The sequence below is a fragment of the Prunus persica genome, chromosome G5 (assembly GCF_000346465.2).
Source record: "Prunus persica cultivar Lovell chromosome G5, Prunus_persica_NCBIv2, whole genome shotgun sequence".
NCBI classification, from domain to species: domain Eukaryota; kingdom Viridiplantae; phylum Streptophyta; class Magnoliopsida; order Rosales; family Rosaceae; genus Prunus; species Prunus persica.
The window spans coordinates 11,761,437-11,871,129 of record NC_034013.1 but is presented as its reverse complement, the minus strand read 5'-3'; the positions used below and the strand labels follow the sequence as shown (position 1 = coordinate 11,871,129).

Genomic DNA, 109,693 nt, shown 5'->3' with positions numbered 1-109,693 from the left:
TATATATATATATATATATATAGCAAACAGTTCTGATTTCTTGGATTACAGGGGTCCAAGAAATTTGTGGTCACTCACCGTTGGATGTAAATTCAACGGTTCACTCACTCTTGCACTCATTTTAAAAAACTTTTTTCAACCATTGAATTAATATCCAACGGTGGGTGACCACAATCTCTTGGACTCCTGTGGTCCAAGAGATCGGGACTGATATAGCAAAAGGCATGTGGAGAATTAGTGGCGAAGTCAGGATTTTATGTGTGTGGGGGCCTCTTACAAATGATAAAGAATAAAAAATTCAAACTCACAATACATACGAAAAATAGTATATATATAGATATATATCACATATCTCAAGAATTATATTGCTTATTGGTTGCAATCATAATTGTCGATAGACAAACACATTCTAAGCAAGAAAAATTGTAAGAGATAGACAAAGAGTAGCAATTTAGCAAATATTTTTAAAGCTTTTTCCCCCATTAAACCCAATAGAAAGAAAAAAAATCAAAATTTCACAAACTAAAAAAAAACTTTAGGTCCCTTCATGCATTCATATCATACATGAAAAAATGTTTTATGTAAAAATATTGAATAAGTATGAAAAATGGTTTTTCGAAATAATCATTTTCTCAATATAATTTTTGGCGGCTTTTATTCCTTACACATCAAATAAGAAAACTTGATTTTATGAGATTTTAGTATGAAATATATATTGACTAAATGAGCCATCATTTTTAGCCTAAATCGTATTTTGCACTAAAACCGATTTTTCATATTTTGATTTGGTGGGAATTTGATTTTCTAGTATATTTATTTGAATCCAAATAGGGGGTACTTCCTTATTTACATTGTAAACTTAAGTAAATGAAGTAATATAAAAATAAATGAAAGTAAAAGGACAAAGACATTTACTTAAATATTGAAAATGGAAATAAGGTAATCTGTACACCTGTAGTGCACCACCACCAGCTGAGCAAAGGGGCAATTTGAAGCACCTCCTTGTGCCTTAATAGGTCCACCACAAGGATACATATCAAAGTGTAAAGTATTTGAAATAATATACATGTAGAAATACATAACAGTATATTACTTTTTAAAAATTAAAAAACTTGAGGGGGGGACGGGAACCACACTGGTCCTAGTGTGGCTCCGCCCCTGCGGAGAATGATAAAATATTCAAAAGAAATCTAAAAGATTGAATTTTGGACAAAACCAGACAAGACTTATTTATAGGGAAAATTCTACAGTGCACTTGGCGCATGGATGCGCCACTTCTTATGATCGTTGGATGAGTAGTTTGGGCATGTGAAGTAGGCACCTTCTATAGTGCACCAGGTGCACCCATGCACCATTTTTCCTATATGATTCTTCCAGATTTTTAAAAAAATTGGTTACCGGTTATACAAGTTATCAAGTTTCTACTTTTTGAAAATGCAATTGCATTAGGGTCATGCAATTTTGCCCTTTCTGTCTGGCAATTGGCATATGATTGGACATGTTATTTTTCAATTGAGTTTATTCTTTTTGACTCATGATGACATGCTTATAAATTTCACAATGATATTTGTTTGCTTTTATAAATCTAAAGCTACCGTTTTAGACTTTTTTTAAATGAGAATTGTTTGACTTTTTTTTTTCTTCTGATTTCGATATGTCACCTCATTGTAGCTTTACTCAAGTTCATTATGAGTTGCTGGTTTTATTTATATGAATTATGATGGCTAGTTGTGGTTAATTCCTCTGTATTTTATGCCTAGTTTTTAAACATCAATTGAGGTTGATAGTTTTAATTTTTTGTTACTTTTGTTTCATAGAATTGGTGAATGCGCATCAATATTTATTTGAGAGCTTGAAAGTCTTTATCCATCAAATTTTTTCACCTCGAGTTCTGTCTATGTAATTGGTTGAAATCAATTTCTAAAATAAGAACTATATTACTTGTTGAACTCTATGTTACATATTTGTACTTTTGTAGACATCCACGAAGTATTATAAATTTATATTCTTTTCCTAACATGACCATGTATTTTATATTACATTGTTAGGATTAAAATCAAGAAAAACAAGTATAAAAGTAGAAAGTTTACAAGTTTTCTCATAGATAACAAGATTTTCAGTTGTGTTTACAAGGATAATGACATAATTTTACTCGTCCAAAGTCCATTCTTACCTTGGTACTATATATCATTTTCTTTGTAAATTAGAGTATTACAGTGTTATGGATTAGGGTGGACTATAATGTTTGTTATAATTATATCAATTATTTCACAACATTTGCAGATTTTTTCATGATTCATGAGTTAGGGGTTGCTTTATATAACTTGTAACCAAAATCAATAAAACTTGGGTAACTTTATATAAATCCAATTGGCCAAACTGAATTTTTTTTTTTTACTTGAAACCAAATACAATTTTTGAACATCTAAACTATTCTTTTTGTTTTGTTATTTCTTAAATGTGAATAAATTACTATAAGGAACAAAAATACGACTACATAGTATAACTCATTTACGTATTTAGATATTCAACTTTTAAGACATAATATCAATAAATATCCACTTATATTATAATAAATATTATATGACATACTCTGAAGCCACACTATAATTACTTCTCAAGATGACATATTATTATATATAAAAATATATGTATTCTTGCTTATTCTTACTTATCCGTCTCCCTTTTTTTATTCATATCTTCGTAATATAATTGGTTCATGTTCTGATAAAAAAAATGTTAAATAAGAATATATAATAATATAATACTTAAATAATATATATTGCACTTTATAATCAATATAGAATACATAAATATGATATTTACACATAATATGTACAATTTTAACTAAAATATTCAAAATTTTATATAAGTATGTAACATAACAAAATACGCAATGAAGGAGAAGAAAGTGATTGAGTTACCATTACCAATTCCTTAAACTCATAACTTACAAGTTTGGGTAACAATTTACAAAATTTTGCTCTTAGATTACAACGTTAGGGTTCACCGAATCCATAATGTTGTAAAAAATCAGCCTTTTGCAAGGATATGGATCCATATTACAAGGAATTGGTAATGATGAACCGTAGAGATGTAAAATGGGTCCTTATTCTAGTAAACAATGATTTACAACATTAAGGATTTGTATTACAATGCTTTGGACGCAAGAGTTCTTTAAACTTGTAAAGTGGATCCGTAATCTCATAGATTACAATATTTGGGTTCCCATTTATTAGTTTTTGCAATCTAATTACAAGTTTAAGGTTCTTCATATTTCATAATCTCATAACACCCTAATTTATAATAGGAAGGATCCCCATTACAAGTTTATGGAATGTCGAGGTCCAAAACATTGTAAAAGGGGTCCTTATTATTGTAAACCCTTGTGTTTACAAGAGTAAGGACCACCTTTACTTCTCCAAAGTCTATCCTTACCTTATCATTGTAAGAGGGATCCTTTCAATTGTAAATCAGGATATTACAACGGTAGGGATAAGGAAGAACCTCAAAATTGTAATCATGATGTAAAAAATCATAAATGAGAACCCAAATCTTGTAATGTACGAGATTAAGAATCTACGTTTCAAGTTTATGGAGAGCTTATGTCCAAAGCATTGTAATACGATTCCTTAATGTTATAAACCATTGCATTTACACAAATAAGTACCAATTTTACATCTCTAAGGTCCATAATTACCTTAACCATGTAATAGAGATCCTTTCTATTGTAATTTATGATATTACAAGTTTATGGATACACTTTACAAGTTTATGGAACATGAAGGTCCAAAACATTGTAAAAGAGGTCCTTAATACTGTAAACCCTTGTGTTTACAAGAATAAGCACCAAATTTATTCCACCAAGGTCCGCTCTTACTCTATTCTTATACAAGGGTTCCTTATTGTTGTAAATTATGGTATTACGAGATTAAGGATGGCTTTTACAATGTAATGGAACGACTATGTCCATTTTAGTATAATACGAATCCTTAATGTTGTAACCACCACTTTGTTTACAAGGATAATGACTTAACTTACTACTCCAAGGTTCATTCTTACCTTAACATTGTATTGGGGGTCATTACGAGTTTTGTAAATTACGATATTACAAGATTAAGGATCTCTTTTATAACTTTATGGAACCCCTTTGTCCATATAAATATAACGGAAGTCATATATGTTGTAAACTCCCTTGTTTACAATGACAAAGACCAAATTTATTCCACCAAGGTCCACTCTTACCCTATTCTTATACAGGTATAAGGACCTAATTTACTTTCCTAATGCTCCAAGTGACCTTAATATTGTACTATATGTCTTTATCTTTGTAAATTACGATATTACAATATTAAGGATGAATTTTATACTCTTATGGAACACACCTGTTTAACATAGAGTAATACGAGACCTTAATATTGTAAACATTTGTGTTTATAAGTATAAGGACCCAATTTACCTTTCGAATGTTCCATTTTACTGTTTGTCAATTGCAGTTTTGAACTTACTATTTGTCAATTGCATTATTCAGTTTCAATTTTCCACTAACTGTTTGTCAATTGCATATGAGTCCTTACAAGGATAAGAACCTAATTTAATTCTCTAATATCTCACCTTCCCTTTATAAATTTATTTTATTAATTTTAATATATTTTAAATACATGTTTACAACATATTTACAAAGGCCAAAAATCGTATTTTTTTTACCCAAAAAAAAACTTATTCACTTTAGGATTACAAAAGCATTAGGAATGGGAAGTGAAATCACGTGGAAAACGAAGTCAAAAGTGAAGCAAATAGGGTAATTGATGGTAAAACATGCTCTTTTTTTAATTTTTTTTATTTATTTATAAATATATATTAATGGAAATTGCCAAACAAGAGACAAATTTCCCATCGTCATTTAAAAGTGAGATCTAACTTAACAAAAAAGAGCTTAACAATAAAAGTTAATAGGGTTATTCGCAGTAATAGTCCCTCAACTATACCCGTAGTTACATTTGGGTCACTGAACTCAATTATTAGTTGCAGACGTCATTGAATTAGGTGTGTTGCACCATTAGTCATTCCGTCAAATTTTGTTAAATTTTCTATCAAAAGTGAGGATAAATTCGGAAATTCATCAACAACCCTCCCCTACCTCCACAACCCTCCATTGCCGCAACCCAATCCTTGTCGACACCAAAAAATTCAATTAAAAAGATGCCGCACAGCACCAAGAATATTTTCAAATATTCATAATAAATACCTTCAGACCAGCAAACAGATTCAAGATCTTGCATTTTAAGCCACTTACGAGAACCCAAGTCACGTTATTGTCCCAATTCAATACTCACATGCTTGTCCCCAACAATCTAAAACAACCTAAAAAATAAGCGCAAGAAAAAGAACCAACCTTTGAATCCGATTTGCGTATCGAGATGAACCCTTCTCCTAAATCACATCGGTCTTCCATAATCTTCAAATCCAATTCAAATACACCAATTTAAAACCCGACTCTTTTGCAAGAGCCATTAAATCTGACTCATGGGTGCTAAAATTTGTAGACTTTTGAAACAAAAATGAAAAAAGGTAGGTGCTGAAATGATGAATCTTTGGACCTCCTCGAATGAGCAAACAAGAATGGAAGGTTGAACCATAAGTTTGACACAAGAGGAATCTTTCTTAGACTCAGTTCGCCGTCAATTTGCAAACCATCTAGAGGTTGAGAGGGAAGAGGGGTTTGTGGGTTAGGGTTTTGAAGTTTTGTATAGTAGATTTGTGAGAATTTTTATTAGTTGATATTCAATTTGAATTTCCGAATTTACAAATTTACAAATTTTGAAGTTGTGGAGGATAGGGAGGGTTGTGGATGAATTTCCGAATTTACCCTCATTTTTGACAGAAAATTTAAAAGAACTTGGCGGAAGAACTATTGGTGTAACAAAACACATATTTAAGTGACCTCTGCAACTAATAATTGAGTTCAGTGACCCAAATGTAACTACAGGTATAATTGAGGAACTATTGCTGCGAATAACCCAAGTTAATATGTGAAAATCTAATGCTTTGTACCTTTATTTATGTGGGATTTGTATGACCTAATACTTTCTATTAACTTGTATTTATTTTACCCTTAATCAATTCAAATGTTTATTTTGAAAAATAAACTTGTCCAACTGCATAGTTCAATTTTCTTTTGTATTTTCATAATAAACATATAAAGCATGGGACTACTATGATTGTCAATTGCACGACTGGAATGCAAATGGCACTACCTGTTTGTCAATTTCATTAACAAATCACATATTGTATTTATATTTTCAATTAATTATGCATAGATAATGGCAATTGCACGATTGGAATGCAAATGAGACTGCTTTGTTTATCAATAGCATGACTGGAATGCAAATGACATTACCTGTTTGTCAATTGCATTGACAAACCACACATTGTATTTGCATTCTAACAATGTGCAAATTGAAAAGGCTACCAATAACATGACAATATGCATACACTAATTGTAAAAACGGACTAACCAATTGTTAATTGGATTCAAAAATGACATACTGAAGTACCTGTTGCATTTTCATTACAAAAATGCAAGGCAACAAATATAATGTCGCATACTCTAATTGCAATAACAGACTAGTCAGTTGGTAATAGCATTATGAAAATGCAAAAAGGATGCCAATTGTATGCTAAGTTACGTACACCAACTGCAAAAAACCCCTTACAATTTGGTAATTACACGCCTAAATACCATATCAAACTTCAATATAATACAACAATTCCGATGAAGATGAACTCAATGTCAGAGCACATAATGTCATTACAATTAAGAAATTCTACCTAATGCTTTTTAAATGAGTCACAAAAATTTCAACATCAACAATATGCCTAACATGAAAAAAAAGAAAAAGATACTGAAATTAATTATATTGGGTGTCTTGTCTGTAAAAAAAAAAAAAAAAAAAAAAAAAAAAAAAAAAAAGCTCAAATCACAATGGGTTTCTTTTCAGCAAAAAAAACTCACATCCACATCTCGACCACAATGCCAAGCTAAATAAAAAAACAGATAGTACAAAAAGAATAGTATGACTGAAAAAGAAAATTAAAGCTTCGTAAACAAAAGGTGCAAAGAAATAATTAAATTGCTAAATAATTACATAAAGCAACAAACTGAAATCTCACATCCAATACAAATAAATATTCAGCACTACAAAAATGTTAATATCCAGTAAGTCACTTGGAAGCTTGACTTTCCTTGATGAGCCTAAGATTGCCTTTTTGGTATGAGCCACAATAATCACATCAAGTTGCTAAAATGTAAATGTATGAATTAAAGAGTTAATTAATGCACATGGAACTAAGACTAAGCAGAATTCAGATAATAGATGATGCCTTAAATAATCTCTAATGTTTAATAACATATATAATGATGAAAATTTAAAACTCACATACATGAAGGGTAGACAATCCTAGGATAGTAAGGCATTCTCCAACTCATGAGGGGCTAAACCCAAATTTTTCCCCTTTAAAAAGTGACTATTTGAGCTTTGCCCGGACTCAAATCGTTTTTTCTCCCAACCCTCCGGACTCAAATTTTAAGTCCGCAACTTTATTTAAATTGTTTAAGAATTGTTTAAGTCTTTTTTTTTAATGGAAACAGCCAGCATGTGGGCCCCAGCGATACTATTTGATTTTTTTTTTTTTAAAAAAAAAAAAATAGCCAAAGCCCAACGGCTCTAGCTTATAGTGCCGACACGTGGCCCATGCCACAGACAAGCCCATCAGAAAATGTAACCAGCGTGGGTCTCACCATTTTTCAAAAGCACATGGGCTATGCCACCTCAGCGTGGGGTTCTGTGAATAGTATTGGGTCCAGGCAATACTTGGATCTATATTTGGGTCCAAATTTGAGTTTTTCCAAATTTTGGGTCCTTTCTTTTCTTGGGTTAGAAGAAGTTTGGGAGGATATTTTAGGTTTGAGTCCAAGAGTTGGAGATGACCTAAGCATGAGAGGAGGTAATAAACAGGGCTTCCTATGTAGATGTACACATGATGAATGAAAATCAAGCAATTCATAGAAAATTACAACACTCTTCCTGCAGTACAACACCAAGTGAACATCCAATTGTCAGTCAGTAAGAGAAAGCACAAGGTCAGCAAAAAATTAGAGGGACTAAAAGGAAACTAAAAAAACTAATAGAGGCTTTTATTGTTTGGTTGTTAGGTAGCTTTCATTAAAACCCCAAAAAAGAGGCAACCTTCACACGTATTTAGTAGAATACTGACAAGAAGAAGAAAAAAAATCAATCATAACAAGCTTCCAAAGATGATATTCATAAATCAATGGGGCCACAGGCAGGAAAAAAAAAAAAAGACTTAAGAATGACATCATAGCACATTCAGGAATCCGAATATGAAAACAAGATGCAACTTGTAGACACAAGAACCAACTCAGAAAAAAAAAAATCAATTGGAAAAGAAAAAAAAAACCAAAACATGATGAATGCAGCAGTAAACTCAAAATTAAACTAACATTACCAAATCTACATCTAGTTCAACACTAATATGAAATCCTCACCTTGTCTCCAAATTAATGGTTCAAATACAAATTAAAAAGTTGAAAACCTGCAGAGACCATAGCCCAATATTAAAACCTAAAAATTACAATATAAATTAGAAAACTCAAACCTTGAATAATTAAAATTATCTTGGGAGATAGACGCAGGGATCGAGCTAAATGGGGGTTTCAATTGGGGCTGAGATTTTTGGTATGGGTTTGGTTTTGAAACGAAGCCTGGGAAGGAGATTGAGAGACCATGAGTGATGTAAAACAGATGGCAGATTTTATCGCGGTTGAGCTAGAAAAGGACGTAGCGGAAATTTGCAGATTTGTTGTCCGAGCTCCGATTAGGACGCAAAATACCATTTCGGAAAGGGAACGACGCCACGAGCCAAACTCACAGCTTTGCAGTGATGTACGATAGATTTTGGTATTCTGAGATCGTTTGGCCTTTCAAAACTGGATTCAAAGTTTCATAGTTAATTCTCTGAATAAATTCTGTTTTTTTCAGTTTCGGAGTTACGTAGTTAAGTCTCTGAATTAATTATGTTTTTCAGTTTTAATGTAATAACTCCCCTAGTAGTTCAAGGGTTGAGAGTTGCGTATTTAGACAGGTTTGTCTGACGTTTCTATTATCCCAAGAGAATTCCTCTTAGTTTCTGGTGGAATCCAGATTTCTTATTACTCAAGGTTTCGCTTGAAACTTTTGTTGCTTGTGCTGCGTCAATGAGATATAGAGATGAGAGAGACAATTAGGGAGAAGAAAGAGAGAGATACCTGAGAGGAGAGGAGTTGTGTTCGTCGCGCTGTCTCGTCGTCACAGGAGGAGGAGAGGAGCGATTTTGGAAGGAGTCGAAACGGAAGAGAGAGAAAAGAGAAACCCAATGCTACTGAAGGAGAGCTTTTGTTTTTGTTTTCTTTTTACCTACAACCACCGATTTATCTGGTAATTAACTCAACGGTGTGGATACCTCCACATCACCAACTACTCATCCAATGGTCTGTAACAATGGGCGCATCCATGCGCCAAGCCCACTGTAGAATTTTCCTTACTTATAGTCCCTTTAAATTGTGTTCACCAAAGTGGAACCTCCAAAAATGGCATACCACCAAACCGCGTCATCTCCAAAATTTCCCTGCTTTCTTATTCTTCTAGTCATCACTGTATTTTGTTGTTGTTTTGCAACAGCAAAAACCCAGAAGAGTTTAAAAAGAGGCTCTTCTTTTTCAGTTGAAGATGATTCTGGTTTCCTAACTTCCCCACATAAGTCTTTTACATGTGGGTTCTATGGGGTGGGCACAAATGCCTACTGGTTCTCCATTTGGTTCACAAATTCCGAGAACAAGACCCTTGTTTGGATGGCTAACAGAGACAGACCAGTCAATGCTTTGGGGTCCAGAGTTTCACTGAGTCGAGATGGCACCATGATCTTGACTGATGTGGACGGCAAAATTGTCTGGGATAGCAGCACCAACTCAACTCCCACTGGTGCTGAAAGGGCGGAGCTTTTGAATTCTGGCAACCTTGTTTTGAAAAACCCACTAGGTAAAATTCTCTGGCAAAGCTTTGATTTTCCCACTGATACTCTCCTCCCAAATCAACCCTTTACAAAGACCATGAAGCTGACATCTAGTTTGGGAAGAGGCAACTTTGGTACTGGATATTTTAGTTTCTATTTTGATAATGACAATGTTTTGAGGTTGATTTATGATGGTCCTGACATATCAAGTGTGTATTGGCCTGGGCCTGGTTTGAGTGTATATCAGAATGGTAGAACAGACTACAATAGTAGTAGAATTGCTGTTTTTGATGAAATGGGCAATTTTGTATCCAGTGATGACTTGATATTCAGTGCTTCTGACATGGGTGCAAGGGTGAAACGAAGGTTGACAACGGATTATGATGGAAACCTGAGACTTTATAGTCTAAACTCGACAGGATCATGGGTGATCACCTGGGAAGCTCTAGCACAGCAGTGCAGGGTGCATGGGATCTGTGGGAGAAATGGGATTTGTGTTTATACACCAGAGCTTAAGTGCTCGTGCCTTCCTGGCTATGAGGCAGTGGATACAAGTAACTGGAACAAGGGTTGCAAGCCTAAGTTCAAGCCTACATGCTCTCAGTCCCAGAGAGTGAAATTCAAGCAGATTCAGTACGTAGATTTCTATGGATTTGATCTCAATTACAGTGAATCCACTTCCATTCAGAATTGCACAAAACTCTGTGTCGAGGATTGCCGTTGTGAAGCATTTGTCTATAGGGGACAGAAGTGTTACACAAAAGGTGCTCTCTTCAGTGGGCTCAGGTCTCCAACTATCGAGGGCAGTCTATACTTAAGGCTGCCTGAGCCTCTGAGTATGGAAACCTCACCAGCGGCCAATCTCACTGTATTTAATTCATGCAGGACTAATGCTGTTAAAATAGGTACTTCTTCAATGTATGACAATCCCAGTAAAACGGTGAGATGGGTATATCTGTATTCTTTTGCTGCTGCAATCGGTGCTGTTGAATTTCTCTTCATATTATCAGGTTGGTGGTTCTTTTTCAGAAGATCACAAGGTATGTCAGCTCCCTTGGTAGATAAATATCGCTTGATTTCAAGTAACTTTAGAATGTATCTCTATGCTGAGCTGAAGAAAGCAACCAGAAACTTCAAGGAAGAACTGGGAAGAGGGGGTTCTGGGACTGTATATAAGGGTGTTTTGGCCGATGAAAGAGTGATAGCTGTCAAGGCATTGGCAGATATTTATCAAGCGGAAGAAGTATTTTGGGCAGAAGTCAGCACAATTGAAAAAATCAATCACATGAACCTAGTGAGAACTTGGGGATTCTGTTCTGAAGGTAAACACAGACTTCTAATCTCTGAATATGTTGAAAATGGATCCTTGGATAAGCACTTGTTTCCCCCAAATTTTCTTGGATGGAAAGAGAGGTTCAAAGTTGCAATCGGGATAGCTAAAGGTTTAGCCTATCTTCACCATGAGTGTCTAGAATGGGTTATCCATTGTGATGTGAAGCCTGAAAATATACTCCTAGACAGTAATTTTGAACCAAAGATTGCAGATTTCGGGCTGGCAAAGTTATTCCAGAGAGGCGGCCTCAATGCAGTGTCCTCTCACATTCGAGGAACAAAAGGGTATATGGCCCCGGAGTGGGCTCTGAACCTTTCAATCACTGCAAAAGTGGATGTTTACAGTTATGGTGTAGTGCTTCTAGAGATAGTGAAGGGCATTCGACTTTCAAATCGGGTGGTGGATACTGCTGAGGAGGAAGAAGCAGAGATGAAGAGGTTTGTCAGGATAGCCAGAAGGAAAATTCAATGTGGGGAAGATGAATGGATAGAGGATATGTTGGATCCAAGATTGGAAGGGCAGTTCGGCAGGAACCAAGCAGCAAAGATGGTTGAGGTTGGTATTTCCTGTGTAGAGGAAGATAGGAACAAAAGACCAACAATGGATTCAGTAGTGCAAATGTTGCTAGAATGTGAAGAGGAATCCAACATTCAGTAGTAATTGGATTTAAGCTGTATGCTGTAAGTAATGTTTCTTTTTGAATTACAAATGTTTACTTGAACTATGTTGTGTATTCGTCGGCAAATGAGTGATAAAATATAGATTATGATTAGGGGTGGCATTTTAAACCGAAAAACCGAAAAACCGCAAAAACCAACCGATATTTTACCGCAATAAAACCGCAATCGCGGTATTAAGAACCGAACCGCATTTACGGTTGCGGTTGCGGTATTTGATTTTCAAAATTTGCGGTTACCGCAAACCGCAAAGTATAGCCGCACGGCTATACTCTATAAATAATTAAGTAAAATTGTAAACCCTTCTCTTCTCTTGAATTGGTGGAAAGGGAACCGAACAAGATATCCTATTCTTTCACAAGTTGCCAAGGATATCTTTGCAATTCCAAGTTCTACGGTTGCTAGTGAAAATGCTTTTAGCCTAGGCAAGAGGATTGTGGATCCTTTTAGAAGCTCTTTGCATCCTAAAATGGTAGAGGCATTAGTGTGTACTAGTGATTGGCTTAGAGCGGACGAATTTTCCTTTTACAAGGAACCAACAGATGATGAGGTTGAATTCTACAAGGAAATGGAAGATATGACAACTTGTAAGTAATTAGTTTATTTATGCTAGTGTTATTTATGCTTCTTCTTATAATAAAATGTACTAAACTATGTTGTTTTATTTGTAGATAGCATTGGTGCTCAAACAACACAAAGGGGTTCTTCAAATCCACTCACCACCAACACTTGAGTTTGTAACATTGGTGTATTGCATTTTTCCTTTTAGTTTGTAACTTTAATTAACTGTGAATTGGATTTTTCTTTTTGGTTGTAACTTTAATTCATTTTGCTTTTGGTTTGTAAATTTAAAGGATTTGGAATTGGAATGCTTGAGAAGTTTAACTTTAATTGGAATGTTTGGAATTGTAACTTTAATTTTCTTAGGTTGTGAATGCTTGAGAATTGGAATCGATTGTGAATTTATATATGCTTGAGAAATTAAGGTTGTGTATTTATTTATTTAGGTTGTAAATTTATATTTTTGTGAATGCTTGAGAATTTGCGGTTTTAAACCGCAAATTAGCTGTAACCGACCGCATTTTTGCGGTTTACCGCAATGCGGTAAACCGCAAAACACGGTCGGTTTGCGGTTTCAAAAATCACCAAACCGCAAATAGTCGATCGGTTTGCGGTTTGAGTAAAAATTCGCGGTTACCGAACCGCAACCACCCCTAATTATGATGAACCCTATTGCAAGTCTATTCAGTTTAAGCTTGTTTCTAGAAGATGGATATGATTTGCTTTCAAGTCAATTCAGAATGTATCTCTATGCTAAGCTCGAGAAGGCAACCAAAAACTTTAAAGAAGAGCTGGGAAGAGGGGCTTCCGGGGTTGTATATAAGGGTGTTCTGGCAGATAAAAGAGTGGTAGCTGTCAAGAAATTAGCAGATATTTATAAAGGAGAAGTATTTTGGGCAGAAGTAAGCACAATTGTGAAAGTCAATCACATGAACCTGGTGAGAACATGGGAATTCTGTTCTGAAGATAAACACAGAGTTCTCTTCTCTTGAGTATGTTGAAAGCAAACCATTAGACAAGCATTTGTTCCCCCCAAATTTCCTTGGATGGAAAGAGAGGTTTAAAATTGCACTAAGGATTGCTAAAGGTTTATCCTATCTTCACCATGAGTGTCTAGAATGGGTTATTCATTGTGATGTGAAGCCTGAAAAGAAAAATTCAAAGTGGGGAAGATGAATGGATAGAGGATATGTTGGATCCAAGATTGGAAGGGGTGTTCAGCAGGAACCAAGCAGCAAAGATGGTTGAGATTTGTATGTCCTGTGTGGAGGAAGATAGGAACATAAGACCAAGGGATTTAGTAGTGCAAATGTTGCTAGAATATGAAGAGGAACCCAACATTCAGATGTAATTGCATCTAAGCTGCTGATGTTCATTCTTTGTTTGGTTTTAGCTATTAAACTTGCTATTGCCTTTTTAAAAGTTTACTTGTACTGCAATTTGAATTATTTGCAATTGAGCCATGATTATGCAGATGCATGATGAACAAATTACATCTAGTTGTGTTTTGATCAAAACAAAGAGTTAAATAAGTTGAGAAAAAGAGCTCCTAGTTAACCTCCTTCCACTTGTTGCACTGTCATCTAGTATATTCTTCATGCTATACCTGTACTCAAAACCCATCTTCATCAGCTTACTGAAGTCACATTTGCTTCCTTCTTCTAGTCTTTCGATGCTTTCAGTGAATCTGTGATGAATTGACACATTCATGATCAAAGAAAATGAGTAAAATTCTGGAGTTAAAAATTAAAAGTAGTGGAAATCTGTCATAAAAAAAATGAAATTCAGTAGGATCGATACTCTTTTGCTATCTTGTGTTCTGAATAATTTTCTTGGAAGTAGCTCGCAATTTCGTTGATATTCGGACTGGCAACTGCACAGCAGAATCTACCTCTCATGGATGGTTGTTCCATGCAGAAGATATGTGCTTGGCAGACATCTTCAATGTGTACAAGAGGAACCGAACCGTTAACTTCTTGCATCAATTTTAATCCATTGTAACCAAAAGAGTCCCCAGTAAGTTGTGATATAAGTACTCCCACACTAGTAGCCAAATATGACAGAAGAGTTTCTCCTCCCACCAAGCCACAAGGAAGCGTTACCACTTCCAGTTTACCATTATCAATGTCATTATAGCTCAGCACTGCTCTCTCTGCTAATGTCTTTGATATGATATACCCCTTGAGCACATTTCCAGATTAAAATCATACATAAAGATTAATTTTAATTAATGAAACATTAAGACCTAATTTCATTCACAAGCAAGAAGAGGTACCATTGAAAAATCAGTGGCATAAGTAAATGAGACATCAAGAGGTGTCCAACATGATTCATCAAGGCAGGGTTTGAATCCAACCCCGTCGTCTCTCCTCGGTGACACAGCTAGCATGCTTGCAGTGTAGATGAGTCGCTTAACGGTCTGTGAGCTAATGCAAGATTCAGCAATGGTCCTAACCCCAGCAACAGCAGCTTCAACTGTGTCCTTGTACTACATATATGTTCAAATTCTCAAACTGTCATGCACCAGCTTTCAATAATCAAACTATCAAACAACCAAGGCTTCATTTGGCGAGCATGATTGAATTGGATTGTTATCTTGCCTAAAAAGTACGAGTGCCTGACCTGAGAGCTTTGGTTGACATGCTGCTTTGGAGTGGCCACATGAAAGACAAACTCACACCCTTGGATGGCGGGTTGAAACTCATTGGGGTCATATATGTCAGCTTGGAACAGCAACAATTTGCTGTCTGCATTAGGGAGGGACTTGAGAAGGCCTACTTTGGATGCATCATCTGCATCATATATGGAGACCATACATAGTACAGATAAGAGGGTTGTGCAGATAAAATACAAGCATACATAGCAGTTTCATAGGGAGAGAGAGAGAGAGAAAGAGAGGGAGAGAGAGAGAGAGAGAGAGAGAGAGAGAGAGAGAGAGCAACCTAAGTTCCTCAGAGTGGCATGGACAGTATGGCCCTGCTCTAGGAGTTTTTTAACAAGCGAATAGCCAATGAATCCAGCAGCCCCTGTTACACAAACTCTAGAAATTTTGTTCTTCTCCATTGTTGCCTTTGATTTGGGAAACATGTCATACAGAATATATGGGTCCTAACCAGCTATTGCCAAGAAGTCCAGCAAAACTTACCAATGTCATAGACACACACAAAAACAAACAAAACACAAAAAACAGAAAAACATATGCAATTGATGCTGACCCTTTTGTCAATTGATGCTAGGAATGCCTTTCGTCAACATATGAAAATAGCTGGTACTTGACAACATCACCAAAGTTGAAGCCAACCGGGAGCCGACCCGGTAGGTAAGCCACTGTCTTGACCTAATTACACTTATTTTGGTTCACAAAACATGAGAGTAAATTAGCTTATGTCATGCATTTAAACTCTACATGTCGTTTTTCTTGGTTTTGGTTTTATTCTAGTACCATTCTTCGCTGCTTAAAGATCAAACATAATGATTTAGTGTTGATAAATCATCTTGTGTTATATCATAGGGCAAATATCTATTGCTGGCCACTGCCTGTTTGCACTTTTTATGTTAGTAGGACTTAATGGTCCCTTGACACATTTAGACAAGGATTCCTAAGGCTTCATTTCGCAGGCTGAAAGTAAGATTGGATTGGATTGGATTGTTGTTCAAAACTGGGACTTTATTGAATTAGTTTATCTTTGGACTAAGATTGGATTGGATTCTCATCCCACGAACTTCTACTTATCCATTGTAGTATCTCAAATTTTTCACATAAATTATTCTTTCATTTTTTGGGTCATATTTTTCTCTGTGTTCAAGATGGTGCGTAACACCAGGTATGATAATGCCTAACCGTGAAGTGTCCTTTCTTCTATTGAATAATGATTAGCCCCGAGGAAAGAATCCAAGTCATTTATAAATTTAAAAAGAAAAAGAAAAAAAGAGAATGCTATACTCTTTCAAATAGTCGCGTGCTCATATCATAGCCATAGCTGAATTGCAAATATTTCCATTTCTTTCATAACAAGTAAACCATAAAAACATGCTTGGATGAAAATTTGGAAATTGAAACGTTGGGAGCAGGATAGTCAGTCAGGGTTACATTACACTTGGAAAACATATAGGGGCCAAAGCCAAGCTGGGCAGTGGCTTGTATTATATATATAAAATAGAAAACGTAGTCTAAACTGCAAGGAGATAGGGGGTTTCTCACATACACACACTATCAAGGTGTCATGGGGATTCGAACCTGAGATTGGTCTACAAGTTAATGACTTTTTTCACTGAGCAAGACCTCGTTGTCTTGTATTATTGTACTATATTATATATTGTTGGTATTGAGTTTACAAACTTTATCACACTTATCAGTTTTTACTCTCAAAGACATTGGGACCAAGACGCAAAGAAAGAAACAAGTATTTGATGAAAGAAATACTCTAATATACTGAAGAGTTACTACTCTTGCTTGCTTATGTACTTCAACTTGAATGAGATGCATAAAATGTAGACACACTCATATTCCTTTCACAGGAAACACCAAAGTCTTCGTAGAAAGTGAATGGTGGAAGAAAAATCAAACACTGTTGCAAGCAAGTTCAAAGAAACTGCTGCAAATGTGAATGTGACAAGCTTGTGAGAATGTGCTGCACACAAAGACCACCGGCCACTTTACTTAACAACCATTGTGCTTTTCATTTTTAGTTGTTACTTTCCAACATATGGTAGTCCCATGTTTCAACTCCAAGTCCAATAAAAGACTTCGAAACCAAACTTCAACTCCAAGTCCAACAATGGGATGCTACCGGCCTGTTCTCTCTCCAAAATGTTTTCTCATTTTAGTCACCACTCTATTTTTCTACTGTTTTGCAACTGCAAAAACCAGGAACAGTTTGGAAAGAGGCTCTTCTCTTTCAGTGGAAGATGATTCTGATTTCCTAATCTCCCCAGATAAGTCTTTCACATGTGGGTTCTTTGGGGTGGGCACAAACGCCTATTGGTTCTCCATATGGTTCACAAATTCTAAGGACAGAACCGTCGTCTGGATGGCTAACAGAGAAAGACCAGTCAATGGCATGGGGTCCAGAGTTTCACTGAGTCGAGATGGCTCCATGGTCTTGAGAGATGTGGATGGCACAATTGTCTGGGAGAGCAGTACCTCCACTCCCACTGGTGGTGCTGAAAGGGCAGAGCTTTTGAATTCTGGCAACCTTGTTTTGAAAGACTCACAAGGTAAAACTCTCTGGCAAAGCTTTGATTTTCCCACTGATACTCTCCTCCCAAATCAACCCTTTACAAAGAGCATGAAGCTAATATCTATGTTGGGAAAAGGGAACTTCGGTACTGGCTACTATAGTTTTTATTTTGATAATGACAATGTTTTGAGGTTGATTTATGATGGTCCGGATATGACAAGCGTATATTGGCCTAATCCTAGTAACAGAGTACTTGCTAATGGTAGAACAAACTACAACACTAGCAGAATTGCTGGTTTTGATGAAATGGGAAATTTTGTCTCAAGTGATGACTTGAAGTTCAGTGCTTTTGACATGGGTATGAGAGTAAAAAGGCGGTTAACGATGGATTACGATGGAAACCTGAGACTTTATAGTCTCAGTGGTTCAACAGAATCATGGGTGATCACCTGGCAAGCTCTTACGCAGCAGTGCAAGGTGCATGGGATCTGTGGAAGAAATGGGATTTGTGTCTATACATCAGAGGGGCAAGTGCTCATGCCCTCGGGGATATGAGGTAGCTGATACAACTGACTGGCACAAGGGTTGCAAGCCTAAATTCCAGCCTACATGCTCACAGTCCCAGCAATGGAAATTCATGCAGATTCAGCATGCAGATTTCTATGGATTTGATCTCATTTATTATGAATCCATTTCTTTTCTCCGTTGCAGAAAACAGTGCTTGGAGGATTGCCGTTGTCAAGCATTTAGCTATAGGGAAGACAGTTGTTACACAAAAGGTGCTCTCTTCAATGGGTACGTGTCTCCAAATATTCCGGGCAGTATTTACTTAAGGCTGCCTCAGAGTGTGGATACGTCACCACCCACAAATCCTAATGTCTTTAATACGTGCAGGATCAATGTGTCAACTACTCACACCAGTACCAGTAAAAGGGAGAGATGGATATATCTGTATTCTTTTGCTTCTGCAATTGGTGCAGTCGAATTTCTCTTCATATTATCAGGTTGGTGGTTACTTTTCAGAAGATCACATGGTGCGGCACCTCCCCAAGAAGATGGATATGCTTTGCTTTCAAGTCAATTCAGAATGTTCCTCTATGCTGAGCTCAAGAAGGCAACCAAAAACTTTAAAGAAGAGCTGGGAAGAGGGGCTTCCGGGGTTGTATATAAGGGTGTTCTGTCAGATGAAAGAGTGGTAGCTATCAAGAAATTGGCAGATATTTATAAAGGAGAACAAGTATTTTGGGCAGAAGTAAGCACAATTGTGAAAGTCAATCACATGAACCTACTGAGAACATGGGGATTCTGTTCGGAAGATAAACAGAGACTTCTAATCTCTGAGTATGTTGAAAACGGATCATTGGACAAGCATTTGTTCCCCCCAAATTTCCTTGGATGGAAAGAGAGATTTAAAATTGCACTAGGGATTGCTAAAGGTTTAGCCTATCTTCACCATGAGTGTCTAGAATGGGTTATTCATTGTGATGTGAAGCCTGAAAATATACTCCTAGACAGTAATTTTGAACCAAAAATTGCAGATTTTGGCCTGGCGAAGTTATCCCAGAGAGGTGGCCTCAATTCAGTATCCTCTCACATTCGAGGAACAAAAGGGTATATGGCCCCGGAGTGGGCTTTGAACCTTTCAATCACTGCAAAAGTGGATGTTTACAGTTACGGAGTGGTGCTTCTAGAGATATTGAAGGGCATTCGATTTTCGAATCGGGTGGTGGAGAATTCTGACGGGGAGGAAGCAGAGCTGAAGAGGTTTGTCAAGGTAGCCAAAAGGAAGATTCAATGTGGGGAAGATCAATGGATGGAGGATATGTTGGATCCAAGATTGGAAGGGCAATTCAGCAGGAACCAAGCAGCAAAGATGGTTGAGATTGGTATTTCCTGTGTGGAGGAAGATAGGAACAAAAGACCAACAATGGATTCAGTAGTGCAAATGTTGCTAGAATGTGAAGAGGAACACAACATTCAGCAGTAATTGCATCTAAGATGCTCATGTCCGTTCTTGGTTTGGTTTTAGCTATTAAACTTGCTCTTGCTTTTTTTAGAAGTTCACTTGTACTGCAATTTGTTTTATTTACAATTGAGAGATGATTATATAGATGTATGATGAACGCTGCAAAGCTTGTATCGAGTATATCCATCCCCACATAATGCAGTGACACAAATTACATTACTTTAGTTCTGATCAAAACAAAAGGTTAAATTAGTTGAGAATGAGAGCTCCTACTTAACCTCCGTCCACTTTCTACACTGTCATCTAGTATATTCTTGACGCCATACTTATACTCAAAACCCATCTTCATCAGCTTACTGAAGTCACATTTGCTTCCTTCTTCTGGTCCTTCAATGAATCTGAAATGAATTCACACATTCATGATCGAAGAAAACGGATAAAATTGCTGGAGTTAAAAGTTCAAAAGTAAGGAAATCTTTCAAAAAATGAAATTAAGTTGGATCCTTACTCTTTTGCTATTTTGTGTTCTGGGTAATTTTCTTGGAAGTAGCTCGCAATTTCTTTGATGTTCAGACTGGAAACTGCGCAGCAGAATCTACCTCTCATGGATGGTTGTTCCATGCAGAAGATATGTGCTTGGCAAACATCTTCAATGTGTACAAGAGGAACCGAACCGTTAACTTCTTGCATCAATTTTAATGAATTGTAACCAAACGAGTCCCCGGTAAGTTGTGATATAACTACTCCCACGCTTCCAGACAAATATGAAAGAAGAGTTTCTCCTCCCACCAAGCCACAAGGAAGTGTTACCACTTCCAGTTTACCATTATCAATGTCATTATAGCTCAGCACTGCTCTCTCTGCTAATGTCTTTGATATGATATACCCCTTGAGCACATTTCCATATTAAAAATCAAACATAAGGATTAATATTAATAAATCAAACACAAGGTTGATTTCAATAGCCAGTTTCATAGACAGAACAAGAAGAGGTACCATTGAAAATTCAGTTGAATAAGTAGGTGAGACATCAAGAGATGTCCAACATGATTCATCAAGGCAGGGTTTGAATCCAACCCCATCTTCTCTCCTTGGTGACGCAGCAAGGATGCTTGCAGTGTAGATGAGTCGCTTAACGGTCTGTGAGCGAATGCAAGACTCGGCAATAATCCTCACCCCAGCAACAGCAGCTTCAGCTGTGTCCTTGTACTGCATGTATGTTCAAATTCTCAAACTGTCAAGCACCAGATTTCAATAATCAAACCATCACACAAGAAAGAAAACCAAGGCTTCATTTCGCGCCTGAGAATGAATTGGATTGTTGTTCAAGATTGTACTAATTGGACTAAGTTATCCCAGCCCTTTTGTTTGAACATATTGTCCTACAAACATGATATTAGACTAATTAAGTCCAATCCCATATGTTATAGCTAGTATGAGTGTGTAACCTGAGAGCTTTGGTTGTTATGCTGCATCGGAGTGGCCACGTGAAAAACAAACTCACATCCTTGGATGGCTGGTTGAAACTCATTGGGGTCATATATGTCAGCTTGGAAAAGCAACAATTTGGTGTCTGCATTAGGGAGGGACTTGAGAAGGCCTACTTTGGATGCATCCTCTGCAGCACATATGGAGTAAAAAGATACCATAAGAGGGTTAAAATACAAGCATGCATAACAGATGCGCACAGAGAGAGAGAGAGAGAGAGAGAGAGAGAGAGAGAGAGAGAGAGAGAGAGAGAGAGAGAGAGAGAGAGACCCAAGTTCCTCAGAGTGGCATGGACAGTATGGCCCTGCTCTAGGAGCTTTTTAACAAGCGAACAACCAATGAATCCGGCACCCCCTGTAACACAAACTCTAGAAATTTTGTTCTTCTCCATTGTTGCCCTTTGTCTTTTTTCAGTGAATGCTATCTGGGTGCGTGCCCATTTTATAATTGGTCCCCCAAAAAGAAAAGATGTGATCATTGAGTGTTACTCCTTTTGTCAATTGATGCTTACGCGGAATGTCTTTCGTCCACACAACAAGATCACATATCATTCTTCTCATCACAAGAGTTGAAGTCTACATGGTCCACTAAAGTTTGGTTGGCGGACTCGGAAGCTAAGCCAAGCCTGACCCAATTACACTTATTTTAGTTCACTGAATATGAAAGTACATTACCACTTAAGTTGTACATGTCCTTTTTTCTGGGTATGGTTTTATTCTACTGTAGCCTAACTTTTCATATATAAACGTTACAATGAAAAATGCTGCAAGCTTTTATATCAGTATATCTATCCCCACATAATGCAGGGATGCTAATTAAATTACCTGAGAAAAAGAGCTCCAAATGAAAAGCCTTCCACATGCTACACTATCATCTAGTACATCCTTCATGCCGTACTTATACTCAAACCCCACCTTCACCAGCTTAGTAAAAGTCACGTTTGGTTCCTTCTTCTGGTCCTTGAGTCAATCTGAAATGGAATTCAGAATCATAAAATCTATGAAAATGGGAACATTGGCAGAGCCAAAGGTTCAAAACTAGACATATTTTTCATAGAAGTTATGAAGATTGAAAATTAGGTTGGATCCCTTACTCTTTTGCTATCTTCATCTTGTATTCCTTGTAGTTTTCTTGGAAGTAAATTGCAATTTCTTTGATAGTGGGATTGGCAACTGCACAGCAGAATCTACCTCTCATTGATGAATGTTCCATGCTGAAGATATGCGCTTGGCAGACATCTTCAATGTGTACAAGGAACCGAACCGGTAATTTCTTGCAGTAATTTTAGTGCATTGTAAAAAGGCAAGTCCCTAGTAAGTTGTGATAGAAATACTCCCACGCTTCCAGGCAAATATGAAAGAAGAGTTTCTCCTCCCACCAAGCCACAAGGAAGTGTTACCACTTCCAGTTTACCACCATCAAAACATTATAGCTCAACACTGCTTTCTCCGCTAATGTCTTTGATTTGATATAGTCCTTGAACACATTTCCAGATTAAAATCAAACACAGTGATTAAAATTTTAATCATAGAGCACTACAAATTAAGTCTTAATTAGTTGGAGAGTAAGACAGTGAGAGCAAGAAAAGGTACCATTAAAAAATCAGTAGCTATTAAAATTAATACACATTTGTATAAAATAAAAAATCTAGAAGCTTGAAGAAAGTGCTATAAGCTTGAAGGGAATGTTGGCTAACACAATTAAAGATCGAAGAATGTTCCAGAAAAACCAAGAAAGTATGCAGTAAAGAATTGTGGAGAAGTTCTCCAACTATGTCGTTTAAACATGTGGCTGGAAATAAAAAGCCAAGTCGGTGGACTTGGTGGTGTCGGCAACTCTCATCTGTAAAAGGACTTGTAGCCTTCCCAAGCAAAGTGGAGCCCCCTGAAAAGAACTCCCAAACTAATAGAGCCAAGAGCTACCCAAATAAAGCTATGTTGATAGGGATTAGGGATGGCAACGGGTCGGGTAGGGGCCGATATGGAGAGGAGATGGTATTGGCGTCCTCATTTTTGAATTCGATCTGAAAATATATATGTTTATATTTAAATAAATAAATATATCATTATAATATTTATGTTTAACCTTAAGTTAACTTCCCTCTCCTAATTTTTTCTAATTTTCTATGGAATTTCATATTGATATGATTTTGAATTGTTGAGTTGAACTTTATAGTTAATTTGGATGTGTTGAATGATAATTTAATATGAAACATAATGTTAAAATGTATGATAAATATTTTTTTATACAAAAAAATCGGGAATTCGGGACGGGTATGGGAAATAGTCCCCCGATGGGGACGGGAACGGGGATTCCCCGAAACCTAATAAACGGGGATTCCCCGAAACCTAATAAACGGAGATGGGTTCGAAGACGGAAGCGGGAATGGAGATGGTATTGTCATACCGGGCCCCTACCCGACCCGTTGCCATCCCTATATGTTGAGGAGCCAAAAAGCTCATCAATTTAAGTGTAAGGGCCAAATAGCCCAAACTAATCTAAGCAAGTGTGATGGCCAATAAACCAAAAAATTAAAGAGGCCAATTAGCCTACATCAAGCTATGTACTATTTTCCATCAAATATAATAAAATCACTTTGTTTCCCCTACAATCTAACACTAGTACTAGTAAATGAGACATCAAGAGCTGTCCCACATGATTCATCAAGCAGGGTTCGAATCCAATCCCGTCTTCTGTCCTCGTGGACGAAGCAAAAATGCTTGCTGTGTCGATCAGCGGGTGTTTGATCGAATGCAAGAATCAGCAATGTTCCTCACCCCAGCAACAGCAGCTTCAGCTGTGTCCTTGTACTGCATATTCAAGTTGAGAGACTGACTGGCTGACCTGAGAGCTTTTGGGGTTATGTTGCATTGGAGTGGCCACATGAAAAACAAACTTACACCCTTAAATGGCTGGTTCAAATTCATTGGGATCATATGTATCTGCCTGGAAGAGCAATAACTTGCTCTGAGAGAGAGAGAGAGAGAGAGAGAGAGAGAGAGAGAGAGAGAGAGAGAGAGAGAGAGACCCAAGTTCCTCAAAGTGGTATGGACAATATGGCCCTTCTCTAGAAGCTTTTAAACAATGGAACAACCAATGTATCCAGAAGCCCCTGTAACACAAACTTTGGAATTTTGTTCTTCTCCATTGTTGTTGCCCTGCTTATTTGTTCGGATGAATCAATATTATTTTCAAACCAGTCATATGTAACACCATGTATGGTTAAAACTAGGTGATCCACGCAGAGTCAGAAACAGAGGAGGATGAGGTGCTCATTAGTCAATTGTTCTGCAAGTTGTCAAGTCCAGAAAAAGTTGCCAATGTCACCACCACAACTCTAATATTATGGTGCTCCATATGATATGTCACCACCACTTCTCTAATATTATGGTGCTCTATATGATAATGCTCATATGGAGCACTATAATATTAGAGTCATGGTGGTGACATTGGGTAAGGCTTTGGGGTTCAGCTGGGTTTGCTCCCCAATTCGAGCCCCAACAGTTCAACACCTGGTGGTCAACGGCAGGCTCAGTTTCGCTAGTGGGGATTAATCGAGGTGTGCGCAAACTGACCCGGACACCTCATGGTACTTACCCAAAAAAAAAATATAGTTGATAACATAACCCAACCCTTGCCCAACCAAATAAAAAAAAGGGGTTTTTTTTAATAAATGGTTCACTTTTAAAAGTTCCTAAATTCGGAAATCAATGACTTATATTGGATGGTTGAGACTTTAACGAAAGTATTGCCGGTAGTGACTAAATTGATGTGTGGATCAAAAGATTAAAGACTTACATTAACTGATTAATTGAGTTGAGGGTTTGAGAATGAAGAATTTCAACAAATTCAGGGACCAATAAAAACGAGAAAACAAAACACAAGAAAGGCCAGATAGCTGTCGATTATCTTCATTCAATTTTATTTTCTCAGTCTATTTTTCATAATTGAGTCAATTGACTGGTGATTCCCTTCTTCTTTATTTTCATTTGTTTTCCACTTTTTCGCTTCTATAAAAATGACATGTCACTTTTTGTCATGCATACATAATACAATGGTGATAGCGCAAAGCTGACAAAGATTCACCAACAAAATTTCAAATTTGAACCAATGTGTAAAGTTACAATCACAAATCTTCTTTCTTACTGATCTTGGGTTTGCCGCACAGTGCTTAAACCTAGTGATCTAAAACTAAGTAGGGCAACCATGTTACCATGAGATTACAAACTGTGTTTTCTCGTAAAACAGAGAATTTGCCATTTTAACATGTAGCAACAGAGGTCGCAAGGGACTAGGAAGTGGGTTCAAATGTAGCCTCTTCATGCCAAACGCCGTTCAAATTAGACTGCCACAACCGTACTGCCCCATCATTCCCGGTGGTCGCCAATGTCATCCCACTCATGTCCCATTCCATCTGCCAGACCTAATCATAAAATGAAGGACTTTAATCAATTAGGAAGATTCACAGCCTTGCTTTCATTAGATAATTCACACTGTGCTACTAAGGCTCCACAATTGTATCACTCCAACATACACACGGTTATAATTCCACTTTTTCATGATCAGATTAACAGTAAGGATTTTGTGCTCCAAAATGAAATGATCGATAACAATTTCAATAGTTAGTATGGATACCTCGCCGTTGTGTCCTGAAAGTTGTGCAATCTTCTCCAATGAGAGCCTTCCATCTGAGTCAGGGTTTAATCCAAGATGCCATATTGCTATTCCCTTGTCAGTGGCAACAGCAATTACCTCATAGGGCCTGAATGAAATTTATACAATTTTACTCTCTAATATAAAATGGAATGAGGCCATTTTTCCTTCAAATTTTAAGACAGGCAGAACCTTGAATTTTATATGATGACAGAAAACAATATTTTCAGATTCCCACCAATTGCTCATCAGTGCTTGCATGAGCAATTAGACAATTCCCTACCTGCCAATGTTTGGTGCCCATGCAACAGCATAGACCTGATCACTGTTGTCACCAGGCAAAGCCAACTCTGCAACTGGGAGCCATCTTTGATGAGCCTGATCAAATTCCCATACCTGTAAAGTAATATCATAAGATTATGTACAATATCATTTTTGACAAGTTGACCTAGGTTCTAGATCTGAAATGATACCATGGTTTCAAAATATACTGCAGAAAAGAGAAAGTTGTGTATTGAAGGAGACAAGCCACATAAAATTAATGATAATTGATTAGGAAACAGGATTAAACAGAATTTAGAATACCTTGGAAGAATTAAGTTGTGGTGTGTTTGAATTGAAACCCAAAACAAAGCTGGATTCCTGGCTCTCTCCTCTTTGTGGATTCCAAGATATAGATGCAGCTAAGCACATGGCTTTCCCAAACGTAGACACTGAATCAATAACATTCTGAAATTCAGCCTGGGCAAAAAGATCATGAAAAGATAAGGTTACAGAGCAGTTTCAAACTGTAAAAATCTGTAATGAATCTTTCTGCTTTATGCAGGTTGGCTTTGGAGTTGGTATCTGCATAATATAGGGAGTTAATAGCACAGGAGATGATTTATCATGGTTCAACTGGAGAGATGTCATAAAAAGTAAAAGGGTACAACCATGACAAGAGAGCGTACAAGAGAAAAAGACCCACAAATAAGAGAGAACAAGCAACAGAACACAAGCTCATGGTCCATTCATTCTAAGTCGTGGCACTAAAACATACAACTAGATGAAAAAATAGGGAAATAGACATTCAAATATATATACCTCTGTTGTCTTTTTTATATGCACGAGAACAATGTATCATTTTATATGAAGGGGAAAACACCAATAATCTTATAAGATATAAAACTAGAATTTACCTATAATGTTTCAATTTTGTACAGAACTAACATAATTTGCAAATTTCAGCATTAATTTGGGCTGCATAATAATACTATAACACAACAACAGGACTTATTTCCAGGCTGTAGTATGTTATTATACTGAATCAGATAAATGATCACCTGAAGTTGCCAATTCTTCAGATCCAAGGGGTCTAGTAGCTCATAAACCTTGACATGGCCATCAGAATATGCAGTAACCTATAAAATGAAACAAATTACAGTTCATGACATTTCATTCTCACAGGGCAAATGATGATCATAGTATGTTGCACAGATTTTCTACAAGGGCACCAACTGAATATTCATGGCACCCTAAATGATATTAGAAGAAATGAATGAAAAAATTAGTACGACAATAAACATTTGTCATTTCCAAACTTGATTTCAGAACAGTAGCTATAAAAGCTAACCATTTTTAAACCTGACGGTGAGACTCCAAATTGGGTATCTAGCAGTTGAGCGGACCCACTTTTAAAGCTTGTGCAGAGCTTCCATTGAATAGGTTGCGCATCTAGACAACAATAAAACCTAATTTTTCATCAGATACAATGCTCAGTAAAAAAATAAAAAAATAAAAAAAACTTTTCGTCAGTATCCCATAAGCTAAATTAGACTGATTCAGTTCGAAGTTGATAATTGTGGAAGCTGGGTTAGAAAAGATAACAAATTCAAGGAAAATACCTTCAGCAGCCTCCTCCCACAGAGACAAAGTTCCATCTGCGCAAACACATGCCACTGCATCACCATACTCTGGAGGAACCCAAACAATTTTCACAATGCCAGCAGCCTCATGCACCTAAAACAAACAAAATTGCAATATTTTTAAACACAAAAACACAAGCTTTCAAGTGGAATTGAAAAATTAAACGGAAAAAAAAAAAAATGAAATGTGTCAATTCCTGATATTTGAAAATAATTGGAACAGGCGGGAGTTAGGGACCTTCGATTTTGAAGTGCAGGAGAAAGAGGAAGAAGCTGGGTCGCGCGTGTCGAAGATGGCGAGCGTTCCGTCGACTGAGCCAGTGGCCAATCTCTGGCTGGAGTAGTTCCACGACGAGCAGGTGGTGCCTTTATCAAGTGCCACCAGAGGTTTCTCCATGTCCGTACAGTCCCTGGAGCTCCAATTCGAGCCCAAGATGGTCAGAGGTGGGAGGAGCGAAAACCTCTTCGTGTAGGGTTTTGGTAAACGTTGGGGCAGGGTTTTAGTCGGGTCGGTTTAGACTCAGAACGGGTCCACCCAGAAATATGTCTTTCAAAAGCCTCTAAAAATTCTAGATGAAATGGCACCATTTCTATATGACGAACCTTTGTCTTTTTTTTTTTTTGGGGTCCAAACTGTCATGACAACTTAATACATGTAAAGATTTTCTATTTAAACTCCATATTTTTTTTTGTTCATTTCATATTCTGAGTTCACCCTAATTTCTAATTTAAATTTTCATAATTTTTAAAAAAACTCCACTATCTTTTCAAACTACCCTTAAATACACCCCCCAAATTGGAAAAATAAAATAAAATAAAAGAGTTTTTCTATTTACACCTCACTATCTTTCTACTACAAACTATAGAAAAAACATATATCTAAACTGAATAGTGGGGGAAAAGATGAAGAAGACCCCTATTTTTTGAGAAGAAGATGAAGGTCCATGTGCTTGCTGCAAGACAGACAAACTCGCTAACTATTACAATATATTGTTTACTGTCAATGGAAAGAGATCCTATACCAAATAAAGATTTCTAAATTAGAAATTAAATGAGGAGATATTTAGTTGCATTGTAGACAAGAAGGTGCAACTTACCTCAGCAAGAACAAATTTCACTTACACGAAGGTACAGTAATCATTTATTGTTTACTTTTGAGCACATAATATGTCAAGTAAATAAAAAATTAGAACAACTAAGCAATCAACAGCCAAGCAATCAACAAAGGGAAGAGACTAAGATCATTGCAGCCAAGCAATTAACAAGCATTTCCGTAAGCTTCACACATATTTTAAAGAGATAGGCTCCTCAATGTTTTATATCTTTAAAGAGAAGAGTAATTTGGCAATAAGAGTTCGTATTTTTCTAAAACTTAATATGAAGAGTGGTGGCGTGTGTGTATAGATGTACTGGGGTTAAGTATTAAGTTGGTTGAACTTTTTTGTCTTTTTACACAATAATAAAACTTATAGCTTAATGATTTAAATATTAGGGTGAACAAAGAGAAATGCGGGGTTTAAAGAGAAAATCTCATACATGTAAGAGTTTTCTTAGAATTTAATTAACAAGTCATGTTAAGTATAATATCTTCTTGAAACTAAGGGCCTGGTAACGAAAGAGTGGGTTTCTTGTTACACATATAACCTTTTGTAAGTTGGTATTAGATAAAACCCTAGCCCCATTTGTCCCAAAAAACACTCTTAGAGCCATTTCCACTTTGAGGGGGGAGTAAGCCATTGTTCTTCCCCCCTCACCCCTCTTCTGTTCCTCTCTTCCTCTTCACCTCTTCCCCCTATTTTCAGAGACAAAGGGTTTTCCCTATTTGTCTTAGTTTTGTTATGATTTTCATATAACCATTACATGTGGCTGCGGCTCAGCGTCAGATCTTTACCTGCATTTCGGCGTCGAATCTCCACCACCATCTTTTTTGCAATGTCTTTATGTTTGGAATAAGTTGCAGAGACTCTTTGGGTTCTCTGTGTAGTTTTCACCTCTCCTTTTGTGAGAGTTTTTCATCTCTCCTTGGTGAGAGTTTTATTTGTATAGTTATGGCTTGATTTTTTCAAGCTTTATTTCTTTTTTATTATTCTAAGTTTGCAATCTTAGTTGGGATGCCTATACCAGAGTTTCTTCGATCCTGCCTATCGTTAGTGGAGACATACCAAATTTTCTTAATTTTGATATTTGACTGCTCCGTTATTGTAATGGCCTTTTTGTGTCTAGTTTGTATTGACCTTTTGTGGCTAGTGACTTTTTTAGCTGAATTATGAAAGCAATTATAGAATTTTTCAATTAAAAAAAAAAAGGACCTGGTAACGAGGTTTAGAGTGTGGATTTAGGATTTAGGTTAGGTGTTATCGTATTATGTGCTAGTAATGAATTATATAACGGACTTTAACGTATAGTAATCATTAAAACAACAATCATCAAATATCATATAGGACTACAAATGGATGGATCACATAATTTTACAAGGCCCGTGTATTTGAATATTTGAAACAACAATGATATCAAATATTTTATAAGACTACTAATAGATGAATCATTTTTTTTTTTTTAAACAAGACACATGAACATGTTACTATTAACCCTTATTAAACAAGACAAACATTACTAAAGGCAAGAAAACCGCACAAGTGTCGTGTATTAAATTTGTAATTTGTAAAGTGAAGCATGGACGCATTATATCAATCACTTTAGGTTTCTAATTCTTCCATATTTGAGTGATACGGACAAGTGATGTAGCAGAGCAGAGGACCCTTCTTCACTCAAAGCCATTTCATCTTTAACTTCGATCTCTTTCATCTTGTTTTGGAGCAACTTCCCCATCAATCTCCATTGGAACACATACGAGAAAAATTGAAAGAAACCAAAACCCAATCTCAATTGTGGCCCTTCCATATCTCAGCCACCTCAGCCAGTGATTCTGTGGACGACCCTCCTTGGCTCAAGGCCACTTTGGCTGCCTCTTTCAGCTCTTTCATCTTGTTCCTCAGCAATCTCCCTTCATCCCCTTCAATTAATCCCCTTGCGTACCTGGCAATATCTTGGCCCTCCACTATGCCCTTGTCATTCATCTCGACCCTCCATGCAATCTTTATATCATCAGCCAACAAAACTGCGTTAATATATTGCTCTGCATAGAGCGGCCAAGCAATCATCGGCACGCCGTTCACTATGCTCTCCAATGTCGAGTTCCACCCACAATGGGTCAAAAACCCACCCGTTGACTCGTGACTCAGCACATGGACTTGTGGGGCCCAAGATGGGACCACTAGGCCCACCTCTTTGGTCCTCTCCAAAAACCCATCAGGCAAAAAACCCAATGGGTCCTTCTGTTGGGCAGTGGAAGAAGAACTAAAATAAGTACCATTTTTAGCTGTCTCATTTGGGCTCCTCACAACCCAAAGAAACCTTTGCCCACTCATTTCAAGCCCTAGAGCCAGCTCCTTCATCTGCTCAAGTGAGTGGGTCCCACCGCTCCCGAATGCTACAAATAACACTGACCCACGTGGCTGCCTGTCTAGCCATCCCAAACACTTGTGATCCCCATCTGATACACCGGCTGAATCGAGTTTAATTACCGGTCCAATGGGGAAAACCGGTGGAAACCCTTGTGATGTTCGGGCTTCCTTCAAAGCCTTAAAAATTTCAGGTTCCAAATCTGTAAAGCTGTTTACCATAATCCCTGAGGCCAACTTGAACTTCTTGCATATCTGAAGTGTGGATTTGTAGCCTTGATTGCTCCTATCATGAACCGGGTCCAAAAAATCCCTACCGTGGAGTGGTACGCAACCTGGAAAACGAACCGGTTTAGGCATGTCCCTATACGCACAAGAAGTGGTCTCATCAAGCCACGGCAAATAAAAGCCAAAAGACAAAGCCATAGCGTTCGTTGACCAAAACATGTAGGGCGCCACATGGCATTCATTAGCCACATCAAATGCGTCCGCTCCAAAAACGTCGACTACAAGTGCCACTAGGCGAGTTGACTCAGCTAGGACCTTGACAGAGTCGCGTAGAGCGGAGAGGGACCGAGTCATGGTGAGGACGATTCGTGCTTCAATCTGAGCGTCCTCCGGGAGGTCATCGAAGTTTACGGGAGGGAGAAAGGTGGAGGATATGGACTGAGGGTTAAGGGCTTTGAGGACTTGCTTTTGCGGGGTCATGGACGACCCGTCGTTCGGAATGATGAAGGTGACAGTGAAGTTGTGTTGGACGACGAATCGTTTGGCCAGCTCGACGAGGGGAATGAGATGGCCCAGTCCTGGAGTGGGGACGATGGCCACATGGGGTGGGTTGAGTTTTTGCTGGGTGTCTAATTCCATGGTTGGTTTAATTTGTGTGGGGTTTGTGGGGTTGCCGAAGTATTTAAGGAAGATTTTTGTTGACCGTCGGATGGGGGTGTTGATCAGGAGTGAGGATTTTGGAGACCGTCGGATAGGGGTGTTAAAGGTATTTTCATGACAGAGACCAAGACAATTGTTTGATTTGATAGTCCCAAGGCTAATTTAGTCATTTGCTCTTGTGAGAAAGTCCCCCCACATCCTCTGCCAAGTGTACCTCCCATCCCATCCCAAGATAACATATATAAAACAAAAAATATAAGAAAAAAACATGAACAACTAAACCGCGTGGTAAGTCTACGAATGAATAGTTAATGCACATGATGAACATATCAACGTACAAAAATTACTATCTCATCGATGATGTGATAAGATTCGTGGCAATTGTTGATAGATTCGTGGGAATATCATGTGACAATTTGGTACAAATAATTAGGTGAGTTTATTCACAAGTTTTGGTGGGAGAAATTAGTTGAGTTTATACACAACTTTAAAACCAGGAAAAAAAAATTTTGAAGAAGAAAGAAACCAACATGGCAATGGCTGCTTCATTTGAGGGAGAAATATCCCAATATAAAGAAAGCAATTTTCGTACCAAACAAAAAAAAGGAGAAAGTGGGTGTGTTTTTTGTTATAGGTTTTTTTTTGTGAAAAAATTTGGGGTAGGCAGGTGTGTTTTTTGTGAAAAAATTTGGGGTAGGCAGCTGCCTACCCTACCCTTGATGTAGGATCGCTATTGAGTACTTGCACTTTGGTGCAATGGGTCGAGCTGCCAACTGACCTAACTCGTGTTTGTATTATACAATAATCTTTTTAACACTCTAGAAAGCGAATCCAATATACCCTACATTTTCAACCAATATTTTTATCATTTTAAATTCTTAGAAGAGTAACCAAGCTTCACACCAAGCTCATTATAGTATTTCCTCCGAAAGACCAAAATCAACTAAGTTAAATGTATCGGATTATTATAGCTAGGAAGTACAAATTCCCTACGATTGACAAAACTGTCTTCTTCCCCTTTTTTTCTTTTTTTCTTTTTTGTCTTTTAAGTTTCGCTTTTGAAAATTATGTTTGACCAACTGCACCTCCGAAGATAACAATAAAGATTTATATAAAACAAAAGAATATAAGAAAAAAACATAAACAACTAAACCACGTGGTGAGTCGAGGAATGAATATATGAACAGACAAAAATTACTCTACTAATTGATCATCTACTTTTTTCAAGAGATGAGTCTACGAATGAAGTTAACGTAAGTGGTTTTGTTCGGTAGCTTGCCTATCTCTTCATGTCAAAGTCGTACATTAAAATAGATAATCCTAATCTAAGCCACGTATTAAAATAGATATCCTAATCTAAGTCACATATTCCATCTCTGAAGTTAACGTCACAGCCCGTCGACAGGAGTTCAAGTTCATTTTGTCTTGGGAAGAGATGAGTTCAACCTGGAGTGAAATAATTGGACACTGGAAATGAATTTTAAAGCCTATAGGGCCTTTTGCCTGGAATGTTATGTCAGAACTCAAATATAAATACCATGATGAGCTACAAGTTATTTGTTAATTACATATCAAACGTACATATCTAAAAGCGATGCATGTAATGGAAAGTGATGTTTTGATGACAGAATGAAGTGGGAAAAGATAACAAATTATTTTCAATTCAGATAAAGGCCAAGGAAACCACATATGTTCATTCAATCTGTAATGAAACCATTATTAATTGACACATTAGGTTAGATTAGATCTTGAGGCCCTTCCATATCTGAGCCACCTCAGCAAGTGACTTGGTAGAAGACCCTTCTTGACTTAAAGCCAATTTGGCTGCCTCTTTACACCCTTTCATCTTGTTCCTTAGCAATTTCCCTTCATCACCTTCAATTAGGCCCCTAACATACTTAGCAATATCTTGGCTCTCCACTATCCCCTTATCATTCAATTTAACACCCAAAGCAACCTTCAAACCATCAACAAGGAGCGCCCTATTCATCCTTTGCTCTGCATAGAGTGGCCAAGCAATCAAAGGCACACCATGCACAATGCTCTCCAATGTTGAGTTCCATCCACAATGAGTCAAAAACCCACCCGTTGATTGGTGACTCAGCACTTGGACTTGTGGGGCCCAAGATGGGACCACTAGGCCTACCTCTTTCGTCCTCTCCAAAAACCCATGTGGTAAAAAACCAGAAGGGTCCTCACTGCCTTGGACATTAAAATAATTTGCATTTTTAGCTGTCTCATTTGGGCTCTTAACAACCCAGATAAACCTCTGCCCACTCAATTCAAGTCCCAAGGCTAATTCAGTCATTTGCTCTTGTGAGAAAGTCCCCCCACTCCCAAATGAAACAAACAACACTGACTCATTGGGTTGCTTATCAAGCCACCTCAAACACTCATTCCCTTCAAACCCATCTGCTGAACTGATCTTTATTACTGGTCCAACCGGATAAACCGGTGGAAGACCTTGTCCTTGTTCCTTGAAAGCCTTGAAAGCACCCGGTTCCAAGTCTACAAAGCTATTGACCATAATCCCAGCAGCCGACCTATACTTCTTGCACATCCGAACCATAACTTTATAGGCCTCATTGGACCGGTCTTGAACTGGGTCCATAAAATCTCGACCGTGAAGGGGAACACAACCCGGAAGTTGGATTGGTTCAGGCAAGTCCCTATACTCACAAGTAGTGGTCTCGTGAAGGTGTGGGAAATGAAGTACAAGCGACAAAACCAAAGCTGAAGAGGGGAAAAATATGTAAGGGGGCACGTGGAGTTCATTGGCCACATCAAAGGTATCGGCACCAAAAAGATCAACGACAAGTGCCACCAGCCGAGTTGACTCGGTTAGTTCTATAAGTGAGATGCGCAGAGCAGAGAGGGACCGAGTCAAGGTGAGGGCGATTTTTGTTTCGACCATAACGTCGTCAGGGAGGTCATCGAAGCTCACAGGAGGGAGGAAGATGTAGGATATGGCCTGAGGGTCGAGGGCTTCAAGGAGTTTCTTTTGGGGTGCCAAGTGCAACCCGTCGTTTGGGATGATGAACGTGAAGGTGAAGTTATGATGGAAGAGGAGTAATTTGGCTAGCTCAACGAGGGGAGTGAGATGGCCTATGCCTGGAGTTGGGACAATGGCAACATGGGGTGGCTTGATCAGATTCTGCTGCTGGCCATGGGTGTCTAAAGCCATTGTAGTGTAAGTAAACTCTAGGGTTTTTGGGTGTTGAAATGAACGAATATGGAAGAAAGATGGAGATCATTATAAGGAGGAGTTTGTGTCGTTGAATTATTTGATGGGTTTGGAATCTTTGAATGGGATGATAAGGTCATGGGCTAATGACAGAGACTGCGTGGCTTTTTGTGTCTCTTTTTGCTTTGATATCTTCAACTTTAACCAAAAGCAAATCTGTATCATTGTTCAGCATTTTATTGTGTTTACTTTCAAATTTTGTCTCTTTAATCTTTTCCAAATTTTGATTTTTTTGAGTAAAAATGCTCGTAAAAAAAAACTAATATAACATAAACATACACTAAAATAAAATAAGTTAACAACAACAAAAATTAATGCATAGAATAAATTACATCATAAAAAAAAATACTTATAGAGCCCCCCATTGTGAGATAGATATATTTAGAGCCTGTAATATTCCATCGGAGCGTTAAATGAGACTCTATCCACCATATTTAGAGCCTCAATTATTGGGGATGGCCTAATCTGCCGACTTTGCATCTCTAATTTCAAATACAATCAAGTTTGATATGACAAATTAACCCTCAAGTCCTTTTCAAGAACACGACTCCAAAGCCTACAAAAGGACGTACAAGCTTTTCTCTGTTCTTTTCCTCCAATGCTGCCTGTTATGTTATGTTGGAGGAACCAAAAGATAAAGAACTTCCAAAAGCAGTTTATTTCTTTTTGGGTCGAGTTTTGGACATGATGAAAAGCCCAATCTTGCTAGAAATCGACCAATTTTGGGCCAGATTAGATCCCAAGGGAAAGGACTAAAATGATTTTCTTCATTGATTTCTTCTTAAATACAAGATTTTCTTCATAGTGAGAATTAATTGATTTTTTGTTTGTTTGGGTTTGAAATTTTGAAGATTGTACTTGGCCCAAATTATTGCTCATTTACTCACTTTGTCATGTATTTAAAGAGGAGGACACTGATCCCGACAGCTCACTGGTCTAAAATTTAAGAGGCTTACCGACCAAGATGTGTCAAGAATGGCCTTCCACATAAACAACCTGGTCCCAACTGCCATTTTACCAATACGCATAACTGGTTTTGGACACATGAAGGCATATAAAACTCACCTGTTAAGAAATTATTGTGTGGTACTCGAACAAGATTTTATGATATGTGTTAAGAAATTATTGTGTGGTACTCGAACAAGATTTTATGATATGGCGTTAAGATTAAAAGCGTACAATATTAATAAATATTTGCTTATACGAGTTATATCACGTTGTCCCACTATTGTTACCCCATTTCATTCTCGATAATAAATTCCAGTACTAAATTATTAATATTTGTTACTATTATATTTTTATTACCATCATCATCCTCTGATTAGGTCCTTAATTGAATAAGCACAAGTATTCAAACCGCTTTCATCACTAATGATGATAAAGATACACTCGAAACTCGATAGATACATTTCACCCACTGCATCTCTATCGTCAATTTCTTCCAGTATGATATTTGGCAAATAGGTTTTGTCTAGTTACTATTTCTTACTGAAGTACAATTCTGTAAAATATCATGGATATATTATATGATTTTTATTTGCCAATTTTATTTATTTATTTATTCCCTACTAAACCCATGCATAGTACTTGTGTCATGGTAGTGATGCTAGCTACTGTTATTGTAGCTTAATTACCGGATGATTAAACTATATCTAGACATTGTCTTTTGTTTTTGTTTTTTTTTTCCTGAGAAATTTTAAAATTGCATTAATAATTTAGTTAAAAAATCAATAGCCAAAGAGAGCTAATACAAATTAGCCACAAAGGGCCATTACAATAACCGAGCGGTTTAACATCAAAATTAAGACAATCTGATACGCATCTATTAACAATCACGCAAGATCGAAAAAACTTTGACATAAACATTTCAACTAAAATTACAAATTCAAAATAATCAAAAAAAAGATAAAGTTTAAAAAAACCAAACCATAACAATACAAATAAAATTCTCACAAAAAAAATAAAAATCTATCAGAAAGAAAATTTGTGTGATGGATTTGAGGCGACAATCGTAAGAGTATTGGACAAAGAACAAGCAGCCTAAAATGTGGGGGTTAAATAATATATTTAACCCTAGATCGAAGCCATGCAATTGACCAAGGCACATATACGCATTGACCATATAAAGCAGTCAATAATACAAACGGATGAACTTGTCAAAGTTATAAACCCAAAGAAACATGATAATATAAATAATTAATTAATAGCATCGATCATAACACATTAATTGTAAAGGCCATATTAAATATTTATAATATATATGCAAAAATTAGTATTATTTTATAGCTAATTATATAATAATTAAACTATATATTCATTAATTAAGCACATGAAATACCAATATTAGAAGTACTAGTAGCTGTAAATCGCTCCGAGGTTGTCTTCCCGACCAACGCCCCAATCTCCGGGGAGAGACCACCGAAATTAAACTCATGAGGAGCCACCTCAGGAATTGTCGTAAGTGCACCTGTCTTGTCGTACACAACAAAAAACCCGTCCTTGATGTTGGCCTGCGGATGATCTGGTACTCTAAAAACGACACCAGAATTGTTGTTCTTGTTGTTGCTGTTGCTTGATTTATTTGGCTTGAACACGGACCTCAGAAGCTTCTGAATCGAGCGAGAGAGCTTGTTTGACGAGGGTTTTTTGTTGGAGGCTGTTATGGCTGGCCGTGAAGGAGGAGGAGCAGGGGGAAGAACTCGGCGATCAGACAGATGAGGCATTGACATGGTTCTGCATGATATGGCCGAGTCGATTTGGCGCTTGAACGAGTCGAGCTCTACCGAGTCGTAGAGTGAGCTGCCACAATCCCACACCGGCCTGGACTTGTTGAGAACCAAGGCTTTAGATTGATTTTCATCGTGTTGTTGATCTTTCTTTTGATTCGGGGTTGGACGGGAGTCGAACTCTTGCAGTGAACGACGACGAGGGTTTGAGGGTAACAGGTGATATTTGCCACTTGCGTTATAAGCTTCTCCGACTTTCATCACTTTATATTGATGTGCCTTGTGTTCTTGTGATTTCTTTTGGTTCATTGGAATGGCAGGATGAGAGTCGAACTCTTGCTGTGAGCGTCTGCGCGGATTTGAGGATAAGTGCTCTTTGCCGCTTGAGGTATAAGCACCGACCTCCATTACTTTCTTAATATGAGAGAGAGAGAGAGAGAGAGAGAGAGAGAGAGAGAGAGGTGGTGTTGCTTGGAAGCTCGAGAAGTTTTGTAGATGTGTATATGTAGAAGTTTGGGTTTGAAAAATGGTTGGTGAATATTGAAACGCGTTAGTTATGAGTTATGATGACATAAAACTAAAAAGAGGGAGGTGGAGGTGGAGGTGGCAGCTACCCTGCTTTGCAAATTGCAGAGTGTTCACGGCCTACATATTTGGACCATAACTTTACTTTCAGGCCTTTGCCGTGTCCAAGCTTTCCAAAGCTTTCCATTTATTAAGCCCTCGGCTCGTTGAAAAAGAGAGAGAGAGAGAGAGAGAGAGACAGAGTAACCTTTGACTTTTCCTGTCTTATCTTATTATCACCAAACAAGAAACAGAAAACAATACAAAACAAAAAGGAGAGATAACTAAACAACGACCAGTCTTTCTCTTTTCAGGAGATATATGGTCATAATCCAGTTTTCTCGATCTCAAAATTTTAAAATATAAATAAATTAAAAATCGTTTAAACATCTAGTTGTGACGGAAAAAAAAAAAAAAACCATTGATCCCATAGTTTTACTCTTTGAATATTAAGTTCGACGAATCCGGATAAAAATAATTTTTAGTTTTAAAATAATTATTAGGAATTGCAGGTAATGGAAGCGAGTGACTACTTTTCCATTATTTTGGTTTCATACAAATCAGCAGAAGCAGGTATAATAATATGTTATTGTAAATATATATATTTATTCCCTTTCTATGCGTCTTTGTTTTATATTAATTGTTGATGGGCATGTTGCTTAGACTTTTTGTCTAAGATTTCAGATCGAATTTGTTCAATTATTTAATATGGTACATAACATGAAAGGGTGTCATCATATCCTTCAAGTGCTTATTTATCAAAATTGTTTAGGTATAGGGTTTGATTTCCTCTAATATAAAGGAAATGTACAGATCACGTGACTACGGCGTGCAATTGTATCCCAATTTTCATTTTGGTATAAATATTTTCTATGTAGTTGGGTCAATAAGGCTTAAATTAATCAATGGGAATGTGCCTTTGAGAGTCCACCTAAATTAAGGGACACATTAGTACAGCAAGGCACAAAGTCACATAATTAAACCCTCTTCCAAAAATCTCACGTCAATGACTCAATGTGAAAGGATCAATTATGAAAAACCACGCTTTTAATTAATATTAAATTGAGATATTCATATCCTACATGATTAAAATAAATAAAATAAAACTTGGTCCAAGTTCTAGAAACTAGACAGGTTTGCTTGCACAATACATCACACCAAACTGAGATTTGTCAGCAACTACTATTTGATCAAACATAATCTCTCAGATTTGAATATATACTCATAATTTGTTTAGTTTAAGCTTATATTTGAGAAAATTGCAAATCAGCTTAATTAGGAAATTACAAGGGCACTAAACGGTACAGTTTCTCCCTGGCAAAGGGGGTTAATTAGATTGTACATTTCACAAGCAAAGGCTGCTGTGTGGTTTTATGTACAAGCTTTTAATCAACCACATCATCACTAAAAAGCTTAAATTTGCTGGCATCAAGAACCAGTTTCCTTACAGACGAAAATGTGCCCAAAAGTCCGGCGCCTGTGAACACGATCATTATAGATATGTTGATCCAATAAATGAAGGTTGATTTTGGAGGCTTATAGGTCTTGTTGTAGAGAAGCATTGGCAGGATGAAATCTAAAGGGATGAAGCCGACAGCTCCAACCACACCGCTTATGTCTCCGAAAAATGGAAGCATTGCTGCAAAAAAACCGCAGAGCATCATGTACAGGGAACGGAGAATTATTCGAGGAATGAGATTCCTTTTTGAAAACATTCCTTGATTGACATCAGCTGATTTCTTTTCCATGATCTCATAAGCAACTTGAGAATAAACCTGCGTCATATTGGAGAAAGATCACCTCAAATGCAATTTTAAATAGGCTTGAAAAATCAGACAACTGTACAGAAATGTTTTCCCTCCACCATTGTAGTAATTTTCCCCTCCTGTTATAGACTGTAATTTTCAACTTGGTATGAAAAGTGCATGAGTAAGCTTACCAGGCCAATGGCTAAAAGCTGAAGGAGTACGAAGATCACAGTAACTGCAAGAACCCAAGTTGGAGCCAGAGAAGGTCCCTCATCTGGCATTAGGCTCTGTATAATGTTTGAACTAGCTTTGTTCCCAAACACCCAGTACCCGGACACTGCAGTTGAGTAGAAAGTAATGAAAATTACTGTGTAACACATGACAAGACCTTTTACCATCTTTCCAGTAGCTGGTGGCGCCAAAGTTGCCTGCATTGATCCATGGGCACATGATAGAATTAAATAAAAAAGAATATGTCAAACAAGTGATTGCTTGACCTAATTTTTAGATGTTTATGATTTTCACACTAAGACACATGTTCCCAAGCATTCTAGTTAAATCAACCAGATCATGTAATGGATGTGCCAACTAGCATGGGAAAGCTTGGAATTTTGCAACTAATAGAAAGTTCCAAAGAGGCTGTAGTTACTTGTATTTCAGGAAGAATTCCGTTCCCGAAGATAGCAGCAATTATGGAGATGGAAGTGAAGGCATTAAACAGCTTTGCTGAATTCGAAGATTCTAAGGAATAGTCCCTCGCAGGGGCATTCTTAGACGTACCTATAGGAAAAAAAGAAATGTTTACCACAGGATTAGGACTTGCTTTCTTAAAATAGATAAATAAATTTCATGATCCAATAACTCAACTGGTTATCTGGTCCCTTTAGTGAAAAATATACTGTCATTACTGTTGACAATTGAAAGCTCCAAGTCTAACTGCTTTACTTAGAAACTTGATAATCGTCGAACCCCTTCTCGAGGATTACAAAGGGCATTCCCTTGAGTATTTATTAACAATAGAAGCCCACGCTAACATGCATGATGCATGTCATACAAATTCAATTCCGATTCCTAATTCGGAGGGGTAAGAGTTGTCAATGACACAATGCTAGTTTTGGCACCAGGGAACAATTTGTTGCTCTAACTCGTCCAGAAGAATCAAGTTATTTTCTTTCTGTTTTGATGATGCATGAGTACGATACAAGAGTAAGATACAAGAGCGGAAAGTTGCAAGCAAGATATACATGCAATTCTATGCACGAGTGGCATATATATAAATGATGATGCTGAAGGGATGTTGAAGGATTCAGTACCTGCATAAATACAAGCACCAACAACCAGGAATGAGTAGCCCAAGCTGAGAAGCAGCGAACCAAAGTTGATGTGCCTGAGGGAGTGGAAAGTTGGAAGCTGAGAGATGACTATCATTACCACTGTAACCATGGCTATGAAGTGGTACAATTTCAGAGATCCATTGGGAGAAAGTTCTGAATACATAATCTTGCCAAAAAAAAAAAAAAAGACAATCAAGATAATGCAAGGTTACTAAAATAGGAATCAGTTCACAATAAACCAATTTCCTATTGATACTTTTGGAAGCTCATGTGCTGATGAGATAATAATGATACCATACCTTAAGGCATTCTCCAGCCAGCAAAATTGCTCCAATTCCAACCCCAGTGTTTATGGCCGTTTGAATGAATATCACAAAATAAAACATCCATCCTGACCCTGTAAACAAAACCAAAACGCCCCACACACTTGCAGTTAATACAATTAAAGATTCCACATTTCTAATTCAAGCAGGACAGACACAGAGCACCACTAATAAACAATGTAGCCTTTTTTGTATTAATCAAATCCAATTTCTGCACCAATTTCAGACTAACGTTTAACAAACAGAATAAATTCCCAGCTGCAACAAAAAAATAAAAGATCAAAGATTGGTAGTGGTTTCAAGTTTTCAAACTTCCCTACCGGCGTAAGAGCCTAGGCCGGGTTCTGGACGACCAGGTCAAACCCGACCCGACCCGAATTGACTCAATTTGCAATTGAATACACGTGTCACAATCCCACTACATTCACACACCCCACACGTTTTGTGGGCAAGAGCCACGTGTACTTCAACGTCGTCGGATGGAGAAGTCAAAGCTCAAAGAGAAGAGCACCAGAGAAACAACCGGAGCAAAACGTGTAAACGAGTCTGCCGCCGCCCCAAAAGGACGCAAACACGACCGTTTCGATTTCATTTAAAAAAAATTCGCGCAACAAAAGAAAAATAAAACAAAAACATGCAAAATTCAAAAGAAATTCAAAAAATTCAAGAAGTAAGAGGAAAGCAAAAACATGTGGTGGTTAGTTGATTAGTTTTTTTTTGGGCAACCAACATTTACCGAATTACCAACCATTTTACCAAACGACGTCGTGTTAGAGTTTTTGCTCAGAGTTACCTAAGACATCGGCGGCGAGTTCACGGAATCGGATGTGGCGGCGGCCAGCCTTCTCGCAGTGGTCGAGCACCTTGGACATGAGGTAGTAGGAGTAGAAGGTGACGACGCCCATGGTGGTCAAGCACAGGAACCCTGGGCCCCACCCGAGGCCTCGGAACGCGTACGGCAGCGTCAGTAGTGTGGGCCCCACTATCGCCGTCGTCAGATGGAACCCCGCATGCCACCACTGCCCTGTATAATAATTAATAAATAATATTACTTAACGCATACATAATAAACCAGATAAATTAATAAAACTGGACGAAAACAAAAACAAAATTAGAAGGAATTTGAAAAATGTGCGACCTTTTGATTGGAGGACGAAGACTGCGCCGGCGTCTTCGTCACGGCTGGTCTCGAGGAACGGTGCCGGGTTCGGAGGCTCCGGCATCATTTGGTGAGAGCCGCCGAGAGAGGAGGGTGTTGGTGGTGCAGGGGTGCGCAGGTTAGTGAGGACTGAGCTTTAGGCTTAGTTTTTTAGGTTCTTCCGCTCTGGAGGAGTAAACTAAGGGCTAAAGTGCGCGGGGTGCGGAGAGAACATTTGCCGCCCGAGGGGAAAACACAAACACAAATAGGTGGTTACATACAGGAACGGTTTTAACTTATTCCAGTTATTCTAAGTAAGCCTCTCTCTCACTACCTGACTTTACAGAAATGTCCCCTTCTGCTTTGTCTGTTTTCGTTGCAAGTTGGGAGAGGGGGGTCGATTTGGTCTCTTCCTTTTGCGCACACGTTGGTGTGAAGGAATAAATTATCTATTTTGTTTGCAACCCAGCAAAAGAAAGTATCTTAAACGGCGCGTTTTGGTCACTGTTTGTTCGTTTTTGGAAAGCAAGGCACTTGCGGCGTTGTAGTTGGTGTGAAACCTAAATCCTTTTTGGCAAGCAAGGCACTTTCAAACAAAACCCACTTGCATTGTTGTTGTTGGTGTGAAGTCGTTCAGTGTTAATAAATGTCAATAGCCAATAATACTTCATTGAAAAAAACAGATGGGGCCATTCATTCATTGTTGCAAAGACTAAAAGTTAACATCAAAGTTGAAAATTAAAAAAAGAGTAGAGAGATCAAAGTCAGATTAGGGCGCCTAAGGCCATCAAACTGATGGACATGACCTACATGTGCTCAAAAAACACTTGAGCATGAATGAATGAGAATCAACAGAGAGAGGTTGCAGCAGCAGAAGCAGCAACACCTTTGTTGTATTCTTCTAGTTCCTTCTTGTATGCCTCCATTGCTTCAGCAGCCTTGTCATTCCAAGGCTTCCTCTCTTCTTCACTCAATTCCTATACAACCCCCAACAGCAGAAAAAGGATGAGTTTAATTAATCAATCGAAGAAAAATGTTACCAAATGCAATTTTGAATGAAAGAGAGGGAAACCCACCTTCCATTTCACTGAAATCAGTGCAGTGATGGTGGAGCTGTTGGTCCCTGGTCTCTCCTCCAGTAGACTCTTTCTTGCCTCCTTGCTACAGTATTCAAAAGAAAACCACAAATCAGCTATTTTTCTGTTTTACAGGGTTTTGCAACATTTACTGAGTGAGTTTTTTTTACCTGAACAAGATGTATGAGGAGGCAGGCTTCTTGGGCTTGTTGGGATCATCAGCATTTTTCTTTTCTTCCTTCTTCTTCTTCTGATCCTCCTTTGTTTTCTGTTTATTGTACAACTTGATTAGTAATCATTTAGAAAAAGAAAAAAAACATGTGACAGAAACAATAATAATCAGTGAACAATTTGACTAGCAAACCTTAATGATGTTTTCTGTCTTCTCCTTCTTCTTAAGCAGCTGCAAGGCTTCATGCTTTTGCAGTTTCATCAGCTCTTCCTCTTCCCTTTTAAGACTGGAAGCTTCCTCTTCCTTTGTCTGTTTGTAAACCTCCATCTCTTGCATATACTTCTCCTTGTTCTTCTTTGCCATCTGCAAGTTTCGAAGAAACCCATGAACTTATTATGTTAGCTGGCGCAGGGAAAATAACATCACACAAGAGAAGGAAAAAGCTTTTATGTGCTTGCTACCTCTTCATATGGACGTTTTTGTTTCTCTGTCATGTTTTTCCATTCTTCACCTGTGATCTTTGCAATCTACAAAATAGTCCCAAAGTTGACAAATTAAAAGAGATCAAATAAGTAAATATGGATGAAGCTTTTTCAAATCCGGATGGTGATTTTGAATTACCTCAGGGACAGTTTTGCTCTCTGCAACCAGAGCTGCTCGCCTCTCATTTGTGAATAGGAAAAATGCTGACATCGGTTGCTTGGGTTTCAATGGATCCTTTTCTTTCCTGTAAATCCAAAATAAGTAAAATTATCAATTCTATAGTCTCCTAGATAGAAAGACAGACACAGAGAGAGAGAGAGAGAGAGAGAGAGAGAGAGAGAGTTTTACTTGGTTTTCTTGTTGTCTTTCTCTGCTTCTTGTTTGAACTGCAGGTATTGTTCAAGCAACTCCATAGCTGTCTTCTGCTTGTGCTCCTCCTCCAATAGATGCATTGCTTCACTCTCGCGCTTCTCTTTTGCTGTCACTTGCAAATAAGCTTCCTTCTCAGCCTGGTACCTCTCTTCATAAGGCTTTTTCTCTTCAGCAGTGACGTTCTTCCACTTGGCCCCCAAAATGTTTGAGATTTCTTTGAACTCTGCCTCAGGGTTCTCCTTCTTGATCTGCATCAAAATCCCAAAAGAGAATTTAGAAACTGTTTCACATTCAAATCCCCAGAACCAAATTATACTCTATCTCTTTACCTCATTCCATTGATCTTTGCACCACAGGACATAAGGAGGGGCTGGCCTTTTCTTTTCAGGACACCCCTTCTTTTTCTTGTCGTTCAGTGATTGAACAATTGGGAATGCCTGACAAGGATATAATAACAATTGTGTCAAATCCCATTTCAAGATTATAGCATTAATTTGATCAAACACCTAAGAACCTATAAATCAAGAACCCTTATGAAGCTTGCACATCTTCTCACAATTTACCAGTAACCAAACAAACGAAAAACCCAAAATCAAGGATCATCAAACCAAATTTCAGGTTTTTAATGTTTTGCCCATTCTCTCAGAAACCAGCCAGAGTCTCATGCAACAAAAGAGTCCAGGAGAAAATAAAGATAAAATTGAAGAAAAATAAAGGGGATCGACAAAGAAAACCCTAAGAACCTAAATCAAGAATCGAGGTTTTAATTTTTTTCAAAAAATACCCAAACAACATATAAGAACCCTAAATCAAGAATAATCAAACCACATTTCAAATCTTGAATACATTTTCTCAGCAACTACACAACACAAGAACAGTAAACACAGAAAGGAAGAAACGAAAGGGGATCGAGAAATACACACCATGGTGGGTTTGAACTCCTTCAGCTTCTGCAGCTTCTTCAACTCCATCTGAAGCTTGTCTTGCTCTCGGCCCTTGGTTTCAAGCTCTTCCTCCTTGAGCTTCAAGATCTCATCTTTCTCCTTCAACAGCTCTTCAGTCTTCTCCTTCTCAAGCCTCATTTCCTGAAGCTTCTCTTGCATTTCTTGCAGATCTTTCTCGAAAGACGATTGGGTCTCCTTGGACTGTTTCTTGGAGGCTGCGGCCTTCGATTTCGATTTCTTGGGGGATGCGCGAGGCTGAGAGAGGCTCTCATGGTTCTCCTTTGCCAGGTCGAGTTGAGATACCGCTTGGATCGGGCTGGGATCAGGCTCGGAGACCTTGCCGGCCTGGATATTGGCTTCATTTCCAGATGGGTTTTTGTCCTTGAGCGCCCTTCGATTGGTCCTTGCCTTCCTTGTGGGCACTTCGGCAACTGCAGTGTCAGCCATAGCACAGAGAGAGAGAGAGAGAGAGAGAGAGAGAGAGAGAGAGAGATGGAGGTTGGAGGATTTTGATTTTGAGTGGTTGTTGAGTGGAAGAGAGCGGTGTTTATATGGAGACGGCGGGGGAGACCCAACGGTAAGATTTTTAAAATTCAAATTAATTTTTGAGATTGGATAGTTGTTGGAGGTCCGGGACTTGGCCTTTTTTGACCGTTGGTAGAAACTAGGAAGCGGGCACAAGTTGTCAACTTGTTACCATATAGAGAGCACAATTTGAATTATCTTCCATACATGGTTCTTTTTTTCTTTAATTTGATAGTTTCCTTCCATATTGGCCAAAAGGAAGTGATAAACAAAATTTAAAATAATTCTTCATTTGGCAAATCCCATTTCATACATGTTCATGGCAATTTTAATTTTACAGTTAGTGTTCTCAGAATGAAAGGTTGTTAATAAAAACTACTGATTATGTAAATTTTTCTTCACATTATGTATCGCCAAATTTACAGTCTAATAATTTAAGACATACGCATCTGACGATAGATTCGATTTAACAATATATATAGATGGATTTGTATATGTTTGTGATTGTCTCCAGAGAAGGGAATGGATTTGGATGGGAACAAGTCAATGCTGGATATTATGCAAGCTTTGCATAAAAGTTGGATGATTTATTCAGTAGGGCATAATTGGAGAAAATCATGCATTCTTTTTTTCTGCATAAGGGTGACATGTATGAAATACCTCAAATTTTACTCATGTCAAAATTCTCAAATATGAATATTCAATCAGCTTAGAGACCATTATGATCATTTACAACGTAACATTTCACACTTCTTGCAGATAAAAGAACAAATAATCTTAAATAAGATGAAAAGAACAGATTTATGAATTAAGATTAAAAAAAATTGAAGTTATAGCTTGAAATAGTGACAGAGGTTACAGTCCTCTCGTTGCTCAAAGGAGGTCTAAAGTGGCTGAAAGTCTAGAGGGGTGGAGTGGAGAGTCAAATTTTCACTGCGAATGTGGAGGTAACTGCTCTTCCACTACAGCTATGTGCCTGGACGACAGAGATAACAGTTCATACAACATGATGATCTTTTTGCGGTATTCTATTCTTGGTAAGTACGTATGAGGATGTCAATGACAGGCCAGTTGACACTCGTAAAGGTGCAGTCGGGGAAAAGATGACCGATTTATCTGGAGAAGAATGAAGAATTGTAGTATAGACAAGGCATAAAAGGAATATGAGTCATCAGAAACTTCTGCAAGAAACTTTACCAGGATCCAATATATATATATATGCTCTCATGATCTAGAAGGGGTCACAAAATAAGAATTCAGGCACCAACCTAAGCTTGATGTTCTCAGCCATTTACCACCATCTCCATTAATATATCATTCCAAGAGTCTATTGGCCCTGGTAAGCACCAATGCAAACAATCAGTCTGAACCTTTGCGTTTTTGTCATGGTCAAATGGATGATAATGTCTATATGGACCTGGATGCCCATCAGGCCTCATCAAAGAAAGCGGGACAAGGTCAAGGAGTTTGAGATTCACCCCACTTTTAGAAGCTTCTGCAGCTGCCTTCTCAAACACCTCTAGTTCAATTCTACGCAGAATCTTATGTACCTCCTTCAGTTCAACCTCACCTTCTTTAACTGGGGCTGTTCTCTTGCAATTTCCCCCATTAAACCACTCCCCGTTCTCAAAGTGATCAGGCGTGGACGTTCTAAAAAAGATCATGCCCTTGTAATCAGACGTTACTAAATAGTCCATCACAAAACTCAGGACTTTACGATAAGAAAAATCAAACCCCAACTCTGTTAGGTTCCTTTTAGGACAGTAATGGCATCCCAGCACTTCATTGTTCTCATAGTAGATTGCAGTTTTGAGAAACCATTTCCCTGTTGAAATTACCATATATTCCCAACTGTGGTATTGATCCACCCATGTCCTATCAAGCTTGTCAAGATGCAGCTCAACTTCAGATGTTGCCACACCATTATAGTCTTCAAAAATAGCAGCTTTGGCAAGAAAAGGGGACCAAATAACTGAGACACTGAAATTGTAAGATGGAAAATGCCATCTTCGGGACCTATAATCCTTGTCATGGTACACTTGAACTGCTCGTTCAACCTGAAGCACAATGTTTCAATCAGATTTGGCACAATCTCTTTAAAGAAGTTAAGTTCTAGGCTTAAACAGTCAAAATAATCAACACTGAATCCATCAACCTAGAATATTGAACATTAATGATGGCATGTCCATATTGTAAACGGATGAAGCATTGACCAAATGCAGGAGACAAAAGTAAGGTACAAGCCTACACTTGTTCATGTCATATCTATTATGGTAGCAATAAACATGTGTCTCTGCATGTGCACACACAGACAGAGGGTGGGAAACAGCTTTATTCCAACTCTATTAACTTCTTTAGATCAAACAATTTCATTGGAAAACATTTGTATATCAGGACCCTACTTCTGTAAATAAATATATTTCTTTTCTATGTTTCATGTGGTGGGGTTGCTTAAAGCAATAAATGAAGGCACAATAAGTGGTGCAGCTAAAAAGTGGTAGCAGGCTGGGGAAATTTATAGGCAGTGCAAAAACCCAAATTCTACGGAAGCTCTAGTGAACTGAGAACAACAGGCATCAATGAAGACTAGTGAGGATGCATAAAGAAGTTCTTCACGATTTATTCAACAATTCTCAGGATTAGAAAGAAAAAGGTTCTCAAGGGGATCACATATACTGGAAACTAAAAAGTTTACTATCACTGAAAGTTCACGTCTTCTCCCTACGATAACTTGACTTGGTTTTACAATTCAAAGATGCTAACACTGATTCAGGTTCAGTAGGAGGGGTAGACAAGCCATGTAAGTTGTATTAAGGAAAAATAGGAAGGACATGAAAGGAAGAATCTAGGTGTCAAATAAACACATTGTGCAGATCCTAACTCATTTAAGCTTCTAGGAAAAATGGAGACTTCAGCTTTCAAGATGTGATGGATTTTTTTTTAACACTAAGCTTCTGTTCATTTATCCAAAGGCAGCATTTATACGTGATAATGCAGTTCTAACAAATACCGTAGAGAGCATGCACAGCAATGATTGGACATGGTTGCGAGATATCGAATCACCAATCAATGCCCATGCTTTATTCCTCATCATTTCAAGGAATCTCTCTGGATCAAATTTTGGTATTTCACAATCTCGCGGATTCCACCTCCAGTATAGATACCCTGTATCAGGCCGCCCATTCCTTATACAATTCTGAGGATTTTCAATAATGGGGCAGCTCTCATTGTAAGCTGGACCTGAAGTATTTGGAACCCAATCCCCAGTGAAAAGATCACACTCTCCTGCACAAGATTGTACACAAAGTTTATTTCCATTGAAAAATACATCACTTCATACAATTCCAAATAAATATAACACTATCTGAAATAAGAGATTCCAGGAATAGTAAAAGGGGCATTCAACTGAAGTAGATAGCAGTAGATCAATCCGACTACTAGTATCAGAATAACACAACACAATCAGAAATATTACTAAAATAAAACAAAAACTACAAGATTTCCCAATATATAGAAGCAGAAGGGGCAATTTCCCAGCTGCAGATCTCAGTACACTCAATTGTCACTCACATAGTCATAGTTTCCAATAACAGCAATTTACTCCTAGCTACTTTTAGATTTCTCATGCATACAACACAAAAATAGAAAGAAAGGGATAAACAACAAGAACCCAGCAAAGAAAAGCCAAATACCTTTGAGGGGAGGTATCTGATCCTGACCATTTTCTGGAACTTCTGCAGAAATCGGTGACTCTGAAACCACAGTTTTCTCAGGAAAAGGAGTTTCTTTTCTGGGTAAAGGTATCTGATCCTGATCTTCATCTTGTGGAAATCGTACAGGGATTGGTTCATCTTGTGGAACTTTAACAGAGATTGGTTCATCTGGGGGAACTTGTACAGAGATTGGTTGCTCGGCAGCCACAGTTTTCTCAGGAAAAGGGGTTTCTTCTATTCTGGGTGAAAAATACCCAGTAGATGTAGAAAAAAAGAGACGAAGAGCAATACCCATTAAGAGAATTGCAACTACAAACTTCACCACCAAATGCTTGTGCTTGTGATTAAACGATAGATTCCAGTTCAACTTCATTGTCTTCACCACTTTCTCACTGCTCTCTCTGAAAAAGAGAGTGCAGTCGAGATCTTTGAAACCAACCAAATGCTTGCGGTTGCTGCTTATTTAGCTGATGGAGGAGTGTAGTAAAAAGGCTTAAAACCCAGATTATCACTTAAAAAATAAAGTTTTTATTGGGATTACAAAATGTAACATTGGATCGAAGAGGGATTTTCTTGCGTTGTGGTTGCTTTTTGTCTGCTTTGGGATACTGATAGTCTTATAAATAAGTTCAAGCTGGAATATAATAAGGGTGTCCGAATAAAGTGATTAAAGTGATTATTGGTGATTATTGACGAATTATTAGAGAGTATATTTATGTAGAACAAGAGAAGCGGCCTGGTAAGTAGGAATTGCATTTACCCCACAACCCTTTCTTTTCACTAAAAAGAAGGGAAAGGGTAACAATATTTATCATTACACCGGAGATTCTAAGTTCGATTTCTTATCTCCCAATATAACTTGTATATATTAAAAAATAAAATGTTAAGAAGTAAAATGTAGGCGCCTCTTTTCACAAATTTTACAAGTTTAATTTTAATGTGTTGATTTGTATTATAGCATATTTTATAAAAAATTATGAGATTTCTGTTATTGCTTGAAAATATGAAAATTACCATGCTCTGTTGCACATGTGCTATATTTGTTGCAGACAAAACAGATTTACAAACTATTGCTAGATTTGTGTGAGTAAGAACATCCTGTATACCAACCAAATAAAGATTCAGACTTTAATGTCTGCCCCACAATTGTTAATATATATGTCAGCTTCATGTATGGTGGGGCAATAGCCACCTATATGACATGCTTTCCTGCCTCTGCCATTTGGGGTTTTAAAACCACAGTATCTCTTTCAAGTTTCAATTATTCCTCTCCTTTTTTTATTTTTATAATTATTATCTTCTTGTTTTATTCTGTAATATCTCTGAGTTCTCATGTTTTGCTTGGCAACAGACTGACAACAATCTTAGAATATGTTTAGTTGTTGAAATTTTTTGCCAACCAAACAATGAAGCTTTCATCTCAATCAGATCCAAATTTGTGTGCAAGAAAAGTAAACTGTATCCCTCTTCTCTTACAGCAAAGCCACCCTTTTTTCAATTCAAAAGATGAAATTAGCAAAATCTTGTAATCTAGCTGGGCCAATCAGGCTCAACATGAGACAGAATGTATGAACAAGCATGCCTATAATTACACAAAATTGTATTGTTACAAATGCAGCAAGTTAAACATTATCCACCCTCAAACACAAATGGATGATACAATGGACAATTGCTGCAGTAATTCCAATATGCCTCACAATCTATATGAACAAATCACATCACTCAGAGAGATGTATGAACAAACACTTGAGATTATGAAACTGTAATCACAACATATTCCTGGATTTTGACTTTGCATCCAACCAAAAGGAACAAGACACCTTAGGAAGTAAGCAGGCACCAAGAACTCAACTGGTGATTGACTTGTCATTATCATCTTTAAAGACTCGAAGCACTCCGGTGTTTATATCAGGAAATCAAAACCGCAAAAGTGAATTACACAACCACTCTGGGGACTTTCATGCCAAATCCATGCTTTGCCTTCTCAATTCTGTCCAATGAAATGCATATGGTCATTAATGCAACAATAAGAATACAGATTAAGCGGAGCAGATAAAAAACGGATAACTAAGTAAAATAATCGAATTTAATGGGCTGCTTTCGAGACTTGGCTCTCTTTCAAATCACATCATTTATCAGACAAACTGATGCATGAACATCTGTAATTATGAGGGTTGATGTGTTACCAAGTGGTTTGTTATCAAATTCAGGAGGACTAGCTGGCATTTCTATTATTTAGTCCGTTTGATAGGATCCAGGCCTTCTTTTACAATTAATAAACAAGCAAGAAAATCACAGTAATTTTAGTGTACACTTTACACACAGGGAGATGACCAAGTGAGGATCAAGTCAAATGGTTTTGATATCAGTTATGCATTTTCTTTTACGGTTGGAATCTCCTCAAATATTGTTTTAGCACGCAACTATAGTCAACTGTAGACAAGTACAAGGACTTACGTGGGAGCAAGTTTGCCAAGGCTACCTAGCTCTTGCCCTGAGCCCTCATCCGTAACTTTCCCAGATATTTCAATGATGTAAAATTTATTTTTTGTAGTTGGTAGTCCTCTGCTTGCAAGTAGGTCCAAATCTCTCTGATGTAGCTCTCTCCCATTTACATAGACACCTGTGTTGCCAGCAGCACAATTTGTTGGCATGGGGTAGTAGAATTCTTCAATAAACGGCTGCAAGACAATAAGAATGCTTTGTTTATAATTTCCCATGAACCTGTACAAACAAAAATTTATAAATGAAAAGTAAATTGTTCTCACAGGAATTATTCCAAGGCAAGTTTGGCCCATCACGCCCCAGAATCCGGCTCTGAAGTCATACCTAGTTTAAGATGCAGATGTAACAAAAGTTAGTTTTCAGCTAAAAGGACTGTAGAAATATCACTCTCTTAAACTTGGGCATGAAACAATGCACTAAATGGGAGTCACCATGCTGCCTTACCAGTAATCTCCAGGTCGAATTGGGCCAGCACGCTTTTCGGCTTTTTTAACAACATGATCTGCTAAAGGTTGCCCATTAATAAAAACACTAGGCCTTGTTCTCTCCACCGCTTCATTAGATTTCGTGAAATCTTTAAAGCTCTTTTTGATGAGACCCACCAAGAAGGAATCAGCGCCCCTGCCGATTTTGGGTCGATCTTCATCTTTGCTTCCCTCTGCAGAGTCTTGAGATATGCTGGTATTGAGATATTCATTGAAAGAACTATCCACCTCAGTTTCCACTGACCTATCTTTCACAGAATTCTGTCCAGAAGTGATCTTACTAAAGAGCACCTTGTCTTGGTCAATACATTCACTCTTATTTCCCTTCCCATCTATGCTTACTGCATGCTTAGAAGGACTATCATCAGACTGCTCCCAAAGAGGCGAACCGGGACGTGCTGGAGAAAAGGAATCTTTTGTTGGCAGCCCAGCAGAGTCAGGCACATTTCTATGAGCAATCACACTATCTGAGATCTCCTCTTCCTCCTTGGAAAGGATGGAAGATGAAGAAGAAAGGCATTTCATTTTCTCAGATGTATCTAAGTTCAGCCTCTGGTCATCTGCCAGTGGACTGTCTTTGGTATCTATGGACTGCAAGTTATTACCAGAATTATCTAAATCATCACAGCGGAAGTTGGTGTCACTTGCATTCTGACTACTGTGAGAACTTAAAACGCTTCCCTTTAACACCTCATTAGAACTTGGATCAATCTCAGGAGATAATTGGTTGGATTCTTTAGGAGCAGAAGTAATGAGCTTCTTGTTCTTGATTTCAAGTGAGATTACAGTTGAACAGGAACCACAGCGCAGTTTTGACTGATACTTATTTGTCACGTTAAGTTTTCTCGGCAGTTTCAGTAATTCAAAGCAACTAAAGCATGTGATGATTGGGGCACCACCTGCTACAGGATGGAAAATCCGTCCATGCCTATTGACTGCCGTCGGCCTTCTTGGATGTCTATCACCATCATTGTCAGAAGCAAGGTCACTTTGCCATCTTGTGTGGAATGGAGGAGGACTAGCATTTCGGAGATTATAATTGTGTGGCCGCAATGTTGCAGGATTGACATGATGATAGGAATTCAAACTACTTGGAACATTTGGAACCCCTTTATTACCAAAATCAGCGAGCGGAACTTGGGGAGGAAGTGCAGAATTCTGGTTGTAGCAGCTTAAACAAGAGCATCGAGGCGAGTGAAAAACATTCTCATGGTGATATGATGCAAGTGGATGCAGATTGAAATCCATGTGCTGCTGTGCCATAAAGTATTCATGAGGTGGTGGTGTTGGATATTGGGGTGGATGATGGGGAGGCCTCCTTTTCATCTGTAGCTGAGATGGATCCTCATATTCTGGAATTACATTCAAGGGATGCCCTTGAGGAGGATAGAAGTTCTGCATATCCATGCTATCATGATCCATAAAAGGAACAGGTCCATGGCTGTAGTTGAAGTGAGGAGGTCTTGGCATCGGCTTGTCTACAGCATATGGCTGCATTGAAAGATTATACGTTAACCGGTCACCATAAGGATCAGGCGGTGTCCTACTCCTCTCTATAGGAACCATTTCCCTTGGTTTATCTGCCACATCATAAGTTCTGCTAAGTTTCTCCTTCAACTCATCCAACTTCCTAAGAAGCTCAGCTCGATCCTGTTCTAAATTTTCAACTTCACTCAGATCACCCCTATACTTCTGCTTACCATGACCCTGAAAAGAATCAAGCTCATAGTTTGAAGGTCCCTCGTCAGGATAAGCAGATATTGGAACTCTACCACGCTCAGCAACAACCCTGGGGTTTGCATAATACCCCTCGAACCGATCTCTTTCTACACCCCACTGGTCCATGCTTTCCCTTGATCTTAATGACCCAGCAATATAATTTGACTGGGTTGAAATATCTCCCACACTTGAATTTACAGACGAAAGCCTACTCATGTTCATGTCAAGGTCATTTCCAGAGATCCAATTATCGATTGGGTATTGCGAATTTCGACTGTATTTTTCAACAAACTCAGTTTCTTTTGCTGCACCACTTTGGTCAAGTTTTAAACCCTTAACCCCCTCCCTAACATTAACATAATTATCAACCAAAACCTCTTCGTTATTATCTGTTCTTGATGAACTACCACTAATGGAATCGAACTTTCTTTCTCCAAAGACTCTTCCTTTTCCTCTACCTCGCCTCAAATCCATCACTCTCCTTTCAATCTCAGAATCAGAAATTCAACTATCAAGGCCTCCAAATTTCATCTAATGTTTCCGAAAACCTATCCAAAGGCCAGTTCTTGATTGCTGTACCATCAACAATAATGAAAAGGTCCCAGAATCACCAAATTAGAACCTTGAATTTCTCATGAATCATAAATAGAAAGAAAAAACTGAACAAAAATGAAAACTTCGAAGCATATAACATAGTTGGAGCTGCAATAACAGTTTAGATTTCCAAATTCATTTCTATTTTCTTTCCTTTCTGTTTCATTTTCTCAGTTACCAAGCAAAGATGAAAAGAAACAAAATGCCAAAATGGGAAAAACATAGAGAGCAAACAAGACATACCTCAAGAACAGAACCATAGGAGGCAGGAAGCTCTGGAAGTTACCACCACACTTTAGTCCCTTCAACCATTATTAAGCATAAAAAAACGAAGAACCAGAAGGGCCAGAACCAGAACACCAAACCAAACTCAAACTTCAAGTTCACGTCCAACTAACCTTGAAACCACAAAGCTCTCTCCCCAACAACTATTAAAACAACAAACAAAGACTTGTCTTTTTTAAGCTCAACATGCTTCCACCAAAAAAATCAAAGGACACACCAGAAAACAAACATAATCTGATAAAAGCAAAGGCATCATTAAACAAGACACAGAGGCTTTTGAAACTCCCACATATCCTGCTTAGAAACCAATAATTAGATTTCTCAGATTTAGATAAAAAAGATAAAATCTTTACAGAATCGAACAAAAGGGTAAGTTTGAAGGCTAGGAAGGAATATGGATTTTGTATATTGGGTCCGATTCCCGATAGCATCCCCGGGAAACTGAGTCGTACGTGTGGTTCGGGAAAAGTCTCTGCTTGTGTCTGAGACTAGGCAGCTGGCGTGAAAAAGCCAACGCGTACTTGATTTGATGGCTTGTAAAAGTAAATTATGAGTTGGAAAAAGGAACAGCTTATATAATCGTCACGAATTATGCTTTTCTGTTACATCTATGTTCTAGTGAAGAACTCATTTTCTTTTGGATAAACGATGGATTGGCCGGCGTTAACCACTTCATGACTTGGTTTTAAGAAAAGTACAAGTTAGTTAATCATGTGCTTTTAATTGGTCAAAAAATCGTACAATTATAAGTTGGAAGACAATGAAACTAAAAAATTCATGTCTTGATTGATATAGGAAGTTAAGAATTTGGGATAAAGTTAGCTTACCAAACTTATCATTAGCATGACCATGTTGGAAAACATTTTGCGGGTTATGGTTTATAGGGTTTTCTGAAAGAGTCTAATGCTTCAAGACATGTTGTTGCAACGCTATCTTTTATAAACAAATAAATTTTGCAGAAATATATTTTTCCAGGATTCTTTCACTCAAAACTTGCACCTTTTCATTCCATAAAAGAGATGTCGATGAGAGACAATAACTAAAGGGTAGAGGTCCAATTAAATTTTACTCTTTTTTTAATTTTTTTTTTCCAGGGCCAATTAAATTTGTGTTATTATAAAATTCAATTTTTTTCTTCTTGAATTAGAAGAACGTGACATGTTTATTATAATATTTGAAATTAGAATATAAAGAGCAAAAGGTAGGAGCGAGCAAGTGTGTCACCTCGGATGGTTCCATTGACTTAGCCCTATATTGAAAATTGAGTTCTATGTCTGTTTGACTTTGTAAACAAATAAATTATTTGGCAAGGTCAAGACAACGACGCCTAAAAGAAAGGAATATATTGCAAAAAATAATAAATAAATAAAATGGTTGTCAAAACGCTACTATCTTCCAAACTTGTATTGTTGAGTAACCCAATTTATGATTTTGGGGCTTCAACCCAAATAATGCTAGCAGCTGGACCCTCATTGGTAGTTGGCCAGGCCCAAATAAATGGTTTTTATTTCTTTGCCCAATCAAGAAATAAATGGTTATAGTTTATTAAATTCACACACACTATACGGATGCTAGCACTTAAATTTAAGGCTTTTTAAAAAAGAGCATTTGCTCCAAACCACTACACTAGTGGATCCTTCCAAAAATAAATGGTTTATTAGTACATGATTCATGAATTTTAATAACCATCTTCCTACATTTGGATTTGGAGTTAAAATCACATTTCATATTAGACTTTTAGGCCCCGTTTGGTTCTCATAAAAGATTTGATGGGAAACGACTACCACAAGAAAGAGAAGTGGAAGAAGCGGGGTAGAGGAATTGGTCGACAAATAATTTCCTATGTGTTTCCCACATCATGGGAAATGAAAAATTCATTTTCCATGTTTGGTAATCCTAGGAAAGTAACCAGGAAATATCACTTTATTTCCTTTTATTAAATAAAAAAAGAATGTATTTAATGCCATATTATAATTCTAAATTGTTAATTGGGACAAAATGGTCATGAAAAATGTGTATTTAATGTGCACATTTTCCCAAACTTTCTCTTGAGGGGGAAAACAAAACCCAAGTGAGGAGGAGGACTTCACTTTCCCCCCTACTTTTCCATGTGCAAGGCAATCATTTCTCATACCTATCAATTAATTTCTTATCTCCCAGCCTCCTTTCCCATGAACCAACGGAGTCTTAAGGCTTTCTTTATCCACTCTTGATCATGTTAAAGCTTGAATATACCGATTGTGATCGACTTGAGTGAATCGATGTATCGTGACATATTCTATGTATGCTTGTACCTTTACAATTTTACCCTTATCGATCGAGGATGGATTTTTGGATAGAGAAGTCCTATTAGTTTGACAAACTCTATTCGAGTCATAATGGTACAAAGCATAGCCATGATCAACATACAACAATAAGACCTCTTTCTATCTACTTTTCACTTCTATACACATCTCTCTTCCTGCAAAAAAGAAGCGTCCCAAGAAAACTATGAAATCCGGTCCTTAACTTCTTCCTTTTCTGACCACCATTGCTCTCCTTCCTCTTCCACAAATCAGACCCTTTCGTCTTTATCTTTGTCATGCGGTCCTCACCACCAGAGTCCCTGCAGAAAAATGGGAAGGCCATTGTGTGCCGCTCAAGAATATGGCCAACCGAAGCCAGCTCATAAGAATCATACAAGGGGCTCCCACAGTCCCAAATTTTAGCAGCAGAAGCAGCTTCTTCCTCTTCTTCTTTCTCTTCCTTCTTCTTCATCATCTCTGCATAATTTGGTTTCTCCGTTTTGAGGCCTGTGAAATGAAGATTATATAATGTTCACAGTCACTAGCTAGATATATGATTGGAACACGTGGCATAATAATATTTGTTGGGCAGCCGAATTTGCTGTTGTTAGTTGTGTGGCAGGCAACACAAAATTAAACATGTGCCATAATAGTTCTGAGGAAAGAATTTAAATTATTTGGTAGCTAATTAGATGACAATAAGATAACCATAACCATAAACTGTGTATATGAACTACAAATTTTTTGAACACTGAGGGATAAGATAGAGAAGAGTTAGCCACGGATCACCTAATCATTACGAAAATGTTATCTAACTTTTAAAAAGAAAAAAAAATTACTTGGCTTATCTTAATTTGATCTAATCATGATGAAGCTAATTATTAGGGATCCATCATAAAGTTATTAGTTGACCGGTTTTATATATCTCTCTTCGTCTAAAGGATTGTTGTGAATCGTGATGGGCCGATATAGTTTTCTAAATCTGAACTTAGGCTACTGAATATCAATCTACAATACCTGATACATTCTCGAGATTTCATACTCCGAACTTAGGTGATGGAATATAGAAGATGAATTCATAATACTTGGCTTAAACTTAGTGGATGGATTTGAGAGGATGTCTCTAGTAGTGTCCCTATCATGTTTGAACAAAGTGGCCACTCTATTATATGACCTTACATATCCGTATTGGTTTATCCTTTTTGGATTTTGATTCCAAAGGTGAGGTTTAAGGTTGGTTAAAGATGGTTGCCAAATGGACACAACACAAAGCATAGGATCTTTTGCATTTAAGAAATAAAAATAACAAATAAAAAAGTTCTTCGCATCTAGTGTTGGTGTTGTGGAATTATTCCTTATTTGTCGGAGTGTGCAGGCAGAAAATTACAGCATCAACTTGTGTGTAAAGTAACAGATCAGATTCTAAATCCCTTTCCAAAATAGACTCATCTCTCTTTTTTTCCACCCACATTCATGCCATGACATATTTTTTGTTTAATTTAGGTTTAGGTAACCCACAAACACTCTAATGCATGTAGACCACCTTTTAGCAAACAATTCTATATTTATCTTAAATTTTGTTTTAACTATTTCCTTTTTGGGCGCATGACTAATGTTTTCAGTATGTTTTCAGTTAGAAATGAGTTGTTCAAGTCTTAAATTTTTTATTTACTATATATGTCTTACTAAATATGACATGACACGACATGACTTGACTCGACTATTATGCTAAATGTACTGTCACCACACAACTAAAAAAACCATGCCCCGAATAAGCGCATGATTTTTCATGATTATAAGGTTTTTTCCAATGTGTAACACAAAATAAGTGGCAAAGGCTTTTGTAGCCAGAACTCATGAAAATCATATGAACAGGGTCATGCAATTTATTTTTTCCAAGTCTTTCATTTGATTTTGTGGCCTTCATGTTTATCTCTTGCAAACGTGTGCGGCTTGCATTTGTTTGTCTAAGACTGGTTAAATTTCGATATGGACAGTTTTGACAATTGATTTAATTTCATCGACCCTTCATTTCATTGATGTTGAGACGTGACAAATGTCAATTTTCCATTTTGGATATTGTTGTGTTTTGTGGACCAACAGCATCAAATTCAGCCTCTAATTTAATTTATGAGCAAATTTTATGTAAAAAATATGAAAAATCAGATACTTCGAATTTGACTGTTCACTCTCTCAAATCAAAGCACCAGAAGGAAAGATAATTTATTGGTTGGTAGAATTAAAAATCTTTTGTTCTTCCTAAAATGATTAATTGATTTTTATTCACAATCAAGCACTAAAAGGAAACAAACACCAACCGCAAATAATCATGACGCGTAATCATATTTTGTAATTAATTAAATCTCGTTAGTATTCATATTTTGTGCGACTCGTGAGTTTAATGTGTTTTGATGACGCTTATATCGATTACACTTTATAGTATTTTAATTATGCAAAAATGAAGAAGAAAAAAAAGTTAATAAATAGGATTTGACACTTTGCCACAACACAGAATTGTTTTCAATTTTTAAGATTTACCACTTTTCTAATCCATAAGATTTTTACAGCCTGATCATTGGGCGTACCAACTGATTAGGTTCGTTGATCAGTCTGACCAAAATAAGATACTCATGGGACCTATCTAAAGAAAACGCGGTTACGTACAACGGTGCAAGCAGATTATTTTGGTCCCAAATTTAAATTTGGGTTAATGCGAAAATAAACACGCACCAAAAATAGATTAGTAGGAATTAGTTGTAAAACCCCAAACAATAAATAAATAAAAAAACTCTAAAATGGAAAAGAAAAAGAAACAGAAAGAAAAAAAATAGCAAGTAGCCGCAGTTAATACTTCAGTGACAACGGCCCTATGTATATAAATTCCTCAACGCACAAATCATTTCTCCCTATTTCGTTGTCTCTCCACTCGCGTTCTCGTACGCAACGACACGCCGTACATGCGGCCGCATACTCGCCGATAAATCGCCGGAAAAGCTCCCGAGAAAATCAATCGGCGGCGGATTTGGGCCGGGAGTCCTAGGGTTCCGGCGAGTGGTTGAGATTGTGTGTGTCTTTGTGTGTGGGGTTTAATGGCGTCGGAAGACGTGAAGAGGACGAGCGAGACTGCGGTATCGACGATCGTGAACCTGGCGGAGGAGGCGAAGCTCGCGAGCGAAGGAGTGAAGGCGCCGACGAGCCATGCCTTACTGAGCATCGCCAAGTCTCTCGTCGCTGGTGGAGTCGCCGGTGGAGTGTGAGTTCGCAGCAAATGCTCTTTTTTTTAATAAGTAAAATTATTTTCAAGTTTTGATTTTTCGTGGTTCTGTTTAGATATTGGTTTTCTTTTTGTTTCCCTGCTTTAACTTCGTTTGTTTCGATGCTGAATTTGCTTTAGGTTTTGTTTTGTTTTTTTCATTTTTCATTTGTGGCCTGAAAAATAAGTAGACTAAAAAAGCAACCAAAAAAAAGAAAGAAAAAGAAGGCTTCTTTTTTCAAGTTCGTTTGTTTTTCATTGCCTGGAAGTGGAAAACATCTAGTTTTTAAATTTGCACTGTTTATCTGTTTTTGGTACTTTTATCACTATTTGTTTTTTTCTTTGTTTCAATAGAAGCGATAATTTATTCAAAGCAAGAAATCAAGTGCAATCCTCTAGAAGAACATGCGCAATGAAGTTTGGAGGCTCTTCAATGTTTGTTAGAAGTATATCATAAGGAATCGTTTATATTTATGACCATATATTTCAGGACCAAAATACTTGTGGGAAATGAATGGCACACGTGAGAAGGAAAGGGGGATTTTAATGTCGTTTGCATGCTTGAATTTTGTGTATGAGGATTGTGTGTCTTATAATCTCTGTGTTGTTGATTAGCTGTAAGCACCAACTGCTAGTTGCTGGTGCTGTTATTTTCATTAGAGGTTCTTGAAATGGATGTTAGATTAGCAAGTGTGAAGGACGAGTTATATACCATGCATGAATGTAGTTGTCTCTAGGAATTAGAGAAATTTTTGTTGTGTCACATATAACATGAGGGATGTGGGTGAACTTCTAACCTTATATCTATCTCTTATTGACTACAACTACATGGTGCAGGTCACGAACTGCTGTTGCTCCATTGGAAAGATTAAAAATTTTGCTGCAGGTACTTCTCTTATTTGCACATATTTGAATTGGTATTTGGATCCTTAATCTCGCAAAGAGCAGATATAAGCTATGATTATTTTATAATTGTAATGTAATGCATGCTGGCATTGCCAACCCTCTGTTTTTTGGGGCATGGAGGGTGGAGTGCTAGTTGGACCTAAGCAGTATGCATTTTATATTATTTTAAGCTGGAGTAAATTGGATTTGCATCTTCTTCCATTATGCAGGTTCAAAATCCTCATAGCATTAAATACAGTGGGACAATTCAGGGCTTGAAGTATATATGGAGAACTGAGGGTCTCAGAGGCTTGTTTAAGGGCAATGGAACTAATTGTGCTCGCATAGTCCCAAATTCAGCAGTCAAATTCTTTAGCTATGAGGAAGCTTCTAAGTATGCTTCTCCAGTTCCTGCATCCTCTCTCTCTTCTCCCCCACATTTTTCAATATGATCACTGATCTGTATAGGCAGTTATCATCCGTTGATTCTCTTTCTTCCCCCACATTTTTTAATATGTTCACTGGTATTTGTTTGCAGTTATATTCATTCATTACTTCATCTTTAGCATAAAGCTTTTTATAGATCAAATGTCTATCATTTCATGTCAGCAGCGTTCTGATAAGTTCTTTACATCTCTATGTACTTTTTGTTAATAGGGGTATTCTATGGTTCTACCGACAGCAAACTGGAAATGGTATGACCACCTTGAGTCTATTTCTTATGAAAGTCAATTGCACATGACATTATCGGTAGTTTCATTTGGTATGATTCAATTCAATTACATTTTTCTTATCCTTATTGTGTAGCATGTCAATCATTACGTAAAGGATCATAGTTTTCAGTCTTGATGGGGGTAAGTTCATGGTAATAGTTTGGTAAAGGTGTCATATTTATATCGCTTTATGCGTGGGTTAGCAAGCCATCCCTTTTTTGGTTTATGGTGTTCAGCTAGAGAAGCACTGTAAATTGATTTATGTGATTTCTTTGGCTGAGTTCATTCAGTCTGTGTTTGTCTGTTTAAGCCCTGATTCGGTCAAATTTGGATCAGTGTGTGCTCTATGTGATCAATTTTTTTCCTATTGTATTTGTACATCTTCTGGGTCCAGTTTTGGGAGGAGACAGAACAGTAATATAGGTATGACAGTTGTGGCTTTGATGGATTATATTTGCTCTACTTCTCCATCTCTTGCAGAAGATGCTCAACTCACACCTCTTTTACGCCTTGGAGCTGGTGCTTGTGCTGGAATTATTGCCATGTCAGCAACTTACCCTATGGACATGGTACGAGGTCGTCTAACTGTCCAGGTATCTTTTGGAGATTTAATTTAGAGATATTTAGTGATATACCCATTTCTAGCACTAATATTATAAATAAACCCTACACAATTGAATTCCTATAAACAAACCCAAAAAAGACCCAAAAAATGATAGCTGGCCTTATTGAATTTAATATTGATTATTAAATTACTTTGATGCCCTATTGAGTGCTTTGGGTATTTTTATGAGATTTTGGGGTTGGGCTTGTTTTAAGAAATTGATGGCAGTTTTGTAATTTATAAGAAGTTAAAAGCTTTTTTGTTATGTTGTAAATGAGCTTTGGGTGTGTTTCTAAAGTCCATTTTATATAGGATATTTTTATAATTTAGGCCCCCATATTGGGTATAATAGTGAATCTCCCTTTAATTTAAGGAGATTTTTTCCTGTGAATGAGGCACTTTTTACTATACATTCACTTTGATGGCTTAAATTTGTTTGAACTTTATTTCTTTAGACAGAAAGGTCTCCTCGGCAGTATAGGGGAATCGCTCATGCTCTTTCAACCGTTTTTCGGGAAGAAGGCCCCCGGGCTCTGTACAGAGGCTGGCTACCTTCTGTCATAGGAGTTGTAAGTGGTGTTTGCTTATTTCTGTATTCTTTATAGTGCTAACAATAAATTGAAACCTCTTATCAATTTTTCAATTCTTTCATTACTCATTTGCGTTGTCAATTCAATCATTAATCATTTCTATTGTCGAAGTCTGAACTTCGATGACTGTAGGTGATAGGTTTCATTTCTGATGGGATATTTTTTTTCTAGGGTGTATTTGTTTGCTAATTTATTATGTATATCTCTCTTTTGTTCCGTGAGTTAAGACTTTATTCTAATTTCCGTATGAGATTTCTTAATGTTTTTATTTTGTTAACAGGTACCTTATGTTGGTCTCAATTTTGCTGTTTATGAATCTCTGAAAGACTGGTTGATCAAAACTAGACCTTTTGGTTTAGTCGAGGACTCTGAGTTGAGTGTAACAACAAGGCTTGCATGTGGGGCCGCTGCTGGAACTGTTGGCCAGACAGTTGCTTATCCTCTTGATGTCATCCGGAGAAGGATGCAGATGGTAGGCTGGAAGGATGCTGCGTCGGTTGTCGTTGGTGATGGGAAGAGCAAGGCACCCCTCGAATATACTGGAATGGTTGATGCATTCAGGAAAACAGTTCGTCATGAGGGGTTTGGAGCACTGTACAAGGGTTTGGTCCCTAATTCTGTTAAGGTCAGTGTTTCTTTCCCCCTTAAATTTTCTTTTTGTTAAAGGGGAATTTATGCAGCATTACATTCAGACCCATATATTATGTTTTCTGGAAACATTATAATGGTATATTGTCGTTCTTTTAGGTGGTGCCGTCCATAGCAATTGCGTTTGTCACATACGAGGTAGTGAAGGACGTTCTTGGAGTTGAGATGAGGATATCTGACTAAAAGCAAAGAGAACCTTGAGTTGAGTCACATGTTTAGCGTTTGCTCGTAATTTCAGAAGTGAAACGATTAGTGGACTGCTAGGAGAAGGTAAAATGTCAGGATTTTTTAATAAGTAGCAGGAAGTTTAGAAATAGCCCTATCCTATGTTGATACTCCTTCCCATCCCATCAATACACATATCTGTCATCAGCCAAACGCTATAGTTTTAGCTATCCTATTATTCTTATGCTCTTGGCATTGTGACAATAAGTATTTTGTTTCAAGGAAACGATGCATTTTATTTCTATGGATTTTTAGAGAATAAGTATCAAATCAATTAATTGCTCAGTTTTTTTGTATAAATTTATTTATTTTAATTCAATATGCTGCCTCCTGTTTTGTGAGGAATGAATTGAACTTTGGACAATGTAATGGTGCCATGAACTTATGGTTTATGTTATTCAAGTGTTTCCACATTAATGTTCTCTCTTTTAAAGTTTGATTATTTTGTGCAAGTCAACTGTCAATATTTACATTTAAAGATAACGAGCTTGTTTTATATGCGGGGTACGCGATATCCCAAGCCTATCACGCGTTGGCAACGGATGATTGGCTTGGGATAGCACCAAAGTGGTATACCGGTATAGGTAAATCTTTCTCGTACGCATGAGTCCCTGCTTTTATATTATCGGCCACCTGGCCATTCATGATGATGAATCCAAAAAAATCATTATTTTTCTTATGATTTAATAACAGTTGACGCAAATAAGTTAAACTTAATGATCAATTCAAATCTTATTTTAATCCGTAAATCCAAATGCAACATTACGGTTTGCACCTTCACAATAAGAAAAAAAATAAAATCTGAAAAGACATATTTTGATTATTAGCAGTGCTTCTTGGTTTATGATATTTCATACAATGATACTAATAAAACTGAAGGTACCAAAAGTTTCTGAACTTTTAGACATCTTTTCTTCTTCTTCCTCTTTTTATCTTTTTTTTTATCTTTCATATTTCACACTATAAAAGTGTTCGAATAAAAAAAGGGAGCCATCTGCATTTTATACATGCTGCATTAATGGACGAGAAAAAAGAAGCAGCAGAATTTACAACCAAATTCATGCGCATACTTACTGATACGCTCAAGCTCTACCTAAAATGTTTTATCAACACTAGCCTTCCGGGGAAAAAAAAAAAAAAAAAAAAAGAATCAATCAAGAAAAAAAAAAATTACACGATGCAACAGACTAAAATGGTCATACTGCAATGGAAAGGGAAAAAAAAGATAATTATCCCCAAGGACGAGGAAACTAAGCCCTCCTCTGGCCTCTTGCAGCAGTCATCTTTGAGAGCACTTCCTTGAGATCATCATACCGGCTTTGGTGATACTCGATCCACATGCACAGCTGCCTTATGGCTTCCCTCTTCTCCTCCGCCAATCCTAGTAAGCCCTCATTTTTCTCTCCCACCGTCTTCTCCAAGTCCTCTACCGTCCTCTCAAGTTGCTTCACAGCTTTGATCAGACCCCCCTTCTCCACTTCCTCCCCGCTTGCAGTTGCCCTCAACTTCTCAACCTGCTCTCTCAACACCAATGCTTCTTCCTTCTTACCACGCAGTTGTTTGATTAGGTCCCCTACCTCCTCCTTCAACTTCACTCTTTCACCATTTGTTTCCGCAACCCAGTTCTTTGCAGTATGAAGCTCCTTTGTTGTTCCTAGAATACACTTCTCATACTTTGCGAAGTCATCCACAAATTTCTTGATCACAGATTCCAATACAGTCAAAGAACTGTTCACATTTTCTGAGATATGCGTGATGTTTCTTTGATAGGCTTCATTGTTTGCAGAAATTGTACCTGACAACGTAGCAATTCTGTCTTCAAGTGCTCTTTGTTCTTCCTGGAACTTTTGTTCTGCGCGTCTGAAGCTCTCTTCCTTCTCAGCCAGTAACTGCTCTGTAACACGGAGCTTCTGGTTTGACAACCGCAGCTTAACTTCAGTATTCCGGGAATTATCAACCAAAGAACTAAGCTCGTCCCCTTTTTCTTCAAGATCTCTTTTCAGGTCTTCAGCTGCTTGTTCCAAATCAGCTATTATCTGATCTTTGGATTCAACTTTTGTACTGAATTCTAGCACCATTTGTTCAATTTTCCTTTCTGCAGAGTCTCGATTGACCTTGCTGTCCTGAAACTGACTTTCAAGCTGTTTATATTCCTCATTTAACTTCTTGTATGAATCCTCCCGTTCATTCAGCAGTCTTTGATGATCGGTGATCTTGCTCGTTAACTCTGCTTTTTCATTTTCCAATAGCGTCAGGCTCTCTGAATGTTCTTGTTTCTCCTTCTCAAATTGCAACTCTATCTGCTTCTTCTGGGTCTGCAATGAGTCCAAATCCTGTTGTAGACTGTTAACCTGTGACACAAAGGCTTCTATTTGAGCAGATGCGTCGTTCACAGAACTTTCATGTTTCTCCTGAAGAGAAGAGAACTCGACCTCTATTTGCGTTAGTTTCTTCTCAAATTCAGAAATTTGATCCTTCAGCTCCACAATTTCTGCTCTCAACTGATCGTTCTCAAGGACTTTAGTTCTTATCTCCTCTTCAAGTTCACTTTTGTGGTTGTGTATCGAGTCCACCTTTATCTCAATGTCTCTCTTTTCTGCTGTCAAACTCTCTTTCTCTTCCACAATCCTCTGATGATCCGTTAGCTTGTTTGTTATCTCCTCTTTCAGATTTTGTATCTGTATCAAGTACTCTGAAGTTTCTTGAGTTTTATTCTCAACCTGCACTTGCAATTCAGTTTTCTGGCTGAGTAGGGACTCCAATTCTTGCTGCAATACATTTACTTGTTCCATTAAGCCCTTGACCTGAGTTGATGCTTCATCACCTTTACATACTATCTGTTCCTCCAATTCAACTTTCTGGGCACGCAAAGAATCTATGTCAGCTAGCAGATTACTGATCTGTGCTGCCAAATCTGCTATTCTAGATGATGATTCATTATTGCTGTCCTCGATTTTCTTTGTGAGAGCAGAAAGTTCAGCTTCTCTGTCTTCTGATATCAATTCAAGCTCTGAAACTCGGGCATGTAGTCCTGCATTCTCCTCTCCCAGTTGTTTTGCTTCAGTTTCTTTGCTCTCAATCTCTACTTCCAAATCACTTTTCTGATGTCGCAAAGATTCCAGCTCCAGTTCCAGCCCCGAAACTTTCTCCTCTAAGCCCTTTATTTGAGCCAATGTTTCATTCTCATGCAGCTTGTGCATCTCAGACAGAGTTAAATATTCCTTTTCCTTGAGATCCATTTGCTCATTTAGCTGACTATATTCAGTATTGCTGTCCTCAAGTTTCTTTGTGAGAGCAGAAAGTTCAGCTTCTCTCTCTTCTAATGTTGATTCAAGTTTTGAAATTTGGGCTTGTAATCCTGCATTCTCTTCTTCTACTTGTTTTACTTGAGTTTCTTTGTTCTCAAGTTTCTCCTTCAGCTGAATAGATTCACTAGTCTTATCCTCAAGTTCTTTTGTTAGAGCAGACAGTTCAGCTGCTCTCTCATTTGATACTGATTTAAGTTCTGAAATTCGGACTTGTAGTCCTGTGTTTTCATCTTCCAGTTGTTTAACTTCAGTTTCTTTACTCTCAATCTTCACTTCCATGTCTCTTTTCTGACCTTGCAACGATTCTAGTTCCAGTTCCAGCCCTGTCACTGTAGCCTGTAATCCCTTTATTTGAGCCGAGGTTTTGTTCTCATGCAGCTCATGCCTCTCAGACAGAGTTGAATATTCGTTTTCTTTCTGACCCAATTTCTCCTTTAGTTGACTAGATTCAACCGTGAGCTCTTGTATCATGTTCTGTGCCTGCTGAATTTCATTTGACATCTCCGAAATTTTCAAGGTCTCTTCCTCCTTAGCTTTGCTTACATCTGACACCTGCTGTTCTGCAGATTCCAGCTGCTGCTTCAAATTGGAGACTTCCCCTTGAACGGATTCTAGTTCTTGCTCAAGGGTTACTTTTTCATCTTTCAGCTGATCAACCATGGTTCTTAACTCTGCTGTAATATTTTCTCCATCCTCTATCCTTCTCAGAGCAGTCTCTTTCTCCCGAATCAAGTTATCTCTCTCTCTTTCCACATTTTCTACTCTTTGATTCAGTTCGGCTTCTATCTTCCCACCAGCTTCCAGTTTTTTATTTAGTTCATTATTCTCAGCCAAAAGTTGAGATTTTTCAACATCTAACCTTTCAGCTTCAGTCTTCAAGTCTCTGGCAATTTTTTCTGTTTCTTCTATCTTGGTCAAAGCCACCTCGTATTCTAAGTTTAAAGCTTCCTTCTCTTCACTTGTAGCTGTCAATTTCCTCTTCAGGTCAGCAACTTCTAGATGTGCTGATTCGAGTTCATGTTTGATCCCATCAGTTTTCTGAAAGTCACTTTCCAACAGTCCATTTTTACCGCTTTTGTCATTTGAAGAATACTCTGAGTCTGAGTCTGAGCTTGATGAAGATGAGCTGTCCTTTTCTTGTTGCCATGAACTTTTTTCTTTAGCACTCCGGTTAGATGATCATATGTGCATAGAGTGATTGGGTACTCTTTGTGGGAATCCTCAATAAGCTCACAAGGGGTTCCTTTTTGGAGTTCTCTACTGAGATGGCATCTTTTTCTTCAAGATCTTCATCTTTTAGAAGCTTCAATATTTATTCACCTTGTCATCAATACCTGCAATCAAACAAAAAATTCTTTAATTTTCAATTTTTTCAATCATATGAGATGCAAGAGCAAAACATGTAATCATATTGAAGTTCATTTCAAAATCGCATTCAATAGTTCCTGTAATGTCATCATCTCAAAGCCTTAAGAAGAATTCTACAAGAAGGTTTACCTATTTTAGTTCCTTTCAGCTCTTCATGCTTCTCTAAATTGATGTGACTTCCAAACAAGGACTTAATGGATTCACTCAAGCGGTGCTTTGTCATCACTTCAATTTCCAAACTTCCCTACCAGGTGTGAGTTAAGATGGAGCAATATCCATCTCCAGCTCAAAGTCTGAAACACAAGAAAACGATCTCCTTTTGAATCATAGCAAAAGCATAAACCTATTTTAATTTAAAAATAAACCTAACTACCTCAAGACTATGTGATATAACATGATGATGAAGGTCAACTCCTAAGATCAAAATAGATAGTGTATTTCAACGACCGAAAGATTACCATAAAGGAAAAAGGAATGCCGGACAATAAAAATTTAGGGCAGATACAGTTACAGGGCAAAAATTTATTGTGATAAATAAGCATTCAGCATCGGAGAGTTCAACTGACAATTTACTCTCTACTTGGCTCAAAGAAACATGAATGTCTTAATGTGTGAACAGTATCCTTTATATGGGAATTTTTTTCCTTATATAAAGATTTAAATCTACGATTTTTTTTCCTTATGATGGGATTTTTCTTATATATATATATATATATATATATCAACATGTTCTAGCTTGAAACCTTCCCAGTTGTTTTTTTAACTCCAACATGGAATCATGGATCTCTTAAGCATGAGAAAAAAATTAAAAACAAAAAACAAGGCTCTGCTTTTTTAAATGTATCATTGAATCCAAATTAGTAAAAGTCCAAAATCTGATGCCACGTCATATTTTTAAAAAGGGGAATCCCCCATAAGCCGATTTGGGATCCAGAAAAGACAGCTATCATCATATACCTGAAAATATGAGCTGTTCTGTGTATGTACGCAAAATAAAATAAAAATGAGCTGTTCTTTTTGTTTATTTCCTTCCTAGAAAGAAACTTAAAAGGCGGACAATTTTTTTTCTAAAAATTCCAGAATATATTAAAGTAGCAAAAGCCAAGATCAATACTTTTCTTATTCCGGTTCATACCCTCGGACAACTAAAGAATTACACAATTACCGCTTTACCCTTCGACCCAGCTGACAGTCAAATGCGGTAAGAAATTATTTACCTTATATTCTCTTTTACTTCTTCTTCAAGTCGTCGCCAGGAAGCTTCGTCAAGAATTGCTTACCTCAATCCTATCAACCACGCTGAGAAAAAAAAGTAGATGAAAAATCTGAGTTATGAACAGAGTGAGTGACAAACTGAACCAAACAGCTAAATATATCAATTCAATTTATGAAGAATTCTAATCTGACAGAAAATGAAAAATCAATTCAATTACGAACAGAGTTTATTTTGATCAGATTTCAGATTATCTTCAACAAGCTTAATCAAAAGATTAAAATCGAGCAACCGAGTAATCAGAGGATGAAGGAAAAGAAAAATCAAGCATGCAGAATTCAGCTCTTGCGTAGAAGAAGATGGTTGATCTGATCAAGAGCTTAAAGAAAAATTCTACTGTAAAAACAGTGGACTTCAATTCTGAGAAGAAAAGCAGTTGCAAGAGTCAAAGATCATCACCTGAAAGTCAGATACAATTCTCGAATCGTACGATCAAGCAGAGAGAGAAGAGTTCCAGTTCTCCGATGAGCGAGGGAGCGAGAGGGGGAGAGAGAGAGATTGAAATGAAATTCGAAAAAAAATGGAAAAATGGAAAAAAGAAAAAGAAAGCTGAAAAGAGGTTTTGTTTGGATTAGAAAATTCAAAGTGATTGGTACGCCATTTGTAGCTCAAATTTCAGAAGGTGGAATCTTTGGGAGCTTCTACTTTTGTATTTGCCCTGGGGGTTGGAGGAAAATTACGGCGATGCCATTCTAGCTGGCATTTAACGCCATTGAATTTCTCGTCCGTGTTGCGGTCAAAGTCTCGGGAGTTGAGATAATGATTGTGTCGTGAGAATAGTGTTAAATTATTGGGTACTTGATGACGCGTGAGCTCTTGCCACGTCAGTCAGTTTCCCGCGCTCGTTTGGTGGTTGTTATTTCTGTTGTCCCTCTGTCTCCCCATTTCGGCCTGGAGAGTGTGCGACGCAATAATTGCAAGAAATGGAGGGATGGAGTGGGCTTACTGTGATTTTGGACAATGATCCAAACTTTCAGTTAGGGATACCAACAACGTATGACGGTTCGGGTTTGCTGTTCCCATTCTTATCCTTAGCGGGTTAAATGGGATCCCGTCGGTTAGCACACGTAAATTACATTATACTCGTAATTAGTTTTGAGTAGAACTTCCACTTTCTTCATTCTTAATCAAAGAAAAAAAACTACAATATACGCGCTCAAGAGTTCGAACCTCCTCCTCATTTGGTCTAATTGGTATCTAGAAGAAAATTATACATTAACTACACAATTTGCTGTATAACAACATAAAAATGTGAAATAACACAATTCATTTCAAAAGAAAAACTAAGAACTTGTAGCTCAAGTTAAATGAATGAACAGATTTGGGGGAAAGTTTTGGGTTGACGGAGGAAATTGTCATCCCTATAAATAATTCACTTCTAGAAAATTCGAGACAATTACGGCCCATATCTGCAATGGAGTCCAAGAGAGGATTGAAGACATTAAAAAATCTGCATGAAATTTAGTTAAAGTTTATAAAAAGAATGAGGTCCAATTATTTTTTGCTTCAAGACGGTGATTTTGTTCTTCCAATCGTATTAAAGTAGGCTGTCTTGATGTTGTTTTAAGGTTCAAACGGAGATGGCGTGACCCATGTACATTAAATAAAGTGACTGCAAAATTGACAACATGCGACAAAACAAATTTGGGGAATAAATTGATATGATGGACAGTGATGTGGAGAAATAGTCTTTGAAGAAGTTACATAGGAAACTGACTATTTGGACATGGTGCTTGTCCGTTTGCTCAAGGTGATTCAATCCTGAACCCTTCCAATAACATATCCCCCACTATGTAATTTCACCAGAACAAGAAAAAGGAAAAGAGAAGTGAAACTTTGAGTGATCATATTATTGAAGTCATTTCAGACCAAAACTTGGAAAACTATATACACATTTGTAAATGATCATTTGGTCTAGTGGTTCAGTCTCTATTTTGTTGGAGGAGGTTCTGAGTTCAAATCTCGTGAACGACAGTTGTTAAATTAAAAAATGAGAAATTATGTATACATATGTCCCATGAATTCAATGTAGATCATGAATAAGGAAAGCTTTTGCCACTCTTTTGGTGAGCTATTAGCCAATGCTAAGCAACACATCCACTTTCCTTGTGGGAAGGAATGAATAAATTGAATAAGGTTTATATATAATGCTAAACAAACATATCATAACAATGGCCCTTGCCGTAGAGCCTAAGTAACTGCCCTGCTCCTAGCAGCAGCTGACCTCTTTGAGACTACTTTCTTAAGATCGTCGTAGCGGCTCCGGTGATGATCAATCAAGACACAGAGATGCCTTATGGCTTCCCTCTTCTCCTCTCCAAGGATCAATAAGTCTTCATCCTTGTCCTTCAATTTCCTCTCCAGATTTCCCACCTGCTCCTCAAGTTGGCTCAAGCCTTTCGTCATGTTCAACTTCTCTTCAGCTTCCTTGCTTGCCGATGCTTCTAACTCACAAACTTTGTCTCTTAACACACCCTCTTGTTCTTCCTTTTCATTCAGTTGTCTGACCAAGCATTCTACATTGTGCTTTAATCGTTTGATCTCACCTGCTGTCCCTGTAACCCACGTTTTAGCAGACTCAAGATCATTTGACATTTTGGAAATCTGGTTCAGAAAGTTCTTATGGCCCTCCTCAAACTTCAGTACCACCAAGTCCAGTCCATTTTGGAATGTGCTTTTTGCTGTTTCTGATATTTCCTTCATCTTTCTGGCCGGATCTTCATAAGTTGCAAGCTTTTCTTTAAGACCTCTAATTTCTGTCTCATAACAATCTTTCATCTTCTTGTAGCCTTCTTTGTTCTCATTGTGTATTTGTTCTGCTACTCGGATTCTCTGGTACAAGAGGCGGACGTTATCTTCAATATTAATCCGGTACTTCTCTGCCAATTCTTCCATCTTCCTTTCTGCGACTTGTAGATTCAATTTGGACGACGGAAACCAAATTTTAGCTTGTTTATGATCCTTATTGAACTTCCTGATAGTATCTTCCTGTTCCTTAAGAATTCGCTGCTGTTCGGAAATCTTAACTGTCAAGTTATTGTTTTGATTTTCCATCTCAGTTAGTCTGTCCAAATATTTTCTGTTCTCTCTCTCAATCCGGGCTATCTTTCCTGTCAATTTATTGTTTTGATTTTCCATCTCACCCAACCTTTCAAAATATTGTCTGCTCTCTTTCTCAATCTGCAAGTGGCTTTTCTTAGTCTGCAAGGAATCCAATTCCTGTTTCAAATTGCTGACCTGTGTTGTTAAATCCGTAAATTGAGTAGAAGATTCATTCTTTCCATCCTCGCATTCTCTACGAAGAGCATAAAACTCATCCCCTCTCTCATTCAGTGTTCTCTCCAACTCAAAAATTTTAGAAAGCAGACCCTCATTTTCCTGTCTCAACTTATTGGTCTCCTGGTTTCTATTTTTTATCTGCTTTTCCAAAATTTTCTTTTGGCTGCGTCGAGAGTCCATTTGCATTTCCAACTCCTTCATCCTCTCAAGAAGACATTGTCTTTCATCCATCATTTTCATTTCAACTGTGTCCTTTCTATTTAGTTCCTCTTTCAGATTTTCTATCTGAAGCAGGTGTTTGGAAATTTCTTTGTTCTTCTTATCCAGTTGTGCTTCTGATTCGGTTTTCTGCTGGCGTAGGGACTTTAATTCCCTCTGCACACCATTGATCTGATCCCTTAAGCCCTTCACTTGAGCCAGTGATTCATTTTTTTTACTCACCATCTTTTGTTCCAGTTCACCTTTTTGCGCACGCAATGAATCAACTTCAACTTGCAGATTGCTGGCCTGTGCCATCAAGTCTGAAACTTTTGAGGCTGAACTGTCCTCATTTTCCTTGAGTTTCTTCTGGAGATCAGATATTTCATCTTCTTTTCCTTTTAAACCTATCTCAAGTTCAAAAACCCGAGCATGCAGTCCAATATTTTTCTCTCCTAGCTGTTTAGCTTCAGCAGCCTTGCCTTCTTTCCATGCTTCCAAATCTCTTTTCTGACAGCACAAGGATTCCAACTCAATTTTAAAGACAGTTAACTGGCCCTCTAACTCTTTCACCCGAGCTGATGATTCGTTCCCATGAGCCTCGTGCGCTTCAACAAGAGCTGAAAGTTCCCTTACTCTTTCGTCCATTTCATTCTTGAGATCTTTGTCCATATTATCTGCTTGTCTTATTTTTCTCAATGCTTCCATATATTCTGAATTTATAGCTTCCTTCTCTTCATTTCTAGAGACCAGTTTTTGCTTAAGATCAGCTACTCCCGAATTCTCAGTGTTAGCTTCATGCTTAATGCTGTCTGCCAACTTCTGATGCTCATTTTCCAATTTGGCATTGTTACCTTCAACGTCCTCTGAGGAATAATATTCAGAATCTGAGCTGGAGGGAGACAAGGCAAAACCTTTTCTCTCTTTTTTGCCACGAACAATTCTCCCCGACTCTCCTACTAGATGATCATACAAAGCATATAGTGACTGGTACTGTTGGTAGAAGTTCTCAATGAGTCCAACAAGTTCCGACTCATTCTTTGAATCTTTTCGACTGTCTTCTTTCTTTCCTTGCTCTTCATTTTTTATAAGCTTGAAGATCCTTGTCACATTGTTTTCAATTTCTGCAGATAACATAAAATCTTCTAAATAAAAAAAAAACTAACATCAACTGAAGTGCCAACAGAAAAGAATAATATATACCAACTCTCAAAATCAGGGAGGGAATTCAAATTTAAGCACATGAATCAGACAGTGATATTTTTCCACTACGACACGAATCATTGTGCGAAAATGGTAACGATATAAGGGCAACAACCAGACTCCTATTAATTTATAATCCTACAATGGTTGTTGATAATGATAAAAGCCATCATAGCCAGCACTGTAGTACTGGAATTTTCAGAAAAACTGGTGCCATTTATTTTGAATTCGAGATACTGAATCTGCCTGCAAGACCACATCGACTCAAACAAACGATGAGTCGATGACCAAGTTCAGAAATACTAATGAGTCATTGATCTTTTCGACGCGGTTGCAGAAGTTTTCTTGGTTTGGTTCTATATGATAGCACAGCAGAAACAGGAACTTGATACTATATTATACATTTGCAAGGCAAAAAAGCTTTACAAGTCCCCAAGAAAATAAAAAAAGTTCGTGGTTTTGGAAGTAGATCATTGAAATGCATTCTGTTTTGAGATTCATACATCTAATTTTTTTACCACCATTTTATTCAAAGATCAAGGTTGATAGGAGAGAAGTTGCACCTGATTTAGTCCTCTTCAATTGTTCCGTTTTTTCAGGATCAACATGATTCCCAAAGGACTTAGCTAGCTCCCTCCAGCGATGCTTTATCATATCTATTTTGGATATTTCAGTAAATACTCATAAATTAGCACACACAAGCACAAGGCACTATCCATCCTGAGCACAGCATATTGAAGACCTGAAAAACAAACCAGAAAAAAAAATAGTTTTAATCCAAATTAAGCTTCTGCCATGGCCTCCTTTGTTCCCCTCTACACAACTTCCCTCTTTTTGAATAATACAAAATAAAATCTCATAAAATAAAAAGGGAAGTTTAAGGCTTTGGCCAAGTTTGCTAGAACGGATGTGCTCCTCACTCTGCATTCGAGTTCGAATCCCCCTCCTCATAGTTTAGATTAGATTAAAGTAGAATACCTTTTTACATTGCCCCGCAAAACAAAGATAGAGTGGTCCCTATAAGAAGCATTAGGTCTGAGATGTCAACTTTATGAAACAGGATAGGGCCACCAAATTCAAGATAGAGGAAAAGCTTTTTCGTCCATATTTACATATAGCAAATTGACACCTCTTCCCTAGCTATTACCAATATCAGAAAGATTGAACCCCTTTTCAATAAAGCTTGAAAGAAATGTTGGGTTGGTGCTTACCTTTCCCTTGTTGCTCTTAAGTTTTCCAAAATATGATTTTTTTTTTTTTTTTTTCCTTTCCAGCTTAGACAAAATGAAGTTTATTTCTTGGTATTCAATTGCATTTTTTTTAATGATTAAAAAAGAGGGACATAATTAAGAAAAATTAGCTTTTAAGCAAGTTTATGATTTACCAATTCATAGCAGCTAGATGATAGATACAATCAAATCAGAGAGAATAAAAAACTAAATTGCAATTTGAATCTTTATTCACAATTAAGTGATCAATAAGGCAAATAATTACCTTCCCTCTTTAAAGCAAATCATGCAGTAAAAATAAAAAATTATCTGCAAATATTTACCAGAAGGAAATATCTGTAAAAATAAAAATTTACCTGCAAATGGAATGCCATTTTCACCCGGCCGATTATCTGAACCCAGCTGATCTATTGAAATGAAGCTGAATTTTGGGAGAAAAAAAAAAGAAAAAGAGAAGAAACCAGAAATTTTGGGAGGTAAAAATTGAAAAGGGCAAAGGAAATAACTGCAACTCCCTTGGGTTTTTTTTTTGTTCATTCCTTTATCCTACATGGAGAACGAAATATTGGCGCTTCTGTTGAGGGAAACACCCTTCGATTTTGCTTGTAATTACCACAAAAAATCACTGGAAATCAATGTCTCAGTTTCTCGCTATCTCAGGACCAAAAAAGCGCGAGAGGTTTACACTTGGCAGTATCAGATACTCATTCTCTGAGTGCCACGTGTTATTTCCCGCCGCCTTAAACATCTTTCGCTTATAAGAATGTTCTCTACAGAACACGATGGAGCTATTCGCGCTTCTCTTTGTTATTTATAAAATGTTTTGTTATTTGCTTGTGTTATTTTCTCCTCTGAAACATTTATCATTTAAAAGGTTGCCACATGACACACGAGGGAACAATTGTCAACTGTTTATGAATATAAATTTACGGTGTTCGTCCTTGATGTATATATGAAATTCATACATATACCTAAATGATTATCCTACCGTTCATCTTGTATTCAATTAATATCCCTCGAGTACAAGTGTATGCACAAAATTTATCATGAGCCTTATTTGTCCACGAAGGCATTCGCCCAGTTTAAGCATGGCATTAACCAAGTTTTAAATTTTCTTATTGACGAAAGAGAGAATACTCGAATTTGAAATCTTTTTCAACATTGAAACAAGATGTACCATTAGAGCTAGTCGGGTCCAAGAATTTCAATTAAGCATAAATTTATAATTATCGGCCAATGGAAAAGACAGGGAGCATGAGATTGTGAATTTGTGAGTGAGACACATGGGCTTAGTGGGTTGTCTGACTTAAATGAGTTTTAATGGGTATTTCTAATTTCTATGTCCATATGTAACTCCAACAATTATGGCCATGAAACCCTAATCTTATTTTGTAGTTTATATTATATACCATTGTCTGCTAGAAGGTCTAAACGTCAAAATCAATGGGAAAGGAGGAAACCATGAAAGGCAAAGTGCAAGAAAGGAACAGGGGCAGAGTAGACAGTTCAATGACCTCACCAGCATCAGAAACCATTGATAAATGGATAAGGGCATGATGGGTACCCTATTGTAAGTGCAAGATAAGGGCAAAAAGGGCCCATTTGTAACCCTTATAATTCAAATCAGTAGCACTTGGGGAAGAATCATTTCAAAATCACTGCAGGAGTTAGCCAAAGTACAATTACTATTCTCTCTCTTTTTTTTTCTTCTTCTTTTTAAAGGGAAGTCCCAAGCCATGAGATGCATTTGTAGATTTAAACAAGTTCAGCAACACTTCTCCGTATTTACACAGTAAAGAAGAGCTACAAAGTGCAAAAAAAATAAATATAAAAAATAAAAAATAAAAAAACTAGTCCTCGTCGTCATCAGAAGAAACCTTCCGCTTCTTCCACATGTAGGCCGCTTCCAATATTTTGAGGTTTGATGTCTGAGCTTCTTCTGGGAACATGTAGTCTATGTACTCCTCATACCTGCCAAGTTCCAATACATTGGTTAACATATCAACAAGAAAATCTGCTCACCAAATGAACTTGAACACAATAAAATCAAAACTCTGCCGCATTTTGATAAACAAGAAAATAAAATAAGAGAACGAAAAATGTGAGTTGGTCACGTACCCAGCAGGCCCATCTTCAGTTATTATTGACCTCCTCTTCTTCAGTTTCTTTGGGAGCTTAGATTGGACTAAGCTAACATCACCTACCTCTCCAAAGGATGCCTCCATATTTAGCCATTCATCAAGCAGCATGCCCCTTTCCTCCTTCAACTCAGGAGCTGAAGTTCTATAATAGTTGAGAGCTTTCTCAAAAACCCCTGATGTTACAGATAAACATAAATTAAGGGTGAGACTCTCTCAACTGGAAAGGAACTATAAATTAGCCAACTATCATATTAATATTCTATCTTCTATACAACTGCTTACTTCGAGCACGCTGAACACATTGCTCCTTTTGTTCACGAGGATAATCCTGGGCCTGATCTTCTGCCGCATCTGAATCCACACCATCTTCCACTATAGCAGACGCCTCAAATTTCGCATAACTGATCCACACCTTCAGGTGCTTTGTCCGGTCTAATAGTCTCTCGTAAAGTTCTCTAGTTCTCTCAAATTCACCCTCTGATAGTTCAAAGTCAATGTACGCCTGTTATCAAATTATCAATCAAATTAGTAACAAATAGAATGTTGTCATATCAACCTGTACTGAGCAAATTAATAATATCAACCTTCGTCAACAAATATATATTATCTTGAAACTTTCCTAGAACCAAGTCACATTTCCTATATTCAGTAGCTAAAGAAATTGTTTCTGTGTCTCGAAACATAAGCAATGGAGACAAAACAATCCATAGATAGGTTATAAAAGAAATGTACTTCAATGTGAAGGAGAATAATAGGTGCCTAAAATGGTGTTGCTTCTATTATTTCTTCCAACTCAAGTTTTAAGAGTCAAGAACCAAAACTGTGCACGGAACCGGTGCAACTAACAAGCATGGTATATTATATGTAATGAAACATCATAGAAGAGTGCAAAAGTGCAGAAAGGTAAATGCGTTCCAGAAGAAACTATCAAAATTCAACCAAAAAGAGTTGTAGCTTATATATGTTTATAAATAAGGATGTCGCTATGCTTATACCTTCCACAACAACTCAGGCATGTCAAGTGCTGGTTGGGCAATGGCAAGTTCAAAAAGCGCCCTGGTTCGTTCTGTCTCGCACAACGATTTCTCTAACTCTGCATACTTGGTCCATGCATAGCAATTTTCTGGAGACCATTCCAGATACTTTTCATACAATTTCCGACATCGATCAAAATTCCCAAGGTTCAGCTCGATCTCAATATACTTCTTAAATATCTGTTTTTAAGGTAGCATATTATGAATACTTAACAATACATTTTGACTTGTTAAATGGACTTGATTAAAATAAATATGTATTGATAAATATATATTACCTTATCTTTAGGTGCTTGGCCTATTGCAGTACCGAGGATCTTGCGTGCACCCTTGAGATTCAGCTGTCGTATCTCAAACTGGGCAGCGAGAAGCCATATTTTTGCAAATGAAAACTTCCTATGAGGAATCAGTTTAAGGCATTCCCTGGAAAATTTCTAGCACGTGAGAAATCTGGTCAATGTCTTAAGGATGTGTCCACTCATGTTAATAATATCAGAGGAAACAAATGAAAATCTATACATGTCAATAATGTGTTTTAGTTTGCATGAAAAGTTTCACTGAATAATTGAAGTATGAATTGCACAATCTCCAATTTGTAAACCATCAAAATGATTGTGCAAAACATGTTTAAAAAACTAACTACAACTCATCAGTCCTAACACTGTCATGATAAACTAAAATGGTAAATACAAGTTAGCCAAAGGGGCAAATTTGTTACCTAAATTATTCAAATGTAAAATATGAGTTGCATTTGGGTAATAGTTTTCAAGATTATCCTAGTAAAACAAACATCTAAAATATAACTTCTTTTTTTCAGTACCAGAGCACAGCAGCAATTCATGCACTGACGAACAACATTTATTTATTATTCCCGTATCCTTATTGAGTTGACTAGTTGCAAAAGAAAAATATGGCAGGGTTCAGGAATAGAATAATCTCTATGTACATCAACAAAACCATAGTTGAACAAATCAGGCATACCTATATACATCTCGTGTACGTTCCATGTCTCCAGCATCAAGCTCTTCATATAGTGCATAATTGATCCTAACATTACAGAAGAAACAAACAATCAGCAACAATTATTCAAACAAAAGAAGCAGCAAGGAATTCAAATCATAAGCATAATCACTAATTAACCAAGACTCAGCATATGTACCACATACCACAAATAAATGTAGCGCTGCCAATACCGCTTCTCTGGAGCCGGAGGAACATTAGCAATAGCTCGCTCATAAACCTCTCTAATTCTGTCCTTATTTCCAGCACTCTCTTCTAGCCTTATATAATCAAACCAGGAATCGTAATTAAGAGGATTCTTCTTAACCTCATCTTCATACTGAAATCTCCTCTTTCCCACAATCGCATCCTCAATGCCTTGTCTATCTCCATATTGCTTCTCGAAGCCCACAAACTTTTTATATAAATCCTCGGCCCTTCCTTTGGGTATATGATCAAGCGCAAATTTATAAATAGACCTTGCTCGATCAGTTTCTTTGCACCGCTCCTCAAATTCCGCAAAAGCCACAAATAACTGCTCGGCCTCCTCATCATCAGCCAGGATCTCCACTGATCTCTCATATACATTTCTCGCCCTCACAACCTCACCATTCTTCATCTCAAACTTGGCATACCGAATCCAAGCACCAACTTTCGGATGACATTGTACGAACCGCTCAAAAATCGCTCTAGCACGCTCCACTTCATTATACCGAAGCTCAAACTTGATGAAGGAGAGCCAGCCTTGCTGGTCTGGCATCCAATTCATCCACCTCTCGTATATTTGTCGAGCACCAGCCACATTCCCTATAATCTCTTCCATGTGAATGTACTTGTACCACAGCTGGTCAACTCTAGGCAAGAGTGTGACAGCACGGTCCCACACATTCCTAGCATGGTTGATGAACTTGTTCTTCATCTCCACCTCGGCATACTTGAGCCACAGGGTGTGGTTCCGGTAATCAACCTCAAGAGCACGCTCCCAAACAGAGCGAGCACGTTTGAAGTCCTTCTGGGACTCCTCCCACTGCGCATACTTGATCCAGACATTGACATTCCACCTCACACGCCGGATTAGGTCTTCGAATTCCTTGCGCTTCCGGAGACGGTAATCGGCGAGCTCAGTGGGATCAGTGATCTTCTGCTTGGGAGGTCGGATTTCAGCCTCCTGGCGTTCACGTGCCTCACGGAGGATTTGCTCAGCGGTGATTTGAACAGGGGCTGGGGTTTTGTTCTTAACCCTAGTGGGTCGTGGTAGCTTGACCTCAGTATCCTTACGGGTTAAGAACCCTAGGGTTGGGTCAGCGTCCTTGAAGGAACCCATGGCTAGGGTTTTACTCGCCTGGAACAAATATAAAGCAGTCAAAATCTAAAAATTCACAAAAATTCACAATGTTTTGCAAATTTTCTGTATGCATTCATCAATAGCAGGCGATTAAGTTCAGCAAATATCTCCGCATCTAAATAACAGAATGAAAATATTGTTAATTTCAATTGGAGAAGTAATTTCAATGCTTCGAATGGTATTTATTGTATAGAATTCGTATTAATTACTTAATTTCCTATTTTACAAGAACAAGAAAAGCAAATTAGAATCCAAGTATTGAATAGAAGATTTTAGTTTTACCTGGAATTTGGTTAAAAGGTCTCGCAGTTGCAGAGTTCAGACTTGCAGGAGAGATGAGAAGAAATGGCCGTTAGGGTTTCAGAAATAGAGGGAAGGGTGCTCGTAGAGCCTCGTGTAGGAGAAGGGACTCGGGGGATGTGCGCGCATAAAATTTCATGGGTTTAGCTTTTTCTATTTATTCAAAACGGCCCCGTTCCCCCTATTATGCTATAAGGAAATTGTGGTTATCTAAAATTCTAAATCTAAGGTTTAGGAAAACTGATTTAAAAATCAATGTGTATCATTTTATTTACTTTTTATTGTATAATATATTATTTTTAAAATAAAAACTAAAAGTTAAAATAATATGGAAATGAAGTATCACAGCTTAATAATAGATCTGTCATTTACACTCCTAATGCATTAATTGTTTCAACACAAAGGCTAAAAAATAAGAAGAAAAAATATTTCCAACGTTCAAGAATGACCTAAACAAAAAAATAAAACCTTTTTTTTGCAATTATATTTTTCTAAAGATCCGTTTTTAACCTTAACTATGCCCCATTGAAGATGGCCTCTAGAAAAATACTATTGCGAAAAGATTAAAAGATAATTATTATAAGTCATGCGTAGCGCATTAAATTTTTTTTTAAAAAAAGATATTTTACATACGTTTTCAGTGTGCAAAGAAGCTAGTATATAAAATCGTTCGACACCAAAACACTTGTGAAAAACCAAGAACTTGTTCTTATACCTCTTGTCGTTGAAATTAGCAATCTCATTGGTGAAAAGGAGCAAATAAATCAATTTGAGGAGGATGAGTAGTCACTTGATTCTCGTCGGTTTCATGAAATCGATAAAGAATTACTTTTTCCTCTATGGGGTAATTTTCAATTACCCCTGACATTTGTACTTACCCCTATCCAAACACATTTCTTGATTACCCCTAAGATTTGAACTTGCCCCAGTCCAAATACTTTATAACCTATCCATGGATTGTTTTGTCTTCATCGCTTATGAACAAAAGAAGCAAGCAGTTGTTTAACAGATGGCTAATTTATTATTTATAGTTCCTTTATACTGTGTTTGGATGAGGTACTTAGAGATAAGATTTGGGGTATGTGTAAGTCAATTTGAAAAAAATCATATTTGTAAGAAATTAACTAATTATATTTCAATAACTAAGTAATTAACCAAACAAGTGACTTTACTAATTTCATTACTGTGAATCCCCTCATTTCAAAATTCATCACTTTGAAGTCCTTTCATTTCAAAATCTCATCATTTTGAAGTTTCATCACTTCAAAATACCTAATTCAAACACATTATTATTGTCCGTTTGAATAAGGGAAAATAACTCGAAATTTAGCTAAATGTCAGGAATTTAATAGGAGAAATTGACAATTCTATTTTTTTGCAACTTAAGCACGAAATTTATTAAATGACGTGCGAAAAAAATCGTGAAAATTGGAGTATCAAATTCCCAAGTTTAATTTTCACCAAAATAGGCTTCATTTCACAATTTTCACAGTGCCATTTATAAAATTTTGCCATTTACAAAATTCAATATACATAATTCAAACACTGAAATCTTCAATTGCTATAAATTGAAATGATGGAAATCTAAATTCTGTCATTTTAGAATTCTATGTAATCTTCTTCCAAACGATGCATTATAGTTGAGAAAGCCTCACACTTATTTTATGTTCATCTTATAATTATCATGATATAATATCGTGCATTTATTAACACTTTGTAAATACGGTTTTTTATATTCTTATCAAGGGCGGAACCACACTAAGGGCTACAGTGGGTTGTCAACCATCTTATAATTATCATGATATAATATCGTGCATTTAATGTCTTTGTCATTTTACTTTTATTTATTTTTATATTACTCTATTTACTTAAGTTTACAATGTAGATAAGGAAGTACCCACCATTTGGATTCAAATAAAAATACTAGAAAATCAAATTCCCACCAAATCAAAATATGAAAAATCGATTTTAGTGCAAAATACGATTTAGGCTAAAAATGATGGCTCATTAAGTCAATATATACTTCATACTAAAATCTTATAAAATCAAGTTTTCTTATTTGATGTGTGAGGAATAAAAGCCGCCAAAAATTATTTTGAGGAAATGATTATTCCAAAAACCCATTTTTCATACTTAGTCAATATTTTTACATAAAACAACTTTTCATATATGATATGAATGCATGAAGGAACCTAAGGTTAATCTAGGTAAAAAGTTTTAGATGTTCAATCCACTATGGAGTTAAACCCTATTTGGTTTATGTTAAATCTTATTGAAAATTAGTCTATGGAGCTATGAACTAGCTTGGTTTATATGTTTATTGTTTACTTTTATTTCTAGAAAGACTATAGAAATTGTAAGTACCAAAAAAAATAATTATTAAATTTTAAGCTAATAACTTTAGCTAGCCCACCCGTTGAAAAATTTCTGGTTCTGCCCTTGGTTTTTATATAAGCAATATTCTAATTTAATATAATCTAAACTACTATGAGGATGAAGATTCGAGCTTGGATGCAGAATAGGGAGCACATCTACTCTAGCCAAACTCGGGTTAAGTCCATATATGCCTTTCAAAATATGTTTTAAAACAGAGGCATTTGTCACTAAAAATTGTGTCTTACCTTATTTTATTTTTGTATTTTGACATTCGATCTATATAGTTACAACAAATTGTATGCACACAACAAAGAGGCTTGGTCAATTAATAGTAAGAAAATGTGTATCAATGTTACCAAAATCCCAGTATCCAAAAATTAAAATTGACAAAAAGATATTAAAACCTTCAGAAAATCCCACTCGAATTCACTGCACAGAATGTCCCAAAAGTCCAAATATGCATCTCCCAGGGTCTTCGAAAAAGAGCAAATGAGCCAATTTGTAACCGCAAGATCCTGCATGTTAACAACACGTGGCGCTATCTTGTTCACCCAAATGTACACTCTGCACTAAACGTTGGTAAAGTGGAATAGGAGCAGAGTCGCTTTCTTCGTTCTATCTCTTCAAGACTTCAACTCTCAGTCAGTCAACACTCACTGCTCCACTTCCTGATCGCAAAGTTTCGTAGCGTTTCGGGGATTTGAATTGGTTCCGTTTCGGTATGCATGTAAATGGAGGTCGAGACACGACTAACTCCTTGTTCTAATGGCCACGACGACGAAGCCGAAGCCGAGAATCGGAGCATTTCGGAGTTGGTTTCGGCGCTGAAAGCTGCGTCTCGGCCGGAGGATTTCGGCCGAGTGGAAGAGGCTTTAGCAGCGAGAGAAGCGAAATTGAAGCGAGAAATCGAGAAACAGAGGCACGAGAATGCTGTGCTGGAGGAAATGCACGAGTTTGAGCGGCTCGAAAGGCTCAAAGCAGAGGACGAGCTCAAGCAGTCCATGGTCAAGGCAGAGGCGGTGAGCGAAGAGAAGCTCCCGGAGGAGAAAGACGAGGGCAACGAGGTAATTCCAGAACTCCAGAGGACGAACAATGAGTTGGAGAGCAGCATTTCGCGGTTAGAGAAAGGTAGTAAGAAATTGAGGAAGCGATCAGACGAAAACATGCAGAGAAGAAGAAGCGGGCGTTTGGCTTCAATGGATAGTGCTACAAACAACAATGGCTGTGCAAGCTCTGCTGCTGTTGAAGGAAATGGAGGTCTGCGAATTTCAGGTATTTGATTAGGGAATTATATCATATTTGCAATTTGATTTACTATATGCTAATGCTTAGGTATCGGCTAATTAAGTTTAGAGCCTTGAATTTTGTTGGTAAATTGGCTATTTTTGTCGCTTAGGTTATTTTATTTTAGTTTATAAGACATAATCTTACAAAATGAGTGGCTCCGATGAAATGCTTGATAGTAGGCCCAGTAAGGAAGGGAAGCGCTCCTCGTCCAAACTTTTGAATCAGAAATCGAAACCAAAATTCAAATTAATCTCAACCAAGAGGTTGAGTTGTTGAAATAGATACTACACAATAAGCCAAAACAAAAACTGGTGAATGAAATCATAAATAATTGCGGAAGCAAAACCAAAATCGAAAAAATAAAAACGACATGTTAATATCAAAAACAAAACCCATGCCATTTTATCCATCTCATTTGAGTTTCATTGAAGGATATTAAAAACCGAACCCTAAGGATGTTGAGTTGGCTCTGATACCACATGTAAGAATACACCTCTAGCAGCATATCAACATCACATAGGATTACAACATGAGACTTGTGCAATATTAATAACAGATTCACTATTGATACATACTTGACAAAGAATACATAGCTGGAACAAGAACGATCTTCTACTCTATGCAAGTCTCAATATGTTCTAGCTATCAATAGGTCGGGCACAAAATAGAACTTGGAGACTTGTGAGCGCAGGGATCAGTTCCTTTTTTATTGATCAAACCTTAACCATATCTCTCATATTATAGATAGAGTTAGTGTTTAAACAAAACTAATAAACGTAAGCAATTGAGTCCTTATCAATATAATATAGCTACCAAGTCTGTATGTATGTATGTATGTAGGTTATACAAGGGTGGCAAAGATGCAGATGAAGAGGAAGAACATGAAAAAGAAGATTCTGGGAAGGAAGAAGAAGGGAAAGAAGAAAGGGGGAAGAACACAAGAATATGCGCAATACCGTTGTAATATGCGGTCATTTTTCAACACAATGCAAAGAATTAAGGAACGCTTGACCAAAGGGCACTTGAAGTTGCTTCAACAAACTCCATTTTGGCCACTAATATCAGCATTTTACAATGGGATGATTTCTGAAGATCAGTGCTGGAAATCGGAGAGTGACATCCACAACATCATCAGCTGCTACAACTCAAGAACAATGAGTTTTGATTTTGGTAGCACCTCTGCATCGTTGACAGCAGAAGACATTGCTGAAATTTTGGGACTTCCACAAGAAGGTGAAGAAGTAGAATTAAAAGGATCAAGGGGATACAAATCAGATTTTACGGAAAGATATTTCGACGTCAGATTAGTGTCCAAAAAAATGGTGGATGCTGCTTTGGAAGAAGCATTGAAAGGGAAAAGAAAAACAGATGCAGAGGATGTTGTACGTCTGATTTTAATAGAATTATGTATTACCTTCGTATTATGTAACTCGAACCACATGGCGACATGGATTGTGATACAATATTGTGAAGATTTAGAAAATATTTCAAGATATTCATGGGCAAAAGTAGTGGTTGACATTCTACACAGGGCATTGAAAACAAAGGCCAGCCAGTTGAAGTCGTGTTCTGTTCCTGGATGTGTGGTTGTCGTAATGGTAATTGACATACTCTTTCGTATACTTATCTTCCTAATGCTTAAGAGTGAGTACATACATGATTATAATTATTTTTCATTTTTATCATAACAGCTTTGGTTGTGTGAGAAAACAAACCTTATACAACCAATCAAAGGAAGGGAGGGACACACACCAGGTCTCGTAAAATGGAGCATGCGTGAGCTACACTTGAAACTGAAACAGATAGATGTGGCAGACATTCAGGTAAATTTATGCTTTATAATGTATTAGTATTTACATAATGACTGTTATTCAATACAGTGTAGTTGTAATTGTGATGTCGTAGCACTACACTATTGCGCAAGGAATTACTTTTAGATGCTGATATTCTATTTGTCTGCATAATGCAACTCTTCAGTTGAGCTTTAAGAAGGACAAGGAGAATAAGAAGAAAAAAGAAGAAAATAAAAAAACAATCGAAGAAGCTAAAAGTAACGGACGAGAAGAATGGGAAGAAGGGGAAAATGTGTATGATGATACAGTGGGCTCCTTGGATTACGAACTTCGAGCTCAAAAGACACAAAAGGAATTCCCCCCAGCTGCCACTTTTTCGAAAAGGTTGAACAACGACAATGAGGACTTGGAGAACAGATTTGAAGATTTATGGGAAACTATTCAAAATGCAAGTGCGGAAGTTGCAAAAGCTCAAGGAAAAGTGAATAGGCTAACTGAAAAGTTAGAGATAAGGAAGGAAAAAACAAAACAATTGAGGAGAGAACTAAAAGAAGAAAAAAAGGAAAAGAGAAAGCTGAAAGAGGACATTGTGATCTTAAATGCTGAGAAGAAATCATTGTTTGAGTCAGTGAAAAGTGTGGTGAAAAAGCTGGAACAAACTCTTGAAGCTGAAAGGGAAGAGGTGAAAAACATAAAGAAGGAAAAAATGCAGCTGATTAATGAAAACCAAGAACTGAAAGATCAACTCAATCAGGGGACTCCATGCACCTCTACACAATTGAGAGCAGACATGCAAATGGAGGTATCTCCCTTTCAATCCTATTTGGCAAGACTTGAGAAAAGCTTCATAACGAGGGGATTAGATCCTGAATTTGAGTATGAACAAGGGGGCAAAAAGAAAAGGAAAGTAGAACATGGAAAAAAATGAAACAAAAGGAAAATGCTCAATCTGATGCCAATCCTGCAGGCATTTGTGGATGAAGAAGTTATATCAGTTGAGGAATTTGGGCCTTTTGAGCATTTTATATGTCTTGGAATATATCTGCACAATGGGGGTGTACCTAATATTTCTTATATTTTGCCCTATTTTATTACATGCTTTGTCTATGTGGTTTAGTTGGTTTTCATCATCCTATTGAGAGAGGAACTCTTTCTTTATGTTTGAAATGGCTTTATATTGTAGGGATCCCTACTTCTGGGATATAAATTAATGATCAGAATCGTTCAGTTTTTATATTATCTTCCGAGGATTATCCATGAAAAAATCAGTGGAGTCGAAAATTATATAGCAATTTGATAATCTACATTTTCATTTTAGTTTTATCTAATGTATTGTGTATTTTGCACATTTTCGATAACCAAACAACTTTTGATACGAATGATTTTTTGAAGGAATAAAGAAACACTCGAACAAGCTAAAAGTCATGGACGAGAAGATAGAGAAGAAGGGGAAACTGTGTTTGATGATACAATGGGATCATTGGAAGACGAACTTCGAGCTCAAACGACACAAAAGGAATTCCTCCCAACTCCCACTATTTTGTAAAGGTTGAACAATGACAACTTAGAAAAAAGTTAGAGAGTAAGAAGGAGAAAACAAAAAAATTGAAGAGAAAGCTAAAAGAAGAAAAGAAGGAAAAGAGAAAGCTGAAAGAGGACAATGAGATCTTGAATGCTGAGAAGAAAGCATTCTTTGAATCTGCGGAAAGGGTAGTGAAAAAGCTGGAACAGATTCTGGAAGCTGAAAGGGAAGAGGTGAAAAACCTAAAGAAGGACAAAAATGGAGCTGATTAAAGAAAATCAAGAACTCAAAGCAGTTCAATCAAGGAGTCAAGGCACCACAAGACAATTGAGTGAAGACATGCAAATTGAGGTATCTCCAAATGAATCCTATTTGACAAGACTTGAGAAACCTCTTTCCTTATGTTTTGAAATGGCTGAATAAAATTTTCAAGCCTCAAAATTCAAACAAAGTTGACGTAAAGATAGTTGATCAGACAAGGCACAGTTCATTATCTGGCTATGGATGTTGGAACTTATAAGATGTGTGCATTGTGCTCCATTTTGATGGCATTTTGGTTATTGTAAAGAACCAACTACTTCAAGCTGCCAAAGACATCAAGTTTACCAATGCTTCCTATGCAGGGATGGCTGGCAAAATTACATCACATGTCAAATGTTCAAGCTTCATAAAAATGGAGCTGCTACTGGCCACTGATCACATGCTGCCATATGCACACAAAAACCACCTATCCTATTAAAACAATTTCCCTGAAAAATTGATTGGTCATATTTGGAAGCCTTGTTTGGAGAGGCTCCTTCAATATATGACCCTATGAAAGATGACAAAACCATTTCAATTTTCAAGCAATTGAAGTTAATTTGTACCCAAGTGTGAATTAATTGTTGCTGTTCCAAAGAGATGCCCTTTTGCCACGTTGTCTCTTTTGGCACAATCAATTAAATAAAGTGAAAACAAATTACCCAAAGAAAGAGTGAAAATGAATTTACTTTCATGTTTACCATCACACGGCATGGCACACTCACCAACACAAATAGTAGACATATCGTATCTTCTAGATGTGGTATTCCTGTCGTGTTTGTAGTATTGGTGTCAATATATTTTTTTAATAAATTGATACGACATGACGCAATAAAAAATGAATAGAAATGTCAAATACAAATGCGACCCGTTATAATTCATGAATAACACAACATGACTCTTTTCATCCATTAAGAATTAATAAAAAATATGATAAATAAAACCACGTACACTGTACAGAACCACTTTCATAGCCCCCCTCTTCCTCTCTCTCTCCTCCTTTCCTAATCCTTAAACCTCCATTAATGACACAACCAGTGAGAGAGAGAAAAATAATCAACACGATATCAACACGACACGATAACTTCGTGCTAATTCGCGTCGGATTAACGGATCGTGTGTAATATTGTCACGTCTAGTCTCTTCAATCTGTTGCTTGCTTCGCTTCAAAATCCCTCACAAACAAAACCCGCGACTTTTTTCTTTCTTCCTTTCATAATTTTTTTTCAAAAAAATTTCCCACAACACAACGCTTCGGAAGCCTATTGTCGTTTCAAAACCAAAACCTCAGACTTCTCAACGCCTCCATCTCTGCCGACAAAGGAGTTCCTCATTATCACGCTGTTGGGTCGCCTGTTTCTGGTAAGTTTCTCAAAGACTTGAACTTTTTTCGTTTTTGAAATCATGGGGGGGTTGAATTCCTAATTTTTCTTTACATTGCTTGATTTTTGTGGCTTGTTGGGTAGTTGAAGTGACCAAAGATTTTGTCTTTGCTGGTGGGTTTTGGGTTTTAGGTTTTGAGTTAAGCTCTTCCAAGTTTCGTAGTTTCTCTGGGTTTGATTTGGGTTTTTTATATATTATTTATAATAATAATAATTATTATTATTATTTTTCCAGATAGTTGCGCGTGAAAAGCATTAAATTATCCGAATATAGCGAAGGGAGGGTTAAAGATATTTGCTTTCCATTTTTGGCAAAAAGGTACCAACACCTCGGCTCTCTTTTCACTTTATTCTTCAGCTTAGGTTGAGCTTGACGATTCTTCCAGTTTTGACTTCCTCTAAGGTGTACTGCGTCAGAGAATTGAACCCTCCGGGCTTCGCCATCTGGTTTGGAAACTGCTTTTTCGGAGCCAAATCAGGTCACCTATGCATTAATTTAATTGGAGCATTGTTACCTTCTTCTTCTTTTTTTTTTTTCTTTTTTCTTTTTTTTTTTTCAGTTTTAATTTTATGCTCTGCTTGGATGCCGATAAATGAAGGAAAAGAAATGTTGTTGCTGGTTTTAGTCTGTTGGTATTCTAGGAAGTGAAAGCTTATTAATCCAATTATTTGATATTATATGTTGGGCTACTTTTGTTGCATGTTCTTAGAAGATGAACTGGACATCACTAGGGATAATACATATTATTTATCAAAGGTCCTGTAACATTAGTAAATTGTTGTTTTAAATGTGTTTTTAAACAATTCAATTTATAAATGTTTTGGTAGATGATTCATTTATTAGTGTCTGTAATTAAGTAGCAAATTGCTGATTGCCAGTTTGTGTAACTTATGTATTTTAATCTGGTTTTCTTATTCAGAAGCTGTTTCATTCAAGGTTGATGGATTGCTGCTTGAATTTCACTTCAGAATGACTGCAGCTTAATTAGATTTATAGTTTATAGTTTTATGGCTCTGATAGTTTATTTGTGTTTCTGGATGTAGGTACTTGCACATGTTTCCTCACTGAACAAATTCCTTTATAAGGTGTCAGTCTAGAGTTGTTTTTTCCCAGAGTTGTGCGTGAAAATGGGGTTTCAGACACGACCCATGAGTAGAAATTTCAGCCAAGATGAAGCGGAAGATGATATTGCTAGCATTTCGCATTTGATTTCGACGCTGAGATCGGCATTTCTGACTTCTGATTTCAACCACGTAGAAGAAAAATTAATAGCCAGAGAAACTAAACTAAAGAGGGAGATTATTAAGCTGAAGAGTGAGAATGAAGTGCTGGAGGAAAAACACCAATTTGATAGGTTGGAAAAGCTTAACCTTGAGGAAGAGCGAAATGCAGCAAATGAGAGATACGAGAAGCTACTGGAGGTGGTGATGAGGGGAGTGGGATCCGATGATAAAGTTACAATGTTGGAGCTCAGGAGGAAGAACGATGAGTTGGAGAGTGAAAAGAAGAAGCTTGAGGCTTTGCTTCATAGTAATTTTACAAGATGGGAGAACAACATTTCAAGGTTAGAGAATGATACAGAGGAATTGATGAACGAAAGGCGTATGGGTTCAAGAAAAATGAGAGGAAAAAGAGGAAATTGTGGAATGATTGTTGATGGTAAAAAGGACAATTGTAGTGTAACCCGTTCCCCTGTCATAGATTTAGAGAATGTGGATGATTTGAATGAAAATGGAAGCGTGGCAGCTAGCGCACCAGTCTCTCCTTTGAGTGATCATTCGCATTCTAAAGGCAATGGACATCAGCAAAATTCAGGTATCAGAGAACTCTATGATATGTCATTTTAATCCATTCTAATTGCTAGCTGTTGGTTAACTGAATTTACTGTTTGAGTTTTGTTAGGCTTTATGAAGTATACACAGTGTGTATGAACTTTGAAGTAACTTGGTTAATTGCTAGTACTGTTATACATATTACAACTTTGTTGTCATTAAAATAATTGTGATTACTCTTTAAAGGAACATCATAAATGTAGTTCAACAATGATAATAGGTGTATATGATTATTCTTAGGGCAATTCCCACATGTTTTGCTAAATATGCAACGAATTATATTTGTCGTCTTCAAAGTTTCCTGGAACCTTGTTGCCAATGTCTCTGCGATGCCTAACATAAATCTTCCATGCCAGGTGCTCGCAAATTTTCATCCGGAGGCGCTGGTTTTATTGTCTCTAGTGATGATGATTGTGCACCCAGAGAAAATTCAGGTTTGTCTGGGGTACAAAAGAAACCAAAGTTTCTCAAAAGAAAATGTGCTTCATCTCTGAGCAGTGGTGTTAAGGAGAATGGTGATGACAATTTTGACGAGATGGAGCAACACTCTAAGTTAAACCTTGAACCCTTTGGTTCTAAGGTGAATCACTGCTCAGAAGCAGGTGTTACTTCCACTACTAATGACCCATCAAGTCGTGATCCAGTGAACTTAAGACAAGCTGAAGAAGAAATAGAGCCAGAACAGAAGTTAATGGAATTTATTAGGCCTCTTGCGGAGGCGAGGGTTGATTGTGATAGTGGCAGTTCTAGTTCCAGTTCTTCTGATTCTGAGGATGGCAATAGACGTCAGTTTTTATACTCTTATGCGATGCAAAAGGTCAAAGAAAGAAAGGTAAATAAAAAATGACACATGTTGTGACTTGATGCATTTGAGAAAAATCCTGAAAGTGGGACAAATGCTGTTTCTGCTCTTGGCTCGCAATAGACGTCATTTAAGTTGCATGCCATTAAATGTTCTGGTCATTTATTCTGTTTTATGCTTCTTCTTTTTGTGTGTATGTGCTGCTATACTCCAAATGAATATCCTTATGCATTTAATATTCCTTAGTTACTTGAGCTGTACGATACAAATTTGTGAGTACCAGTGGATGCTAAACCAAAGGAAGCGAAGGTAGCAATTGGCTTACAACACACTTGAACAGATACAGCGTATTAAATAATATTTACTTTCTAAATGGACAGTAATATTTTTTCACAATTACTTTTGCTGTCTGGATTTAAGTTTGTATCCAGATCCTGGAATACATTTACCTGCATCTGTATTCTTTTTGTTACAAAAGCATAAAATCATTGAGCTATTCAGCAATAAAAAGTGGGGTATTTTAGGGAGAGGTTCCTTTTATACCCGTTCCCCTGTTGATGCCTCAGGTTTTAAGCTTTTCCCAAATCCCAGGAAATTTGTCATCAATGAGGTTCGACCTTATTGTTTCCTACAAGAGAAATTTTAATGTATGTGTGGGACATATTTATTTTGAGTGATCAACTACTATTTTGAAATTTCTCATGTTTTGTATTGTAGATAGTTGAGTGGTAATCTTTGATCAGCCATTTGTTCTTGTTCTTACTGCTGTTAGTATAATTTGGTTTTGCACATATGCTTCAGGAATACTTTTCAAGAGATTCTTGTATCTGAGGATCCATATGGGAGGCTAAAAAGGAACTGTCAAGGAGATGTAGGTGTATGCTGGAGAACTTCTTTGTGACTGCAAGAGACCTATCAGTGGTACTTTGAGCACTTTTTTGAGATATGCTATATGCTTGACAGAATTTGATCTGAGCCCTTTACTTTTGCTATATTGTAAGTATGAACTCATAATTTCGACGGGAGCAATACAAACCCGAGTAGTAGACAGTTTTCGTATTGGGCTGGTCAGTGAAATGGTGTAGTGAGTAATCTGTTTACTAATGTGAATTTGCAGCTATGGTTGCTCTAGTTTCTATTTATATTTCCCTTGCTTCTTTTTTGGGTCAATTATATATCTCATGCTTAGCTTTGTAGTTATGAACCATTCAATTTCAAACATGCAGCTAAATAATACCGATGGAATTGAGCCTTTTGCACAAGTTGGGCTGGACCCCAACCCAACCTAAACAAATTCATACTTGTAGCTTCCACCACCTAGGCCCAACAATGGGTGGTGACGTGGCAGAGGTGAACCGGTAGTTTAGCGCTCTCTCTGGACCCCTGACGGGCCACGTGATAAAATCGTGATCACCTGTTGATTTGCACGTGCAGCAGCCCATTTCTTGGACTTGTACATACGTGCACCTTGGGGCGCCACTTCTTCTTCTTAGTTTAAATTTATCTTCTTCTTTTTTAAATAATTTTTTATAGCTAATAGTTTGAATTTATCTTTAAAATGAATAAAAACAACAAAAATTGGCCACCCACCCCCCTTTAAAATGACAAAATCCTATATTGCTTTTGATAATGACAAAGTCTATAAGTTAGCTTTAGTTGGTTCAATTATTTATCAACGTGGACCATCTTATTGTTAGGAATCTGATTTGATTGAAATGATCAAATGAAAATGATACTGTCTACCTTAATTTTGGGCTAATTTGTGATAATTATTGGCCAATTTTAATTTCTTTTTATTCAACTTTAAACAGGCCTTATCCCCATATTACCTTTACATCCAACCGACGAACCTATTATAATTTTTTAATGGCACTTTTGAAAAAACGCACCTCTATGTTAAAAAAAGAGATTCGTAAAAATATTTGGAAAAGAAAGCTTCTTCATAAAGAATTTTCATTAAGAATTAGTTAAGGAGTTCTAATCTCCGCTATCCATTAGATATGTCAGTGAGTTATCTCACAGCTTAGCTTCTTGATCCTTAATTAATTCTTAACAAAAACATCTTTAATGTTTTTCTATGAAAAAAAACAAAACAAAACAAAACAAGGATTTCTTCTAACAATTTTTTTTTTGCTGATATTTATTCCACCAAAATTTTAGGTCATATTTATTCTAACACGTTGAAAACATGTGTTGTTAATAGAAAGGAAACAAACTAACCATATTAACGCGAATTAATAATTTAACACGAAACCATTTAGTGTTAAAGTGAAACAACCCTCATACTTTACTTGACTGATTTATTGAAATTATGGTTTGTTTGTCCAAAAATGACAAAATCAATTCAATATTTCCAATCGAAACACATGCAATAAATTAGAATAGCAAATATATAATTTTTACCCCTAATATGCATCCATCCATTTATCTTATATCATTGATTTGAGAGAATCTTCAATAAAAAGAATCTTGAAATTTAACACATGTTCAATAATTACACATGACTAATAAGTATAGATATATAATTACACATGAAATTATGGCTTGGTTTAGTCTTATTCTTTTCGTTCAATTATTATATCGGCTCACTAGATGACACGTTTATAATTTAAATGTTCAAACGAACGCGTCCATATTCTAAGGCCGCCTATTTAATCATCTCTATTTTTAAAGAATAAAATAAACTTAATTTTGAGTTACGTGAAAGTATAAAAGCCTTTTGCTATATATATTCACATCCGTTGAGATCCATGAAAATCATGAAAGCTAAAAACATCAATGAAAGGATTACATTATTAAGCAAAAAGAATCATAATTTTTAAAAACGTATATATATATATATATATATATATTTCATTTTCTTTTTAACTACTCACATATACCGTGGTCCAAACATGCGGCTGGATTCGTTGTTGCTTCAGATATCGGAACCGTTCTGTGCCGTTACTTTTAATAAAAAAAGAATAATTATCATAAAAACAAACAAACAAACAAATAAAAATAAATCAATCAATCTGCTGGATATTGCTGGCTGTTCCTTTCCGCGTTCCAATTCAGAAAATCACCAAACAGAAAAAAAATATAGAAGAAAATTAACAGAAGAAAATTTCCTCACTGAATTTTTAAAGAAAAAAAAGATAATACAGAGACTGAGAAAATTATCTGAAAATAGCGACGGGAGGTTAAAGATATTTGCTTTCCATTTTCAGGCAAAAAGATACCAACACCTCGGCTCTCTTTTCACTTTATTCTTCAGCTTTGGCTTCTCTTAGGGTTTTTGAGCTTGACGAATCTTCCAGTTTTGACTTCCTCTGAGACTTACTGCGTCAGAGAATTGAACCCTCCGGGTTTCGCCGTCTGGTGTGGAAACTGCTTTTTTCGGAGCTAATTCAGGTCAGCTATGCATTAATTGGAGGATTGTTATTTTTTTTTTTCAGTTTTGATTTTAGGTTCTGCTTGGATGCCGAGAAAATGAAGGAAAAGAAATGTTGTTGCTGGTTTTAGTCTGCTGGTATTCTAGGAAGTGAAAGCTTATTAGTCCAATTATTTGTTATTACTTGTTGGGCTACTGTGGTTGCATATTCGTAGCAGATGAACTGGACATCACTAGGGATAATACTTATCAGTTATCAAAGGTCCTGTAATATTAGCAAATTGTTTTTTTAAACAATTCAATTTATAAATGTTTTGGTAGACGATTCATTTATTAGTGTCTGTAATTAAGTAGCATTTTAATCTGGTTTCTTATTCAGAAGATGTTTCAAGGTTGATGAATTGCTGCTTGAATTTCACTTCAGAATGACTGCAGCTTAATTATATTTATAGTTTATAATTTTATGGCTCTGATAGTCTTATAGTCTTACTAGTGTTTCTGGATGTAGGTACGTACTTGCACGTGGTTCCTCACTGAACAAATTCCTTTATAGAGCGTCATCTAGAGTTGGTTGAATGAAATCAGTATAGGCAGCATGGATGATCTAGTGGCTGAGGAAGTGACCTCATCAGATCCAGCAGAGGGTGCACAGCTCCAAAGGAAAGAAAATGAGTTTTCACTGAAACCCGAAAACAACACATTAGAATGCCAAGAGATGCGTATACCAGGTGAGGACAATTATTCCTCAAGCTCACGTCAGGAGTTTTTGGAGATGTTTGACAGTCATAGTGTAGATAGGAATATGCGCCATGTGAATGGATTAGAACACCAATATAATAGTCTAGGCTTTATGGAAGATGCTGGTTTCACTGTGGAAGAGTTAACTGTGAGAAATTGCAATAATCCAAACTTAGCTATTCTTGATACATCAAACAATCAAGGAAAGATGCAAGCTAGGCAGAACTCGTGGCAACATTTATATCAGCTAGCAAGTGGATCAGGAAGTGGGAGTTCGCGGGTCAGTACTGCATTCAGGGATAATGGGCAGGTAATGCCCAATGGCTTGGAGAACGGGAGGTCCACATCTTTCCCTGAGTTTTTGACTCAGAAGGCATTTAGTGACAATCACTATGAAGTTGTGGAAGAATTGACAAATACTGGAAATAGAGGGGTTTCAGGCAATACTTACACAGGTATCCGGACAAAAATCCTATCTAAATCAGGCTTCTCTGAGTTTTTTGTTAAAAATACATTGAAGGGTAAGGGTGTCATTTGCAAAGGTCCATACCATGCGAGCTGTCATGTTGAACCTAGAAACCTGAATATAGCAAATGTGGTTGATGGTTCTATGTCAGCTTCTTTGGGTGGTGGTTCTATGGCAGCTTCTGATCCAATACTGAGTCTGGATGCCAATATTTTTATGCCTTCTTCCAATGGTGAGAATGTTGGGCCCAGGCCTTGTGGCTCTGATCATGATGGTATCAGTTTGAGAGAATGGCTGAAAACTGAACGTCCTAAAGCAAATAAAGTTGAATGCATGAATATATTTAGACAGATAGTGGATCTGGTGGATCACTTCCATTCTCAAGGAGTTGCTTTGCATGGATTGCGGCCTTTTTTCTTCCAGTTGTTGCCTTCAAATCAGGTCAAGTATGTTGGCTTACTAGTCCAAAAGGAGATGTCAGCGAGTATAATGGATGAAGATATTTCTCATTCAGAAAATAGTTCAATTAGAAAAAGGCTAGTTGAGCAGGAGTTTTCATCTGTTAGTTTATCTGCAAAGAAGCAAAAGATCAGTCAGAACACTAGATTGCAATGGCCTCAGTTCCCAACCACTTCCTACGCCAAACGTGAAACTATGAATACCAGCTGCATCAACATCACTGGTCTGCAGAACAGAAGTGATGCATTTGATGAACGTAACCCAGATCCAAAGCATGGGACACGTATCAAGTCCAGCAGTCCTCATATGCGTAATGCAGCTCAACAGTTGACTTCAATAAGTGATCATTTGGAAGAGAAGTGGTATATTAGTCCGGAGGAACTCAGTGAGGGGAGCTGCACAGCTTTATCAAATATCTACAATCTGGGTGTTCTTCTTTTTGAGGTGCAAATTGAATAATTTTGTTGCTGCACTTGACACATGATATTGCTTCACCAAATTGAATGAAAAGTCTAATGGATTAATTTGGGTATTCGTTTCAGTTACTTGCTCATTTTGACTCAAATAGCGCCCTTGCTGCAGCAATGTCCAACCTGCGCCATAGAATTCTTCCCCCAAATTTTCTGTCAGAAAATGCTAAGGAGGCTGGATTTTGTCTTTGGCTACTTCATCCAGATCCATCATCACGCCCAACAACAAGGTAGTGCTGAACCCTTGTCATGTTATTTTATAACATTTTTATTCACATCAACTACATGGATTTTGTATCCATGACTGTGAAGGTGTGTATTTTCTGGTAAATAATATTGAAGGATGTAATATTGGAAAGGAATTATATTCTGAATATTTATGCCATAAAAAAAATCTTGTATATAGCAGTTGATAGAACTGTAAGTTATAGTGTCAAGGATCTCCCAAATAGGTGTTATATATATGCATAAACAATAAATATATAGAAACACAAAATGCAATTGAATTGTGCAGTTGAAGAAAATGGGATGACCTTTTATATGATGTGAAACTCGAATCCAAAAATCTTAAGCCCATATCCTGTTCTAGGGCTACTGTTATAATTACTTATTTAATGGTACTATGAATAGCAATTGAAATTTACCTTGGTTCATGGATCTTTTAGGAAATTTCTCATAGGTTGATGGAGACTTTTGAATCTTGGAAATTGAATTTTATTCCTTTTTAAAAAGAAATAATATTCATGCATGAAGGGGTTGAAGCTTTGTGTGTGAACCTCATGATCCTCCAGGTTTTTTTTTTGGGCAACGATCCTCCAGGCTTCTTGTGGATATATAAGTGATTAAAGTTTGATGTTTTATTATTCACTCTCTCAATACCCTACTGGAGTGCACTATGGCTCCTTGGTTGAATATTTGATGGAAGTGTTCTAAATTATGCAATTGCTTTTCTCCCACCCAAAAAAAAAAAAAAAATCAGAATTCTAACCTCAGTTTGTACTTACTATACTATTCTGACTTCTTACTTTATGATCATTGGTGATGCCAGGGAAATTCTACAATCTGAAGTAGTTAATGGGCTACAGGAGGTTTGTGTAGAAGAATTGTCATCTTCTGTGGACCAAGAGGATGCAGAATTGGAGTTATTATTGCATTTCCTTACATCAATGAAAGAAAAGAAGCAGAAGGCTGCCACCAAGTTGATGGAAACCATTCGGTTCCTAGAAGCTGATGTTGAAGAAGTTGAGAGGAGGCACTGTTCAAGAAAACCCCTGATTGATCGTTGCTTGTACAATGAATCCCTGAATGTAAGGAAAAATACGTTGGTTCTTGAAGAAGATTCAAGGTCAGAGGGGCTTTCTCCAATATCTTCTGTTCCTAGTTCAAATGATTCGAGGTTGATGAGGAATATCGATCAGCTTGAGAGTGCTTACTTCTCGATGAGATCAAGAATTCAGTATCCTGAGACTGATTCTACAATACGCACAGATAAAGATTTACTAAGAAATCGCAAGAATTGGTGTGTGGCAACGAAGGATGAAGAAAAGGAGACTGCCACTGATCGACTGGGAGCCATCTTCGATGGTTTGTGCAGGTATGCTCATTACAGTAAGTTTGAAGTACGTGGCATACTAAGAAATGGAGATTTCAACAGTTCCTCAAATGTAATTTGCTCTTTGAGTTTTGATCGGGATGAAGACTATTTTGCTGCTGCTGGGATCTCAAAGAAAATTAAGATTTTTGAGTTTAATGCTTTCTTCAACGATTCTGTTGATATTCATTATCCGGCGATCGAGATGTCAAACAAATCAAAGATCAGCTGTGTTTGCTGGAACAACTATATCAAAAACTATCTGGCTTCAACTGATTATGATGGGATAGTCAAGGTATGTATATCTTGTGCTACTCAGAGTTGTCTATTTTGCTGGAAAAAACTACTTCTGTCAGAATATTGACCTGACAGCCTCTGCAAGTTCATCCTTTTGATATGTTTCACAGAAATAGTCCAATAGAGATGTATGACTGTTTAGGGTGTATGCTTTCTATTTTATTTTTTATCATGCATTCATGCTTGGCTCATTTTTCCCTAATATATTAGCTTGCCCCTGACTATTTCTTGCCCTGATTCTTTAATGATTTCTTGCATTGCACATGACATAATTTTCTTATATGGAAATCCAGTTATGGGATGCCAGCACTGGTCAAGAATTTTCTCAATACAATGAGCATGAACGGAGGGCTTGGTCTGTAGACTTTTCTCAAGTATATCCGACAAAATTAGCCAGTGGAAGTGATGATGGTTCTGTGAAACTATGGAGCATTAATGAGGCACGCTCTCTGTCTCTCTGTCTCTCTGTCTCTGTCTCTCTCTCTCTCTCTCTCTCTCTCTCTCTCTCTCTCTCTCTCTCTCTCACATATGTATTTATTGTGCATAATAATATATCAAGATAAATGCTTCATGATACGAGAATTTTAGTTGAAGAAGGAATTGTTCTTTGTTGTCTGTTAGTTTTACTGTCCCAATGCCTTTGTAATTCATGAAATGATTTGAGTTCTTTAGAAAATTAACGTCAAAGTAAGATGCTGTCTATCATTTTTCTGTTAGTTAGGCATCAAATTTACCATTTTGAGAAACTCTTGTTTGGTTTTTATGATTCTTATTTAAATGAAACTTATGTTTGCTACTGATGTACAAATGTTGCTGATTGAACTAGTAGTTGGGTGTCCTTGTGATGGTCCCTAATGCAGATGCTATGAATTGTTTTTTAATAGATATATGTCAATTTGGGATTTCACATTTTGTGTTCATTTTGGAATTTAAATATGTAGGGCTTGCTTAAATTTTAATTGGTAACTACTAGGGTTTGTTTTTCTTTACTATCAGGTTTCCTTCTTAGCTTTATTTTGTTACTGTGATTGCCAATAACAGTAAGAGCTTATTTTTATTATAGACAGCGCAAACCCAATAAGGGAGGGACTAAAGCTAATATAATATGAAAACCCTAGTAAGGGGAAAACAAGCCCTAATAGTTAAAGAAATCCCAATCAAAATTAACCAAGCCCTGCATAATATAAAAATTCCAAAATAAAAATAAAATCTGAAATGTTAAATTGACATAAATAAACCATAATAAAGTGTCTCAGTATGATCTGCATCAATCCCTGAATGCTGATGGGGCTTTTGATGCTCAAAAGACAATCCCTGTAAAGAAATTGTGGCCAAATGATGCCTGACATATCTCTCTTTCATCTCGGCTCTTCTTCATCCTAGCACTGATTACTGCTTAAGATATTGTGAGATTATTCTGAAACCCCTTTTTTCGTTTTCTTTTCAGAAAAAATGTTTAGGAACCATCAAGAACATTGCAAATGCGAATGTATGTTGTGTGCAGTTCTCTGCCCACTCAACTCATTTACTGTCCTTCGGATCTGCGGACTTCAGAACCTATTGCTATGATCTTCGAAATACTAAGATTCCGTGGTGTGTACTGGCTGGCCATGAGAAAGCTGTAAGCTATGTAAAATTTTTGGACTCTGAGACCCTTGTTTCTGCATCCACTGACAACACATTAAAGCTATGGGATCTTAACAAAAGCAGTGTAAATGGTCCATCCACCAATGCTTGCAGCTTAACCCTTGGGGGTCATACCAATGAGAAGGTTCGCCACCCCACTAATTTTTTTATTGGTTCTGTATACTAGAATCTATTTCTATTTCTGTCTTGATTTTGAGATCTAGCTAATACTTGCTTTAACTACATCGTAACTATCTAACCAAGTTTTTTTGTTTTGGGGTCTTTCTCTCGGTTGGTTCAATTCACACTTTGGATGCTTACTCCCTCAGAACTTTGTAGGTTTGTCCGTTTCAGATGGTTACATAGCTTGTGGTTCAGAAACAAATGAGGTATACATTTAATTTCCATGCTATGTGGTTCATTATTTATAAAATGAAAAATGAATGGACTTCTAATTGAATTAAAATGAAGTTTTGAACAAAAAAAGGTAAAAAGGAAGTACTGAATTTCTAGACAGTGCTTATGTGGGATTTGCAGTTTAATCAAAATATAAATTAGCTTCTTTAACTTTTGGAGTTGATATCTCATATCCTGTTCCAGGTTTATGCTTACTATAGATCTCTGCCTATGCCAATCACTTCACACAAGTTTGGCTCTATAGATCGTATTTCTGGAACTGAGACTGATGATGATAATGGACAATTTGTTTCGAGTGTCTGCTGGAGAGGGAAATCAGACATGGTTGTTGCTGCCAATTCAAGTGGGTGTATAAAAGTGTTGCAGATTATTTAAGGAAAAGGTAACCCCCTTGACATCAATCAAGAAGTTATTATCCTTTTGAAACCTTCTTGATGGCTTGTTATTCCCTGAGTTTCTTCTGGGAGGCCTATTACAAAGCTGAAACTGTAAGTTCATATGGCGAAACTCCCGGAAGTAAGTTTTCATGGAAAGACTATGAATCTTAGATTCTTAGTGTATCTCAGATTCTAGGCATCAACGTTTGATAGAGGGGCCGAACTTGATTAAATTACTCACGGTGAACATTTCAGCCCCAAAATATAGTATCTGAAGGACATCCATCTGGTTGTGAAAATATTTTGAATCTTCAAATCAGAATTTTGTGATACCGGCACAAGAACTGACCAACTTTTAACAGTGTCGTATTGCAATAAATAAAGGAGACTTGAGGATTTCTTTTTGATACTCGGCTGCGAAAATTTTAAATTGTGATAACCATAACCAATGTGAAATCCGGATGAGCGGTTTGCAGATGAAAATAGATTCTTGGAACAGCAGTGTCAAGCATAAGTGATTAAACTGGGGAGTAGAAGTCTGAGCTCCATCCCTAAGCTAAGCATTTATTGCTCAACAGTTTCAGTTTATGCCGGAATGATGTGACATAGATCATTTTTGGATCACATTAGCGGTCAACTAATTTGGTTAGAATGTATGTTCTTTATAGTATTATTCATTTCAAGTCCTATTCTTAAATGAAGGACTGTCATATAATATATGACCAAAGTGTTTGGTGAGAAAACAACTAAAAAGCATTTGTAACACTTTCAAAGAGGTTGATCCCTCTTGAGTGGTTTTCAGTATATATAGCGTAGTACATAGGGCCTCATGTTGTAAACTTTAGGAGATTAGGTTTTATATGAACATCGTTTTTTTGGGAGACCACAGAATTGAATTGTATCTCATTTACGATTGCGCGATTTCTATGATATCTTGCAGTTTAAATTTTTTGATAAGAGGGCATAGTTATATTTCAGATTTTTTTATTCATTGGCGAAAAATGTTGCCATTTTATCTTGCCTCTTGATATGCTCTGTTGTAGTTTGAATTAGAAATCACCTTATTTCTGCATATTATGCATAATTCTTCTGGACATAGCACTGTCTGATAATAACTGTGTGCTATATTTATACTTGCACCGTAAAATTAAAAGAATTTCCTTTTTAAACTTTAAAAAGAGAAGGAAAAAAAAATCAAATAGAAGTACAGGGGTCAAGAAAGTATATACAGGCCATGCGAGAACATTGTATGAAAAGAAAAAATAAGCAAAACTCTATACTATTATTATCTTCAAACCTATGGACCTATATATAAGAACTTGAAAGTTACACATGAAGCAGACAATGAAAATTCACTGTTTCTATGTCTTAAAACCAAACTAGCATTTTTGTTTAAGGGTAACAAAAACTGATCCATACTTGGTTGAATAATTTGTGGAACCTTTTACTCTGTGCTATTCTATTCAATGCCAGCAACTCTTTTGGTGTTGTGAGCAAAAGGCTAATGTATCTCCGAGTCCGAGACATGACCACACGGTCTGTGTCTGCCGCTTGCAGTACTCTTTGTACTCATAGGACTCGGTAGTGGACTGCTCCCATTGTTCATCTTCGTGCTGCTGCGACGACATGGTTTTATTGGCGTCGAAACTTTTGGTGGTGGAATTTTTGGTAATGGAAGTTTTGGTGGAGGAAGCCTTGGTGACGAAAGTCTTGGTGTCGAAAATCTTGGTGTTGCTGGTGATCTTGATGTCCCTGCATAACCAGATCAGCATTTTTCTAGTCAAGATTCGAATGGTAATTTAGAAAGCACAGAAGCGCTTAAAGTAATATGATGATCAATGTTTCTCATCAATGCAGATAAGAGTTTAGGTGAAATTATTAGCTGACCTAAGCCTTTTCTAGCGCTCACTCCGGGGCGTTTCTTTGCAGTGAGAGTTTTCTTGGTTGGAGCCTCGGAACATACTGACCTCAAATCAAAAACAGACCTCAAATCAGAGCAAACAGACCTCGTATCACTTAATGGTACAAATGGATCTTCGACGACAGACACACTGTCATTTCTGCAATTTGGGGCTTCTTGCCTGCTCATCGAAGTTGTATCACTTACAGAATCCAGACTCTTAATCCTGATGAGGCCGGGCCTAGTCTTCTCCTTCTCCCCAAGTCTATAAGAAAACATTTGAAATGGAAGTTGTGATATTGAGGATAAATCAGCATACCCTGCTGCTGAACTATTCTTCAGGAACCATGTCTCTATCTCACAATAATCCATAGGAGGGGATTGCAGTATAGGCTGATCGTCGTCGGGGTTCAAGGTAAGAAAATTCTTTATGTAGCGTAGAATTCGACAGATGGATGAGAAAGTCAGGCGCTGAGATGGGTCAGTGTGCCAGCATCTCTTGGTTAAGTTGACAAGGTACTTTGGTGAAGGGAAAGGGAACAGAGGCCTCCCTCCTGCTTTTATAGTGCGACTCATCTTGTCCCCTTGGAGATGTGAATCTTCAAAAGGAACCTTCCCAGTCAAGAGCTCAAAGCAAAGCATCGCAAAGCTGTATACGTCTGCTTTCTCTGTGTATTTGGTACGACGGTTATTCCCTGGTTGTTCTTGCTCAGCCAGGACTTCTGGGGCACACCAAATCAAAGGGTTGATCTCATTTTGCTGCTGTGAGTATCGTGAAGTAGGTTTGTGTACGGATGATAAACCAAAACCTGATACTTTTACTTGAAAATAACCTTCTGTGCAGCTCCTTGCCTTGAGAAAGACATTACAAGGGTTCAACTCTCCATGGTAGATCTTCCTAGAGTGGAGATATTCCATGCCTCTTGCAATCTGAAGCATGATATCAACCACCACTGGGATTGAAAACAAAACCTGCCTTCTTGCACCACGGTTCTCCTTCATGTAGCAGCGCAGATCCTTGCTCATCAACTCCATAACAAGAAAGCACTCCTTCTTCTCCTCATCATAAAACCCACAAAGGTACTGCAGTACATGGGGGTGGGAAAGTGAGAGGAGAGTTGAAATCTCCGAGTTCAATGGTTCAAGATCCCCGAAGAAGTGTCTCAAGGCAAAGTTTTTCCCCAACCACTGGATTTCCTTGTACTGGCTTCCCCCTCCTAACCGCCGCCTAATTTGGTAGTCCTTGGATGCTAATAAGATTGTGCTTGGAAACAGCTTCCCACTGAAATCTGACCCATGTAGCTTCTTCAGCAGCAAGTCTCCAAGCTGCTGCTCATTCCTTGTCGAACCAAGGGATCCTGAAATTTTGTTCTCCTTGAGCGTTTCAATCAGCCGCCATCTATCTTCCCTCCAAGCACTCTCCAACCTTTTGCAGATGGCCTTTGGGACCAAATACTGCTTCCCAAATCTCCACTGGAAAAGCTTGGGGTCATTCCACTCCCTATCATACTTCCTTGTGAGCAAAATCCTCTTCTTGTGCATCACATCCTGATCGAGTCCAGCAATCTCTCCAGCGTTCTCAATTGCCTCAATCACAGCCGCGTAGTAGCAGAACAAATTATGAACATGAAATTCAACAGAGTCCTTGTTCTGATGGAGGAGGATTGTTTTGCTCCACCAATTACTGGCATCCATGCAGTGCCTAATGTAGAGCTCCCCTTCTTTGAAAACTGTGTGAAGCTCCCTCAACGGCTTCTCAAGAACTTTCCATTTGGTCTTTTTCTCTTCGAGCTTTAGGTTCAGCCTGATCTCCTCTCCAATTGTGTCAAAGGCCATACTGAATACATCATGCAACAATGAGCACTGACATTGATTGATCAGAGTCTCATCTTGTACCATCAACAGAGCCTTCATGCTTCCCACAACCTCTCCAATATGCCGGAATTGTTCCATTCCGGCCCCAGAAAACCGAAAATTTTCTCAACACAGTAGCTAATCAGATGTATAAATTCAGCAACAAGTCCAATCAAATGCTCAACAACTCAAGATGCTGTGCCAGAAAAAACAGAACAAAATAAGCAAAAACATAAAAATAAAAAGGGTTACATTTACTCATCAAGATTACAACTTTCCAACCATGCATCAAGACCCGCATGCATGCCAAACTTGTTTCATATGAGGATTCTAAATATTATGATAATAGGGGTAAAATAAATGAAGAGATCATAAAATATTATGTACCTGGAGTAAAAAATCGAACTTTCTTGCTGTAGAATCCAAATGAGCTAGCTAGCATCCAAGCAAACACCAATTCACATTCAACTCTGTCCCCAACCCAAAAATCTGATCATCATCATCAAGCAACACCACCTATTTCCAATGGGTACCCCAAAGAAAGAGAAATTAATTAAAAAAAACTGAAAATATTTAAACCTCAAGAAGAGAAAAACCAGAGCTGAACAAAGAAAACAGACCGGTCTGGTTCAGGTTCTAGTTCTGGTCCAGATTCAAAGTAATCCCTCCAAAAACCAGACGAAGAAGGTGGTCAATGAATCAATCTGAACCGCCTGATCAGGCGGTTTTCTCATTAAAAACCAAACAAGAAATGAAAACCAAGCTAGAAAGAAAAAAGAAAAATAAAAAAACGGATTTTCCGAGGCGGCAGTTTGTCACGTTCTGTAACGAATATTAATTTTGGAAAAACTGAGACCCAAGAACAAGAAGAAGAAAGCAGTTTTTTTATTGTTTTTTTAATTAAAAAAATTGGTTTGAAGAAAAGAAAAACAAATTTTCAGGTTTTGGAAGAGAAAGTGAGGCGTTGTTGAATTGAACAGGTCCGTTTTCTTTGGACCCTATTTATATTTGTCCCCGCGATTTTCGTCTTCCGTAGAGAAAACGAAAAACAACGTTTATTAATCAGGTCAAAATTAGTTGTCATTAGGTACCCTGTGTGAATAAATTAAGCAATCCTATCAGCTCATTGATGAAATACGTGAGCTATTAATTTAATTAGCGAAGCAAAAGAAAAGAAATACATGACATTATTAGTAAATAAATATGAATGAAGGTTCCAATAAGTTCATTGAGCTAGTTCAAATGGTGATGAATATTCGACCGTACGTGATAATTATGATATACGATATAGAAGCCTAATGTAGGATAATGTATCGATAAATAAACATGTTATCGATACAATATTAGTAGTCTATTTTTACTAAGAAACGAACATCTATAAAATAAACATCAATTTTTATTCAAGAGAATAACTGTAATATTTTTCCTTCCATCCTCCCTCCTTCCACATCATGAATCTTCCGCATGTTCAAAAGTTATTTTCAACATGTCATCTTCGTCAATTCCACATTTATTAAATTTATTTTTAATGAAAATTGATTAAATTTATGTCAAATATTTCTTTGGATGAATTATTTATGCCAAATTACTTTGGATGTGGCAAGGGGCTGCATGCAAGGGTGTTGGGTTGGTGTGCGCGTCACGTTATAAATTTTAAGTGTTTGAGTTTGACGTGATCCGACGGTCCACAAATGCTTAATTTAGTGGCCATAAATTAAGGCGGAAAATAATTATCATATATACATGGTAGCTTCGGTGCTACCAGTAAGCCAATGTGGATATGCCACGTAGACAACTAATTATTGCTGGTTAGGTCAA

General features: G+C 37.3%; 19 protein-coding genes and 2 pseudogenes across 23 annotated transcripts; 6 read left to right on the top strand and 15 right to left on the bottom strand.

Moving 5' to 3' along the window:
* Nucleotides 9,319-12,176, top strand: LOC109949080 (putative receptor protein kinase ZmPK1). The gene has a single exon (XM_020563339.1). It carries the CDS (start codon nucleotides 9,650-9,652, stop codon nucleotides 12,059-12,061), a length of 2,412 nt encoding a protein of 803 aa, XP_020418928.1. The 5' UTR covers nucleotides 9,319-9,649; the 3' UTR covers nucleotides 12,062-12,176.
* Nucleotides 13,305-15,742, bottom strand: LOC18776825 (anthocyanidin reductase ((2S)-flavan-3-ol-forming)). Its single transcript, XM_007209935.2, has 5 exons — nucleotides 15,585-15,742; nucleotides 15,265-15,434; nucleotides 14,918-15,130; nucleotides 14,443-14,822; nucleotides 13,305-14,329 (listed from the first exon to the last, which is right to left on the bottom strand). The coding sequence occupies exons 1-5, from the start codon at nucleotides 15,727-15,729 to the stop codon at nucleotides 14,167-14,169; spliced, it is 1,071 nt and encodes a 356-aa protein (XP_007209997.2). The 5' UTR covers nucleotides 15,730-15,742; the 3' UTR covers nucleotides 13,305-14,166.
* Nucleotides 17,332-19,830, top strand: LOC18777814 (annotated as a pseudogene).
* On the bottom strand, nucleotides 19,937-21,718 carry LOC18776217 (anthocyanidin reductase ((2S)-flavan-3-ol-forming)). Its single transcript, XM_020564894.1, has 5 exons — nucleotides 21,547-21,718; nucleotides 21,237-21,406; nucleotides 20,785-20,997; nucleotides 20,297-20,676; nucleotides 19,937-20,186 (listed from the first exon to the last, which is right to left on the bottom strand). Exons 1-5 carry the CDS (start codon nucleotides 21,665-21,667, stop codon nucleotides 20,033-20,035), a joined length of 1,038 nt encoding a protein of 345 aa, XP_020420483.1. The 5' UTR covers nucleotides 21,668-21,718; the 3' UTR covers nucleotides 19,937-20,032.
* Nucleotides 21,795-24,633, bottom strand: LOC109949348 (annotated as a pseudogene).
* On the bottom strand, nucleotides 25,339-28,558 carry LOC18775657 (protein SEH1). The gene is made up of 8 exons (XM_007209291.2): nucleotides 28,072-28,558; nucleotides 27,813-27,927; nucleotides 27,542-27,642; nucleotides 27,252-27,329; nucleotides 26,515-26,670; nucleotides 26,213-26,325; nucleotides 25,912-26,038; nucleotides 25,339-25,699 (listed from the first exon to the last, which is right to left on the bottom strand). Exons 1-8 carry the CDS (start codon nucleotides 28,228-28,230, stop codon nucleotides 25,568-25,570), a joined length of 981 nt encoding a protein of 326 aa, XP_007209353.1. The 5' UTR covers nucleotides 28,231-28,558; the 3' UTR covers nucleotides 25,339-25,567.
* Nucleotides 30,290-32,455, bottom strand: LOC18776911 (hydroquinone glucosyltransferase). Its single transcript, XM_007208711.2, has one exon. It carries the CDS (start codon nucleotides 32,159-32,161, stop codon nucleotides 30,716-30,718), a length of 1,446 nt encoding a protein of 481 aa, XP_007208773.1. The 5' UTR covers nucleotides 32,162-32,455; the 3' UTR covers nucleotides 30,290-30,715.
* LOC18776868 (hydroquinone glucosyltransferase) lies at nucleotides 33,784-35,481 on the bottom strand. Its single transcript, XM_007210026.2, has one exon. It carries the CDS (start codon nucleotides 35,364-35,366, stop codon nucleotides 33,924-33,926), a length of 1,443 nt encoding a protein of 480 aa, XP_007210088.2. The 5' UTR covers nucleotides 35,367-35,481; the 3' UTR covers nucleotides 33,784-33,923.
* LOC18777992 lies at nucleotides 37,519-38,839 on the bottom strand. The gene has a single exon (XM_020564142.1). The coding sequence runs from the start codon at nucleotides 38,558-38,560 to the stop codon at nucleotides 37,748-37,750; it is 813 nt and encodes a 270-aa protein (XP_020419731.1). The 5' UTR covers nucleotides 38,561-38,839; the 3' UTR covers nucleotides 37,519-37,747.
* On the bottom strand, nucleotides 39,902-43,669 carry LOC18776760 (probable GABA transporter 2). The gene is made up of 7 exons (XM_007211122.2): nucleotides 43,260-43,669; nucleotides 42,915-43,145; nucleotides 42,098-42,195; nucleotides 41,778-41,964; nucleotides 41,114-41,244; nucleotides 40,656-40,892; nucleotides 39,902-40,491 (listed from the first exon to the last, which is right to left on the bottom strand). Exons 1-7 carry the CDS (start codon nucleotides 43,345-43,347, stop codon nucleotides 40,102-40,104), a joined length of 1,362 nt encoding a protein of 453 aa, XP_007211184.1. The 5' UTR covers nucleotides 43,348-43,669; the 3' UTR covers nucleotides 39,902-40,101.
* LOC18776798 (high mobility group B protein 6) lies at nucleotides 43,903-46,828 on the bottom strand. Its single transcript, XM_007209871.2, has 9 exons — nucleotides 46,286-46,828; nucleotides 45,692-45,799; nucleotides 45,339-45,610; nucleotides 45,129-45,234; nucleotides 44,969-45,034; nucleotides 44,700-44,870; nucleotides 44,506-44,603; nucleotides 44,336-44,420; nucleotides 43,903-44,236 (listed from the first exon to the last, which is right to left on the bottom strand). Exons 1-9 carry the CDS (start codon nucleotides 46,751-46,753, stop codon nucleotides 44,108-44,110), a joined length of 1,503 nt encoding a protein of 500 aa, XP_007209933.1. The 5' UTR covers nucleotides 46,754-46,828; the 3' UTR covers nucleotides 43,903-44,107.
* On the bottom strand, nucleotides 47,482-51,243 carry LOC18777147 (protein trichome birefringence-like 23). 2 transcript variants are annotated; one of them, XM_007209912.2, is made up of 4 exons: nucleotides 50,524-51,152; nucleotides 49,842-50,116; nucleotides 48,100-48,888; nucleotides 47,482-47,947 (listed from the first exon to the last, which is right to left on the bottom strand). In XM_007209912.2, exons 1-3 carry the CDS (start codon nucleotides 50,915-50,917, stop codon nucleotides 48,115-48,117), a joined length of 1,443 nt encoding a protein of 480 aa, XP_007209974.1. In that variant the 5' UTR covers nucleotides 50,918-51,152; the 3' UTR covers nucleotides 47,482-47,947; nucleotides 48,100-48,114. The 2 variants fall into 2 exon arrangements, with proteins under 2 accessions (XP_007209974.1, XP_020419730.1); XM_020564141.1 differs by having other exon boundaries at nucleotides 47,482-48,888; nucleotides 50,524-51,243.
* Nucleotides 52,017-56,679, bottom strand: LOC18776161. The gene is made up of 5 exons (XM_020564140.1): nucleotides 56,091-56,679; nucleotides 53,494-55,826; nucleotides 53,313-53,373; nucleotides 53,002-53,225; nucleotides 52,017-52,534 (listed from the first exon to the last, which is right to left on the bottom strand). The coding sequence occupies exons 2-5, from the start codon at nucleotides 55,725-55,727 to the stop codon at nucleotides 52,480-52,482; spliced, it is 2,574 nt and encodes an 857-aa protein (XP_020419729.1). The 5' UTR covers nucleotides 55,728-55,826; nucleotides 56,091-56,679; the 3' UTR covers nucleotides 52,017-52,479.
* Nucleotides 61,058-65,630, top strand: LOC18776881 (mitochondrial adenine nucleotide transporter ADNT1). The gene is made up of 8 exons (XM_007209233.2): nucleotides 61,058-61,670; nucleotides 62,508-62,556; nucleotides 62,786-62,949; nucleotides 63,213-63,250; nucleotides 63,749-63,861; nucleotides 64,328-64,441; nucleotides 64,743-65,087; nucleotides 65,210-65,630. Exons 1-8 carry the CDS (start codon nucleotides 61,507-61,509, stop codon nucleotides 65,291-65,293), a joined length of 1,071 nt encoding a protein of 356 aa, XP_007209295.1. The 5' UTR covers nucleotides 61,058-61,506; the 3' UTR covers nucleotides 65,294-65,630.
* LOC18777848 (interaptin) lies at nucleotides 66,256-69,822 on the bottom strand (the record flags this gene model as incomplete). The annotated part of the gene is made up of 1 exon (XM_020564440.1): nucleotides 66,256-69,822. A coding segment is annotated over one exon (3,237 nt), but the record flags the coding sequence as incomplete, so codon positions are not given.
* On the bottom strand, nucleotides 73,364-76,618 carry LOC18777140 (spindle pole body component 110). The gene is made up of 2 exons (XM_007210978.2): nucleotides 76,528-76,618; nucleotides 73,364-75,837 (listed from the first exon to the last, which is right to left on the bottom strand). The coding sequence occupies exons 1-2, from the start codon at nucleotides 76,616-76,618 to the stop codon at nucleotides 73,475-73,477; spliced, it is 2,454 nt and encodes an 817-aa protein (XP_007211040.2). The 3' UTR covers nucleotides 73,364-73,474.
* LOC18776419 (crooked neck-like protein 1) lies at nucleotides 78,808-83,151 on the bottom strand. Its single transcript, XM_007210257.2, has 8 exons — nucleotides 82,995-83,151; nucleotides 81,535-82,709; nucleotides 81,350-81,415; nucleotides 80,647-80,791; nucleotides 80,330-80,548; nucleotides 79,617-79,836; nucleotides 79,312-79,507; nucleotides 78,808-79,164 (listed from the first exon to the last, which is right to left on the bottom strand). The coding sequence occupies exons 2-8, from the start codon at nucleotides 82,689-82,691 to the stop codon at nucleotides 79,044-79,046; spliced, it is 2,124 nt and encodes a 707-aa protein (XP_007210319.1). The 5' UTR covers nucleotides 82,692-82,709; nucleotides 82,995-83,151; the 3' UTR covers nucleotides 78,808-79,043.
* Nucleotides 86,003-89,707, top strand: LOC18777057. Its single transcript, XM_020564559.1, has 4 exons — nucleotides 86,003-86,660; nucleotides 87,516-88,273; nucleotides 88,367-88,498; nucleotides 88,653-89,707. The coding sequence occupies exons 1-4, from the start codon at nucleotides 86,120-86,122 to the stop codon at nucleotides 89,394-89,396; spliced, it is 2,175 nt and encodes a 724-aa protein (XP_020420148.1). The 5' UTR covers nucleotides 86,003-86,119; the 3' UTR covers nucleotides 89,397-89,707.
* On the top strand, nucleotides 91,212-95,477 carry LOC18777230. 4 transcript variants are annotated; one of them, XM_020563983.1, is made up of 6 exons: nucleotides 91,212-91,652; nucleotides 91,908-91,991; nucleotides 92,076-92,151; nucleotides 92,717-93,488; nucleotides 93,862-94,337; nucleotides 95,109-95,477. In XM_020563983.1, exons 4-6 carry the CDS (start codon nucleotides 92,801-92,803, stop codon nucleotides 95,136-95,138), a joined length of 1,194 nt encoding a protein of 397 aa, XP_020419572.1. In that variant the 5' UTR covers nucleotides 91,212-91,652; nucleotides 91,908-91,991; nucleotides 92,076-92,151; nucleotides 92,717-92,800; the 3' UTR covers nucleotides 95,139-95,477. The 4 variants fall into 4 exon arrangements, with proteins under 4 accessions (XP_020419572.1, XP_020419570.1, XP_020419571.1 ...); XM_020563981.1 differs by having other exon boundaries at nucleotides 92,059-92,151; XM_020563982.1 differs by lacking the exon at nucleotides 91,908-91,991 and having other exon boundaries at nucleotides 92,031-92,151.
* Nucleotides 97,057-105,078, top strand: LOC18777518 (protein SPA1-RELATED 2). Its single transcript, XM_007210349.2, has 8 exons — nucleotides 97,057-97,700; nucleotides 98,189-99,787; nucleotides 99,886-100,043; nucleotides 100,862-101,699; nucleotides 101,995-102,141; nucleotides 103,149-103,472; nucleotides 103,657-103,716; nucleotides 103,928-105,078. Exons 2-8 carry the CDS (start codon nucleotides 98,276-98,278, stop codon nucleotides 104,117-104,119), a joined length of 3,231 nt encoding a protein of 1,076 aa, XP_007210411.1. The 5' UTR covers nucleotides 97,057-97,700; nucleotides 98,189-98,275; the 3' UTR covers nucleotides 104,120-105,078.
* Nucleotides 105,291-108,918, bottom strand: LOC18776200 (mitogen-activated protein kinase kinase kinase 7). Its single transcript, XM_007210647.2, has 4 exons — nucleotides 108,496-108,918; nucleotides 108,263-108,391; nucleotides 106,009-108,071; nucleotides 105,291-105,873 (listed from the first exon to the last, which is right to left on the bottom strand). The coding sequence occupies exons 3-4, from the start codon at nucleotides 107,972-107,974 to the stop codon at nucleotides 105,623-105,625; spliced, it is 2,217 nt and encodes a 738-aa protein (XP_007210709.1). The 5' UTR covers nucleotides 107,975-108,071; nucleotides 108,263-108,391; nucleotides 108,496-108,918; the 3' UTR covers nucleotides 105,291-105,622.

Excerpts from the sequence above, each read along its gene's own strand:
- LOC18777057 (XM_020564559.1), top strand. The coding sequence starts at position 86,120 with ATGGAGGTCGAGACACGACTAACTCCTTGTTCTAATGGCCACGACGAC. Across the intron at positions 86,661-87,515 it reads TGGAGGTCTGCGAATTTCAG|GTTATACAAGGGTGGCAAAG; the intron begins GTATTTGATTAG and ends GTATGTATGTAG. Across the intron at positions 88,274-88,366 it reads GATGTGTGGTTGTCGTAATG|CTTTGGTTGTGTGAGAAAAC; the intron begins GTAATTGACATA and ends TTATCATAACAG.
- LOC18776419 (XM_007210257.2), bottom strand. The coding sequence starts at position 82,691 with ATGGGTTCCTTCAAGGACGCTGACCCAACCCTAGGGTTCTTAACCCGT. Across the intron at positions 81,416-81,534 it reads CAGCGCTACATTTATTTGTG|GATCAATTATGCACTATATG; the intron begins GTATGTGGTACA and ends CTGTAATGTTAG. Across the intron at positions 79,508-79,616 it reads ATGTGTTCAGCGTGCTCGAA|GGGTTTTTGAGAAAGCTCTC; the intron begins GTAAGCAGTTGT and ends CTGTAACATCAG.
- LOC18777992 (XM_020564142.1), bottom strand. The coding sequence starts at position 38,560 with ATGGAGGTCGGTGCTTATACCTCAAGCGGCAAAGAGCACTTATCCTCA.
- LOC18777230 (XM_020563982.1), top strand. The coding sequence starts at position 92,801 with ATGGGGTTTCAGACACGACCCATGAGTAGAAATTTCAGCCAAGATGAA. Across the intron at positions 93,489-93,861 it reads TGGACATCAGCAAAATTCAG|GTGCTCGCAAATTTTCATCC; the intron begins GTATCAGAGAAC and ends CTTCCATGCCAG. Across the intron at positions 94,338-95,108 it reads AAAAGGTCAAAGAAAGAAAG|GAATACTTTTCAAGAGATTC; the intron begins GTAAATAAAAAA and ends CATATGCTTCAG.
- LOC18776217 (XM_020564894.1), bottom strand. The coding sequence starts at position 21,667 with ATGGAGAAGAACAAAATTTCTAGAGTTTGTGTTACAGGGGGTGCCGGA. Across the intron at positions 21,407-21,546 it reads TGCCACTCTGAGGAACTTGG|AGGATGCATCCAAAGTAGGC; the intron begins GTCTCTCTCTCT and ends TATGTGCTGCAG. Across the intron at positions 20,187-20,296 it reads GAACACAAAATAGCAAAAGA|ATTCATTGAAGGACCAGAAG; the intron begins GTAAGGATCCAA and ends AATTCATTTCAG.
- LOC18777147 (XM_020564141.1), bottom strand. The coding sequence starts at position 50,917 with ATGAAGTTGAACTGGAATCTATCGTTTAATCACAAGCACAAGCATTTG. Across the intron at positions 50,117-50,523 it reads TCAGATACCTCCCCTCAAAG|GAGAGTGTGATCTTTTCACT; the intron begins GTATTTGGCTTT and ends AATCTTGTGCAG. Across the intron at positions 48,889-49,841 it reads TGCTGTGCATGCTCTCTACG|GTTGAACGAGCAGTTCAAGT; the intron begins GTATTTGTTAGA and ends ATTGTGCTTCAG.
- LOC18776760 (XM_007211122.2), bottom strand. The coding sequence starts at position 43,347 with ATGATGCCGGAGCCTCCGAACCCGGCACCGTTCCTCGAGACCAGCCGT. Across the intron at positions 41,245-41,777 it reads TGGTGCTTGTATTTATGCAG|GTACGTCTAAGAATGCCCCT; the intron begins GTACTGAATCCT and ends TTTTTCCTATAG. Across the intron at positions 40,492-40,655 it reads AGCTTTTAGCCATTGGCCTG|GTTTATTCTCAAGTTGCTTA; the intron begins GTAAGCTTACTC and ends AATATGACGCAG.
- LOC18776881 (XM_007209233.2), top strand. The coding sequence starts at position 61,507 with ATGGCGTCGGAAGACGTGAAGAGGACGAGCGAGACTGCGGTATCGACG. Across the intron at positions 63,251-63,748 it reads CCGACAGCAAACTGGAAATG|AAGATGCTCAACTCACACCT; the intron begins GTATGACCACCT and ends CATCTCTTGCAG. Across the intron at positions 63,862-64,327 it reads GAGGTCGTCTAACTGTCCAG|ACAGAAAGGTCTCCTCGGCA; the intron begins GTATCTTTTGGA and ends TTATTTCTTTAG.
- LOC18775657 (XM_007209291.2), bottom strand. The coding sequence starts at position 28,230 with ATGGAGAAACCTCTGGTGGCACTTGATAAAGGCACCACCTGCTCGTCG. Across the intron at positions 27,928-28,071 it reads CCTGCACTTCAAAATCGAAG|GTGCATGAGGCTGCTGGCAT; the intron begins GTCCCTAACTCC and ends TGTTTGTTTTAG. Across the intron at positions 27,643-27,812 it reads GTGGGAGGAGGCTGCTGAAG|ATGCGCAACCTATTCAATGG; the intron begins GTATTTTCCTTG and ends ATTGTTGTCTAG.
- LOC18776825 (XM_007209935.2), bottom strand. The coding sequence starts at position 15,729 with ATGTTTCCCAAATCAAAGGCAACAATGGAGAAGAACAAAATTTCTAGA. Across the intron at positions 14,823-14,917 it reads ATGCCACTGATTTTTCAATG|GGGTATATCATATCAAAGAC; the intron begins GTACCTCTTCTT and ends AATGTGCTCAAG. Across the intron at positions 14,330-14,442 it reads GAACACAAGATAGCAAAAGA|ATTCACTGAAAGCATCGAAA; the intron begins GTATCGATCCTA and ends AATTCATCACAG.
- LOC109949080 (XM_020563339.1), top strand. The coding sequence starts at position 9,650 with ATGGCATACCACCAAACCGCGTCATCTCCAAAATTTCCCTGCTTTCTT.
- LOC18776868 (XM_007210026.2), bottom strand. The coding sequence starts at position 35,366 with ATGGCTTTAGACACCCATGGCCAGCAGCAGAATCTGATCAAGCCACCC.
- LOC18776200 (XM_007210647.2), bottom strand. The coding sequence starts at position 107,974 with ATGGAACAATTCCGGCATATTGGAGAGGTTGTGGGAAGCATGAAGGCT. Across the intron at positions 105,874-106,008 it reads GAGCGCTAGAAAAGGCTTAG|GGACATCAAGATCACCAGCA; the intron begins GTCAGCTAATAA and ends CTGGTTATGCAG.
- LOC18776161 (XM_020564140.1), bottom strand. The coding sequence starts at position 55,727 with ATGGATTTGAGGCGAGGTAGAGGAAAAGGAAGAGTCTTTGGAGAAAGA. Across the intron at positions 53,374-53,493 it reads ATTCGACCTGGAGATTACTG|GTATGACTTCAGAGCCGGAT; the intron begins GTAAGGCAGCAT and ends ATCTTAAACTAG. Across the intron at positions 53,226-53,312 it reads CTTGCCTTGGAATAATTCCT|CCGTTTATTGAAGAATTCTA; the intron begins GTGAGAACAATT and ends ATTGTCTTGCAG.
- LOC18776911 (XM_007208711.2), bottom strand. The coding sequence starts at position 32,161 with ATGGAATTAGACACCCAGCAAAAACTCAACCCACCCCATGTGGCCATC.
- LOC18776798 (XM_007209871.2), bottom strand. The coding sequence starts at position 46,753 with ATGGCTGACACTGCAGTTGCCGAAGTGCCCACAAGGAAGGCAAGGACC. Across the intron at positions 45,800-46,285 it reads AGGAGTTCAAACCCACCATG|GCATTCCCAATTGTTCAATC; the intron begins GTGTGTATTTCT and ends TATCCTTGTCAG. Across the intron at positions 44,871-44,968 it reads AAAAACGTCCATATGAAGAG|ATGGCAAAGAAGAACAAGGA; the intron begins GTAGCAAGCACA and ends CGAAACTTGCAG.
- LOC18777140 (XM_007210978.2), bottom strand. The coding sequence starts at position 76,618 with ATGATAAAGCATCGCTGGAGGGAGCTAGCTAAGTCCTTTGGGAATCAT. Across the intron at positions 75,838-76,527 it reads ATTGAAGAGGACTAAATCAG|AGCAAGGAAAGAAAGAAGAC; the intron begins GTGCAACTTCTC and ends TAAAAAATGAAG.
- LOC18777518 (XM_007210349.2), top strand. The coding sequence starts at position 98,276 with ATGGATGATCTAGTGGCTGAGGAAGTGACCTCATCAGATCCAGCAGAG. Across the intron at positions 101,700-101,994 it reads ATTATGATGGGATAGTCAAG|TTATGGGATGCCAGCACTGG; the intron begins GTATGTATATCT and ends ATGGAAATCCAG. Across the intron at positions 103,717-103,927 it reads GTGGTTCAGAAACAAATGAG|GTTTATGCTTACTATAGATC; the intron begins GTATACATTTAA and ends ATCCTGTTCCAG.